Source organism: Suncus etruscus, chromosome 2 (genome assembly GCF_024139225.1).
Source record: "Suncus etruscus isolate mSunEtr1 chromosome 2, mSunEtr1.pri.cur, whole genome shotgun sequence".
In the NCBI taxonomy this organism is placed as follows: Eukaryota; Metazoa; Chordata; class Mammalia; order Eulipotyphla; family Soricidae; genus Suncus; species Suncus etruscus.
Window position 1 is genome coordinate 19,472,197 of NC_064849.1, and position 142,844 is coordinate 19,615,040.

At 48.1% G+C, this 142,844-nt stretch overlaps 3 protein-coding genes across 5 annotated transcripts; 1 reads left to right on the top strand and 2 right to left on the bottom strand.

Moving 5' to 3' along the window:
- Positions 1–4,581: 4,581 nt before the first annotated feature.
- Positions 4,582–25,732, bottom strand: COPS7B (COP9 signalosome subunit 7B). 2 transcript variants are annotated; one of them, XR_007492893.1, is made up of 8 exons: positions 25,507–25,732; positions 21,702–21,879; positions 18,223–18,298; positions 14,250–14,338; positions 11,549–11,751; positions 9,650–9,755; positions 6,540–6,805; positions 4,582–4,647 (listed from the first exon to the last, which is right to left on the bottom strand). XR_007492893.1 is itself a non-coding variant. In XM_049769329.1 (7 exons), the coding sequence occupies exons 2-7, from the start codon at positions 21,861–21,863 to the stop codon at positions 6,647–6,649; spliced, it is 795 nt and encodes a 264-aa protein (XP_049625286.1). In that variant the 5' UTR covers positions 21,864–21,879; positions 25,507–25,732; the 3' UTR covers positions 6,043–6,646. The 2 variants fall into 2 exon arrangements, 1 of the variants encoding a protein (XP_049625286.1); XM_049769329.1 differs by lacking the exon at positions 4,582–4,647 and having other exon boundaries at positions 6,043–6,805.
- A 2,823-nt stretch (positions 25,733–28,555) lies between these two features.
- Positions 28,556–98,351, top strand: PDE6D (phosphodiesterase 6D). The gene is made up of 6 exons (XM_049768908.1): positions 28,556–28,645; positions 28,692–29,116; positions 90,452–90,540; positions 92,552–92,677; positions 93,359–93,464; positions 97,785–98,351. Exons 1-6 carry the CDS (start codon positions 28,556–28,558, stop codon positions 97,864–97,866), a joined length of 918 nt encoding a protein of 305 aa, XP_049624865.1. The 3' UTR covers positions 97,867–98,351.
- Positions 98,352–109,708: 11,357 nt separating this feature from the next.
- Positions 109,709–112,762, bottom strand: PTMA (prothymosin alpha). Of its 2 annotated transcripts, none has more exons than XM_049769346.1 (5): positions 112,630–112,762; positions 111,006–111,077; positions 110,786–110,879; positions 110,536–110,609; positions 109,709–110,412 (listed from the first exon to the last, which is right to left on the bottom strand). In XM_049769346.1, the coding sequence occupies exons 1-5, from the start codon at positions 112,672–112,674 to the stop codon at positions 110,365–110,367; spliced, it is 333 nt and encodes a 110-aa protein (XP_049625303.1). In that variant the 5' UTR covers positions 112,675–112,762; the 3' UTR covers positions 109,709–110,364. The 2 variants fall into 2 exon arrangements, with proteins under 2 accessions (XP_049625303.1, XP_049625304.1); XM_049769347.1 differs by having other exon boundaries at positions 110,313–110,474; positions 110,513–110,609.
- Between the last annotated feature and the right edge of the window lie 30,082 nt (positions 112,763–142,844).

Consider the following 142,844-nt stretch of genomic DNA (forward strand, 5'->3'; position numbering starts at 1 on the left):
GGGGACCAGGGAACCAAATGGAGCACCAGGGATCAAACCTGGGTTGATCGGGTTCAAAGTAAATGCCCTCCCTGCTGTACTACCTCTTATTTTGGAGTGGCAGCAGCTGGGGACATGTGGCTGTCATCTGTCCAATACTCTCAGTACATTTCCTCAAACTATTTATTTACTCACACACTGTGGAGAATGACCAAATGTGTGAGACAGGCTAAAGCACAGCACAATGAACTCATCTCTGTCACTGACTGGGCCAGGACAGAATGAATGGAGCCAGGCAGTGTGCTGGCAGGCCAACTCCAGGTCCTGGGGAAAGAGCACCACTTCTGGCTTGCCATAGGTGGGAAGGGGACTTGATGGTGCTTCTCTGTCTAGCCACCAACTGAGTAGCAGGTCTGGGGGCATGGAACACACAGAACTGTCTTGGAGAAGACAGCAAGCAAAAGCACAGCTGCGAGAAATACTTCACTATGCCCGAGTCTCCAACAGACAGCAGAAAGAAAAGATGGTAATTACAGATGGTAATTCTGAGGACTGAACACTTGTTACATGCTCAAAAGGTAACACGTAATAAAAGGAGACATGGAACTAGAGTGGCAATACAGGGTGGAGCACTTGACTTGTACACAGCCAACATGGGTTTGATCTCTCATATCCCATATAGTTCCCCAAGCCTGCCAGGAGTTATTCCTGACTGCAGAACCAGGAGAAACCACTAAGCATTGTTAAGTGTGGCCCAAAGAACCAAAACAAATTCAAAAATGAAGGGGCACACATAGAGAGTCAGAGTGATAGTACACAAAGTGAGGTACTAACACTGAGCACTGTCAACCTGGGATCCCCAGCACCACATATGGTCCTCTAAGCACCTCCAAGAGTGATCCCTGGGGCCGGGCGGTGGCGCTGGAGGTAAGGTGCCTGCCTTGCCTGCGCTAGCCTAGGACGGACCGCGGTTCGATCCCCCCGTGTCCCATATGGTCCCCCAAGAAGCCAGGAGCAACTTCTGAGCGCATAGCCAGGAGTAACCCCTGAGCGTCACAGGGTGTGGCCCAAAAACAAAAAAAAAAAAAAAAGAGTGATCCCTGAGTGCGTGCCAGGAGTAAGCCCTGAGCATCATGGCATATGGCCCCAAACAAATTCAAAGTCTAAAACTTGATGCATGTTGACATAAGTAATGTCATTTCTGTGGTAGAGACCTCCTGGGCTTTCTCTACAACTGTCCCCATTAACACAAGAACTACATCCCACACAGATGATTTGGCCAAATAGAAAAAGAGCCCAAGCAAAGGTAGTGACCACATGGGGGTTTTCACCTAGCATCTATTCATTCTCCTTCTGGGAACCACACCTCACATTTCTCTCCAGATGTCTCTCTGCCAGGATCGATTAACGCCACCCCCAGTTTGAGATTAGATTAAGCCTATAAATTATTCCTCTCCAGACAGCTATCTGGGAGGAAAGGAGATCAGGATCAGGCCTGTAATTTTATTTCATGCCATTGGTCATGATTGGTTCTGGGATGGGCATGTGACCCAAGCCTGCTTAATCAGAATGAGCCTTGTCACTCCCACAGACAATAAGAACTAGGAACCCAAGGAAGAAGAAAGAAAAATAAAATAAAATAAAATAACTAGGAACTGGCTGGAACAATAGTACAGCAGGTTAGGCCTTGCACATGACCAACCCAGGTTCAATCCCCAGCATCCCATATGATCCCCAGGGTACCATCTGAATGCAGAACTAGGAGTAATCCTTGAGCATCACAGGGTGTGGGGAGAAAAAAAGCTACTAAAAGAACTGGAATCAGACAGAGAAGCACTTACCAAACACTCTCTGTAATGTCTATCAGAATACTCTTATTGTTAATGTTTTTTGGGACACACATGCTGGGGCTACTCCCCAACACAATACCTGAAGAACCAGGCTTGCCCCCAAAGAAACCCAGGCCTTCCACAGGTAAAGCATGCACTCAGCTTGGTGAGCTTGCTCCCTGGCTTTTGCCATGATCTTTCAAAGTTACCTTGTCCTAGTTCATCTACAGACTTTCAGAAAAAATATCATAATCTGGAAAGAAAACTCAAGAACTCATCTATGTTTTAAATTGTCCCCATCCCAAAGCTTCAATTCACTGATGTCCAAACATTCCCAGTGGCAAGCTCTGCCTTTCTCCAAAACCGATCCCTTATTAGCCCCAAGGACCATCCAACCCTGGTGCACTGCTGCCACCTGCTGGTAGTATCTGGGTAGCACTTAGAAATCTGGGGGAAAATAAGCAACCACCTAACAGGCAAATGCAAGAGATGGGAAGAAAATCACAGAAGAAACACAAGGAGATATAAATGCATGTAAAAATCTGGTGTTTAAAGAAACTATCCCTGGTGTTTAAAGAAACATAATATTTAATATCAAGCAGAGTATGTTCCTCCTCAATCGCAGGAAGATAATAGGAAAGAATGGTAGCACCCCCTACAGCCGAGGCTGGGTGACACTGAGCAGCATAAGAAGCAAAATAAAGGGATCCCCTCTGCGCAGGTGCAAAAGGTCCACTAGAACCCTCTTGGGCCCAGGCATGCTGGCCCCACTTGTTGTGGGGTCTGGGGTGAATGTAAATTGACAAAACACTAAGGAAGAGTTCTTTGGTTCCATGTTCCAATATCCCTAAAAATTTCAACAGCTTTTTCTCCCTGGATCAGAGAACTGTGGTGCTTTTCTTTAGAAACTTGGCCACATCCCTCTGCCTCTCAACCCTGGGCATTTTTGTATCACAGGTTGTCCTGGAATCACAAGGGTATAATTCTGGCTGGCATTTCTGGCAGGTTGAAATCCGAGGTGTGGTTGATCACAAAGTATCCTTCCCCCCCCCCAAAAAAAAATCCTTCCCCAGAAACATCCTCATAAATCAGTGGGCGAGCACAGAGTGTTGAGCACTTGAATGACCTTATCGGGGGCATCAGGGAGTCCCAAATCGAACTGGTGTTTTCCTAGACTTTGAGCTGGCACAGGTTTTCTTTTACAGTTTGATGAGCAGAACATACCATCAGCACCACCTTTCTCGGAAAGCACTAATCCTGTGTCTTTGCTCCCCTTCCCTCTATGGCTTTAAACTTTTCCATAACTCTCTTGCAAGAGGACAGCTGAATAGCATGCCTCAGTGAATAGCATTTTTTTTTTTTTTTTGGTTTGGGCCACACCTGGTGACACTCAGGGGTTACTCCTGGCTAAGTGCTCAGAAATTGCCCCTGGCTTGGGGGGACCATATGGGACGCCGGGGGATCGAACCAAGGTCCGTCCTACACTAGCGCTGGCAAGGCAGGCACCTTACCTCTAGCACCACCACGCCGGCCCCAGTGAATAGCATTTCTTTCTCACTACAGGGCCACCCCAGGCTGGTAATAAAGTCAGACTTTCTCATGTCAAAAAAAATAAATAAATAAGGGGGTCGGAGAGATAGCATGAAGGTAGAGCATTTGCCTTGCATGCAGAAGGGCGGTGGTTCGAATCCCGGCATCCCATATGGTCCCCTGAGCCTGCCAGAAGCGATTTCTGAGCGGAGAGCCAGGAGTAAACCCTGAGCGCTGCTGGGTGTGACCCAAAGACCAAAAAAAGATAGAAAAATTTCAATAGCTTTGAACTCCAAACACATCACTTCTAGAAATTATTCCAAAATTAGTTAACGGACTTGAGTGAAGAAACAAAAGAAACAAAAGTAACAAAATCAGGAGAGCCTGTTCATGGCAACAGAGTTTGATGGCCTGAGAACATTCTTTGCCTGTTGGAGGCCTAGGTTCAGTATCTAGCACTGCATAGTTCCCCCAACTACCACAGGAGCAACTCCCAAGCTCTGAGCAGCCTGTGAGCTCTGCCTGGTGTGGCCCCAAAACAAAGAACCTCACCCTGTCCTCAGGGGGTCTGCTCCCTCTTCCAAAAGTCAACCCAACAGCCATTTCAAAACTTAGACCCTCCTCTCTACCCTACTCTACCCTACCCTACTCGGTGACTGATGTTGCCCACAGCAAGCTGCCTCCTAGGTAGTGTCTTGTACGGGCTGTTTGAAGGGATTTGGGGGACAGGACTTTGCAGTGGGCATTCATTCCTATCTGCTCTCATGTTGGCTCCAGTCTCAGGTTTCAAAGAGGGATAGAGAGACCTTTGGAAAACTAAGATGGGGAGTAGGGGTATACTCTGTATGGGGACACACAGATGTGCCTCCCCACCTTGCACATCACCTACAGGGCCCTGGCCCATCACCCCACCGTGACTAAACAGCTGCCAGGCTCAAGCATCGAGCTGTCCCCCTAGTGGCTTTGGACCACCCCAGCCCTGCTTGGATGTTCTAAGAGGAGCAAATGGGCATGGTGCTGCCTGAATGTACTCCAATAACTTAGGGTGACCTGAGATTACCTGTGTCTTAGCAGGAAGGGTTTCTCCAATCCTGATACTGGGACTTCTGAGGGACTCTGCCAGTTGCTGATGAGTCTGCAGCAGGCCCCACACTGGCAGGGAAGGGATGGAGGACAGCTGCCTCCTCGAAGGTGGTTAGGGAGGAAGGAGCACCTGGGGTTGGAAAGGTATCAGTCAGCTTACAAGGCCCAACTAGGGGGTGAAGGGGGGTTTAACGGTTCTTCTGGAACAGTAGCAACTGGGCAGGAGGTGCTGGGGAGGGGCTGGGCAAGTCTGGAACTCACTGATGGTGCAAAGAGCTAGGGGCCCTCCCCACCTGCCCCTGCCAGCCCTTTCACTTTGGAGCTGAAAGGTCTCTATTCTGTCCTGATACTAGAGGGGAGCGAGTCAGTGACACAAATGTGACTCCCAACATGACCAACCACCTGGGGAGGGACACGGCTGCTCTTGAGAAGAGTAGTCACGGCCCACGGGGGCCTCTCCCCTTCCTGCAGCCAAAACACCTCAACCCCGTTCCACAGGTTCAGGAAACAGGAAGTGCTCCCCTGCCAGACTATTTCACAAGAAGAACCAGGCCCCCTTGCTGCTATAAGCAGCAGCAGGAGATGGCCCATTGGGGTCCAGCCTTCCAGGGCACAGACGTCTGCAAGTAGCTGGTGAGAGTGGCAGAACTGTCAGAGTTTAAGAGTTTCAGCACCTAACAGTGCACCAAGTCCAGCACCTTTGCTCCTCACCCTGTTTCTGAGGACTCAGAAGTGGGGAAGAATCCTGTCGCTTGGTTGTGGGCATCTAGGACCTGGAACCCAACTAAGAGCAGCCTGGCCCAGGGTGGTGTAACCTCCATGCTAGCCCCAGACAGGCCAGACTTGAGGACTGTAAGGGGTTTCAGATTGTGTGGCTGCCAGAGGAGGGAAGGCAAGGCCCAGCCTCAGTCCCAAGAGCTTCATAGCATGAGGATCCCTCGGCAGGTTCACACAGTTCCCTGCTGCCACCCAGCTAGCCAGGCAGTAACAGGGAACCATGAGAGCAGGGGCTGTCCTGAAGGAGGCTATGGTCCCCCAGTGGGTAGGAAAGAGAGGCAGTGGTGAGTTGGGTCCCTCGAAGCCATCAGGGACACAGACTCCTACTGGAGTGGAACATGAAAACAGATCAGGCCCTGAAGCCTGCCCTGAAGACGCCTCAGCCCAGGGCGCCAGATCCACCCGCTCCACACCCACACTCCATGTACAGCACGTACAGCACAGCTACACATTTTATTTTTTTGTTCTAAAATGTGCTTTTCCCCTCAAGGGCCTTTATTAGCAGTCCAGGCCTTTCACCTCCCCTTTAAACAAGAAGCAAAAAGACCCCCAAGTCCCAGACACACACACACACCACTTTCCCCAGGCGGAAAAGCTGGCAACACGCCGATAACAAATATTGACACAAGGGGAAAAAAGCATGTGGAAATGTATTAGAATCAGAACCTGTACAAAAAAAAATTTTTCAAATATAACCTGAAACTGTTCGAGTCCAAAAAAGCTTGCAAGTCCATGTCTCTGGTCGGGACACTATCTGTCTTCAGGGCTTGGGCCGTCAGCAGGGATGGTAGATGAAAGGGAACTGAAGCAGCAACAGGCTCTCCTTTTGGGGGGGGCTGGGTGCAGCCATAAAAATGAAAAATTTCAGGGCAGCGGAAGCCTTCCTGCCCACCTGAGCAAAGCAGGCAGCAGAGACTACCAGGATCATCAGGCCGGGAAACACAGGCTCCCAGAGCCCCCTGCCGGCGCCAGAGGCTAGTGCGAGGGGGAGTATAGTAAACATGGCCAGTAGGGTACCCCTTGTGGTCTGCTCAGAGCTGCCAACAAGGATGAGGCAGGAGGGAAAGAGCAGGTGGGGTGGGCTGGCTGAGATCACTACCCCAGCACTGTGGAATGCCCCTCCCCGCTGGGGCTGGTGACCAGCCTGACAAAATGACACGAGCAAAAGAAAAACCAGGAAGGGAGGCCAACCCTTAACAGAGACAGGAGCTCCTGGAGGTAAGCTGGGCAGTGTCTGACCCTGTGGGGTGGCATGAGTGGAGCCCCTGAGTCTGAAGGAACAACTAGGGGGTGGAGGGGGGGTTTAACGGTTCTTCTGGAACAGTACCAACTGGGTAGGAGGTGCTGGGGAGGGGCTGGGCAGGTCTGGAACTCACTGATGGTGCAGAGAGCTAGGGGCCCTCCCCACCTGGCCCTGGCCTGGTGAGCGCCAGCTGCCCCTGCCAGCCCTAGTGGCGGCTGGACACCAGCCCTTTCACTTTGGACATCTTCTTGGTGGGCTGCCTCTGCTCAGCATGAGGAGGACACTCGCGCTCAGCCAGCTGCTGCTCCATCTCCTGGGCTGAGGATGACGCAGTGGCTTTGAGAGTCTTCTTGATGTTGGTTACCTGGAGGAAGACAGAGGCAATGTGTCTGGAACCAAACCATGCCACTGCCAGTTCTCATCTGAGTCAAGAGCTAGTGAGGGGAGCTGCAAGAATCTCTGGCAAAACCAAAGTCTGAGAGGATCTCCAGACATCTGGATGAGGAGGGGCTGCTGATGAGGCTACGCAGGGCATGAAGTAGCCGAGGGCAGCACTAATGGTGCCTGGGCACAATCAGGAGGAAGCCAGCTGCAGTCCAGAGATGGAGGGGAAACAGCAGGGCAGGTCTCTTTCAGCAGATGGGGAGTCTTGGGCTCTGCGTTCTCCTCTGGAGTGTGTCTCACTTATTCCTTGGCACTGTTTCCTCCCTGCCCCAACAGCCCCCAGGCTGTCTCCCAACCCTGGCCATCAGCTGCACTACCAGAATCGGAAACCAGAGCTTCTTGTCTAATTCACCTCAGTCTGTCCCCTACAACAGAATTCAATTAGTGAGTGTTTAGTGAACCAACAGTGGAAGGAAAATGATCTCCACAGTTCGAAGAAGACAGGTGGCTACAGTTTCACATACTGAACAAGGAGCTGGTCTTTCAAACTGTTTCACACAGACACTCCTTTTAAAGCAGGAGGGGAGGAATTGTACAGTGAGTAGAGCATTTGCCTTGCACACGGCTTCAATCCCTGGTATCCTATATGGTCCTCAAGGTCCCAAAGAGCAATTTCTGAGTGCAGATTTGGGAGCATCACAGGCTGTGCCCAAAATCAAAAACCTTAGGACTGAGCTGGCAAGGGAAGGATCATGAGCTTTGCATGAAGGAGTCTTGGTTCACTCATGAGGGGCATCTCAAAGAACCACCCAAATGAAAAAGACACACACACCCCACGCCTGGACTCTGAATCTGGCTGGCTTGTCTGCCAGGAGCAGGCAAGGCTGGGTCCAAGGATGCACCAAGCTGACCCCAACACAAAGATTGTTGCAGCAGACCTGGGCTTCCCAGCAGTCCTCAGGTGCACACAGAGCTCTCGTCCTGTCTCTTTACCAAGTCTCTGATCCCTAGTGTTTGTTTTCTCTTTTTTTCTATTTTTTTTTTTTTTTTTTGGTTTTTGGGCCACACCCGGTAATGCTCAGGGGTTACTCCTGGCTATGTGCTCAGAAGTTGCTCCTGGCTTGGGGGACCATATGGGACGCCGGGGGATCGAACCGCGGTCCGTCCTAGGCTAGCGCAGGCAAGGCAGGCACCTTACCTCCAGCGCCACCGCCCGGCCCCCTCTTTTTTTCTATTTTATATGCTTTTGAAGTCAGGAATGTAGCTGAGTGACAAAGTACCTGCCCTGCCTGTTTTAGGTCCAGAGTTCAATCCCTAAATCATTTAACAAGGTCTGAGAGCCCCTACATGACTAAGGAAAACCTATTCAGCCAGTCCCTAAACAATTATTCTAATCCCAGGGTTCTGGAAAGCAAGTCCACAGCACATGTTCCTGGGGACCATGTCTCAGTGACCCCACTGCTAAGGTGAAAGAAAAGCTAGCCCAGCTGCTTGTCACCAGACCAGCAACCACCTGGGCATCAGCCCTTGATGGCTTCCTTGCAGCAGACCTAGCCCAATGGGTCAAGTGCACAGATCCCCAGGCACAGGCATGAGCACCACTGGGTGTGGCCCCAAAAATGTAACAACAAAACACCCTGACAAAAATAAATATAAAAGCTCTTCTTGGAAATACCAAAACTCTAATCCAGGCCCGCATGCAGGGGGAGGGGGGGGCACAGGCCTGGCCCCAAATCAATAGACATGGTATTGACTTGGCCTCCCCTGTGCCCCACACGTATCTGTCACCTCAAACTAGTCCAGCCAAGTTCCTCTTGGGGCCTCAGGGACACCCTGGACTGAGCAGTCCTGCCTTGGAAGTATGAAGGGACACATGTCACCACATGTGCAGAGCATGCTGAAATGCCTGCAGCAGCTATGACAGCACCACCTTGGCTACTTCTGGTTCCCACCACCGGGTGTATGAGCACAAAGGGTGCAGGGGAACTCTGAGAAGTACACAGTGTCTCCTGGCACACACTGGAACCAGAACATGCATGAGCCTAAGTGACTGAGTGGGAATCTGGTGGGAGGAACTGCAGCCGAGGAGGCAGGCTTGACATGGCTGAGATAAGGCCCCCAGAAGCCATCCTACCATGTAGTGTGTATGCAAAAAAGGAAGGAAGGGATGGAAGTAGTAGCAGGCGGGGGTAGCGTTGTCGATTTAGGGAGTTAAATGCCCAGGTGGAGTTACGAGTTGTACTGTAATCTCTCTCTGCTTTTGAACCTTATCTGGCAGTAGTCAGGGGCTACTTCCAGCCCAAACTTGGGGAGGGTCTCTCTCTGCAGTGCTGGGGACTGTGGCCCTGGGATCAGATTGGAGCCTCCTGCATATGAAACGTATGCTCTAGCTTTTGAGCCATCTTTCTGCTCTGGTATTCCTACTCCAAGGCTTTCTCCCCTGCACCCCAGTGCTTCCTCCTCCTGTACCCCCATGCTTAGTAGTGGATCGTGCATTCACCAAAGGCACTCAGTTGTGGTCATGCTTCCTTTCCTCTCTCAATTGCACACCTGGTGGCATTTAGGGCTTACTCTTGATGGGGTGCAGATGACCTGATTCTGGGGAACCGAGTGGGTCTGGCTCTTGAGGAGCAGAATGAATCTGGATCTGGGGGTCAGGATGAACCTGATTCAAGGGGAGGAGTGGATCTGGTTCTGGGGGGGGCAGCGAGGGCCTGGATGTAGGGAGCAGAGCAGATCTGGTACCGGGCTTCCAAGACCCGCACAGGGCCTATCTGGAGCAATGCCATCTCAGCTATTCATGCTGCAGAGAAATCTCTCCTACCTCTGCCTCCACCTGTTGTTGAGTTCGGCTGTGGCTCTCCTTGTACTGGTTGGCTCGCAAGACTTGCTGCTCAATGCCCAACAGGACAGCCTCACAGCCGTCGCACCTAAGGAGGAAAGAGTGGCCTTAGTTGCAGAGCCCTAGGGTACTGCTCCAGCCTCTGTGATGCTCCTGCCTGATGCCGGCTAGGACTACCCAGAAACCCCCAACCCCCAGCACATTGAGACAAACATGGGAAGGGGGCATGGTGGGGCCTGTTCCTGATATACCACTAGATTGTCCATCCCAGTGAGGTTCCCCAAAATAAGTTGAGAAGAGGCCTAGATGAATCCCCTTTGCAACAGAAAAACATATCCAAAAATCATAAGACTTCAGAGACTGTCCTGTCTCTGAGAAGTTCCTTACTTCCTAGTGCCACACACCTGAATTATTTCACTTTTCCATTCATTTTGAAACATTTAACAACGAAAGAAAAAGCAGAAAGAAGAGTCCCATGGATATCCATGGTGCCCACTAAAGTCATCCACAGGAAAATTCTGCCAGACCCACGGAACTTCCTCTCTGCAATCTGAGTGTTTTAGTGACTCTGATGACTACAGAGCAACTTAAGACTATCAGGCAGTACCCTAGGATGGGACCACGGGGCCTCTAGTGAAGTCGGCAGGGCCTGCAAACTGTCAGCCCTCTCAAAAACAAAGCAGGACAGCCAAGAACTGAAGGCTCAGTGAGGGATCAGTGGTAGAGATGCAACCCCAGGTCATGGAGACAACAGTAGAGGGCAGGGCACAGAGCTTTTGCAGACCACTTCCTATTGTTCTTATTGGTCCATGCTACATCTTTTGACCATGCTTGCTGTCCTTTAGAGTGTTGCTTGGCCGGCTTTCTGCATTGCCTCACTACACGGCACCTGCCCAGAACACAGTTCTTGCCACCTTCTGTCCCACTTTCTTCTCAAACCTCTCCAGTTAGCCACCTGGCCAGAAAGGGTCATTCCACTCCTCTATGGCAGGTAGCCCACAGCTTGGAATTGCTACAGAGGATCTACTCAACCAATTCTGCAGGCACCAGAGCCCATTAAGTCAGAGCAGGCAAGGATGTCCCTTTTTAGGGGGGCGGGGTAGGCTCACACCTGGCATCACTCAGGGGTTACTCTTGGCTCTATGCTCAGAAATTGCTCCTGGCAGGCTCGGGGGACCATATGGGATGCCAGGATTCAAACCACCATCCTTCTGTATGCAAGGCAAATGCCTTACCTCCGTGCTATCTCTCCGGCCCCAAGGATGTCCTTCTTCACATGCCACAGCACAGTCCTAACAATTCTGTGCATATCTGTGTTCCAACATAGAAAAACTCAGTCCTTGTCCTCTGGAGTCTGACCATGGAGGGTAGGGTGGAACCCGGGCTGGAGATAGAGCCCTTGGCTCATGTGTGTAAGGCCCTAGGTTTCAGCTCTGGCTCTTTGAAAAATAAAAGAACAATAACCTACTCCTTTGTCACAAAGCCTGGACCCATCTTCTCAGCACTGAGCTCTGGAGATGATCAAAACTGTATGTGGGGGGCCGGAGAGATAGCATGAAAGTAAGGCATTTGCCTTGCATGCAGAAGGTTGGTGGTTCGAATCCCGGTATCCCATATGGTCCCCTGAGCCTGCAGGAGCATTTCTGAGCATAGAGCCAAGAGTAACTCCTGAACCTGCTTGGTATCTCCCTGCACCACTTCACCCTGGGCACCTTTAAGCCAACTGCGAATACCAGAATATGTCCCACTGGGGCATTAGGTGCCAGTACAGTCCTGCTCTCTGTCCTAAAGCCCCAGATCCCAGGCAGATACTGGGATTTCTGACATTTCTGACAAGTGAGGCCCAAAAGGCATGCAAGTCTCCCTTCCCAGCAACCTCACCATTCATGCAAGGTCTTGACAATATTATTGATATCCTTCTTTCGGATATCACGGCCAATGCAGAAATCCACTTCGAGCAGCTGATTTCGCTGATCCAACTTGCCCTGGATGATGTCGGTGTAGACGGCTTCAATGATGAGGTCCTCTAGTTCCCGGAGATTCCGCATCTCCAGGTCCTTCAGCAGCACAGAGTATGGAATACACTGTAGAGAAGGCACATGCTATATATCACAATCATGGATGAGCACTAGAGTAAACATGGCTGCCTCAGGGCTTTGGAAATATGGCCTGGAGGCCAAAAGGAAAACTTCTGGCCACAAGATGTGGTTCATGGGGCCGAAGAGATAGCACCCAGCAGTAGGGCATTTGCTTTAAATGCGGCTGACCCAGGAGGGACCCAGTTCAATTCCCAGCATCCCATGTGGTCCCCCAGCCTGCCAGGGACGATTTCTGAGTGCAGAGCCAAGAGGACCTCTGAACTCTGCTGGGTGTGGCCTAGAAACCAATCAATCAATGAATCAATCAATCCATAAATAAAGTTTTAAAAAAAAAGAGGTAAGAAGAAGCTGAGAGACCCACAGCAGCTGGGCATGAATTCTCCCTAGTTCTCTCTCTGCCTCTGGACTTCATCCAGCCCTCAATCTTGAAGCATGTTCCTAGAAACTCTGAACTCTTTACAGAAATGGAAATGCCACTCTGCCACCTTATGAAAGTTTAGAGACGGTCTCAAATATCAGCTCAGCATAACCTTCAGCCATCTCAGATACTGAAAAAACTGGCCAGTCAGCAAAGGAGCAAATGCTGTTGGGAACACAGTCCCCTACAGGCAGCGGGTGGCACTGCCAGCTCAGAGGTCATTTGGTAGTTTCTGTCCTCTGACAACCAAGCCAATGCTCAACAATATTGGGTAGAGCCAACACCTTGTATTTGTCCAAGGCAAGTGACTATTTAAACATCCAGTTTTCTGAAAATCCCCTCATGTGTCCCTACTGTGCTGGAAATTTACATAGCTCCCAACTCTACAGAAATAGAGGCCAGAGAGGGGCTGGAGTGATAGCATAGCTCTAGGGAGTTTGCCTTGCATGTGGCCAACCTGGGAATGACCTGGGACCTGCCCCAACTCGAGTGGATGCGCTCCCAAAAAACATGCTCTCATGAAGCTTCTGGAAATGGAGCCACTACACAGAGCACTTGGGCTTCTGACCAGCCAGGCCTAGAGGTACAAAGGGACGCTGGCCTTAGTGGCCACCATTCACACACTTGATGACATTCCATCCAGCAAAACCTGTCTTCATTGAACCCCAGTCTTGTGCCAGGCACTGTCACAGTGATTCCAGAGAATCTTGGCTGGGCAAGGGGAACCTTGAAAGGGCTCCCACCACTGAGCTAGTGCAATCTTCAGCATCCCAAATGGTCCTTTGAGCCCACCAGGAACAAATTCTGAGTGCAGAGCCAGGAGAAACCCCTTAGGTGTACCCCTTAAAATACTAAAAACCACACAAACAAAAATAACCAAATTTGCAGGCATAAACAGGAGGAAGATGTGCCCACAGAGTAGAGCGAAATAGCAAAGATTCCCAGAGGATGTACCTATAACGTAAGATCCAGGGATCACTGCCGGCTAATATGGCAGGCTCAGGATGTGAAGGAAAAGGGGCTTCTACTCCTGATAACAGCTGAACAGGATCAGGACAATACAAAAAGGCCAGTTCCTCATGTCATAATAAAATAGGCCTTCACCCTAAATGCCTTCACACCTAAACACCTAAATGAGAATTAGAAACCTGTGATTAGACCAGGAGAAAAGATTTCAGCAACTTGAGATAGCCATCCATGAACAAATAGATATCTCTGAAGAGCAAGACAAAGATTCCCAATTAACTATAAATTAACACAATCTAAACTCTTTGTAATTGTCTCTGAGCAACTGGCTGCAGATTTCTAAACCAAGTGAGCAGAGCTCTCCATGCTCCAGTAGATAACTGTCTCACTAAATGTTACAGAGCACACACTCTGGGCAGTATAACTAACCTTAAAAATCGGCCCCCCCCCTCCCCCCCGGGGAAAGCAGCACCTACCTTTCTGTTCTCAGGCATTAAGCAGCACAATGCACAGGAAACTATCTTTAAAAAATAGTCTGGGGCCTGAGTGATAGTACAGTGAATAGGGCATCTGACTTACATGTGGCTGACCCTGCTTCAATCCCTGGCATCCCATATGATCCCCAGACACCACCAGGAGTAATTCCGAGCATCAGTGCATGACCCCCCAAAAAAAAGTCTTCTGGGCCAGGGAGAAGCTGCAGAAGGACATGCCTCATGCAGTGAGGCTCTGAGCCCCAATCCCTGGACAGCACATGCTCCTCATTGCCCTGAAATCCCCAATGCTCCTGGAACTCAACAACACAACATGGGGCCTAACCTCTGCCCTCTACACTGCCATGTAGAAACAGTGCCCAGAGCAGCTCAGAAAAAACAATGGGGAGTACCCCCCAAAAAATCTTAATAAAAAATTTAAGAGCAGTCTTCTTTCCATACACATCAGGACTGAGATCTGTTGACTCACCCCTACCCCAGGCATGGTAAGAAACTCTCTACACCATGGACTGGTGTGGCCTTTTCTTTTCCTTTGCCAAGAAAATGATGATGCATGCATCTGAAGTGACTGGAAGTGAGAGGATGGTCGGGTCTGGGCACTGTACCTTCATTCTTGAAGCCAAACTCACGATGGTCAGGTGTTTCAGCTTGTTCTGCTGGGCTGTGCTCAGTTCGGGAAGGCTCTCCTTGTTGGCTGCTCAGTCCCACCCACCAAAAAAACCAAAACCACACACAAATTAGGATTTCTTTGGGGAATGAGCAGAGACTCCCCCTCCCCCAATCACCCACTGAGTGGCTGCCCCATCTCGAGTGGATGCACTCCCAAAAAGCTTGCTCTCAGGAAGCTTCTGGAGATGGAGTCACTACACAGCACTCGAGCTTCTGACCAGCCAGGCCTAGAGGCACAAAGGGACGCTGGCCTTAGTGGCCACCATTCATATCCTTGATGACATTCCATCCAGCAAAACCTGCCTTCACTGAACCCCAATCTCGTGCCAGGCACTGTCACAGTGATTCTGGAGAACCTTGTCTGGGCAAAAGGGACCTTGCCCACCATTTGAGCTGGCGCAATTCAATGGCCCAAGTTGTGCCTTAGTTTAACAATCAGTGTGTCAGATGTTGACAAATACAAGACACAAGTTCCATGGGGCCGGAGAGATAGCATGGAGGTAGGGCATCTGCCTTGTATGCAGAAGGACAGTGGTTCGAATCGCATTCCATATGGAGCTATTCTGAGCATAGAACCAGGAGTAACCCCTGAGTGCTGCAGGGTGTGACCCAAAAACCTCCCAAAACAAACAAACAAACAAAAAAAAAGGACACAAGTTCCAGAAGACACAAATAATGAAAGAGAACAAGGGAGAACAAAGTCTGTTCTTCCAGGAATGGCTGCAGTCACAAGGACAACTTGTTCAGGGCAGGCAAAGACAGCACCAGCACATATGAACACAAATGTACACCTATAGACACACACACACATACACACACATAAGCATGTGCGAATGCACACATACACCCAGCAGTCCTCACAGCAATCAGGAACCCAGACACCAAAGTCTTTAGGTCCTTAACCAAATTTTTCAGTATTCCACGGTAAATCCCAACCGATTTGTTCCCTTGAACTGGTGCCAAGATCATCTGGTGGCTGTGGACAGAGGCAAGTTCTCTAATTCTCATGATTGTGAATAATCACACATTTTCCTGCAAATTCCAGCTACAGGAATGGCACATTGCCTTGCAGGTATTACACACCACAGAATTTATGTTACCTTGTTCAAGTTCCCTAAATTCTAAACTCTGAAATAGCTAGCCTGGGAGTACGGTAAGGTGTTGGGCCTCTGTTATTCCTCCCAATCTACAGAGGAGGAAACCAAACTACCAAAGGTTACTCAAAACACGTGCAAAAAGTGGAGTCACAATCCAGTGTGCATGTGACACTGCCTCTTCAGAGGACATGCTGAGGGAAAACTGTCCATGTGCACACAACAGAGTGAAAGGAGATGTAGATGGAAGGAGCTGGGAGCTGAGTGAGGAACTCGAGTCCCTTCTCACACATACCACTGACATGACTGGGGAATCCACAAACAAATGTACAAAGCAGGTAAATCTGTATTTGGAAAATGCACCTCCTTTCTGAGAACTCCTAATGATCGAATTAAAATTCAAATGACTGATAGAGTGCACTCGGTGAACTATGAATTATTAGAATACAAAATGTTAAAATAACTGATGGTTTTTGTTTTTTTTTTTTTAGCTATTTTTAGCTATACGAACCAAAGTGTTAGCACAGAAACTTAGGTGCTTGTCTTTTTTTTTTTTTTTTTTTTGGTTTTTGGGCCACACCCGGCAGTGCTCAGGGGTTATTCCTGGCTGTCTGCTCAGAAATAGCTCCTGGCAGGCACGGGGGACCATATGGGACACCGGGATTCGAACCAACCACCTTTGGTCCTGGATTGGCTGCTTGCAAGGCAAACTCTGCTGTGCTATCTCTCCGGGCCCAGGTGCTTGTCTTATAATGTAGCCAATCGCAGTTTGATACCCAGCAGACATATGATCACCCAAGTGCAACCAAGAGTAAGAGCTAAAAAGTCCCAAAACAGACCAAAAATACAAAAGCAAAACAAAGCATAAATGTCCACAAAATAGACTTAGAAACCAAGATATAAAACTGTGTATATAATTGAAGTGCTTTACACAATCGAAAGCAGAAGCAGACATCAGGGAATGAAGCCATTGTGACTCTCCTATACTCCAAATGTTTTTCTACAGTGAGATGATTCTGAGATTTAAAATGCTTAACTATTTTATGGGGCTGGAGTGAGAGCACAGCGGTAAGGCATTTGCCTTGCACACGGCTGACCTGGGATGGACCTGGGTTCGATTCCCATCATCCTATATGGTCCTCCGAGCCTGCCAGGAGCCTGCCAGAAATCTCTTAGCACTGAGCTAGGAGTAATCCCTGAGAGCCGCCACCAGGTGTGGCCCCAAAACCAAAAATAAATAAATAAAATATTAGACTCATTAAAGGGGCCGGAGAGATAGCACAGCGGTGTTTGCCTTGCAAGCAGCCGATTCAGGACCTAAGGTGGTTGGTTCAAATCCCAGAGTCCCATATGGTCCCCCGTGTCTGCCAGGAGCTATTTCTGAGCAGATAGCCAGGAGTAACCCCTGAGCACTGCCGGGTATGTCCCAAAAAAAAAAAAAAAAAGATTCTAAGAAAATGCTTAATTATTTTACAGGTGGGTATTCTGACATTTCACAATTCTTCGACTATTCTAAACACCCTCAAGAAAATACACCAGGGCTGGAGAGATAGCATGGAGGTAAGACATTTGCCTTTCATTGCAGGAGGTCATTGGTTCAAATCCCAGCATCCCATATGGTCCCCCGTGCCTGCCAGAAGCAATTTCTGAGCCTGGAGCCAGAATAACCCCTGAGCACTGCCGGATGTGACCCAAAAACCACACACAAAAAAAAAAAAAAAAGAAAGAAAGAAAATACACCAGAAGGAAGCTTGTCATGAAGTGCAGGCAGTACAGTGAGGGCCCTCTAAGAAGGGAACGCTATGACAATGATAGTTGGAAACAATCATTCTGGACAAGAACTGGGTGCTGAAAGGAGGTTAAGTGATATGCATAATATCCCTTAAATAACAGTCTTGTAAACCACAGTGCTTGCAAGTGCTAGCCAAGGAAGGACCGCGGTTCGATCCCCTGGTGTCCCATATGGTCCCCCCAAGCCAGGGGCAATTTCTGAGTGCTTAGCCAGGAGTAACCCCTGAGCATCAAACAGGTGTGGCCCGAAAAAACAAAAAAAAAAAAAAAACAAAGAAAGAGAAGTAAAATGGGCCATAGAGGCAGGTGGGAGTAGGAGGGCCACAGGACAGAAACTGGGGATGGGTGGCCAGAAATGTGCACCGGTGAATAGGTAATAAGAATACTGTATGACTTAAATTCAATCATCAACAACTTTGTAAATGTATCTCACAGTGATTCAGTTAAAAAGTTAAAAGAAAGAAAAGAGGGGCCGAAGAGATAGCATGGAGGTAAGGCATTTGCCTTTCATGCAGAAGAATGGTGGTTCGAATCCCAGCATCCCATATAGTCCCCTGTGCCTGCCAGGGGCGATTTCTAAGCATAGAGCCAGGAGTAAACCCTGGGCACTGCTGGGTGTGACCCAAAAACCAAACACACACAAAAAAAAAAAAAAAAAAAAAAAGGAAAGAAAAGAAAATAGACCAGGACTATACTTATGAACAATCATAAGCATGAAGCCTCATGGTACCCTTGGGAAAGGAATCACCCCACAAGAGTCACAGAGAGCACTGAAATTCAGGAAGCAGCAAAATTCCAAACTTTCCAAAAGTCCAGCATCCTTTACCCCCCTCCAATGCTTACATTCCCAATCTTATTGGCCCCAAAAAGACAATAATCCTTGGGGAAGGAGATGCAACCCACAGGGTACAAGGTATCCCATATGTGCTTGAGGTACTGAGCTTAGTCCCCAAACAAACAAGAGCAGCAATAACAGTTAGGAAAAAGGAAAACGCAAGGTTCAGGAGGATCATAACCAACTCACCTATGTAATCTGGGTATGTTCCATAGGCAAACAGGTTCAGCAACTGCAAATAAGCGGCGTTTTCTCCTTCTGCAAGCTGAGGAGGATAAAGTGCCAGATCAGAGGCTAGGCAGCAGCTCAGCAGAACTGGGGCCTAAGCCAAGCACTGCCCAGCTGCCTTACCTGGTCCCTAAGGCCCTTTCCAGCACTCTGAGTGTAGAGAAAATACATAAGATCATTAGAGCACTAAATTTAATTCTCTCTCCAGGATACATGGCTTGAGATACAGAGCAGGCTGAAAAGGAACCACTTTTCCCTCAGGCACACACACAAAAGCAATGAGAATTAAAGCAGAAGAGGTTTTCTTTGAGCTCACCCCACATTCAAATGAGACTCTAGCGATCCTATCCTCACATCAGCTGGATGGTGTAATATCAACCACTGATATGCAAACTGCAAATGGACCCAGGGTTAGAGTAGGGGAAGGCCCTAGTTTCAGCAAGACACACATACTAGGAGAGAGCTAGATCAGCACAGAGAAGTGAGGCAGGACAGGATCCTACGGCCCCAAATAAAACCCTGCAAATTTCTAGTCCTCACTGTATGGACAGCACAGCGCCACTGTGGAAGAAAAACAAGACTCCTCCTCCCAGGAGTGCTCACTCTGCTCTGCTTTCCTCTCCTCCCTCATCTCTGCTCTTCTCTGCCAGCTATCATACAGGCTGTTTTTCAGTCATTCCTCCCTATCAAACTCAGGAGAAACCACACTGGAAAGCCAAGGGGAATTTGGGAAATATCCAGTCACCTGATTTCATTTTAATCACCTTTTTTTTTTTTAGTTGTTTTTTTTTTTAGTTTTTGGGTCACACCCGGCGGTGCTCAGGGGTTACTCCTGGCTGTCTGCTCAGAAATAGCTCCTGGCAGGCACGGGGGACCATATGGGACACCGGGATTCGAACCAACCACCTTTGGTCCTGGATTGGCTGCTTGCAAGGCAAACACCGCTGTGCTATCTCTCCGGGCCCTCATTTTAATCACCTTTAAAACATGCTCCCGGGACTAGAGCAATAGCACAGCAGTAGGATGTTTGCCTTGCATGCAACTGACCCAGGACAGACCCAGGCATCCCCACGCCTGCCAGGAGCAATTTCTGAGTGAACTGCCAGGAGTAACCCCTGAACACCACTAGGTATGGCCCAAAAAATAAAAATAAATAAAACAGGCGCCAAGGATCACATGCCTAATTTCCCATTTATGAAAGGCAACTAGCTGACCCAGCACACATATAGCAAAGAGCAAAGTGAGGGGGTAAAGGCACCAAAGTACTCCAATGAGCACTTGTGGCATCCTTGAGCCAGGACCTTCTTCTTTAGAGTCAGTCTGATCTAGCCCTTTCTGTTCAGACCATTATGAAACTGCAGTACTGGGCTACTTCCTCCAGATCCAACACCTCCAAACTGGCCTGCAGCCAAGATCAATGAGGTCTTTCCCAACTCTCCCAGTCAGCAACAGCTGGCAGATGAGTCAGGCACTGCCTGGCCCTGAAGGAACAGTTGCTCTTGGCTCTCTGCTGATGATAGACCAGGAGCTACAAGATCAGGAAAGACCTGGAGGAAAATGAAATGAACTTCCTGAGGGGAAAGAAGCCAGCCTGAATGTCACAAGAATCCTAACTACAGCCAGTAGGAAAGTCCAATCTAGGAGCAGTCAAGGAATCAAAGGAACCAAAGGGGAGGAGAGCCTGAAAAAACAGAGCCAAGAGGTTATTTCACGCAGTGAAACTATCAGGGATGTCGCCACAGGCTAGATACGGATCAGTCTACACTTGTCCAACCCACAAAACTGACAAGCTAACTGCAAACTATCTCTTTGTGGGGACATGTCCATGGAGGTTCCACTGTTGCAGGGGCTAATGATGTGGGGGGAGTAGAGGAGAGGGCAGGTGTAAGGGCAAGGGAGCATGCTACTATCTCTTGGTCTCACTTCTGCAGGAAATTTAAAACTGCTCCAAAATTTTTTTTAAATGAAATCTATTTTTCTCATGAACCAAGTTTTCTGAAACTATCTTTGGTTTTTCTCTTCTAGCTCTAATAACTCAGGTTTTACTAATGGAACATCAGGCTGCAAACAAGACACAAGGGTGAGAATGATAGGTCTCATAATTGGCAAGATGTAGCCAGGCTAGAGGACAGGCATGAAAGCAGAAAGGGTCCAGGCCAAAAAAATAAAAAGAAAAATAAAGAGAGAAAAAAAAGAAAGGATCCAGGTGTGAACAACAGATATGGATCTTTCTGCACCCACATTAGGCCTGTAAACCTACAACTATCACAGGAAAGCTATTTCTTGACCAAAGGAATAAGAACAAGCAAGTGCACAAGTCCAGGAATCCAAAAGAAGAAGGCCCATGACTCCTGCACCGTGGTGGTCAAACACAAAGCTGCAGGTATGGCAGCCCCAAAAGCCAAAAGGAGTCTGAGTGGTCATGAAGAAAAGAAAGCCCATTGGGACTGGAGAGATAGCACAACCGAAAGGGCACTTCCCTTAAATGTGGCCAACCAAGGTTCAATCCCCAGCGTCCCATACCGTCCCCCCTGAGTATCGCCAGCAGAGCCAGGAGTAAACCCTGAGCATCACTGGATGTGGCCTAAAAACAAAAACAAAAGTAGCTGCCGAACAGAGTCAGTCACTTCAGACAAGGGTCAACCAGCACCAAAAAGCCGATAGCAGAAGCCACAGGAACAATTCAGGTCTCCACCAGGGGCCAGAGAGATAGCATAGCACAGTGGTAGGGTGTTTGCCTTACATGTGGCCAACCAGGACAGAAGGTAGTTCAAATCCCGGCATCCCATATGGTCACCCAAGCCTGCCAGGAGTGATTTCTGAGCTCAGAGCCAGGAGTAACCCGAGTGCTGCCGCCAGGTATGACCCAAAACAAAACAAAAGAAAAAAAAAAAAAAAAAAAAAAAGAAGTGACCACCAAGCACTCCTGTACACAATCACAACCATAGAGGTCAGCACACCTTTCCATTTATCAATACAAAAGTATCACTAAGTAGGGAAAGTGTTCAAAGTCAATCAGTATGAAAGCATGAACTCAGCCAATAAATATCAAACTCTTCATCAGAAGAAAAGGAGAGAGGTGAGGACTATTCAACTATTCAACACACAAGGTCTTAGTAACAACTGATCAAAAATTAGATTGAGTTGGACTCTTCCAGTTTACCAGTGTCAACTGAATTTTCCCTCTTTCAAATGATCAGCAAATGCAATACACACACACACATACACATACACACACACACACATACACACACACACACACACACACAATTACATGGAAATATTGACCAGAGCCCAGGACTTCAGCCTTGCTCTCCCCCTTAGGCCCACCAATTCTCAGCCCCTTCCTAATCCATAACCCATCAGCACTGAAATTCATTGGTAACCTGAAAATCAGATACCTTGAGGCCAAACAAAGAATTACTTGGAAACCCTCTTACCTCTTGCACATTGGTCAGCTCTAGGAGTTCTCCAAAAACATATACTCCAGGAGCCTCAAGGACTTGACTTATGAGAGCAGTGAGCGCTGAACCACTGGTACCTTTTGCTAGTAGAATAAACTGTTCCAGGAGGTTGCTTGAGGGTTTCTGTTCCCCTGCCATTCTCTGGTCTTGAGATCTGGTCAAAAGAAAAAGCATTTTATTCACTCTTCCTTCTCCTTAGCAATGAACTACACTTAAGCAGTGCTACCTCAGACATTAGAATTTGGTTCACTGTCTAGTGATTACTCCCAGAGATACCAAGCCCCATGGTTCAGTGCTCTGCCTTGGTACTAGGTAGGAGAAGGGCAGCCCTCAACCTAAGCTCCAGCACTGTTATCTGTAGATTAATAAAAGGTGGAATTGAAAGGTGGAAGGTGCATGGATTCACCTAGCAGTGGTCGGCAAGCAGCTCTTTATACTTTTAATGCCTAGCTCTGTCAGTACTAAGGAGCAGAGTCCTGACTCCTGGAGCGGCTGCCAGGCACACAGAAGAGCCACATTAAAAAGTGTAAAGAGCCGCATGCAGTTCTCGAGCCATGGCTTGCCGACCACTGACCTACTGCATATCTATAAAAGAAACACAAATTTTTTTTTTTTACTTTTTGGGCCACACCGGCAGTGCTCAGTGGTTACTCCTGGCTCTGTGCTCAGAAATTGCTCCTGGCAGGCTTAGGGGACAATATGGGATGGCAGAGATTGACCCCGGTCAGTCCAAGGTTGGCAGTGTGAAAGGCAAATGCCCAACCGCTATGCTATCACTCCAGCCCCACACACGCTATTTCTGAGAAAAACCATTCAGCATGAGCAAACCAAGATGTACCTTAGTAAATTCCCCAGATACTGAAGGTAGAAGAGTGAATCTTATTTTATTTATTTATTTTTTGTTTGGTTTTTGGGCCACATCCGGCAGCGCTCAGGAGTTACTCCTGGCTATCTGCTCAGAAATAGCTCCTGGCAGGCACGGGGACCATATGGGACAACGGGATTCAAACCAACCACCTAGGTCCTGGGTCGGCTGCTTGCAAGGCAAACACCGCTGTGCTATCTCTCCGGCCCCAAAGAGTGAATCTTTAAATATAAAAATGTGCCAAAGGGACCAGAGCAATAGCATGGGCGGTAAGACATTTGCCTTGCACACGACCAACCCGGGTTTGATCCCAGGCATCCTATATGGTTTCCCAAGCCTGCCAAGAGTGATTTCTGAGCACAGGGCCAGAAGTAAGTACCAGATGTGGCCCAAAACAAAACAAAAAAGTACTAGAATTCATATGCAATGACTAATTTTTGAGGTGAACAAGGTTTAATCTGGAGTAGAAAGAATTCTGTCCTCATCTGAGATTTGAGACACACTGAATAAAAACGAGTTCACTTCCACCTGGCCCTCTTGCTACCACAGTACCTTCTCAGCCAATTAACACAGGAGTTTCTCTCTTTTTTTTTTTTTTTTGGTTTTTGGGCCACACCTGGCAGTGCTCAGGGGTCACTCCTGGCTGTCTGCTCAGAAATAGCTCCTGGCAGGCACGGGGGACCATATGGGACACCGGGATTCGAACCAACCACCTTTGGTCCTGGATCGGCTGCTTGCAAGGCAAACACCGCTGTGCTATCTCTCTGGGCCCAGGAGTTTCTCAATACCTGCTTTAAATCCATCTCTATCAGGGGGCAGAGTTAGAACAATAGTTAGGGCACTTGCTTTGCATATAGCAGACACAGGTTCACTCCCAGTATCCCAGATAGTTCCCCCACTGGGAGTGATCCCTGAGCACAGAGCCAGGAGTAAGCTATTAGCACTGAAGGGTGTAGCACCCCCCCCACCAAAAAAAAAAAAAAAAAGGAATCCACCCAAACTCTAGTTCAGAAATAGCTCTCCTTTTTTTTTTTTTTTCCCCCTGCGGTTTTTTATTTTGGGGTCACACTTGGCAGCGCTCAGCTGTTACTCCTGGCTCTGTGTTCAGAAATCGCTCCTGGCAGGCTCGGGGGACCATATGGGGGGACGAGATGGGGACCAGATGGGATGCTGGGATTCGAACCACCATCCATCTATATACAAGGCAAACACTCTACTGTTGTGCTATCTCTCCAGCCCAGAAATAGATCTCTTTGGGTCAGAGAGATAGTTGCAATAGACAGAGTACAGACTTTGTATCTGTTCAGAGTCCCCCAAACATCCAGAATAACCCCTGCGCACAGCTGAATGTAGCCCCCAAGAGAAACAGTATCTTGTGGGCAAAGCAATAGAACAGTGGATAGGGCACTTGCCATGCTCATGGTTGATAGGGCTGACCAGGGTTCGATCCTTAGCATCCAAAAGGTCCCCGAGCCCTGCAAAGAATAACTCCTGAATACAGAGCCAGGAGTAAGCCCAGAGCACCCAGGGCACGGCCAAAAAAAAGAAAAGAAAAGAAACGGTATTTTTGGCTATATACAGAAAGCAGAGAGGCAAGGCAGCAAGGCAACCCAGATTAGCAAAAGCAATTATGGCTTCCAGTATTTCATTAGAATCTCCCCTCCAATCAGATGAGATAAAAAGAAACAAAAAAGAGAGACCTCATTTAATCAAAGAAGTCATTCAAGCTGAGAAAAGGGCTGAAACATCAGCTGCAACATATTCAAATTCAAATACCTGCTGCCTAAGTTAAGTCCATGAGGAAAAAACCCTTTATTTGGTCCCTTACTGACAGGTGGCCTTTTACCAAACACAACTCAGAATGCATATGCAACGCCTCAAGCATACAACAAAACTACAAGAGCAGGGATGGGGGGGGGGGAGAGCTGGAGAGCTGTCCCCACGGCCTGAGATACATACAGGAGTGCCCTCAATCATGTATTGTGAACATGCACTTTTGTCTACTCCACAGGTCCTAAGGTGGGAAAAAATGTACTTCTCCGAGAAGGATGAGAATTGGGCAAAGAAGCAAAATAAAGGCCAAGTAGGGCCAGAGCGAGAGAACAATTTGAGGGACCTGGGTTAGATCCCTGCCATCATGCAGTGGTCCTCAAACTATGGCCCGCGAGCCACATATTGTATTTGTATCTGTTTTTGTTTCTTCATTGCAAAATAAGATATATGCAGTGTGCATAAGAATTCGTTCATAAGTTTTGTTTTTACTATAGTCAGACCCTCCAATGGTCTGAGGCACAGTGAACTGGCCACCTGTTTAAAAAGTTTGAGGACCCCTGATTGAACACAGCCAGGAATGATCTGAGCCCTGATCGCTGATGAGTGTGCCCTATGGGCCCTCCCCTTGCACGCCCCAAAAGGGGGGGGGGCGGTCCTGCAGAAAGAAGAGTTTGGTCAAAGAACTTCCCTGCAGAGAACCCCCCCCCCCAATAAAAAAAAATCAGCTCTTTTCCAGTATTAGAAAAACCATCGATCCCCTCTCTTTGGGCCTAAGAAGTTTGCAAGCAGGTCAAGCCAGAGACTAATAATAACAATAATAAAGGGAGTGGACAGAGGATCCAGGAGGAAGGAAAGGGGGGAAGAGATCACAGGTCCCCCTCAGTTGAGAGGATGGTCTGGAAGGACCGCAGAGGGAGCAGCTGCAGGGGGTGCGGGCCCGGAAGGACTCAGGGGTTCCGGGGTGCCCCGGGGCAAAGCCTCGGCCCGACCCAACAGCCGCAGGTGGCGCGCTCCCCGGGGCGGGGGCGGGGCGGCATGGCCGGAGTCTCTTTCCCGGTGGGTGCGGTGGGTGCGGAGCCGGAGAGTCCGGCCTAGCCGGGAGCGCCGGAGCCCGCGAGGTCCTGCCTCACACCGGGCCTCTACCTGTCCTCGCGCGGCCTCTCCGTCCTCTGGATCGCTGGCTCGGCCTCCCGGCTCCTGCCCGCAGGTTGTCAAGCGTCCATGATGGGCCCGCAGTCCGTCGCTTTTCGGCCTCCGCCGCGCCGGGCCGTCACCCGGGCGGCTCCCGAGGAAGCCTCGGGCGGCTCAACTAGAGTTCCGCCCACAATAAGGTTCCGCCTCCGCGGCGAAGGCCAATGGGACGGACGGTGGCAAGAAAAAATAAGCATCACAGCCCGGGCTGGATGCAAGAGCCGAGTGTAGAGAGGCCGGCGGGGTGGGATGCAATGAGGCGCCACCAGGGACACATCATCGTCATTATCTTGGACCCAAAATTCACCCCTCCTTGAACAAAGCTTCATTCCCTGGTTCCCCACTATCTATGGAAGCGACCCGGGAAATTCTCTAGCCTATTAACGAACTGCTGTCTGTAGGGCATTTTACCCCAAGCCTTGCCAAGTTTCCAGCCGTCTCGGTGAATCCTCATGATAAGCCAATGGCCTGTAATATTTCTATTTTTCAGGCGTATTCACTCTACCTAAAAAGTAAAAGTTTTTTTTTCAAAAACCAATCAGTGGTAGAATCCACTTTGGTACCTCTAGGCTTTCTGAAACTAAATACCTGTTCTGAGTTTCCATTCAGAAGTTTGGAGAGGTTTGCTGGGTTTTGTGGGGGTTTTTTTGTATATATGTGTCTTGCAGGCACAAAGGTCATGATTTGGGCCCTAGCCATACCACGCCCAAATACCAAGCTCATTCACTGTAGCACAGCTGTTTGTGATCCCGTCTCCACTACTTAACTGTGTGACCCCAAGAAAATACCACAATTCCAAATCATTGCAGTAGCAACAGGAAGAGGAGATCTTTCTTTTAACATACATCATGTCCTCACAAAGAGAGGTTCTTGGGCTGGAACACTAGTACAGTACAGTAGGTAGAATGCTTGCTTGGCACATGCTCAACCCAAGCCCACCAAGAGTGATCCCTGAGCACCACCATGTATACCCGCCTCCAAAAAACTAAATGAGGCTCTTGCCTTCAGTGTGCTAAGTGCTAGGAAAGAGATGGCAATGCTTTGGAAGAAGATGCCAGAATAGGCTGGGAAAGAATAAACAGGCATCTAAAACAAGGAAGAAAGCAGTAACATAGTTAGTGTGTACTAACTGTGTACCATATGCTGGTGCATAAGACACCCAGAATGACTGGAAATTGGACTCAGGGTAATAAATGAGGGGTACAGATCTAGACTCATGTCAGTGAGGTCTCTGAAACTGCATGCCAGGAATGAAAAGCAGAGAATAGCTATACAGGTAAAGGTTTCTACTGAGAGTTCACAACTTCAGAGGCATGAAATTGTACCACTAAAACATTACACAATTGTGTAAAGGGGGGGGGGACTAGAATGAGAAAACTACATTTTCTGGAATGGCTGAACCTAAAAGACTGAGAGCACTTAATTGACAAGAAACAAAAATGTTCTCCTGTTCCTGATGAAGGTGGAACTGCCCCCAGCAGTTTTGGAACACTGATGTTATCTTCTTCTGCTGATCAAATGCACATCCAGCCAGCAACTCCTTTCCTAGCACCAGTGCACAAGTCCAGGATAAGAAACAGACAATAATGCTCAAGCAGCTTTGTATCTCCAAGCTAAAGACACCATAGTAACTGACAACCAGCCCACTTCCATGGAGAATAGACCTCTCTCCCAAGAATGCAAAATTATCCTGAAGTTTAATATTTACCGGCACGGACTCAAACAAAAATATTTAGATGAACAAAAGGCCAGCCTAGATAGTATATAATGCACCTTTGAGTTTAAAGTCATTTAAACTCCATTAAGTTTCGACAGCTGGCTTAAATCTATCTATCAAAACCTCTAGAACATGCTGATGTCATTTCTTCCCCCACCACTTACCAGAGTTAGGTGGAATGAATCTCCCAGGAATCTCATTTCCTTAACTAGATGGTTATCTTCCTTGTAGATATAATCTTGACTTTTACTCAGAGAACACCTGGCAAAAACACCAAACAGCTGAATTCTGCTATTTGCTGAATTATATTGAAGGAAAAATTAGGTGAGTGAAAAGGAGACAGAGAAAGAAAGGCAGATTTCTCTAGGACTTATGCTATATTTTTACTTCCTGAAATCAAGTTAAATGTCATTGTCTCATTGTGAGGAACCAAGAACAAATCAAAACACCAAATCCTACTTAGAGTCAGATATCAACAACAGACTTCCTCACTTAGGGAATTCACCAAATAAATGCTTACCTGAGAAAACTTCACCAAGGAGACTGACAATCTGCTGAGCTGCTAAAAAGCATTGCCCCCTTAATGGAGGGTAGAAGACTCAGAGAACCATTCTAATTCTGCCCCAATTGGCTGTGACCGGTAAATAATCTCGCCTCCGTGAGTCCGTTTCCTCCTATGTAGAACAACAGGGTTGGGTTAGCCAATTCTCTACTTTCCTCTCTTGATATTCTAAATCTACAAATCGAATTCTTTTCCTAGTCCAACTCAAGAGCCACCCCCACAGAAGCCCCAACAAGTATATATATAAGGCGCCTTAGGCTAAGAAATAAAAATGATAGTCAACTATGTTATATTATATGTCAGAATTTAATCAAGTTTTTTGTTTTGTTTTGTTTTGTTTTGTTGCAGCCTACCCTGATTTGCAGAAGCTTTCTGGGGTCCACGTCCACATAAGTTACCACTCCGTGGGCTGTCATCATCTTCTGAGGATGAAGAGGAAGCTTCCCGAGGTTGCTTCGAGTCTCGCATGGGGTGCAAACCCCAAACCCGCAAGCGATGTTTAGGAATGGGCGCACACTATCTGGGGCACCCAGAAGAAGTCTTTAAGTTATTGAAGACTAGTCTGCAGGAAAGCTGGGACTTGTAGTCCACGGAGGTTCCCAGTGCATGCCGGGAGTTGTAGTTCCCTGGAGGGGGAGGGAGAAACGCCAGTGGGGTGCTGGGAAATGTAGTCTCGGCCACATCGCTTGCAGCAACCCGCCGTGCAGTCCCGAAGCCGTGCAATGAGTACGCAGTCGGCGGCGGCGGCAACAGAGTCCCTCGAGGCCCTCTCTGCAGCTCCGAAAGCGAACCCCGCCGGGACCGCCTCGAAGGCAACAACAACACCGAAGGAGTCCTACGGGACTTCCCGGGGAAGAGGGGGCCCTTCCCATTGACGCTCCGGGTCCTCTCGGCGATGCCGCTGCGCGTTGCTATTGGCTGGCTGGGACGTCAATCATCAAATCCGGCTTCCTATTGGCCGGGGGGCGGGCTCTCCGAGGCGAAGGGGAAGGAGAAGAGCTCAGGAGCGGGAGCAAAAGCTTCAGAGGAGGCAGACAGGGAGAGAGAGAGGCCGGTGCGCGTCTGGCCGCCGCTTCTTCTCCACGCCGGACGGACTGCAGGCAGGCTCTGCCCTGCTGGGCTTTCGGACCCCGTGTGGTGTCTCGCGAGGCTCCGCCGGGCCAGCGAGGGACCGACCCGGACCCGGACCCGGACCCGGACCCGCACCCAGCCGCGGGCGGCGGCCGCAGCATCATGTCAGCCAAGGACGAGCGGGCCCGGGAGATCCTGAGGGGCTTCAAATTGTATCCGCCAGGGTGCGAGCGATGGGGGCGACTGCTTTGAGGGGAGCTGGGGGCTGGGGCCGGCTGTGGAGGCGGTGATGGGTGTGGGGGGCGTCCTGGAGGCGGCTGGAAGGTGTGGGGGGACGTTGAGGGGCGCCCCCAGAGAGTTGGGGTGCGGGTCGGGACAGCCCCCCCACCTTGAGGAACTAGGGGTGTTGGAGATGCTTTCTGAGATTGCAAAGGGACCGCTTGCTTCAGAGAAAGAAAAGGCCCTACTAAGGGTCGCCCCCCCCCACAGCCCCCTGAAATCTTAGGGGTCCTGGGGAAAGTGGCTTGAGAATAAGTGTGACCTTGCAGGAGAAAACATGCACGAGCTGGTGGGTGTGTTCAGTTTTGGGGGTTCCTGCACATGCACCCCGCCCCGCTTCTGCTTCTTACCACAACTTTGCTCCCTCACTGTGGCTTGCTCCTTCCAGGACCACCACCACCTCCAAACCAGGTGAGGCGGGGAGGAAGAAGTTGGGGCTTCTCCCCCAGACCCCCCTGTATCCAAAGGCCCCTCCAGGCCTCAGAAGATTGACTCAGCACACACACACACACACACACACACACACACACACACACACACACTCGCGTGTGCTCGCGGTAGGGGCACCCGGAGTTTGTGCTGGAGCTGTCCCCCCACTTCACCCACCAGGCCTCAGAAGATTGGCTCAGCACACACACACACACACACACACACACACACACACACACACACACACACACACACACGAGTGTGCTCGCGGTAGGGGCACCCGGAGTTTGTGCTGGAGCTGTCCCCCCACTTCACCCCCAAGGTGTCTTGCTTCTTGCAAGGGTCACTGGAGCTGTCCAGCAGTTGTTGGGTCACAGGAGATGGGGTGGGATGAGATAGGAGGACAGACTCTGGATGGATTTAGGGAGTTCCCATATAGTTGTACCTGGCATGGAGGTGAGGGTTGCAGGATCTGTTGGTGGAAACTCTCTCGAGCGTCGTGTTTAATGGTGTTTGGATGGACGGGAAAAGGGGTGCTTCGGAGGTAGTGATGCCTCCCAACCCCCAGAACCTGCAGTCTTGCCCAGGGTTTGCACGGTGTGTTTCTCCCAAGGCTTTAATCGCTCAACTCCTGAAACAACTTTTAATTCCTGTCTCTGGGAAAATGTGATCTGCGTTGGTTTTGGGCTTTTTGAGTTAGCTGAGCTACTAGTGTGTCTGTTGCACCCTCACATTTTTTTGGGGTTTCTTTTGAAAGTTGTTGTTGGTATTTTTCTCCTTTCATTCTTGAATGTGGCAGTGCCAGGAATCAAAGCCAGGGCCTTCCACATGCAAGCAAGGCAAGTGCTCGACCATGGAGCACCAAACGCGCCTCATCCCCTTGCACTTGGTAATCACTTTGTTCTAATCAGAGACCACCAGGCAGGCAAGTTTCCTGCACACTTGTACAAAAGTTACTGGGGTTCTTGGATATGTGAATGAAAGTGTTCTTAAAGGAAGCTGACCCGCCATGTTTTTGAAAGAGCTGACTGGCATTATCATCATTGTGTGCTGCCTTTCCTGATCAACTTTGAGTCTGTAAGGCCAGAGTGATAGTACAATGGGGAGTTTGCTTGCTTTGCTCACTGCTAACCCAAGTTAGATCCCTGGCAACCCATATGATCCCCTGAGCATCACCAGGAGTGACTGAACCCTGAGTGCAGAGCCAAGAAAGCAGCCAGGTGTGGGCCCACCCCCTAAAAAATATGTCTGTATACGTATGTAGCTATGCAGTGATGCATAGTAACAGTCTCTTATAGCATTGTGCTCCTCTTGATGTTTCTTTACTAAGGAGTTTATGGATTTCTAGGATGACTGAAGTGTTAAGGAAAGCTATGAGATGCTTTAAGTAAATCATAGTTATTTAACATGTAGTAAACCTGAGACTGAAGATTTGACAAATTCACATGCTACCTTTCTATTGTTTGATTAGAGTTAACTAAGAACAGAAAACATGAATCGTTTTAATGAATTTTGAATAGCAGAAGAAAAAAGTTTGAGCTTCTCACCCTCGGTCTTAAATTTCTTGAGAAGGAAGCAAAGGAAGAAATACAGAAGAAAGTAGAAACAGAATGTGTCTGCCACTGGAAGGGAGTTATTCATTTCACGTGTTGTCTGTATGCCAAGAAACAAGCTTTCAGGCCAAAGGGAGAGCACAGCAGGTAGGGCATTTACCTTCCATGCAGAATATTGGGGTCAATCCCCAGCATCTCATGTAGTTCCCTGAGCCTGTCAAAAGTAATTTGTTTTTGTTTTTGGGCCACACCCGGTGACACTCAGGGGTTACTCCTAGCTATGTACTCAGAAATCGCTTCTGGCTTGGGGGACCATATGGGATGTGGGGGGAATTGAACCGAGGTCCGTCCTGGGTCATCCACGTGCAGAGCAAATGCTCTACTGCTGCACCATCACTCCTGCCAAAAGTAATTTTTGAGTGCAGGGCCAGGAGTAGCCCCTGAGCACACCTAGTGTAGCCCAAAAACCAAAACAATAAAAAAAAATTAAAAAGCTTTCAGGGCCAGGGGCCGGAGAGATAACATGGAGGTAAGGCATTTGCCTTTCATGCAGAAGGTCATTGGTTCGAATCCCAGTGTCCCATATGGTACCCCGTGCCTGCCTGAGCAATTTCTGAGCATGGAGCCATGGAGCATGGAGCCTGAGCACTGCTGGGTGTGACCCAAAAACCACAAAAAAAAAAAAAAAGCTTTCATGGCCTGAGTCCTGAGTAAAGTGGGGAGGGTATTTGCCTTGCATGCCACCAACCTGGGTTTAATTTCTGGCACCCTATATGGTCCCCTGAGCACCACCAGGCATAGTTCCCCGGTGCAGAGCCAGGACTAACTTCTGAGCATTGCTGGGTGTGACCAAACAGAAAAGGAAACAAGCTCTCAGAGAAAGGTTAACCTGGAGCTGGTTAAATTGCCAGGGAAGCAGCTTGGCAAAATGGAATGCTCTTCCTCTAGTGGTATTATTGGCATCTGAGAGTTGAGGGAGGAACTGAAAGGAATTTTCAGATTTTAGGATTTCAGGAAAAACTAAAATTAATGTTTTAGTAAGAAACTTCCTGTTGCCCATCTTTATTGGGTACATTATTTTTCTAAATTTCCTTTTTAGAGTATGTTTTTGTAAGAAGATAATTTCTACAAAAAAAAAAAAAAAGTAGTGTTCATTCATTCCACCAGGAAAATTAGCAATACTAATTTTCCACATTCACTTGGGTCAGTCTTTAATTTTGGTCAATTTGAACTACAAATTATACTGTTTTTGTTTTTGTTTTGGTGCTAAGGATCAAATTCAAAAATTATACATGTATTCTACCAGTGAACCATATCCCTGGCACAAATGATAGTGTTTCATTCTGGGGCTTTTTGTTGTTTTGTTTTGGAGCCACACCCTTAATGTTCAGGGCTTCCTCCTGGCTCTCACTCAGAGATCATTCCTGGTAGGGCTTGGGGGAAATTGAACACAGGTCACAAGCAGTATACAAAGCAAGTGCTTTACCCATGTACTATCTGTCCAACCTAAGATCCAAATTTGGGAATAAGAAGGCGCATCCAGTAGTTAGTACTCAGGACTTACTCCTGGCTATGAGCTCAGGAAACTCTCCTGGCAGGACTTAGGGACCATATTTGGTACTAGGGATTGAACCCTGATTAGTTGCCTATAAGACAAATGACTAATCAGCTATACTGTCTCTATAGCCCACAAATTATAATGTTTTACTTTGTGTTTCGTGGATCCTACATTCCTGGAGAAGTGACATAGCATTAAGAGATACTAAAATTGGACTTAAATTTATAGAGCCTCTGTTGGCCTTAAATTTATAGAGCCCTGTATTCCTGATTGTTTATCTCTAAGCAGTTTCTAAATAGTTTCTTCCTCAGTTTTCTCATATGTATATGGATATTTTGAAAAAGGATCAGGGTTGCTGGGGAGGGGCAAATAATTAAAATGCATGCCTTGCATGTGAAAGCCAGTGGTTTGACAGGCTCCTAAGCACCTCCATGAGTTAGCCCCTAAGCACTATGTGGTATGGCCCCCACCAAAAAATAATAGTATTTAGACTTGCATGTATGAGGCCCTGAATTCATCACAGCACCACTGTCAGGGTGGTAGTAAAGATTAACTAAGTTGTTATCTCAAGCACTTAGAAAATCACCTAATGTAGTAAGCATTACTAACTGTATTAACATTATTAACTGTTGGAGGTCGGAGAGATAGCATAGAGGTAAGGCGTTTGCCTTTCATGCAGAAGATCATCGGTTCGAATCCTGGCATCCCATTTGGTCCCCCGTGCCTGCCAGGAGCAATTTCTTAGCATGGAGCCAGGAGTAACCCCTGAGCACTGCCGGGTGTGACCCAAAAACCACACATACACACAAAAAAAACATTAACTGTTGCTATTGTTATTTGTTGTTTCCTTTTCTCTCCTTTTTGTTTTTGTTTTTGTGCCACACTCAGTGATGCTCTGGGGTTACTCCTGCCTCTATGCTCAGAAATCACTCCTGGCAGGCTCTGGGGACTGTGTGAAATGCCGGGGATTGTGCCTGGGTTGGCTACGTGCAAAGCAAACACCCTACTCTGAACATGCTTGAGTGTGGCCCAAAAGAACAAAACAAAAAGTTATGTAAGGTCCATTTCTCAAGTTACCTTCACCTCCCTCATTTTCAATTTATATATATGGAATTTTTCTTTTAATGGTAAGATTTTTCTAGCCAAAAATAAATCAATAAAGAGGGGGCAGGAGAGATAGTACAGTGAGTAGGTTACGGTATTTGCCTTATATATGGCTGACGTGAGTTTGATCACCAGCATTTTATGTTGTCCCCCAAGCCTGCCAGGAATGATTCCTGAGTGCAGAGCCAGGAGCTATCCCTGAGCACTGTCAGGTGTGGCCCAAAAATATAAGTGAAAGAAGGAGGTAAGGCACTTTCCTTGCATGGGACAACTTTGCTTGCGTGGTTCAATTCAGGGTGCCATATATGGTCCCCTGAGTACCGCTAGGGGGCACTCCTGAGCACATAGTCCCTAAGGAGAGATAGCATGGAGGTAAAGCGTTTGCCTTACATGCAGAAGGTCAGTGGTTAGAATCCCGGCATCCCATATGGTATCCCGAGCCTGCCAGGAGCGATTTCTGAGCGCTGCCAGGTGTGAACCAAAAAGAAAGAAAAGAAAAGAAAAGAAAAGAAAAGAGGGGGAAAAATAAAAAAGAAAAAAAGAAAAGAGGGCGGGTACAAAAAAAGAAAGAAAAGAAAGAGGGAGGGAGGGGACCGGAGAGATAGCACAGTGGCGTTTGCCTTGCAAGCAGCCGATCCAGGACCAAAGGTGGTTGGTTCGAATCCCCGTGTCCCATATGGTATCCCGAGCCTGCCAGGAGCTATTTCTGAGCAGACAGCCAGGAGTAACTAACCCCTGAGCACCGCAGGGTGTGACCCAAAAAAAAAAAAAAAAAAGAAAGAAAGAAAGAAAGAAAGAAAGAAAGAAAGAAAGAAAGAAAGAAAGAAAGAATGGAGGGAGTGAGGGAGGGAGGGAGGGAGGGAGGGAGGGAGGGAGGGAGGGAGGAAGGAAGGAAGGAAGGAAGGAAGGAAGGAAGGAAGGAAGGAAGGAAGGAAGGAAGGAAGGAAGGGTCCCTGAGCATCATCACACATGCCCCAAAACCAATTTGCAGTGGGGGGTAGGAGGGTGGATACATCTGGCAGTGCTCCTGGCTCTGTGCTCTGAAGTCCCATATAGCAGGCCCAGTGGACTATATGGGATGCCAGGGATTGAACCCAGGTCTGCTCCAGGTCAGCCACATGCAAGGCAAATGCCCTACCGCTGTGCTATCACTCAGGCCCCCAAAACCAAAATTAAAAGCATAATGGATCTTCCTTTCTGGTGGTGATGTTCTGAGCCGCATCCACCCAATGAATTAGACTTCCCATCTCAGTGGTACTTAGGGGCTATTCTGGAGGTGCTTGGGAACAATTTAGGATTGAGCCCAGGACTCTCACATGTAAAGAAGCATGAACCTCAGCCATTTGAGGCCAAGATTTTCTAATGCTTAGTTTATTTGCTTTTAGAACAATAGAATCATAGATACTATTTTTTAACTTTTTTTTCCCCTAAAGACATTTTAGGCCATACCTGGTGGTGCACAGGGGTTATACTGGCTCTGCACTCAAGAATCACTCCTAGTGAGCTTGGGGGATAATGTGGAGTTTCAGGGATCAAACCCATGTGGGCTGCATGCAAGGCAAACACCCTACCCACTGTATTATCACTTTGGCCCCAATAACTTAACAGGATCATAATTTCCAAGAATATGAGTTGTGCAGGTCATAAATAGATTTTCTTTCCTTTCGAACAAATGATGTAAACTTAATATTGATACATACAGTATGGAAATATAAATGTATTTTATTTTCCTTCTGATTTTTTGATTTGTTTTTGTTCGAGGGCTACACCCAACAGTGCTCAGGGGTTATTCCTGGCTCTGCCCTCAGGATTAACTTCAGGTAGTGCCCAGGGGACCATATGAGATTCTGGGGAATGAACCTGGTTCACCCACATGCAAGGTAAGCAACCTACCTGCTGTGCTATCTCTATGTCCCCCTCTTGATTTTAAAAATATTTCTTTCTTCTAGCTTATTTTATTGTAAGAGTACAGTAAATAATATATATACAAAATATGTTAGTACCATATATATGTTTATATCACTAAGGCAACAGCAGGCTAGTAGTGATTAAGCTTTTGGAGAGTCAATATTATATGTAAATTTGGTTGGGGGAAAGGAGAGCTGGCAGAGGCTGGTCTACACACAGCAGTGCTCAGGCTTACTCATGAGCACCTCAGGCTTTGTGCCCAGGGATTACTTCTAGTGGTACTTAGCGGCCATATTTGGTTCTGGGATTGAACCAAGGTCAGTCCTGTGCAAGGCAAGTATCTTATCTCCTGTTACTCCTTTTCTCGAACTCCTACATTGTGGATTTTAGACATGGCAGTGAGTTGATATCCATAACTCCTGTCCTCTATCTCAGGGGAAGGGAGCCATCCCAAGTGGTATTCTGGGAGCCTCGGGATCACTTCCCGAGATTCTTGGCCAACTGGAGCAAGTTCAATGCTAGTGCCCAAGGATGTGGTACTACTTTGATCGTGTTGAGTTGAACACCCAGGGATACCATGGCACCTCTCAGGGCTTCCAGATCTACAGCTGGTGATGCTCAAGATGTCATGTAATGTCAGGGATTGAATATAGGAAGACCCCCCTATTAGGGTGCCCTGCATGCACTTGTACTACATATATATCCTGTGTGTGTGTGCACTTGTGTGTATACATATATCTCTCCCTGTGCTATATCCCCAGCCCCTACTGTCCTCGTATACACATTTTCTAGTATGATTGGTAGTGTACTAGTCTTCCCATTAGAATTATTTATTATTCAACATTATTGCATAGCTATGAATGTTGACAAACTGACCAACTACCATAAGAAAGGATTATGCTTTCATGCTTTCATAATTTCATTATCTTAAATCCACATGGAATTTGCTAGAAGATACGGAATGGCTTTTTAAAGTTGGCTAATTGTCTCCATTTATGATTTATAGTCTAAATGTTAATATAGCAGAAGAGAAATTACTGTCTACAGATCAATACAATAAATATTTAACTCAAAATGAACAAAGGATATGAACAAGCAATTTATAGAAGAAAAATGCAAATAACAAATGAATAAAGATATCTTGAACATTATTAAAGCTATAAAATTTGTGACTTGGAAAAATAATACAACATGCCTTGAATTCTTAGACATAGGTTCAATCCTAGTTACCACCAGGAATGATCCATGAGCAAAGAACCAGACGTAAATCCTAGGCATTGCTGAATATGGCCCAAAACAGAAAAGACAATACAAAGACTATTTTTTTCTCAATAATTGACATAAATTTAAAAGGCCAATATTTGGAGATGGAGAGATAATATAGGAGTTAAGGTACTTTCTTTTTTGGTTAGGGGATCACACCTAACAGTGTTCAGGGCATATATTTGGCTCTGTGCTTATTCCAGGAAGGTTTGGGGGCCATATGGGATACAGGGGATTAAACCCAGATCAGCTATGTACAAGACAAGCTTCCACCCCTTTTTTCATTTATTTTATTTTATTTTATTTTATTTTTGATTTTTGGGTCACACCTGGCAGCGTTCAGGGGTTACTCCTGGCTCTACATTCAGAAATTGCTCCTGGCAGGCTCGGCGGACCATATGGAATGCTGGGATTTGAACCACCGTCCTTTGGCATGCAAGGCAAATGCCTCATCTCCATGCTATCTCTCTGGCTCCTTATTTTTATTTTTAAGGCACTTTCCTTGCATGTGATCAACCCTGGTTCAATCTCTGACACTGTACCCCTGGACTCCACCAAGAATGCTCCCTGAACACAAAACTGGGAATAAGCCCTGAGCACTTTTTGGTGTTGCAGGAAAAAGGGGGGTGGTGCTAAGTGTGAGTGTGGAGGGGAGAGCAGTATGATTTGAAAGCCAGGGAGATTACCCAAAGGATCAGAATGCATCTTTTGCATATGGGAGCCCTTGTATGATCTCCAGCACTGCATGGTCTCTCTAACCAGCAGTGGCCACAATTATTATGTGTTGAGTCATTCAAAAAAAAAAAAGAAAAGAAAAAGAAACTTGTTAAAAAATTGATGAGATTCTATATTGTCAATTTATTTTGTTTACTTTGTTTTATGATTCCAGTGTCTCAAATATGTAAGGCAAGTACTCTACCACTGAGCTATATCCCTTACCCTAGTTTGACAACTATAAAAAGAAAGGAACTTTTCCTTTGTATGTGTTCTTCCCTTACAGAGAGTAATTGGTAACTTCATGTTACCACCATTGTGATCCAAAGTAGAGCACTCAAGTTCTGAACACCAATATTCATTCATATCAAGGACCAGAGAGATAGCTAAATGGGCTAGAGCACAGGATTTATGATCTCTCATGATCCCCCCCAAGCACTTCCAGATATGGCCCTCAAAATCAAAATAAAAAACAGAGGGGCTGGAGAGATAGCATGGAGGTAAGGCATTTGCCTTTCATGCAGGAGGTCATCGGTTCAAATCCCAGCGTCCCATATGGTCCCCCGTGCCTGCCAGGAGCAATTTCTGAGCATGGAGCCAGGAGTAACCCCTGAGCACTGCCGGGTATGACCCAAAAACTAAAAAAAAAAAAAAAAAAAAAAAAAATAAAAAACAGAAACTCCAGTTATTTATTTTCCTCAGAGGATTGTTGTAAGGATTTAATAATATTGCTTCTAGTATAGTATCTACTCCAATATAAGTAATAATTGTTATCTTGCTGTTCATCTTATTGTTTAGCATTATTAACAATAATATTACTGTGAAGCCACTTATTTATGAGCTATAGTGAACATCTTCATGTTGCTATAATTATTTTTGTTTTCTTCTTTAAAGAAATAACTCAATTAGCATGTACCTCATATTTGTCTTGTTTTCTAAGAACTAATCCCATTCCATTTTATTGTGGAGTAATGAAAGGAGTTAGTTTGTCTAAGAAAGTTTCTGAAACTACCTTTCACATGTGTGCTTGCATTTTCTAGCCATAGTTTATTCCTGGATGTCCCATGTTCTCTTCCGCATAGCACCTTGACTGATGCACTGGGCCATCTTGACCACCCTGGTTATGCTGGAGGCCATAACTCTACCCATTTTATATTTTGTTTGTTTGTTTAGTTTTGTTTTTGGATCACACCCGACAGCGCTCAGGGGTTACTCCTGGCTCTACGCTCAGAAATCGCTCCTGGCAGGCTCGGGGGGACCATATGGAATGCCGAGATTTGAACCACCAGCCTTCTGCATGCAAGGCAAATGCCTTATCTTCGTGCTATCTCTCTGGCCCCAACTCTACCCATTTTAGCTATTTTCTGACTCCATTACTTAATCTTTTATTTCATTACTGGTTGAAAGTAGTTGGCTTGGGGCCAGAGCAGTGGTGCAGCCGTAAGGCATTTATCTTATATGCGGCTGACCTAGGACAGACTACGATTTGATCCCTCAGCATCTCATATGGTCCCCTAAGCCAGGAGCTGTTTCTGAGTGCATAGCCAGGAGTAACCCACTGAGCATTACTGGGTGTAGCCCAAAAACCAAAAATAAAACAAGCAAACAAAAGAAGTAGTTGGCTTGGGGCTGGGGAGATAGCACAGCAGTAGGGCATTTGTCTTGCACACAGCTGATCCAGGACTGATCAAATCCCAGAATAGGCTAGGGAAGTAAAAACAGGCATCTCCTGTTTTCGAATCGCATTCCATATGGTTCTCCCATGCCTACCAGGAGCAATTTCTGAGCACAGACCCAGGAGTAACCCCTGAGCACCGCTGGGTGTGACCCCCCCCCCAAAAAAAAAAATAAAAGAAAGAAAGAAAACAGGTGTGCTCATTAAAAATAAAGTAGTTGGGCCTGAGAGATAGCACAGTGGGCAGGGCGTTTGCCTTACATGCAACTGATCCAGGACGGATGGTGGTTCGAATCCCAGCATCCCATATGGTCCTGTCCCACCCCCTCACCCCCACCCCCATGCCTGCCAGGGGCGATTTCTGAGCACAGAGCCAGGGGTAACCCCTGAGCACCGTAGGCTGTTACCCAAAAACAAAAACAAACAAAATAGTTGTTTTTATATCTTTTATGTAACTTATTAAGAAAAGTAATTATGTTTTGGCATGTAAACTGACTGGAAGAGCACTTGCTTTGTTTATCTGATGTCTTAGGTTTGATCCCAAGCACCAGACACACATGTAAAATGTCAAACTTTTTTTTTTATTTTGTTTTCATTAGTGGGGTGTATACAGTACTCCCAGCAGTGTTCAGGTCTTATTCCTGGCGTTTAAATCAAGGATCATTCCTGATGAAGCTCAGGGGATCATGAGATATTAGGGATCAAACCTGGGTCAACCACATTGCAAGGTGGTTGCCTTACCTACTATACAATTTTTCCAGCCCATAGAACAGTTCTTGAATATCAACAAAGCCTAATATATGTTCTGACCAACTATTAAAAATAAATGTATGGGGCTGGAGAGATAGTACAGGGGGCAGAGTGCTTACCTTGCACAAGGCCAACCCTGTTTTAGTTGATCTGGATTTTATTTTCTACATCCCATATGGTCCCCTAAGCACTGCTAGGGATAATTCCTGAAAGCAAAGCTAGCAGTAGCCCCTGAGCATTGTCATGTATGGCCCAAAATATAAACAAAAATGATGAGTTTGAGGGCCAGAAGAGATTGTTCAAGGGAATGCTTTTCACAGATTTAATCCTTAACACTGCCACTGTGTGTACACCAGCACCACTGGCAGTACCTCCAGATATGCCCCAAAACAAAAAGGGGCCTGAGAAATAGTACAAGGATTAATGCCTTGTAGGCCTCAGACTGTAGAATCCAAGCAACACACCCAGATCATTTGATTGGTTGGCTGAGAATAACCAGAAAGGGCCCACCAAGCCTCCTCTAGAGCCATACTTGGGAGGCCAAAAAACAAGTTTTGGGGGGCTGGAGTGGTAGCACAATGGTAGGGCATTTGCCTTGCACGCAACTGATTCAGATGGGGCTTCATTTCCCAGCATCCCACATGGTTTTCTGAGCACAGAGCTAGGAGTAACCCACTTGAGCACCACTGGGTGTAACAAAAAAAAAGTTTTTTATGATTACTTAAAACGTAATTTTTGTCTGTCTACCTAAATTCTAGGGAAGCAAAAAATCTTCACTCCACTATAGAGTCAGTCAACACTTATCACAGCTTTTCCAGTCATGGACTTAAATATAGGATATGGAGGAGCCAGAGTGATACCATTGCTGTAGCAGGGGTCCTCAAACTTTTTTTTTTTTTTTTTGGTTTTGGGACCATACCCGGCATTGCTCAGGGGTTACTCCTGGCTGTCTGCTCAGAAATAGCTCCTGGCAGGCACGGGGGACCATATGGGACACCGGGATTCGAACCAACCACCTTTGGTCCTGGATCGGCTGATTGCAAGGCAAACGCCGCTGTGCTATCTCTCCGGGCCCGTCCTCAAGCTTTTTAAACAGGGGACCAGTTCACTGTCCCTCAGACCATTGGAGGGTCTGACTATAGTAAAAACAAAACTTATGAACAAATTCTTATGCACACTGCATAAATCTTATTTTGCAATGAAGAAACAAAACAGATACAATATGTGGCCCGCGGACCATAGTTTGAGGACCACTGCGTAGGGCATTTGCCTTGCATGTGGCCAACCCAGGACCAACCTGGGTTCAAGCCCTGGCATCCCATATGGTCCCTGAGCCTGCCAGGAGCGAGTTCTAAGTTTATAGCCAGGAGTAACCCTTAAGTGATGCCAGGTATGGCCCAAAATCAAAAATTAAAAAAATATATATGATTGGTAATTTGTTTCCCAGGCTTCTCTTATACTCTGAGTAGTCACTGTACTCTGAATGAATGAAATGAGCTTATGTCCTATTTATTGTGTTACTTAGGATTTTTTGTTTGTTTGTTTGTTTTTTGGGCCACACCTGGTGACGGTTAGGGGTTACTCCTGGCTGTGCGCTCAGAAATCGCACCTGGCTTGGGGGACCATATGGGACGCTGGGGGATCGAACCAAGGTCTATCCTAGGCTGGCGCCTTACAGCTTCTACCACCACTCTGGCCCCATTACTTAGGATTTTTAAAGAGGTTTTCTTGCATTAACGTGGGTGTGTGGGTGTGGTGTGGTGTGGGTTTTTTTGGTGGGGAAGCCTCCTGAGATGTGTTGATACTTGGTAAAACTGAAACTTATAAACCTCTGATACTTGTAAACGTGTGTGTGTGTGTGTGTGTGTGTGTGTGTGTGTGTGTGTGTGTGTGTGTGTGTGGTGTGGTTTTTTTGGTGGGGAAGCCTCCTGAGACGTGTTGATACTTGGTAAAATTGAAACTTATAAACCTCTGATACTTGTAAACCTGACTGGGAGTTAAGTGTTACAGCTTGAAGATAAGGTGCTGTTTTGGGCTCTGCAATGTCAGGAACACCAGAACCACCCCAGCAGTGCTGCTCGGGAGGGAGCAAAGCTCCAGGGAGGGTCACACCCTATGGTACTCAGGCCTTACAGATTGCACATGACCATGTGATGCCAGGGATCAAACCTGCCTCAGGCACATGCTAAGCATACGCCCTAACTGCTATGCTATTTCCCACCCCACCAAGTATTTTGAGGAAGAAATTTGAATTATAATTAGATCTGTTTAGGCTCATTCAGAGCTGATTTCTTTCCAGGATAGAAAGAATAGAGGAGGCTCAGGTTCAATTCCTAAGTTCCTTTCTTTTTTTTCTTTTTTTTTTTTTGGTTTTTTGGGCCACACCCTGTGACGCTCAGGGGTTACTCCTGGCTATGTGCTCAGAAGTTGCTCCTGGCTTCTTGGGGGACCATATGGGACGCCGGGGGATCGAACCGTGGTCCGTCCTAGGCTAGCGCAGGCAAGGCAGGCACCTTACCTCCAGCGCCACCGCCCGGCCCCCTAAGTTCCTTTCTTGAATGTAAAATTTGTCAGTATTGGAAAAGCAGTATTCTCTCTCTTTTGTTTTTCAACTGATAATTTTGAAACTGAGAGAAAAAAACATATATTATCTAATAGTCCCTAACTATAAAGATCCCAATGGATTGGACTAAAAAAGTTTATCGCAAAGAACATGTTAGTCCCACTGTACACACACACACACGGAACTTGTTCAGTTCACACACACACACACACACACACACACAGAACTTGTTCAGTTCACAGAGGAGTATGGCAAAGTAGAAGTGATCCAGAGGAAAGACACTGACTTGAACTGAAGTTTAACCTGCAGATGAAGAGAGCTGGATAAGGCACATGAATATTTTATGAAGTTTACAAAATTTCTAAAAAGAATAATTATATTCTTTGTGACTCTGAGAGAAGTTAAAAACTCAAAAGTAGAAGTTACAGGAGACAGAGTTTAGTTCAGTATATATTAAATAGTCACCTGAAAAATTTTTTTTCAAGAAAGGTATTTGCGGGGCCGGAGAGATAGCATGGAGGTAAGGTGTTTGCCTTTCATGCAGGAGGTCATCGGTTCGAATCCCGGCGTCCCATATGGTCCCCCGTGCCTGCCAGGAGCAATTTCTGAGCCTGGAGCCAGGAATAACCCCTGAGCACTGCCAGGTGTGACCCAAAAACCACAAAAAAAAGAAAAAAAGAAAAAAAAGAAAGGTATTTGCCTTTTTTTTTTTTTCTTTCTTGGTCACATCTACCATGAGTATGCTCTGGGCATACTCTTGGCTCTTCTATACTCCTGGAAGTACTGAGGAACTATAGAGGATGCTGTGAATTGAACCCTGTTTACTGCATGCAAAGCAAGTGTTTTGCCTACTATAGTATCTAGCCCCCAGAAAGTTATTTTTTGTTGGTGTTCTTGTTTGTTTTGGGCCACACTTGGTGGCACTTGGGTTACTCCTGACTTTGCACTCAAATTACTCCTGGCAGTCTCAGGGGACCACATGGGATGCCAGTGATTGAACCGGGTTGGCTGCGTGCAAGGCAAATGCCCTACCTGCTGTGCTATTTCCAGCCCCCAGAAAGTAATTTTAGTAACAGATGTATGCCTATCAAGCCAGAGTATGACAGAGATAAGTTGTTTATTCATCAAATAAGAGCATAGAAATATGATCTCCAGAAGGACTCAAATCCTCCAGTGTTGCTTTCTTTGATTTAGTGACAGCCTTGACAGGGATCTCCAGTAACATATGTGCCATGCCTAAAAGAGCAAAGCATATTTTTAATTTAATGTAATAATTAAAGCATAATATCATTTCCTTTGTTTTTCAAACAATTCTTTTTTTTGTTTTTGTTTTGTTTTGTTTTGGGGCCACACCCGGCGGTGCTCAGGAGTTACTTCCTGGCTCTCTGCTCAGAAATAGCTCCTGGCAGGCACGAGGGACACCGGGATTCGAACCAACCACCGTAGGTCCTGGATTGGCTGCTTGCAAGGCAAACACCACTGTGCTATCTCTCCGCCCCCCCCCCCTTTTTTTTTTATTTTGGGGACACACCTGGCAGTGCTCAGAGATTACTCCTGGGTCTGAACTCAGAAATTACTCCTGGCAGATTTGGGGGACCATATGGATGCCAGGAATTGAACCTGAGTTGGCCGCATGCAAGGCAAATGTCCTACCTGTTGTGCTATCACTCCAACCCTTGTCAAACAATTATTTTTCTTAGATTCTCAATATTAAGTATTTAGTGTCCTGTAGAGCCACTGATTCAGAGACATAGAAAGCATTTATTGCTTCTGAATTTAGATATAAGGTGTAAGGAACTAAACATAAACAACTCTAAATTACACTAAATATAACCACAAGAAGAAAGAAGTGGGGCTAGCGTGGTGGCGCTAGAGGTAAGCGCCTTGCCTGCGCTAGCCTAGGACAGACGGCGGTTCAATCCCCCGGCGTCCCATATGGTCCCCCAAGCCAGGAGCGACTTCTGAGTGCATAGCCAAGAGTAACCCCTGAGCGTCACCAGGTGTGGCCCAAAAACCAAAAACCAAAAAAAAAAAAAAAAAAGGGCCTAGAGAGATAGCACAGCCTTGCAAGCGGCCGATCCAGGACCTAAAGTGGTTGGTTCAAATCCCGGTGTCCCATATGGTCCCCCGTGCCTGCCAGGAGCTATTTCTAAGCAGACAGCCAGGAGTAACCCCTGAGCACCGCCGGGTGTGGCCCAAAAACCAAAAAGAAAAAGAAGAAAGAGGAGGAGGAGAAGAAGGAGGAGGAGAGGAGGAGGAGGCATAATCTTTTATTCTTAGAATTTTGTTCATATTTTTTGGGGTTTTTTTGGGCCTCATCTGGCAACACTCGGGTTACTCCTGGCTCTGTGTTCAGAAATTGCCCCTGGCAGGCTCCGGGGACCATATGAAATGCCGGGAATCAAACCAGAGTTCATCCTGTGTGTTGACTGCATGCAAGGCACCGCTGTGCTATCTCTCCAGCCCCATTGTTCAGATTTTTTAATGATGCATCATTACATGACCATGATTCTACACATTTTTTTGTTTGTTTGTTTTTGGGCCACACCTGGTGACGCTCAGGGGTTACTCTGGCTATGCGCTCAGAAGTTGCTCCTGGCTTTGGCTTGGGGAACCATATGGGACGCCAGGGGATCAAACAGTGGTCCGTCCTAGGCTAGTGCAGGCAAGGCAGGCACCTTACCTCTAGCACCACCGTGCCGGCCCCGTTTCTACACATTATTATCTCTACTTTATACATAGCAAATTACAGATTGACTGGATTGTCAACAAGATTAAGGCAGAACTTTAATATAAACTTTGATTTGTGCTTTATACAAACTATTGTTTGTGATATATCATAATACCTCTCTGGAAAAAAATTGCATATTGTTGATTTTGAGTTTTAAATTTTTTCCTCACTATTTATAAAACCACAGGTTTTTAGTGAATGCTCATGGGACTTGAGGTTATTTCTAGCAATACTCAGTCAAGCAGACCAGTAGTTCAATAATAAGGCCCAAAGATATGATCCTGCTTAGACCTCATAGGACCCTGGACCACCAGGATCACTCCTGGCAGTGCTTAGAGCCAGCCATATGTTGCCTGGGACCCAATGTGGATACAGTTCCCAGACCCAGAAATTAATTTTTCACTTGAAATTTTTCTTCCATCATTGTCATGTCTTTTACATTCTTCATTCTTTCTCAACTCAGATGTCAAATGACAGGATTTGCCTGAAAGAAGGCAGAATTTTCTAACAATTAGTCACCTTCCCAGGAGACAACCTTTTCCAAAATCTATGTAATTAAGGTGCCTTGCTCTTCTAAAGCTGCTCTAACAAAAGTGCCATAGACTGGGTGGCTTTGTCAATAGACAGTTATTTCTCAGTAGTAGAAGTTTAGGAACATGGTACTGCCATGTAGTTCCCCATGAGTGCTTGGCATCCCACATGCTCCCCAAAGCCTGCCAGGTGTGCTTCCTTAGCACAGATCCAGGAAGTAACCCCTGAGCACTGTTGGGTGTGGTCCAAAAACTAAAACAAAAAAATTTATCTGAGACCTCTGTGCAAATAAAAGGCAGAGGTGTTTTGACATCAGTGCTGTCCTTTACAAAACGTTCATTCAGACATTTGATAGAAATATGACTTTGTGTTAGATTCGGAATCTCATACTGCATATAAATTGAGAAACCATTGTCCATAGCCAAATAACTTTTATTGTACAAGAGATAAAAACAACCAGAACACCATGTGATCATGCCTGCTAGCATAAAGGGATGTAGAAGGGAAAGAATGGCTACTGCTGGAGGCGTTGTGGATGACTCCTAATTGTCATTTGCATAGGATCTTGAAAGATGAGTAGGAGTAGAGTGGTTTAATTTTTGAAATACTGGGAAGCAGTAGAGAGGAAGAAAAGTGGTGACATTAAAAAATGAGGGAAGCAGGGGAATTAGAGTCAAAATCCAGTTCTTGGACATGCAGCAAAAAATTTTAATGAAAACTTGAGATTCTACTGATAGCTGAGAGTCTCATGGTACTTCTAGATCATTGGTAATGATCTAAAAACAACTTAAACTAAAACATGCCAAGACTAGAAAATTGATACTGAGGCAATAAAGTCAGAAAGACTAGAATATTTTCTTTTGGGGGCTTGTGGGTAATATACAGTGTTTACTTACTCCTAGTCTGCACTCAGGGATCACTCCTGGTGAGGTTCAGGGGACCATGTGTGTCAAGGGATTTTGTTGCATGTAAGCCTTAACCCCTGTACTATCTTGCCATCTCTAAGATTCATTCAAAACAATCTGGTGCACTAGGGAAGGAGTTTTGAGAGTTTTTGAATAGATAGAGGGTCTTTTGAAGAATGAAAATCAGCAGTTAGGAATGTACTTCAGCATGAAAGTGTTTGCCTTGGATATATGTGGTACTGGGTTCAGAACCTAGTATTACCACACACACACACTAAAATTGCTTATCTAAAATTCCAAACTCGTGAAGTTTTTATTTTTTTGGTTTTTGGGTCACACCCGGCAGTGCTCAGGGGTTACTCCTGGCTCTACGCTCAGAAATGGCTCCTGGCAGGCTAGGGGGACCATATGGGATGCTGGGATTCGAACCAATGACCTTCTGCATGAAAGGCAAATGCCTTATCTCCATGCTATCTCTCCGGCCCATAACTTTGTGAAGTTTCTATAATACAAGGATACTGTTTTCTCTGTATGCCTTTCAGAGATAACGAAATGCTAGTAGAAAATTTAGAATTATACCTCCAAAAATGCATTATTTGCTTACTATTATTTTGTCACCATTATTTATCTTTGCTTTAAAGTTCAGTGTTGCTATTTGCAAATTTGTAGATTTCATATTTCCCAATGATGATAAACTCAAGTCTTAGTAATTCTTTTCTTTCTAACTTAAACATTTGAAGTCCTTTTTTTTTTTTTTGGTTTTTCAGGCCACAGCCATTTGATGCTCAGAGGTTACTCCTGGCTAAACGCTCAGAAATTGCCCCTGACTTGGGGGGACCATATGGGACGTCAGGGGATCAAACCGGGGTCCTTCCTTGGCTAGCGCTTGCAAGGCAGACACTTTACCTCTAGCGCTACCTCGCCGGCCCCAACATTTGAAGTCTTTTTAATCCAATCTGTGAAACAGTGTGGCTGTTGGAGTGATAGCAAAAGAAACCCCTACATGGCATTTGAAAGCCAAAACATCTAAGGATTTTTTTTCTCTCTTTTTTTTTTCCTTTAGATTTTTGGGTCACATTCGGTGGCACTCGGGTTATTCCTGGCAGGCTCGGAGGAACATGTGAGATACCGGGATTCTAACTGGGGTCTGTTCTGTATTGGCTATGTGCAAGGCAAATGCCTTACCACTGTGCTATTGCTTTGGCCCCTTCTCTCTCTCTTTTTTTTTTTATTTATTTTTATTTATTTATTTATTTATTTTTGGTTTTTGGGCCAAACCCAGTGGTGCTCAGGGTTACTCCTGGCTATCTGCTCAGAAATAGCTCCCAGCAGGCATGGGGGACCATATGGGACACCAGGATTCGAACCAACCACCTTAGGTCCTGGGTCGGGTGCTTGCAAGGCAAACACCGCTGTGCTATCTCTCCGGGCCCCTCTTTTTTTTTTTTTTTTTTTTTTTAATGTTAACATTTGTGGAGGTCAAATCTCCACTAAATACTTAAAAGTCATTTTTCTTAACTAGGTAAGTTTCTGTAATCTCTGAGTGTGAGATTTGATGGGATCCAAGTCAGTTCTCTATGTCTACAAATAATTTATGAGACAGTGACTGATCCTTTGGGAGACACCTCTAGAAAAGAGCCTTGTATTTATTATCTCTTCAATCCGGAGGTTTGGGGAAGCAAATAAAAATGTAAAGGGAGGCTCTAAGAATCTCTGTGCTAGCTTTTCTCTCACCAGTTTCAGGCACGTAACTGCACAAATCAGTAGAATAATAGACCTTCTAGAAAAAAAGAAAAGTTTGTTTCATGGTTTGACTTTGTGAGTGAGAAGACTGGGTTATGTTTCAAATAGTGACCTTTTCTCATTACTAAATTACTTGCCTCCACTGGTTCCCAGCCAGTTTGAATTTTGATTGTAAGCTTTCCAAGTACAATGCCTTTGCCAGGGCCCAAGTACTATTTCACAGGGATATCACTACTGATCATAGTGCTGTATATTAGGTTTCAAAGATACTGAAACCTGGTTTCTCAGAGATCCATTTACATATTTCTTGCCTTGTCCCCAATAAATAATAAAAATACCACACTGGGAAATTACTACATTATTTTTTTAATTTTTAAAAACTCCTGATTTAAAAAAAAAAAAAAACTCCTGATTAGAATTAGTTCTTTAGAGTTTGCTAAAAGTTAGTTTGCTCTGTCCAGTCACTGCTGATATAGAAGAAGCAGAGAATAAAGCTCTGACAGAGTGATATTTAAGAATCCGTGAAGGTGGGAGTAAAAGGAGAAAAATGAGTTCAGAAAGTGAACGTGGAGGAGAGAGTTTGAGAGGGAAAGATAGAAAGGCAGAGTGTTAAAAGAGCAAAAAAGAAAAAAGAAAAGCCCAAATCAAAAGCTGGGGAAAGAGAGCAAAGAAAGTCATTACTATAATGAAAATCCTCAGCTCACTAAACACTTTATTGCTAGACATTGCAGCTCTTCCACCAGAGGTTTTTCTTCATGCCTCTGACCTTGGCATTGAAGCTTCTCTTCATACTGCTCTGGTCTGCCATGGTTGACATTAGTATACATCATTATGTGCTTAGTCAGCCATTTTGCCTAAAAATCTACTTACCCTGAAATTTCTCTTAAGTAATGAGTTACATACCCATATATAATTTATAGGTACTCTGCCAACTCATGCATTCCACTTAATACAGAATGGGCTTTTAAATTCTAATATTTTTGCCTGCCATGTGGCTATCTGAGTTAGCTGTGATCCTTTAGGGACAATGGAGTTTTTGGTTTGTTTGCTTGCTTCGTGGTGTTTTGGTTTTTTTGTTTTGTTTTGTTTTGTTTCTTTGTTTTGTTTTTTGTGTCATCTCTTTATTGCCCTTTCTATTAACCCTGAAAGAGAAGCAATCCTGGTTTGGGTCCTAAGCACTCTTCTATGAGCTCTGCTTTGGCTGCTTTGCCTGAAAAAGAATGCTAATCATCCCCTCTCACCTGCTCTCTGATGCTCATTGTGGCCCTGCAGATATCTGAGTGCCAATTATGTGCTGAGCACTGAGAAAAGAAAGATAAATAATCAAGTGTCATGGTGTCATGGAATTTGACTTGCAAACAGATGCACAGCGCATGCACTCCGATAAGTACTGTGATGCAGGTGTAAGCAAGTATGCAGGTGCACTGATGAGGGATCAGATAGCTTGTCTCAGGGCCTATCAGGGAGTTTCATCAGAAAGGAGAGAGTACTTGGAGAGTGGGGAGCACAGTGAGAGGTAGGGTGAACGGGGAATATAGCACTTGCTTAGAATTGAAGTACCCAGGGGCCGGGGCGGTGGCGCTGGAGGTAAGGTGCCTGCCTTACCTGCGCTAGCCTAGGAGACGGACCGCGGTTCGATCCCCCGGCGTCCCATATGGTCCCCCAAGCCAGGAGCGACTTCTGAGCGCATAGCCAGGAGTAACCCCTGAGCGTCACCGGGTGTGGCCCAAAAACCAAAAAAAAAAAAAAAAAAAAAAAAAAAAAGAATTGAAGTACCCAAAACAGGAGAATTAAGTGCCTTCGAGAAGGTCAGCAGTTAGGCCTGACTGGAGGGTAAGGTATATTGAGGGACCAAGGTGGATGGTGATAGAGGGAGGGCAGAGACTAGATCTACATCTTCTCCCAGTTTATAGCAGTTTACAAGATCAACTGCCCCCTGATTGCCTGTTGGTTGTATGTTCATTAGCCATTGTTCTGCTGGCCACTCTTCCTAGTGCTTCCTTCATTGTTCTTTTAACCTATTATACTTAAAACCTTTTGAAAATTAGTGTTCCTAAGAAATTAGCGTCCTCAGAAATAGTGGGGCTGGAGAACTAGTGTAGTGTGTATGGCTCCTGATTTGCAATATGGCCAACCTTGGTTCTTTTGTTTTGTTTTGTTTTGTTTTGTTTTGTTTTTGTTTTTTGGGTCACACCCGGCAGCGCTCAGGGGTTCCTCCTGGCTCTCCGCTCAGAAATCGCTCCTGGCAGGCTTGGGGGACCATATGGGATGCTGGGATTCGAACCACTGACCTTCTGCATGCAAGGCAAACACTTTACCTCCATGCTATCTCTCTGGCCCCCAACCTAACACCCCAAATGTTCCCCCAAGCCCACCAGTAGTAATTCCTGAGCACAGAACCAAGAGTAATTCCTAGACATTGCCAAGTGTGGGGCACCCTTCCCTCCCCAAAAAAGTTACGTCTGAGCTGAAGTGACAATTCAAAGTGCTAAGTACATGTTTTGCATGCAGGAGGCACAGTAAGTTCAATTCCCAGCATCACGTAGTCTCCTGAGGTGTGGTATAAAGTCACCATCACCACCACCAAAACAGGCTCCTGGCAGGCTCAGGGGACCATATAGGATGCCGGGATTTGAACCACTGTCCTTCTGCATGCAAGGCAAATGCCTTACCTCCATGCTATCTCTCCAGCCCCCAAAACAAAAAATTTTAAATATCATTAGGATTGAAGGACTTTTTTGGGGGGCGGGGGGGGGGGGTTTGGGTCACACCTGGCAGTGCTCAGGGGTTACTCCTGGCTCTACACTCAGAAATCCCTCCTGGCAGGCCCAGGGGACTGCCAGGATTCAAGCCACCGTCCTTCCACATGCAAGTCAAACACCTTACCTCCATACTATCTCTCTGGCCCGGATTGAAGGACTCTTTATATTGAATACTCATACTAGGATTAATCTAAGATTGTCAGCAGCAGAATTGTCTTGCTAGCTTCTCAAACAGGTTCCCAGACATTTGACCTACTGCTTCCTTTTCAGAAAAATAATTACTCATTACCGCCTTAAAAACCTACTTTCTCGGGCCCGGAGAGATAGCACAGTGGCGTTTGCCTTGCAAGCAGCCGATCCAGGACCAAAGGTGGTTAGTTCGAATCCCGGTGTCCCAATGGTCCCCCGTGCCTGCCAGGAGCTGTTTCTGAGCAGACAGCCAGGAGTAACCCCTGAGCACCGCCAGGTGTGACCCAAAAACCAAAAAAAAAAAAACCCTACTTTCTCAGGCCAGAGCTAAAGTGCAGTGGGCAAGGCACTTGCCTGGCACACATCTAACCTGGGTTTAATCCCCAACAACCAATATGGTCCCATGAGCCTACCAGGAGCAGTTCCCGAGCAAGACCCAGGAGTAAACCCTGAGCACAGCCAGATATGACCTGGCTTGTACCAGCCCCTGCTTTATTTTTTCACCCTCTGCTAGTTTTGGACTACCTCACAAAGATAACCAGATACAGCTGCATGCTAGTTATGTTGTTTACTAACTATGGATTCCTGAGAAAGGTATCAAACTTCCAGGAGCACCAATCTTGTGTGACAGTGAGATAAGATTGAAAGAGAGGATCCTAAAAGATAGTACAGCATGTAGGGTGCTTGCCTTGCATGTGGCCAACCTGGGTTTAGTCCAGGGCCCCCCTTATTGTCTACTGAACCCTTCCTAGAGTGATCCCAGAAAACAGAGCCAAGAGTAAGCCATGAGCACAGCCAGATGTGCTCAAAGAAAAAATTGAAAATAAAGGGAGAAAGACTCAGTACAGTGCTTATCATATGTTGTTTGGTTTTGGTTTGTTTTGGTTTTGCAGTACCTCACATGCTAAGCATTCACCTTACTATAGAGCCACATCCACATATCCTTTTCTTTGTTCATTTGTTTGTTTGTTTTGGTCATACTGGGCAGCAGCAGTTGACACTCAAGGGTTTACTCCTGGCTCTGTGCTTAGAAGTCACCGTTGGCAGGCTCGGGGTACCATATGGGATGCCGGGAATAGAACCCTGGTCTGTGGGCCCGGTGAGATAGCATAGCGGTGTTTGCCTTGCAAGCAGCCGATCCAGGACCAAAGGTGGTTGGTTCAAATCCCGGTGTCCCATATGGTCCCCCGTGCCTGCCAGGAGCTATTTCTGAGCAGACAGCCAGGAGTAACCCCTGAGCACCACCGGGTGTGGCCCAAAAACCAAAAAAAAAAAAAAAAAAAAAAAAAAGAACCCTGGTCTGTCCTGGATCAGTGTGTGCAAGGCAATCGCCCTACTGCTGTGCTCTCTCTCTGGCCCCCGCTGTCCTTTTCTTTATTTTGATAGTTGTACTAAATTGAGTTATTTTACCCTCTTTCTCTTTGGGAACAAGTTTTGGACGATTAATATAAATGCCAGATAAGCTTAGAAATGTTTGCCTTTTCCCTGGACCTATTATCAAGTTAAACAAGACTATTAAAAAGCTCTCTCCAGGGTCCGGAGAGATAGTATGGAGGTAAGGCATTTATTTGCCTTGCATGCAGAAGGTCGGTGGTTCAAATCCCAGCATCCCATAAGGTCCCCCGAGCTTGCCAGGAGAGATTTCTGAGCATAGAGCCAGGAGTAACCCCTGAGCGCTGCCAGGTGTGATTCAAAAACAAAAAAGAAAAAAAAAAAAAAAAGAAAGCTCTCTCTGAGAAATGGAAGTTAAGACTCTTTGAACCTGAGCACTTAGAATTCTTTGAACTTGTGCACTGCCCAGAGTAGCCTAAGTTGGGGCCAGAGCAGTAATACAATGAATAAGACACTTTATTATTGACCTGGACTTGAACCCCCAGAGCACCACCAGGAGTAATTCCTGAATGTAGAACCAGAAGTAACCCCTAAGAACAGCTGGGTATGACCACCACCACCCCCAAAAAAGAAAAAAAAGCAAGGGCTATCCCAGTTGTGGTCTTAAAAACAACAAAACAAAAATATTTACCGATTGTTGAATTAATCATTAATTATTAAAGAGTCCTAGTGATGGTGGATGGAAGTGAGGCCTTTCTGGACCCGACCCGGTGCCTACAGACCCTACAGCCTGGCAGGTCTGTGGGTTCAGGATAATGGCAAGGAAATCATCCACAGCAGTCAGATAGTTTCAGGAGACATCCAGCTTTATAACAAGGCCCTAAGCGCCAAGTGCATATTCTTCATATGCTGTTTTCTCCCAGACTCTGGCTGCATTTTCCCAGATAGCTTTGCTGGGAAAACTATTGGCTTGACAGTCCTGTTGTTCTTCCCTGGCTGGATTCTTACCCTGGTCCCTAACCCAGGTCTCACTCTCCCTAACTCTGCCAAGCCATTTTCTGTAAGTCCTCTCTGGCTTCCCTACCCTTCCTATTTTCTTCATTAAATCAGGTTTCCAGAAAAACTTGTCATCAGAGTCCTGCCTTCTCAGCCTCTGGCAGGCAGAGGCCTTTGGCATTCAAGTTTTCTTATAGCAGTTTAAGAGGTTGTTTTAGGGCCGGAGAGATAGCACAGCAGTGTTTGCCTTGCAAGCAGCCGATCCAGGACCAAAGGTGGTTGGTTCAAATCCTGGTGTCCCATATAGTCCCCCGTGCCTGCCAGGAGCTATTTCTGAGTAGATAGCCAGGAGTAACCCCTGAGCACAGCTGGGTGTGGCCCAAAAACCAAAAAAAAAAAAAAAAAGTTTTTTTAGAGTAATAATGGTATAATTGGTATAACTTATAAATAATGGTATAATGGTATAACTTACTAATATTTTATATTGCTTCCTTGTTATTATAAAATATGTGATAAATATTTCCAATATCTTAAACAGAAGTTTTGTGAATATTTTTATTTCTTTTTTTTTTTTTATATCCTAAGTAAAGCTTACACATTTTAAGACAGGTAATGCCAAGACACTGCAGAGACCCCTTGTTTGAGCTTCTGGTTCTTTACACAATGGGAAGCATTTGGGCATGTAGTTCACCATTTGTTGTTAGTTCCTAAAGCACTGCCAAGGGAGACTTATACACCTGAGATCTCTTCTTACGTCCCTCAGAGGGAACTGATGGAAGATGGTTATTAATCTATACCAACTACAGTTTATTTTCTGTTCCCAAACGTTTTTGGCAAAGAAATAAACTCTGGGGCCTGGAGAGGATAGCACAGTGGCGTTTGCCTTGCAAGCAGCCGATCCAGGACCAAAGGTGGTTGGTTCAAATCCTGGTGTCCCATATGGTCCCCCGTGCCTGCCAGGAGCTATTTCTGAGCAGACAGCCAGGAGTAACCCCTGAGCACCGCCAGGTGTGGCCCAAAAACAAAAAAAAAAGAAATAAACTCTGTATGTCCTTGATAGTGTTTCTTTATTCTTTCTAGAACCATAGCAAAGGTATTTATTCATAATAAGTTTTGACATTTGATCTATTTTCTCACATCTCTCTTCTTCAGACTTGCTTGTCCTCCTTTCTGTATGAAAACTCTGTAAGCGCCAATTTGAATTACCTGATACAGGTTAGAAATGTACAGGGCCGGTGAAGTGGCACTAGAGATAAGGTGTCTGCCTTGCAAGCGCTAGCCAAGGAAGAACCTCAGTTCAATCCCCCGGCGTCCCATATGGTCCCCCCAGGCCAGGGGCAATTTTTGAGCACTTAGCTAGGAGTAACCCCTGAGCATTAAATGGGTGTGCCCCCCCCCCAAATAAAAGAAATGTACAATCTTCAGCTCCTACCTAGACCTGCCAAACCAGAATCTCTATTTTAATAAGATCCTCAGGTGATTTTTCATGTGTTACATGAAAATGTAATGCAGTGATGGCTATAAATCGTGTTTTGGAGGGCTAGAGCAGCAGTAAAGTGGGTAAGGCTCTTGCCTTGCACATGGCCAACCTATGTACGATCCCCAGCACACTTGATCCCCTGAGCCCACCAGAAGTGATCCCTGAGTGCAGAGCATGAGTAAGACCTGAAGCACTGGTGGGTTTGTTGCCACAAATAAACAAAAATTATATTTTGCTTAGAGTGGTAAAAAAAAAAAACTTTAGCAGATAGTGGTTCTCAGACCTGGCTATTAGATTGGGATTGTAGAGAAATTTGAAAAACAGATTTTATCTGGAAAGAAGCTGATTGAATTTGTGGAGGAAAACTACTAGGCATTGGTGGGTGTTGGAGTTTTGGGAGAAGGTGTTAAATGTGTCTAACATGCAGCCAAGAACAAGAACTGCAGTTGTGGTTTGCTCTAGGTTATCTTGAATATGCAGATCAATATGATTGGGAGGTAGTGCATCTATATATGGGAAAAATTGAAAATCTATACTCCAAAATTAGTTAAATGGTAATATTCAGGTTATAGAAAGAAAACATTTCTTGCTGTATATCCTCTGCTTTCCATCACTATAGAAAATAGCCATGAATTTTTGTTTGTTTGTTTTTGGTTTTTGGGCCACACATGGTGACGCTCAGGGATTACTCCTGGCTATGGGCTCAGAAATCGCTCCTGGAGCTCACCACAAAGAGTGGTGAGTGCAGTTATAGAAATAACTACACAGAGAACTACCATAATCATGTGAATGAATGAGGGAACTGGAAAGCCTGTCTGGAGTACAGGTGGGGATGGGGTGGGATGGAGGGAGATTTGGGACATTGGTGATGGGAATGTTGCACTGGTGAAGGGGGTGTTCTTTACATGACTGAAACCTAATCACAATCAGATATGTAATCAAGATGTTTAAATAAAGGGGGAAAAAAAAGGAAAAAAAATCGATCCTGGCTAGGGGATCCATGTGGGACACCCAGAGATAAAATCATGTCTTTCCTGGATCTGCTTCGTGCAAGGCAAAATGCCCTACTACTCCGCTGTTGCACTGGCCTGCATGAATTCTTTTTGATAAGGGATTCTTAAGGATGGGGGGGTTGGATTGATAGTCAGTTGGTATGGCCAATTGGAGTTTTATCCCCAGCACCCTATGTGTCCCTGAACCAGACAGTAGTAATTCCTGCACGTAGAGCCAAGAATAACCCTGAACAATTATTTTCAGTGTGGCCAGAGAGATAGTACAGTGGGTAGGGTGCTTGCCTCGCACACAGACAAGTTAGGTTTGATCTCCAGCATTCCATATGACCCTCTGAGGCCCACCAGGAGTGATCTCTGAGCATGGAACCAGGAACAATCCCTGAATAACAATAGGTGTGTGGCCTAGAGCAAAAATAAATAATTTTCATGTATATATTATTCTATATACTTTTAAATAAATATGATATTTATACATTCCATTTTAATGTTTTAAATTTCAACCTTTTTTACCTATTACAGATATTTTATTGTACCTATTAAATATAATTTACATAGAGATTTATATTGTTGAAATGAATCCTGACCCAGGCTGACATTTTTTTTTTCAGGCCACACCGTTTGATGCTCAGGGGTTATTCCTGGCTAAGCGCTCAGAAATTGTCCCTGGCTTGGGGGGACCATATGGGACGCCTGGGGATTGAACCGTAGTCCTTCCTTGGCTAGCGTTTGCAAGGCAGACACCTTACCTCTAGCACCACCTCGCCGGCCCCAACCATTTTTATTTTAAAAAAAAGAACAATCAGGGGGCTGGAGAGATAGCACAGAGGGCCAGAGCATTAGCTCAGTGGTGGGGCATTTATTTGCCTTGCACGCTGCCAACACAAGACTGACCCTAGTTTGATCCTAGTCAGCCCATATGGTCCCCTGAGCCTGCCAGGAGCAATTTTTGAGTGCAGAGCTAGGAGTAACCCCTGAACACCACCTGGTGTGATCCAAAAAAATCACCAAAAAAAAAAAGGGCAATCGGTCAGAGCAATAATATAGCGAATAGGATTCATGCCTTGCATTTAGCTGACCCATATTCAATCCCTAATATTCCATGTGGTCCCCTGAGCCCCACCAGAATGATCCCTGAGCCCAGAGCCAGCAATAAGCCCTGAGCAAAGATAGGTGTGACCCAAAACAACAAAGGTATGTTACATATTGATTAGGACCTTTGAGAGGCTAACAAATGGAAACTTCCAACGCTGGAACCTTTTCATTTTCTACTGTTAGACTCGTAATTTATTTTATTTTGCTTTTGAGGACATGCCTTGGCTTTCTCAGGCCAATTCTTATGATGCACAGGGACCATTAATGGGGTAGAGGGGTGGGGGAAGAAATCAAGCAAGCACCTTCCTGCTGTACTATCCACCCCCAGATAGATTTTTGGGGGACCATTTGGGGCAAAGAGGTGGGGGAAGAAATCAAGAAAGCACCTTCCTGCTGTACTATCTCTCCACCCCTCCAGATAGATTTTTTGAGGGGCCACATCCAGTGGCACTCGGGTTATTCCTGGCTCTGTGCTTAGAAATCACTCTGGCAGGCTTGGGGGACCTTATGGGATGCCAGGGATCAAACCCAGATCAGTCATATGCAAGGCAAAGGCCCTACCCACTACACTATTGCTCCAGCCCCTCGGGTAGATTTTTAAATGGAGGTGTCAGAACTAGTGAGGGCAAATTAAACCTTCTGATATCCTTTTGCAGCTATCATCAATTCACTACCAATTTTTTATTTTTGCTCTGAAATCTAACTAACACATAGAACTTGATAGTCCCAAAAGATACCGTATTCCCAAGATTTCTTAATTTTTGTATTGCAGCAATGTATACTGCTGGAGGGAATTATATTTCTCAGCCTCCTCAATAAATCCTTTTTAGTCTAGTTGGAATTACACTTCAAAACAATGAGTATGGCCCAGATAGATAATACAGCTTGCCTTGCACTCAGCTAACCTGGGTTCTATCCCCAGCATCCCATATGTTCCCTGAGTCTGCCAGGAGTGATTCTAGAGTGCAGAGTCAAGAGTCAGCTCTGAGCACTGCTGTGGCCCAAAGAGAGAGAGAAAAAAAACAAAAACAAAAACAAGTAACCTAACACTAGAACATTTATGAGCCTAACACTCATAAATGCCATATAGTTTGAATTGCCTTTGCACTTGTACATTATTATACGAAAACTGGAAGATCCTTAGAGCAGCATCTTGAAAATCTCAATGGTTGTTGGTAACCAAACTGTTGTAATCAAAGGAAGTCAGGTGTTTCCTCTTTCCCAAATCTTGGAAATAAATACCACTCCAACAACATCAGAAAAATAACCTGCCTATAAAATTGTTCTGTTCTCATCCCAGTTGATTTACATTATAGAAGGAGTGAGTAATTTTGTCAGTGGTCTCTATAATCACAAGAAAAGGAGGCACATTCTGCAGTTGAAGAACTGTTTTTAAGAAGTTTTTAAGAAAAATAAAAGTTGGGCCGGGAAGGTGGCGCTAGAGGTAAGGTGTCTGCCTTACAAGCGCTAGCCAAGGAACGAACCGCGGTTCGATCCCCTGGCGTCCCATATGGTCCCCCCAAGCCAGGGGCGATTTCTGAGCACATAGCCAGGAATAACCCCTGAGCGTCAAACGGGTGTGGCCCAAAAACCAAAAAAAAAAAAAAAAAAAAAAGAAAAAGAAAAGTTATTAAGATCCACAGGAGAAATGCTCTTTTTTTTTTATCTTTGTTTAACTTTATTTCTGCACAAATAGAGTTTCAAAATTTTCATAGTTGCAGAGAAATTGGCTAAGTGTTTTATTCACAGATATATGTATGTATGTATGTATGTATGTATGTATGTATGTATGTATGTACTATCTCAAAGCCGAGGTAGTACAGCAGGTAGGGTGCTTTGTCTTGCATTCAGCAGACCCAGGTTCAATCACCAACATCCATGTGGTCCCTTGAGGACTGCCAAGAGTGCAGAGCCAGGAATAACCCCTGAGCATTGTCAAGTGTGACCCTAAAACAAAAAGCAACAAAAGCCCTTAGTGTCTCTTGTGAAGAAAAAGTTTCTAAGACACTTCAAGAACTGTGCCTATTGTATAAGGATGTGTCTTCCTTTGCATGCATGATCTGAGTAAGCACCTTAACCTGAGATGGTTCTATCAACCTTGGCGATCTTGTCTGGATAAGCAAACCAAGGAGAAACCAGATACTGTATGGCACAGTTCTAAAAGGCAATACTGAAGATTGAGTGGATGTTGAAGGCATGTTTTAGGCAGATGCTTATCTTATCTCACAAGACCTGATCACAAACAAGCCCAAGAAAGTACTTTGTACTAACCCCATTACAGATAATCCTTCTCAAATTGCCTTGTAATTCTTTTACCTTGTGCTTTTTCTGCCTGGAGAAACCCAAGTAACAGTCACAGGGGTCATATATTGAGTCATAGTAGATGATATCCCTGAACCTAACACTCACAAATGTCCAGTAAATGTTAGACACATGTTAGACATGCCAAGTTCAGCCCCATTATACTACAAAACTCTTTGGACATATTCTGATCTGGGCTAACTAGATTTCCCTTCATTGTTATTATGTTGGTGCTGCTGCTTCAGTGACAAGGGAGGATCACACACGTTGGCAGGATGCTTTCACATTTAGTTACACTCACCAGAGTCACACATAGAGTTACACCTGCTAAGACAAGGTGTGTACTTCCTTAGTTTCATGCTTGTGTATGTACTTGTTGAGGATTGCACTATTTGAACCTGATACGCAAACATTTTCTACAATATGTTTTCTTTCTTTTTTTTTTCTTTTTTCTTTTTTTTTTTTATGATTTTTGGGTCACACCCAGCAGCACTAAGAGATTACTCCTGGCTCTTTGCTCAGAAATCACTCCTGGCAGGCACGAGAGATCTTATGGAATGCTGGGATTCGAACCACCATCTGTCCTGGATAGACTGCTTACAAGGCAAATGCCTTACCACTGTGCTATCTCTCTGGCCCCACATTTTCTTTTTTGTTTTATTGGGGACCACACCCTGCTGCAATCCTGGGATACCGGGGATCAAACTTGGGTTTGTCCCGGGTCATCTGCACGCAAGGCAAACGCCCTACCAACTGTGCTATTGCTCCGGCCCCTACAATACATTTTCTAATACTCTCTGGGGCTGGCTTTGAAGGGCACACAGATACTCACAGGACTCACATCCTTGGCCATGATATTTTCACATATTTGTGGTGGTAGGGCCTTAATCCCCTTTAATTGTGATGTTCACTTTGACTGCAGTTTGGCCACAGATTACTTGCAGCACCAGAGGACATAGATAGCAGAATTACCAGAATTAATGCTGTCTGTCCAGAAGACCTGAGAACTGACCCTGTACTTGCAGACCAGGAATTCTCAGCCACCGAGTTGTACTCTGAACTTCAACTTGATATTTGGGAGAGTGGGGGATTGGACCACTCCTAGTGGTGTTCAGGGATAACTTCTGGCAGTGCTTGGGGGATCATATGTAGTGCCAGTGATTCGACTAGGGTTGGTTGTGTGCAAGTGCTTTAACCTTTTCAGTGTCTCTCCAGCCCCCCACTTTGATTTTTTAAGCTACCTATAAGTAGGTTATTACTTAATACCATTATTTAGTAGTTGGACCCCGGGAAATAGCTACAAAAACAATAGCAATGAAAAAGGTTTTAGGGGCCGGAGAGATAACATGAAGGCAGGGCATTTGCCTTGCATGCAAAAGGACAGTGGTTCAAATCCCAGCATCCCATATGGTCCTCCAAGCCTGCCAGGAGCGATTTCTGAGCATAGAGCCAGGAGGAACCCCTGAGCACTGCTGGGTGTGACCCAAAAACCCAGCACTACCAAATGTAGCCATGGGGTCCCTGGGCCCAATTGTTTTACCTACCCAGCCAAGCCACACATCACTAGGAGTGACCATGGACTTTCCTAGGATCACTGAGTGTAGCCCATATATATATATATATATTTAAAAATAGAGCCAGAGAGATAGCACAGCAGTAGGGTGTTTGCCTTGCACAGGCTGACCCAGGACGGAACTGAGTTCAATTTCCGGCATCCCATTTGATCCCCGAGTCTGACAGGAGTGATTTTTGAGCACAGAGGCAGGAGTAACCCCTGAGCACCACCGGGTGTGACCCAAAACCAAAACAAAACCAAAAAAATTGAAATAACAATAGGAAAAAAGCGATAGCACAACAGGGTAGGGCATCTGCCTTGTGCATGGCTTACCCAGGTTTGATCCCAGCATCCCATATAATCCAAACCTGCCAGGAGTGATTTCTGAGTGCAAAGCCAGGAGTAACACCTGAGCACTGCCAGGTGTAGTCCAAAAACAAAAGCAAACAAACAAACAAACAAACAAAAAAAGCCTTAGAAGTCTGGGGGTGGGGTGGAGAGATAGCATGGAGGTAAGGCGTTTAACTTGCATACAAGTCTGTGGTTCAAATTCCGGCATCCCATATGGTCTACCAAGCCTTCCAGGAGAGACTTCTGAGCATAGAGCCAGGAGTAACCCCTGAGTGCTGCTGGGTGTGACCCAAAAACAAAAACAAAACGAAAAAAAAAGAAGTCTGGGTGGAGGGGTTGTGTGTGTATTCACAGTGTTGCAACTATCAGCAGAATTACTTTTAGGACATTTCTTTTTTTTTTTTTTTTTTTGTGTGTGTGTGGTTTTTGGGTCACACCCAGCAATGCTCAGGGGTTTTTCCTGGCTCCGTGCTCAGAAATTGCTCCTGGCATGCACGGGGGACCATATGGGACGCCGGGATTCGAACCGATGACCTTCTGCATGAAAGGTAAATGCCTTACCTCCATGCTATCTCTCCGGCCCCTAGGACATTTCTTTACCCCAAAAAGAAACATATTAGAATCATTTTATTTCAATTGCCCACCACCATGGCACCATGGCCCATAGAGACTAGAAATGTACTTTCTGTCTCTATGGATTTACCTATTTTGGGTAATTTGGGATTCTACCTATTACAGTATTTCATGTCAGTGGAATTGTGAAATCTGTGGTCTTTCATGACTGCTTTCCTTTACTTTTTTTTTTTTTTTTGGTTTTTCGGGTCATAATGTTATCAAGATTCATCCCTGTTTGTAGCATTATAATTATCCAGTTATCAGTTGAATATTTGAATTGTTTCCACTCTTTGGCTATTGTAAAATAATGCTGCCATCATCATTCTTGTACAGATTTTTGTATGGACATGTTTTCATTTCTTTTTTGTTGGTTTTTGTTGTTGTTGTTGTTGTTTTTTGGGGGGTCATACCCGGCAGTGCTCAGGGGTTACTCCTGGCTCTAGGCTCAGAAATCACCCCTGGCAGGCACAGGGGACCATATGGGATGCTGGGATTCAAAGCACCGTCCTTCTGCATGAAAGGCAAATGCCTTACCTCCATGCTATCTCTCCTGCACATCATTTCTCTTGAACATACATGCCCAGGAATGGAATTGCAGTGCCATCTGGTAACTCTGTGTTTGACTTTAGGAACTGTCAGATTCTTTCCCAAAGTGGCTACACCACTATACATTTCCACCAACAGTGTATGAGAGTTCAGACTTCTCTGTAACCTCATCAACACTTATTTTTATGTCTTTTAATCCTGGTTGAGCATATTTTCATGTTCTTTGAATATGTGTCTTGTGAGATTTTGCTCATTTTTAAAATTGGGTTATCTTATTATTAAGCTGTTAGAGTTCATTGTTCTAGATTATATATATCAGATCCATGACTTGCAAATCTTTTTTCTCATTCTGTGGACTGTCTTTTATCTTTCATTGTTGGTGGTTGTAGTGATATGTATGTATGTGTTTAGAAGTCTCCCAAGCAGTACTTAGGAGCCTGGAAGCACTCCTGGCAGTTCTTAGCCAACCAGACTGGCAGCTCATTGTGAGGGCCTAAGCATTCAGTACTGTGAAGGTGCTGTGGTACTCGGGGGACTTCAGGGTCACACCCTGTGGTGTTTGGGGACTTGCAGTGATGCTTGAGGGACAGTGTGGGGCAAGGGGTTGAACTAGGCTCAGCCACATGCAAGGCATTTGCCTTGATCTCTATACTCTTTCCCCTGTCCTTGACTTTACATTTTCCTGATAGCATTCTTTGAGCATAAGAATTTTTAGTTTGAAGGGCTGGAGATATAACTCAATATGATGGTGTGCATTTGCATGCAAAAGACTTAGGTTCCATCCCCAGCATCACATAGTCCCCTACCTTTGCCAGAAATGACCCCCAGGACTAAGTTGTAACCCTAAATACTGCCAAATAAGATCCAATGCAAAAGTAAAAACAAAAAAGAAATTTCAGTTGAGTTTAGTGATGTATCTCAGTGGAAGAAAATATGTTTAATATGTATAAAATCCTAACATCATCGCGACCGGAGAGATAGCACAGCAGTAGAGCATTTGCCTTAGATGCAGAAGAATGGTGGTTCGAATCCTGGCATCCCATATGGTCACCCGAGCCTGCCAGGAGCGATTTCTGAGTGTAGAGCCAGAAGTAACCCCTGAGCACTGCCGGGTGTGACCCAAAAATGAAACGAAACAAAACAAACAAAGAATTCTAACATCTAAAACAGTTTTAGTGGCCAAAGAGAGAGCACAACTGTAAGGCATTTGCCTTGCAAGCAGCTGTTCCAGGACGGATGGTGGTTCGAATCCTGGCATCTCATATGGTCCCCCGTGCCTGCCAGGAGCGATTTCTGAGCACAGGGCCAGGAGTAACTCCTGAGCACCACTGGGTGTGACCCAAAAAACAAAACCAAAAAAAAAAAAAAAAAAACCAGTTTTAGGGCCAGAGTGATAGCACAGCAGTAGGGCAATTGCCTTGCACATGGCTGACTCAGGATGGACCTGGGTTCTATTCTGAGCATCCCCTATGGTCCCCGAGCCTGCCAGGAGCAATTTATGAGCTCAGCCAGGAGTAACCCCTGGGGCCGGGAAGGTGGCGCTAGAGGTAAGGTGTCTGCCTTGCAAGCGCTAGCTAGGATGGACTGTGGTTTGATCCCCCGGCGTCCCATATAGTCCCCCCAAGCCAGGAGCGATTTCTGAGCGCATAGCCAGGAGTAACCCCTGAGCATCAAACGGGTGTGGCCCAAAAACCAAAAAAAAAAAAGGAGTAACCCCTGAGCACCACCGGGTGTGGCCCTAAAACAAACAAAAAAGTATTTTGATGAAGTCCATTATTTGGGGCTTAGATAATGTTTAGGAGCTGCTCTTGGCTCTGTGCTCAGGAGTTAACCCGTGGCCCTTCATAGGAGACTATATGCAATGCCAGAAATCAAATGAGGGTCAGCCACATGTAAAGTATTACCTCTGTATTCTCTCCAGTCCAGTTGTTTTATCACTTTCTTTTTTTTGGTTTTTGGGTCATACCCAGCGATGCTCAGTTGGTTACTCTTGTTCTGCATTCAGGGGCTATTTCTGGCAGTTCTCTGGGACCATATGGGATGCCCAGGTCGGCTGCATGAAAGGCAAAGCACCCTACTATGCTATCGCTTTGGCCCTCTTTTATCACTTTTGTTGTTAGATTAGAAGTTTTTTTGGGCCAGAGCAATAGGTAGAGTTGGCCACATACATGCAAGGCAAGCACCCTACTAGCTGTACTACAAACAAAAAGTAGGGTCCAAAATGGTAGCACAGTGGCAAGGTGTTTGCCTTGCTTGCGGCTGACCAAGGTTCGATCCTCACATCCCATATGGTCCCCCAAGTCAGGGGCGATTTCTGAGCACAGAGCTAGGAGTAACACCCTAAGTGCCACCAATGTGGCCCAAAAACCAAACAAACAAAAACCCTTGTGAGTCTTTGAACCATAGTCTCCTTCTTCAGGGAATGCAGGCCCAAAGTTTGTAGTTGCTGACCAAGTCTTGATCCCTTACTGATAAGGATTTGTATTCACACTTCAGAAGTATCCTATGTGGTTAGACAGGGAAGTATGTTGATTTCCTAATAGATGATTTTTGTAGAGTATTTTGACCCTTTAAGCCAGTGATTTTTAATCACCTGTCCTTAAGCTGGTGCCAGTCCACAGGTGTAAGAAGACTGAAAAGACCATTGCTTTGGGGCCGGAGAGATAGCATGGAGGTAAGGTGTTTGCCTTTCATGCAGAAGGACGGTGGTTTGAATCCTGGCATCCCATATGGTCCCTCAAGCCTGCCAGGGGCGATTTCTGAGCCTACGCCAGAAGTAACCCCTGAGCACTGCCAGGTATGGCCCCACCCCACCCCCAAAAAAAAGAAGTAGAAAAAACATTGCTTTAAGCCTTTAATTTTACTGAGCATAGAATTTTTTTTTGTTTTTGTTATTTTGTTTTATGACTATTGGTTTATTTTGTTTGACTCTTGGAGTTTAAATTTTATTAGTCAAAAACCAGGGATTTAGCTCATTTGCTTTAATTGTGAGGTCCTGGAATCTATCCTCAATGTAATTTAAAAGAAAAAAACTTAATCAGTCAAACCAGTTTGATAGTTAACAAAGCCAAGAACAACCCTGAGCACCACTAATTGTGACCCATCAAAGCAGAATGGGGTTTTTTGTTTGGGGGGGTGTTGTTTTTTGTTTGCTTTTGAGCAACACCCAATGATGTTCCTAGCTCTGTCCTCAGGAATCACTTCTGGCAGAGCCCAGGGAAATCATATGCAAGACAGTACATACCCACTGAACTATCTGTCCCCTAGAAAATGAGTGTTTTGTTGTGGGGTTTTTTTTTTTGTTTTTGTTTTTGTTTTTTGGTTTTTTGGGTCACACCCGGCATTGCTCAGGGGTTATTCCTGGCTGTCTGCTCAGAAATAGCTCCTGGCAGGCACGGGGGACCATATGGGACACCGGGATTCGAACCAACCACCTTTGGTCCTGGATCGGCCGTTTGCAAGGCAAATGCCGCTCTGCTATCTCTCCGGGCCCTTGTTGTATTTTTTTAACCACACCCAACAGTGCTCTGAAGCCTCTTCTATCATGCTTTGTATATGCTACAACCCTTTGAGCTATCTCTCTGACGCCCAAAATTTGAGGGCCCACACCCAGCGCTACTCAGGGTTTATTCCCAGCTCTATGCTCAAGGATCACTTTTGGCTGGTCTCAGGAGACATATGGATGCTGGGAGTCAAACTCAGTTTAGCCATGTGTAAGGCAAGTACCCTTCCTGCTCTACTATCACACTGCCCACCCCCCGATATTTTATAATTATGGGAGCAGCATCTGACAGTCCGTGAGGGAACTTTTGCTAAAAATAAAATCTATGGAGCCAAAGCGATAGCACAGAGGGTGGGCATTTATTTGCCTTGCATGCACCAACCTCAGACAGACCCCGGTTCGATTCCCTCCCAGCATCCCATATGGTCCCCCAAGCTTGCCACAAATGATTTCTGAGCACAGAGCCAAGAGTAACCCCTGAGCACCGCTGGGAGTGATCAAAAAAGAATAAAATCTGAGTTCTGGAACATGCAAGTCATGCATGTATTTGACAACTTGAGCCTCATCCCCTCACACTGCAAGACCAAATCTGAGGGGTTATTTGGGTTATTTTAGTGATCATAGTTTTCCACCATGTGGAAACTGTAGCGTCCTAAAGAGACATAATGTGTGATTAAATACATTTGTAAATACAATTAAGTAGTGGATGTTTTATCTTGTGGGCCACACAGATTGAGCTCAGGAACTATTACTAGCTTTAACTAAAGTCTGAGGGATTGGATCATTCCTGGTGGGCTCAGGAACTATTACTAACTTGGTGTCTGGGGGGTAGGGTCATTTGTGGTAATGCTATGGGATTCATATTGTGCCAGGGATGAACCCTAACCTCTCATGCTTTCCAGCCTATTGATCTAGCTCTCAGACCTTTAAATATAATATAGCCATTTATTTTGTAAATATAATTTGCCCCTCAGCACCACTAAAGATGATAGGTTATATTGCATTCTCATATAATAGAGCAAAGACTAGCAGTAGAGTCTGTCCTCATGTCTTTAAAAGCTTAGCATATAACCAAAAAAAAAAAAAAAAAAAAAGGGGCCGGGCGGTGGCGCAAGAGGTAAGGTGCCTGCCTTACCTGCGCTAGCCTTGGACAGGACCGCGGTTCGATCCCCCGGCGTCCCATATGGTCCCCCAAGCCAGGAGCGACTTCTGAGCACATAGCCAGGAGTAACCCCTGAGCGTCACCGGGTGTGGCCCAAAAACCAAAAAAAAAAAAAAAGCTTAGCATATTAGTGGTAGTTAATACTCCTGTGATACAAGTTGTAAATAATTTAATATACATATTTAAAAAATATTTGTCTTTCTGACTCATTAACACTGGTACTCTTAAATGTATTGGGGGGGGGGGGGAATTGGCCTTGTATATAATCAGAAGGTGTGACTTTTTTATTAAGAGCTTCTCTCTTTTTTGTTTTAGTTTTAGTTTTGAGGGCACACCTGGTGGCATTCTGCTCTGGCCCCCTTCTCTCTTTTTTATCCCTCAAAAATCTAAAGAGAAAATAGGTTTTTAGGGGGCAGGAGCCATAGCTCAGCTGGGAGGGCATTGCCTTGCACACAGCCAACCAAGTTAGATCTCTGGCACCCCATACGGTCCCCTGAGCCTACCAGGAGTGATTCCTGAGCACTGCCAAGTGTGGCCCAAAAAACAAAAATGAAACAAAATTTTTAAAAAGAGGCTTTTTACTGATGGAAACAGTACTTTATTCTGATACAAGTGGCATGATTTCTGACTCTAAAATGATCTGAAATAATCTACCTCTGTTCCTACAACAAAACTCGGGGCTTTGAGTGTGCTTTATGAAAATCCCTGGAGGAAAGCTGGGGCTCTGCTTAGGGAGTGATGATGAAGCCAGATCTACAGACTGCTGCTCAGTTCTCCCTGGAGGCAACCTCCTAGTAAGAGAAAAAAGACAAGTCTTGTTCATTAAGTCTGCCCAACTAGTTTTATAGAACCCTAGGCAATTTTCTATCTTAAAAATATAATCAAGTGGAGGGCCAGAACAATAGTATAGCTGGCAGGGCATGTGGCTGACTTGAGTTTAATCCCCAGCATCCCATATGATCCTGAGCCTACCAGGAGTAATTCCTGAGCACAGAGCCAAAGAGTAACCCGTAAGCAGTTCAGGGTGCAGCCCACAAAACAAACTAACAAAAAAGTATATATTCCTATATAATATATATTATATTTATATAGATAATCAATTGGGCTGGAGCAATAGTATAACAGGAAGGGCATTTGACTTGCACATGGTCGACTTAGGTAAGATCCCTGGCATCCCTTGTGGTCTCCAGATCATTTCTGAATGCAGAATAGAAGTAACACCCGAGCATTATCAGGTGTGGCACAAAAACATATATTTGTTAAGGATTAAGGCATTTGCCTTGCATGCAGCTGACCCCAGTTTCATCACCAGCACTGTACTGGCCCCTGGGGAAAAAAAATCATTCAGGGGCCAAAGAGACAGAGTTTAGGGTGTCACACAAGGGTGCAGGGACATACTTCACCCAGTGATTATAGAACTCTGAGGATTTTGAACCAGAGGTAAGACCATTCAAAAGCCTTTTTAGAATAGCCTGCAGGTGGGACTGAAAGAAAATGTGAAGATCGATTTTAGCAGAAGAGATATTAGGACTTGGTGACTAACCAGGAAGGGGAGGTCACTGAGACCAATACCCAAGAGGCAAAACCTCAGGCACTCTGAGCACCAAAATAATTTTGTCAGCATTGGAAAATGAGAAAATACTATGCGTGGCTCCATGTCTCTTATCCATGTAAAGTCCAGTGACTCCCCAATGCAGTCTCCTCCATGCTGGCTGGCCTGTCCACTGGCCCTGTGTTTTAAAGCATCGAGCTTGGGGACCCTTGAGAGAATGATGGCTCTATGCCCATCTCCCATCAGGTGCCAGTCTTATGGGAATGACAAACTCACCACATGTAGCTCAGTGCTCTTTTGAACTCTTTCTAACAGAAGTGATCCTGGCAGAGTGAAACCTGTCACTTTGCTTGTTGCATTAAAAATATTTTTTAGGAGCTGGAACATTGGCGCAGGTGGTAGGGCATTTGCCTTGCTCGCGCAAACCAAGGTCAGACTGCAGTTTGATCCCCGGCGTCCCATATGGTCCCCCAAGCCAGAAGCAATTTCTGAGTACATAGCCAGGAGTAACCCAAGCGTCACCGGGTATGGCCCAAAAAGCAAACAAAAAAAGGTTTTAAAAATATTTTTGTTTTGGGGCCGGAGAGATAGCATGGAGGTAAGGCGTTTGCCTTTCATGCAGGAGGTCATCGGTTCGAATCCCGGCGCCCCATATGGTCCCCTGTGCCTGCCAGGAGCAATTTCTGAGCCTGGAGCCAGGAATAACCCCTGAGCACTGCCAGGTGTGACCCAAAAACCAAAAAAAAAAAAAAAAAATATTTTTGTTTTTTTGTTTTTGGGTGCTCGGTGCTTGGATTACTGCGCTCTGCACTCTGGCTCTGCGCTCAGAAGTCACTCCTGGCAGGCATGGGGACCATATGGGATGCGGGGATTCGAACCACCAGCAAGACAAACGCCCTACCTGCTGTGCTATCTCTCCGGCCCCTTAAAAATAATTCTCTTAGTTTTTCATTTGACTTTATGTTTTTGCTTTTATAAATAACATTTTAATTAAACAATATTTTAGTAAATTTTCTTGTAAAACTTTAAAAACAATTTGAATAAATGAATCTCTTCATCTTTGTTCCCAACCCATATCCTTCACCCTTTTGCAGAAACCATGCAGACCATAAACATTTTCGAAAGAATTATATTCTTTGGTCATTTTTTGATTTTTGTTTTTTGTTTTGTTTTGTTCTTTGGGCCACAACTGGCAGCTCTCGGGTTAACCTCTTCTGGTTCTGCACTCAGAAATTGCTCCTGGCAGGCTTGGAGACCATAGGGGATGGCAGGAATCGAACCTGGGCCTGGGTTGGCCACGTGCAAGGCAAACACCCTGCCACTGTGCTATTACTCCAGCCCCCTGTTTTATTTTTTTGATGTGGGGGCTTCCCCAAGGAGACACTCACGAGGCCAGGAATCCCTTCTCACAACTGTCAGTCAGCCACCATGCCGGCACTTCAATGCCAGGGCCTGAGAATACATTGATGCTTTGATCCTGTATCCCGAAGTGCTCGGGGGCCTTCAGGGTTAAGCCCAGCAGCAATGCTTAAGGGACCCTGTGGTGCCAGAGATATAACCCAGATTAGCTGCATGCCAAGTACACAACTGCACTAGTACCATCTTTCACTTCTCCCTGCCTTTTTATGATTTCTTCTTTTACTTTTCCACTTAGAGAAGACCTACTCATCCTTAGATCATATCAGTTTACTTATATTTTCTTTATCACTTATTCCTTTCTTTCTATTTCTTTTTGTGTTTGTTTGTTTAATTTTGGTTTTTAGGCCACACCTGGTGACGCTCAGGGGTTACCCCCAGCTATGCACTCAGAAATCTCCCCTGGCTTGGGGGACAATATGGGATGCCTGGGATCTATCCATGGTCCATTCGAGGTTAGCACGTGCAAAGCAAATGCCCCACTGTCTGCGTCACCGCTCTGGTCCCTTTATTCTAATTCTTTGATCATTTTTATTGAGGGGCCAGAGAGCTAGCACAATGGTAGGGCATTTGCCTTGCAAGCAGCTGACCCAGGACAGACAGTGGTTCAAATCCTGGAATCCTGTATGGTCCCTTGTGCCTGCCAGGGGCAATTTCTGAGCACAGAGCCAGGAATTACCCCTGAGCAAGGCCAGGTGTGGCCCAGAAAGCAAAAATAAAAAAAAAAATTTATTGAGACCAATGTGAATTACAAGTCTTTCTCAGTTAATTTTATTCACAGTTATTTTAAAGTACATCGTGACAGTGAATTAGGGCAATTCCCATCACCAGTGTTGACATCCTCTGCCACTGTTCTCAGCATGTATCCCATATAGGCACCCTTAGCCCCTGGGTCCCTTGTGATATCACTCAAGGCCAATTGGAATAAATTATAATAAGCACAATTTACCAATCTTCTTATTTTTTTGCTGGATCTGTGCCATATGATTACTGTATCTTCAAGTGTACTTTGTTGTACTTCCCACCTTACCACCTACATATTCTACATGAACTACTTTTCCATATCAGCCTGGAAACTTGTGAAGGATCTCATAGCACCACACTATTGCCAACTCTTTATCTGTCCTCCCTAAAACAATGTCAGTTTTCTCTCTTGTATTCCTAATTTTTACCCCAGTTCTTAGATCAAGTTGTTGCCATTTCTTCATTGTCAGGATGTCATATCAGAACAGGTGCAAGTTGGCGCCAGAGCAGTATTAGGAATTTCCCTGGGGAAGTTTGGTTCCTGGTGTTGCAGGGAAATATATTGATTCTACGTCTGGGATATGAGGTTCAGGGTTAGACGATCACTATCCAATCTCATGGAGTCTAAGTTGGGTCCACATGACACATGTTCAGCATGGAGGCATCCCAGGAGCGATTTCTGAGCACATAGCCAAGAGTAAACCCCTGAGTGTCACTGGGTATGGCCCCAAAACAAAACAAAAAAATTTTAATGTTGTCTTAGAAACTAGTGGTATAGGTGTTTATGAGTAACTGTCTACTTAACTTCATTTTGAAATAATTTTAGCTCATGAGAAGTTGTAAAAGTACATTGAAGACCCACATTCACTTCATCCAGGGTGCCAAGTATAATCTCTTACAGATCATAGCCATAGTAGATACTCAAAACCAGTAAATGGATGTTGCTACAGTGCTTGGAGAACGTGATTCTGTAATTAACCTGGGAGCTCATTTGATGCAGTCGTGTGTGGAAGCAACCCTGTCAGTACTTAGCCTTCAGACTCAGCTAGCTGTAATAGAAGCTGTGAGAAGTTAAACAGTGTGGGCACCAGGATGGTTTAGGGGCAGAAGTTCTGCCTTGCCTGCATGAGGCTCCAGGAGTTATATGCTAGCATTGCCCACAAGTGTCATAGTGCGGTGATGTAGCTCTGTTTTCTGTGGAGACACTACATTATGCACTCTGTGTGTGCTGCCAGACTTGTGTGAGTACCACAGCCCAAATGTGTGGTCCTCACCACACACTGCCTTGAAGACATGCCAGCAGTACCTCAGTCATGCAGCTAAGGATGTGTGCATAGATAGGGGCTGAAGGGAGAATATAGCCTGGCCTTGCACTTGGCTAACCCTGATTCTATCCTGAAACCCCATATGGTTCCCTGAGCTCCATCAGGATTAGTCCCTAAGCACTGTGCCCCAAAGTCCCTAAGTAGTCCTAAAGTGTGGTCCAAAAACAAAACCAAAACCAAAAAATTAAACCAAGTAGGGATGAAAGGAACTAAGTGGAATTTCTTGTCTCTTCACTCTCTGTGTTCCTAAGTAGCCAACCAAAAGTTCCATGGAATAGCAAATAACTCATTTTGTTTGGTATGTTCTGTCTCTAGTTTCTTCGTTTCCATGGGAGGAGCTAGGCATCAAGTTAGGCAGGGGAGGGAATCCCTAGCCTCTGCTGTTGTTACAAGTCTAAAGCAAACTTAGTCGTCCTCCCCTGTGACTTCTTACTGAGGCAAAGAAAATAATATGACAGGAACAAATTGACAGCAGCCAGTCCTGCCAGCAGTTAACAGCATTGAACTTCAGGGTCCCTTGGTCAAAGTCAGCACTGCCCTAGAAGGTGTTTCCCACTCCGCTGGTTTCATCTTGGCTCTTTTGCTCCAGGCAGTGTGGAAAGTATATTCCTGTTAGAAGAGACGGTTGATGTTTCAGAAATATATTTGGCTTAAAATAAATGGAAAAAAGTCATGTTAGGAAGACATAAAAATAATCCTTTTTTGACAGAGAGAAGTCTTATGTTGTAGGGGATGGTATATTACAGTGGTGTTATAGATGAAGTTCTAACTTTTTAGGAGGTTCAATAATAAGAAAAGTTGTTTTATCTAAAGGGGATACAATTTATCTGCCTCCCTCCTCAGATTTTTTTTTTTTGGTTTTTGGGCCATACCCGGTAATGCTCAGGGGTTACTCCTGGCTATGTGCTCAGAAGTTGCTCCTGGCTTGGGGGACCATATGGGACGCCGGGGGATCGAACCGTGGTCCGTCCAAGGCTAGCGCAGGCAAGGCAGGCACCTTACCTCAAGCGCCACCGCCCGGCCCCATCTCCTCAGATTTTTAAAGATAATTTTATCTACAAACCAAAAACAATTTTGTATAGCTTATATATTCCTAAAATTAAATTGTACTTTAAAGAAAAAGTAGCCTCTGTGACAGAACAGTAGTAGAATGGTTAGGGCACTTGCATGTGGCTAACCTAGGTTCAATCCTTAACACCCCATATATATCTTCTAAGTTTTTTTGTTATTGTTGTTTAATATGTATACCCAAATGACAAACATATAACTCATCTATTTTTAAAAGCTGGTGTGACCCAAGAAAACAAAAACAAAATTCTATTTTATTTTCTTTTTAATATACTTTTTGTTTTGTTTTGTTTTGTTTTGTGGGGGGCACACCCTGTGACACTCAGAGTTACTCCTGGATGTGTGCTCATAAATCACTCCTGGCTTGGGGGACCATATGGGACACCAGGGGATCAAACCACAGTCCATCCTAGGTCAGATGTGTGCAAGGCAAACGCCTTACTACTGTGCCACCACTCCAGCCCCAAGAAATTCTATTTTCCAAAATCTGTTATTCTAAACTGTTCTCTTTTTTTTTTTTTTTTTTAAGAGATAGGGTCTCGCTGTGTTGCCCAGCCTGAAGTGCAGTGGCTATTCACAGGCGCAATCCCACTACTGATCAGCACGGGAGCTTTGACCTGCTCCATTTCCAACCTGGGCTGGTTCGCCCCTCCTTAGGCAACCTGGTGGTCCCCCCCTTCCCGGGGGTCACCGTATTGATGCTGAACTTAGTACGGACACCCGATTGGCATTGGGCACTGCAGCCCAGAACTCCTGGACTCAAGCAATCCTCAGGCCTCAGCCTCCCAAGTAGCTGGGACTACAGGCGCTCGCCACCACGCCCAGCTCTAAACTGTTCTTAAGGACCATCTTCCTCTATAGCTAATGCTGAGGATATAACCTAGGGCCTCACACATGTAAAGACTTCTGAAAATCCTCAAGGAAAGAAAACTTTTCAAGCCAAATGACATTTCTTTCTTAGGTTCCCCACTCTCCATCTGATAGAAAGGAGAAAAAGAAACTACAGACAGCTCTACTTTTAATTGGAAAAACTGTAGGGATACCAGATGGTTTCTAAACAAATTCTTTTTTTTTTTGGTTTTTGATTTTTGGGTCACACCCGGCAGTGCTCAGGGGTTACTTCTGGCTCTGTGCTCAGAAATTGCCCCTGGCAGGCACAGGGGACCATATGGGATGCCAGGATTCGAACCACTGTCCTTCTACATGAAAGGCAAACGCCTTACCTCCATGCTATCTCTCCGGCCCCTCTAAACAAATTCTTTTTTCAGAAATAGGAAAACAGATACACAGATTTTAAATATTACTATTAAGTTAATTATAATAATAATTAATAAACTTTTCTTAAACAGCAGGCAAGGATTGTTTCTAGAATCCCTTTTCTGTGACGGGTGGGGGTACTGCTCAGGGAACCATATGTGGTTCCAGGATTTTTTTTTTTTTTTTTTTTGGCCACACCCGGCATTGCTCAGGGGTTACTCCTGGCTGTCTGCTCAGAAATAGTTCCTAGCAGGCATGGGTGACCATATGGGACACCAGGATTCGAACCAACCACCTTAGGTCCTGGATCGGCTGCTTGCAAGGCAAACACCGCTGTGCTAACTCTCCCGGCCTGGTCCAGGATTTTTTTTTTTTTTTTTTTTTTTTGGTTTTTGGGCCACACCCGGCATTGCTCAGGGGTTACTCCTGGCTGTCTGCTCAGAAATAGCTCCTGGCAGGCACGGGGGACCATATGGGACACCGGGATTCGAACCAACCATCTTTGGTCCTGGCTTACAAGGCAAACGCCGCTGTTCTATCTCTCCGGGCCCCTGGTCCAGGATTTTAACCAGTATCATGGCCTCAGCCACATGCCAAATAAGTCCCTTAACTTCTGACCCCAGAGTGTTGTTTTATTTTATTGCCCTCTCCCAACTTTCTATTTTTTTTTATTTTTGTCTTTTAAAATAATGAATTTTTATTATGTTTAGTAGCATGCTTGTAATAGTGCTAACATTTATGATATTGATATAGTTACTGTACCCCACTAACATGAGAATGCCCAAGACCCTTAACCACTGCCCCTATGTCTCCTCTAGTCCAGTTCTTCATACTCTTCACCTGTCCCCATCTTACTTTTCAATAGATTGAAAATAAGAACTAAATAAGAGCTATAAAATGACTCTAAGATACCTATTAATAAATATTATAAGGGGCCGGAGAGATAGCACAATGGTAAGGCATTTGCCTTGCATACAGCCAACAAAGGACAGACGGTGGTTCAAATTCCGGCATCCCATATGGTCCCCCATGCCTGCCAGGAATGATTTCTGAGCAGAGAGCCAGGAGTAATCCCTGAGCGCAGCTGGGTGTGACCAAAAAAAAAAAATATAGATATAGATATAGATATAGATATAGATATAGATATATATAAAATGAAAGAAAAATGAGGTCACTGGTGCTTTATAGTGTAAGATTAAAAAAAATACTGATTGTGAGGGCCGAAGTGGTAGCACAGTGGTAGGGCATTTGCCTTGCACACGGCTGACCCAGGACGGATGCGGGTTTGATCACTAGCATCCCATATGGTCCCCCGAGCCAGTAGCGATTTCTGAGCGCAGAACCAGGAGTAACCCCTAAGCATTGCCAGATACAGCCCCCCCCCCAAAAAAAAAAAAAACAACAACCAAAAAAAATACTGATTGATTAGTACTTAATTTTGTCTTAATTTAAGCTTAATTCTAAAATAATAGCTCAGGGATTGGAGAGATAATACTGTAGGAAAGGCAGTTGCCTTGCAGTGGCCAAACCAGCTTCAATCCTCAACATCCTATACCACCAGGAGTAATCCCTGACTGAGCATTGTCAGGTGTAACTCAAAAACTAAAATAAATAAATGAAATTTCATTCCTGAGAAAATGTACCCTATGAAAAACTATTACCATATTTACATAGTGTATCCCAAACTTAATCATTTGTAAGCAGTTTTTCCATTGTCTTCCCTTAGCTCTATTACCAAAAGACAGACAAATACACTGCTGAGATTGGTGGAACAATTTTAGAACTCTCAGCCTGAGATTTGCCTGTTTTCTGCTATTAGCTCTTAGAGGAAACACTCTGTCCTTGGATAGCCTGTTAAATCAGGGAGACAGAGTTATATACAAAAGGCCACTGAAAAGGCACTTAGAAGGGCTCAGAATCAAGGAGAGTGTGTGGGAAGTAGGCACTAGCAAATCAGAGGAAGACAAGAAAAGGCTTTGAGGAGGAGCTGTCTGACAATGCAAACTGGTTTTTAAGTGTTGATTAGGGGAGAGGTTGGAATATTGTGTCAGTAGCTGTAAGGACAAGGCTGCTAATTCTGACCCCAAGGCAACCACACCTATCTGCTTAGTGAGACTTAAAACTAGTGAGGCCAGAGTTAACAGGCCTGTTGCAGAGTCAGCTGAGCAGATTCCAAAGACCCTGCGGAAATCCTCTGCATTTAAAGTACTAAGGAACCTGGACAAATCAGCCAAGAGAATGACTGGTGGTGGTGGTGGTGGTGGTTGTTGTTTGGGGGTGGTAGTTTGTGTTTTTTTGTTTCTTTGTTTTTGTGCCACACCCCACAGAGCTCAGGAGTTACTCTTGGCTCTGCGCTCAGGAATCACTCTTTGTGGGTTTAGGGGATCATATGGGATGCTAGGGATTGAACCCAGATTGGCCACATACAAAATGTCCTATCTACTGTACTATCACTCTGGCCCTAAAGAGTTACTGGGTTTCATCAATGAGAAAACTTGTCCAAGAAAGAAAGAAATTAGGTCAGCTCAGTGCATGCTAGGGCCTGAGGATGTGGTCCTCAGGTTATCCAAACTACCTCCTGGGACTCAGGGGACCTCCAAAGCCACATTCAGAGATAAGTGGAATGTAGGGACCAGACATGTAGGACCAAGACTCAAACCAGGATCAGCTACAAGCAAACCATATGTCTTAACTTACCCTGTTCTATTGCTGTTCCTAAAATGTGATTTTAGCAGTTATTTATGCTGTTGTTTTTAAGTAACATACAGATTAAAATTTTTACAAGCTATAAAAAAGTTATACAGTATAAAGGAAACTTTCCCAAACCAAAAATGTATTTTCAGTTTGAAACTGGAAATGTGTTTTTTGGACATCAAATGGAGGAGCAAATTTATCTCAGAAAACCTAGAACCCTTGGAGACTTTAAATGGGAAGAATACAACAATGACACTAGCACTGAGAACTTTGATATTTGGTCAGAAAAAATGAAATCTGGAATTTTAGTCACATAAATTAGAAACATAGTTTTCACACTTTCCCTCAGTAAATTTCTGGTTTCTTTCCCTTTTAATCTTTGACATATCTGAAAGACATTTTAAAGAAAAAATGAAAGGAACAGAGCCATGGTACAGCAGGTAAGGCACTTGCCTTGCATGCAGCCCACCCAGGTTCAATCCTCACCCCCATATGGTCCCCTGAGCACTGCCAGGAGTAATTCCTGAGCACAGAACCAAGAATAACCCCTAAGCGATGCTGGGTATTTCCTCAAAACAAGGCATAATAGGGCCGGAGCAGTGGGCGCAAGCATTTAGGCATCTGCCTTGCACGTGCTAGCTAGCCTAGGACAGACCTTGGTTCTTGGTTCCCAGCGTCCCATATGGTCCCCAAGAGAGGAGTGATTTCTGAGCATAGTCAGGAGTAACCCCTGAGCGTCACCAGGTGTGACTCAAAAACAAAAACAAACAAAAAACATAATAATAAATAATTATTACAATAAATAATAAAATGTCCGCAATAATGTGTACCAAATCCAACTGATTTTGTGTCCTAGATGAGCTTTGTTTTCTCTGATTGCTATGTCTGATCATATCCGCTACATCAAATTACTATAGCTTTTTTAAGTTTTAGAATTTGAAGAGTATATTTATTTTGAAGAGTATATTTCTTGTTACTCTTCAGAATTTTCATACATCTCATATGGATTGTTTGTTTGTTTGTTTGGAGCCTCCCTAGGAGTGCTGAGAGCATCCCGTTGTAGGCCGTGAGGAGTCAGGGATAAAACTAAAACTCAATAGAGCATGCAACTCCAACCTCTGCACCATCATTCAGTCTTTTTATTTTCCTTTTGTTCTGTAGTTATGAATTTTGCATTAAATTTTTACAGATTAACTTCTAGAGTACTGTCTTCTTATGATACGAAGTTTTTCTATCTAAAATTAGGGGGGCTGGCGAGGTGGCGCTAGAGATAAGGTGTCTGCCTTGCAAGAGCTAGCCAAGGAAGGACCGCGGTTCCATCCCCCAGCGTCCCATATGGTCCCCCCAAGCCAGGAACAATTTCTGAGCGCTTAGCCAGGAGTAACCCCTGAGCATCAAACGGGTGTGCCTCGAAAAACCAAAAATAAAAATAAAAAAATAAAATTAGGCTATGCCTTTTTTGGGGGGGTATGCCTTTCTTTTTAAGGTTTTATATATACCTGAACTGCATTTAACATTTTCTTGTTATTTTTTTTGTTTGGGAGCCACACCAGACAGGGCTTGCTTCTGGCTCTGCATTCAGGGGACACTTACACTGTAGAACTCTGGAGACAGTATCAGGGTATTAATCTAACCTGGTCAGTTCTAGGTAAGGCAAGCATAGTACCTGCTGTATTATCTCTCAAGCCCCAAGCATTTAAAGTTTTTTGTTTTGTTTGTTTTTTTGGGTTTTTTTGGCCACACCTGGTGGTGCTCAGGGTGCTCTGAGGTTACTCCTGGATATCTGCTCAGAAATAGCTCCTGGCAGGCACAGGGGACCATATGGGACACCGGGATTTGGCAGGCACAGGGGACCATATGGGACACCAGGATTTGAACCGACCACCTTAGGTCTTGGATCGGCTGCTTGCAAGGCAAACACCGCTGTGCTATCTCTCCGGCCCTGCATTTAAAGTTTTTTTTTTGTTTTGTTTTGTTTTTTTTGGGTCACACCCAGCGGTGCTCAGGGGTTACTCCTGAATGTCTGCTCAGAAATAGCTCCTGGCAGGCACGGGGGACCATATGGGACACCGGGATTCGAACCAACCACCTTTGGTCCTGGATCGGCTGTTTGCAAGGCAAACGCCACTGTGCTATCTCTCCGGGCCCGCATTTAAAGTTTTTATCATGTACAACTGTGTTGCTTTTCTTCCCAAGTATATTTAGTTGTTGCTTTTGCAAATGAGATTTTTCATTCTATTATACTTTTTGATTTTTGTTCATCAAAAATACATTACTTGTGGGGCTGGAGTAATAAGGTATTTCTCTTGCACATGGCTGATCAGGTTTGATCCCTGGCACCTCATATGGAGTGATCTCTAAGTGCAAAGCCAGAAGTAAATACTGGCCACTACCTGGTATAACTGCCACAAAGAAGTCTTTACTTGTACTAATGTTGAGCCAAACGGCCTTACTTGGTTTTTATTACTACTTGCTTTCTCTTGTCCATTACCTATATTTTATATTCCTTTGGGGGATACTCCCAACCAGTGCTTCAGAGGCCCAGGGGCCCCTCCCAGCATACTCAACTGGCCAGCAGTTCATGTGAGAATTCGAGGATGTGGTGCTGTGAGGATACTAGGATGCCAAGCATTACCCAGGCCAGCCTGTGGTGCTTAGGGACCTTCAGGCTCAAACCAGGCAATGCGAGGAGGCCATGTGGTGCTGGGAATCATACCCTGGTCAGGCACATACCAGGCATTGTCACTTTAACCACTGTACTATCTCTTATCTTTCTTTTCTCATAATTATATTGCCTATGCCTTCTCTCAGACTCATTAAATAATAGTAATACTCAGAGGCATATCAGACCCACTTCTGACTTGAATGTTTCCTGAGTAAGCTGCACTTGTGACTTGGTATATAGAGAGCATCTGTTCTCCATGAGGGAGTAATCAACATTCTTTCATCTGTTGTCTTCTCTGAATACAAAGTGTTTCTTCTCATCTATTGTTAAGAAACATATTACCCCGGGGCTAGATCGATAGCACAACAGTAGGGTGTTTGCCTTGCACATGGCCAACCCAGGATGGACCTGGGTTTCATCCCCAGCATCTTATATGTTCCCTGAGCCTGCCAGGAGCAATTTCTTTCTTTTTTTTCTTTTTTTCTTTTGATTTTTGGTTTTTGGGCCACACCCGTTTGATGCTCAGGGGTTACTCCTGGCTATGCACTCAGAAATCGCCCCTGGCTTGGGGGGACCATATGGGAAGCCGGGGATCGAACCACACCGTGGTCCGTCCTACACTAGCGCTTGCAAGGCAGACACCTTACCTCTAGTGCCACCTTCCTGGCCCCAGGAGCAATTTCTAAGTGCAGAGCCAGGAGTAACCCCTGAGCGCCACAGGGTGTGGTCCCCACAAAATAAAACAAAAGAAACATATTACCTTCCATTACCTAAATTTACCTTTGAATATTTGTTATTTAAAAATCTAAAATTGGGCCCGGAGAGATAGCACAGCAGCCGTTTGCCTTGCAAGCAACCGATCCAGGACCAAAGGTGGTTGGTTCGAATCCCGGTGTCCCATATGGTCCCCCGTGCCTGCCAGGAGCTATTTCTGAGCAGACATTCAGGAGTAACCCCTGAGCAACGCTGGGTGTGGCCCAAAAACCAAAAAAAAAAAATCTAAAATTATGACCAGCGCAATGATACAGTGGATAGTGCCTTGCATGCAGCTCACCCAAATTCAATTCTCAGCACCCCATATGGTCCCCCATACCCGCCTGAAGTGATCTCTAAGCAGAAAACGAGGAGTAGGTGCTGAGGATTGCAGGTGTGGCCCACAACAAAATAAAACTCTGTATATATAAAAATAATCAAAATTAGGGAGACCATGAGGTCAGAGTGATAGTACAGTGGTTAAGGCATCTAACTTTGATCCCTGGCACTTCATATGGTCCCTTGAGCATACCAACAGGTCCCTAAATACAGATAGGAGCAGCTCTATCACCCTGAGTGTGATTCCTCCACCCCTCAGAAAAAATAAAGAACAGTCTGACTAAAATAATTAAAAGTTATATTTGGGGCTGATGTGAGAGTACTCGTTTTTAGGCGATTTTTGTTTTTTCCTTTCTTCCCCTCACATCCCCAAACTCATACCATTAGTTCTGTTAACAAAGTAAAATCATAGACAGGTTATGAAAGATTTCAGAGCTATTACATGATAGAAACTGTACTCTAATTTGGGTATTCTACTCTAAGCCAGTTGTATTTTCCTTTTTCTTAGCTGTTCATTTTGACTTTTTTGTTTGTTTTTGGTCCACACCCGAAGGCAGCCCTCAGAGATTACTCCTGGAGCTGTGTTTAGAAATCTCTCCTTTGGGGCCGGGCGGTGGCGCTAGAGGTAAGGTGCCTGCCTTGCCTGCGCTAGCCTAGGACGGACCGCAGTTCGATCCCCCGGCGTCCCATATGGTCCCCCAAGCCAGGAGCGACTTCTGAGCGCATAGCCAGGAGTAACCCCTGAGCGTCACCGGGTGTGGCCCAAAAACAAAAAAAAAAAAAAAGAAAGAAATCTCTCCTGGGGGAAAAAAAGTCTCTCCTGGATGGGGGCCGGAGAGATAGCACAGCAGTAGAGCCATTTTCCTTGCATGCTGCTGACCCAGATGGGCCCAGGTTCAATCTCTGGCATCTCATATGGTCTCCCAAGCCTGCTAGGAGCAATTTCTGAGCACAGAGCTATTTTGGCAGACTTGGGGGACCAAAAGGGATGCTATGGATCACACCCAGGCTCATCCTGGGTCAGCTGCATGCAAGGCAAACGCCCTTCCTTTGTACTATTGCTCTGGCCCCTCATTTTGATTTTATATCAGCATGATCTATGGTCTCTATCTTTTTTTTATAGTTTATATCAAAGTTAGAGTATCTTAATTTTTGTTTGTTTTTGGCTACACCCAGCGGCACACAGGGCTTACTATCTTAAATATTTTTAAAATCAGGCCCGGAGAGATAGCACAGCGGCGTTTGCCTTGCAAGCAGCCGATCCAGGACCAAAGGTGGTTGGTTCAAATCCCGGTGTCCCATATGGTCCCCCGTGCCTGCCAGGAGCTATTTCTGAGCAGACATTCAGGAGTAACCCCTGAGCAACGCTGGGTGTGGCCTAAAAACCAAAAAAAAATTTTTTTAAAGTTGTTGGGAACTGGCGTGATAGCACAGTGGTAGGCATTTGCCTTGTGCACGACTGACTCAGGACAGGTTTCGATCCCCAGTATCCCATAAGGTCCCCGAGCCTGCCAGGAGTAACCCCTGATCGTGGCCCAAAAAAAAAAAAAACAAAACAAAACAAAAAAAGATTGCTTAGTGTTGTGATATAAAAATATAGGTGTAGAATTCAGTCACTGATAATAAAATTAACTGAATTGATATAAAATAGTTGCATAAGTAAATGAATGAGGAGACCAACCCCAGTGTATTATTCCAAATAATTCAAACTTCCTCCATCAGGGTACCTCCATCAAGGTAGTGAACTAACTCCCACTCACTCTGTCACTTGAGCTATGTGTAGTGACTTTCTTCCCAAGTACAATATGGATAGGAGGGAAAGAGTATCTTTACAGTGGAAAATTGTAGACGCTTTTAGCCAAGTGATCAAGGCTCACATCAGCAGTGATCGGTCATGTGATGACATGTGTCCTTGACAGTGACAGGAATAACATCAGACAAACCCCCAGTTGACAGATACTCAGAAACAAGCTCATCAGTACTCAGTACTGCCAAGGTCATCATAAGTAAGAAAGTCTAAGGAACTGTCACAGCTAAGAAGAGATTCAGACCTGCCAACTACATGTAATGTGGGATCCTAGGAGAAGAAAAAGACATTAAATTAAAACCTCATCTACCCATACTGTAGGCCTTAGTTAATGATAAATCACAATGTTGTTTCATCGATTGTGACAGATGTAAGATGCTTATAATAGGAATCTGGATGTGGAATGTCTGGGAATTCATTTATGACTTTTCTGTATATCAAATTATTCTAAAACTAAGCTAATTAAAAAAAAAAAAAAAGGAACTAGGATAGGAGCCTAAGCAAAATACAGCAGGAAGGGTTCTTGCTTTGCACTCAGCCAACCTAGTTTCAATCTCCAATATCCCATATGGTTTCCCTGAGTTTGCCAGGAGTAACTCCTGAGTTCAGAGTCAAAAGTAACCCTTGACCCACAACTGGTTTGGTCCCCCAAAAAAATTGGGCTAGGGTGGGGCCACGTGTTGCTTGGGACTCATAAGGAACCCCAACTTAGGTCAAGTTTGGATAACTCAACTGCACAATCTGAGTAGCTACAAGACACTTTGAGGGGAGACCTCTAGAACAAGAACCCGAATATGAAAAGTTAGGCTCAGAGGCAGCAGGAGTTGCTTCACAAGCCAAGGAAACTTTTGGAGAATGGAGGGAAATCATGTGCAAGAGCAGAGCGACTAAGTGCCCTCACACCCTGCAGAGGACACTGTATTAAGTGCAGAGGATAGCCAGGCTTGACATCTAATATACAGTTTAGTGGGTTGGGCTTGGGGGCAACACCTGGGAGGGCTCAGGGGACCATATGTAGTGCCAAAGATCCATCCTGGGTTTGCCATGTGCAACGCAAATGCCCTACCTACAGTACTATCACTCTAGCCCGTAATGTACAATTTTAAGAAACTTCCTCCCTCTGTGAGGAAGATCAATTAGAGGAGAAAGCATGAGTGAAAAACAAAGTCATCTGGAGAGTATATAAGATGATGAGGTATTAATAGTATTAGCTAAAGCACTGCTTACTAAGTGCCCATTCTAGTGAATATGCTCTTTGATCTGCAGCCTCTTCTTTTTTGGGGGGTAAAGGAGCCACACCTGACAGCGCTCAGGGCTTTCTCTTGACTCTAGATGTAATGTGGATCATCACTGGTGGGTTCAGGGAACTATAAGGGATGCCAGAGGTTGAGCTCAGGTCAGTCACATACAAGGCAAGCTGTTCTCTGTACTGTCACTCAATCCCCCAATATCTGCAACCTTTTGTGCTCAAAAAATGTGTAGGATAGGGCCAGAGCAATAGCACAGCAGGTAGGCTGTTTGCCTTGAACGTGTCTAACCTGGGTTTGATCCCCAGTATTACATAGTCCCCTGTGTACTTCCACGAGTAACTCCTGAGCACCGAGCCAGGAGTAAGTCCTGAGCATCACCGGGTCTGGCCCAAAAAAAAAACAAAACAAATTTTTTTTGTTTGTTTTTGGGCCACACCCAGTGACACTCAGGGGTTACTCCTGGCTATGCGCTCAGAAATCGCTCCTGGCTTGGGAGACCATATGAGACACCGGGGGATCAAACCGAGGTCCATCCTAGGTCAGCACGTGCTAGGCAAATGCTCTACCAATTGCACTACGGCTCCGATCCCTAAACAAAAGTTTTTGTAGGATAAATTACCCACAGTTGAATCAGCCAATGAACATTTTCTGATGTGCTATAGGCATATAGTCCTCCATCTTTCTATGAAAGCAACTAACCAAGGCTTGGCTATAAATCCTTCTTTTTTTTTTTTTTTTTTTTTTTTGGTTTTTGGTTTTTGGGCCACACCCAGCATTGCTCAGGGGTTACTCCTGGCTACCGACTCAGAAATAGCTCCTGGGGGCCGGGCGGTGGCGCTAAAGGTAAGGTGCCTGCCTTGCCAGCACTAGCCTAGGACGGACCGCGGTTCGATCCCCCGGTGTCCCATATGGTCCCCCAAGCCAGGAGCGACTTCTGAGCGCATAGCCAGGAGTAACCCCTGAGCGTCAAATGGGTGTGGCCCAAAAACCAAAAAAAAAAAAAAAAAAAGAAATAGCTCCTGGCAGGCACGAGGGACCATATGGGACACCGGGATTTGAACCAACCACCTTTGGTCCTGGATCGGGTGCTTGCAAGGCAAACGCCACTGTGCTATCTCTCCGGGCCCTAAATCCTTCTGAAGAAGGGAAAGCTTTGGATATACTTGCTATACTTGGCCCTCTTCTTTCTCTTTCCTGTCTGCCCTGACCAGACCTTGTTCTGGATTGTGTGTGGACATTTCTTTGTTTTTTGTTCTTGGTGTCTTATTTCATTCCTTTCATTTCTCTATCTCTTCCCCCATTCTTTTTTTTGGGGGGCCCGGGGACCTGGGCCACACCCAGCAGCACTCAGGGACCAATCCTTGACAGTGCTCAGAGGACCATATGGTATGCTAAAGATCAAATCCAGATCAGTCATGTGCAAGACAAATGCCCTACCTGCTGAGCTATTTTACCCTTCCCCATTCTTGTTTCTGTCCTCTGTCCCCTCTTTACCTTCCCTGGGCCTCTGATTCATCACTTTCCCTAATCCTAATTTTCATTCTTCCCTCCTCCCTCAAATGGCCTATGAATTACTGGCATGCAGTCTTATTCACATTAAGAATTGATGTGAACCATTCCCATTTAAAACTAACTTGTACACCAAGAACCAGTATGCTTCTTCCAAAATGCATGTAGTTGATTATTAGAAAATGCTCTACATCCTTTTATCCCAGCTCTATATCCTGTATTCCCATCTATAGGAAGTACCCTATTCCTTCATCTGCTTCTTCCCAGTCCCCAGGCCTTAGTTTGAAGCTCTGATCTATCTCAGCTCCTGCACTGAACTACCCCCCAAATCACAAGAAATTATGCCTGTCCTTTAAAACATGACTAGAGAAGGGGTTGTGGAACCTTCTGCATTGAGTCCAGTCTCTCTCTTTCTCCCATGATTACCTTTCTTTTTTTTTTTTTTTTTGGTTTTTGGGCCACACCCGGCAGTGCCCAGGGGTTACTCCTGGCTGTCTGCTCAGAAATAGCTCCTGGCAGGCACGGGGGACCATATGGGACACCGGGATTCGAACCAACCACCTTAGGTCCTGGATTGGCTGCTTGCAAGGCAAACGCTGCTGTGCTATCTCTCCGGGCCCCCATGATTACCTTTCTAAAGACTTGACTTTGCATGCAACATACAGGATTTGCTCTGAAGCTTTTTTTTTTTTTTTGAGTTCTCTGAAGTTTATTTTTAAAAAAGCTTTTATGTGTGAGAGAGCACTGCTTTTGCCTGCCTGGTTCCATATTCTCCACCACCAGGACATCCTCTGCAGGAGAAGTCTTTGTGCTCTTCCTGCCAAGAACTCCCCAGGAGCTTTTCAAAGAGAAAAGACCTCACTGACCCAGAAGGTGGTGTTTATAAATAGTACGCCAGCCCCCTTCTGCAAAGCTTGTCCACCTAATCCTCTCCTCTTTCAAGATTGGAGGTGATGACCTTTGAGTCTTAAAACTCAGGCTCTACTTCTGTGGAAAAACTCTGGTTGGCAGAAAATTTTTATTTTATTTAAATTTGTTATTTTAAAAGAGTGTTTCCAGTTCAATGATGATCATCCAACAAAGCATGTCTTTCTTATCCAGCATTTTTAACCAGAGGTACAGTTTCATTGGGCAACCAGCTTTTCTCACTGCTAAGATACTTCGCTTCAGTTACGTTTATTTCTTTTTACTAACAAGGATTTGTATTTTTGCTGATTGGTTGATATGATTTTGGGGCCATACCTGGCGATGCTTAGGGCTTACTTCTGGCTCTGTGCTTCAGGTATCACTCCTGGTAGGCTTGGAGGACTATTTGTGATGTTAGGGGTCGACTTCATACAAAGCTAACCCTAAACTCCCCACTGTCCTGTCACTTCCTAAATCACATATTTTTAGTTTTCTCACTAATTATAAAATGAAGGAATTTAAGTGCACTGTCTGTTTACTGTTAGAGTACTAACTTTGATGAAGAGTAAGCCTTGCTCCCAAGCTCTCTGTGCTAACCTGGGGCCACGGCAGTATTTTCTTTATTCAAAGCTGCTAAATCTGATCTATCTGTTGCTTTATACTCAAAGCCCCTTTGCGTCCTCAGCTCTTCCTGTAACACTTTTCCTAGAAAGCCCCACTTGCACATGAGCCTGAAACTTTAGGAGTGACTTGTTTTGTTCAGGTGCATCATTTTTCAAAATCTGAGCTTCATGATGCTGTATTGGCACTAGGAGCCCATCTGGGAGCAAGAGTGACACATATGCAGAACAGAGTGATGAGTGAGCACTCTCTCTTCTTAAAACTGTAACGCAGGGGCCGTGAGGTGGCGCTAGAGGTAAGGTACCTGCCTTGCAAGTGCTAGCCAAGGAAGGACCACGGTTTGATCCCCAGCATCCCATATGGTCCCCTCAAGTCAGGGGCGATTTCTGAGCGCTTAGCCAGGAATAACCCCTGAGCATCAAACGGGTGTGGCCCGAAAAAAACAAAAACACAAAAAACAAAAACCTGTAACGCAGTGGGGCCGGAGCAATAGCACAGTTGTAAGGTGTTTGCCTTGCACATGATCAACACAGGACAGACCACTGATCAAATCCCGGCATCCCAAATGGTCCCCCGAGCCTGCCAGGAGCTACTTCTGAGCTCAGAACCAGGAGTAATCCCTGAGCGCTGCCTGATGTAACCCAAAAACAAAACAAAAAAATAAATAAATAAAATAAAACAAACAAACAAAAAAAAAAAAAAAAAAGAACACTGTACCACAGTGTTAAAGGTTTTCTCCCGGGCTGGAGAGATAGCATGGAGGTAAGGCGTTTGCCTTTCATGCAAGAGGTCATCGGTTCGAATCCCAGCGTCCCATATGGTCCCCCGTGCCTGCCAGGAGCAATTTCTGAGCATGGAGCCAGGAGTAACCCCTGAGCACTGCCGGGTGTGACCCAAAAACCACAAAAAAAAAAAAAAAAGGTTTTCTCCCTTCCCCTCTGAGCTCAGTGGACTAGCCAGAGCTTTAGGATCTATTTATTTTTTCAGTTGAGTAAATTTCCTTTTATGGAGACCCCAAAATGGGCTAAGTGTATTTGCAGTGATAAAAATTATAAGCTAAGGGGCCGGGCGGTGGCGCTAAAGGTAAGGTGCCTGCCTTGCCTGCGCTAATCTTGGACGGACCGCGGTTCGATCCCCCGGTGTCCCATATGGTCCCCCAAGCCAGGAGCAACTTCTGAGCACATAGCCAGGAGTAACCCCTGAGCGTTACTGGGTGTGGCCCAAAAACCAAAAAAAAAAAAAAAAAAAAATTATAAGCTAAGACTTAAGTAAATATATACTGTTAACTTCCTTTATGAATTTGTTTGGAGACAAAATGAAGAGGAGTTGGAGAGACAGCTCAAAGGGCTGAACACATTGCATGCAAGAACCCAGGTTTGATCCCCAGCACCACGTGGTCTCCCTAATACTGCCAGGAATGGCTCCAGAGCAGCATCAGTGTGCCCTCCCAAAAAAAGGTGTTTAATAGAAGTTGGAGAGAGAGTATAGCAGTTAAGTTGCTTACACTGCACTCAGTATGGTTCGCTGAGTCCTGCTAGGAATGATACTTGAGCACAGTGCCAGGAGTAAATGGCGCACGGATGAGTATGATCAAAAAAATATTTTTTAAAAGTAATTTTGTTTGGGGACCACATGCATTAGTGCTCAGGGGCTTTTCCCAATTTGGTACTCAGGACTATGTGGTGCCGATGATTGAAGTAAGGCTTCAGAATATTTAATATGTATCCTTCGAGGCCAGAGAGATAGCACAGTGGATAGAGTATTTGCCTACACAGTGATAGGATTGAACTAGAATTAGCCACATGCAAGAGGAGTGTCTTAACTCTTATCCTGTCTCTCCAGCCATGATGGATTTGTTTCATTCTGTTTTGTTTTGCCAGTGTTCTCTTGGTATCTTTTCTCTTTTATGTTTATTTTCTCTTCTTTGTTTTATCTTTCATGATACATGGTTTCCTGAGTTTTTGGTGATCTTGGCTGTCTTCTACTTAACAGCAGTATCAATGAATGAAGCTTATGACTATGATTCTCACTATTGATTAGTTATCTGAGATGATTGGATTGAATACAGCTCATATGTTTCCTTGGGTCCTTTTTTTTTTCTTTTGGTTTTTGGGTCACACCAAGCGGCGCTCAGAGGTTACTCCTGGCACTACACTCAGAAATCGCTCCTGGGGGGGCCGGGCGGTGGCGCTAAAGGTAAGGTGCCTGCCTTGCCTGCGCTAGCCTTGGACAGACCGAGGTTCGATCCCCCGGTGTCCCATATGGTCCCCCAAGCCAGGAGCAACTTCTGAGCACATAGCCAGGAGTAACCCCTGAGCATTACCGGGTGTGGCCCAAAAAAAAAAAAACAAAAAAAAAAAAAAAGAAATCGCTCCTGGCAGGCTCGAGGGACCATAATGGGATGCTAGGATTTAAACCACTGTCCGTCTGCGTGCAAGGCAAATGCCCTACCCCTGTGCTATCTCTCCAGCCCCTTGGGTCTTTTATCTAGTAAGCTAAGTAAGATTTTGTTTGGGGGGGGGGGGAATTTTGTTGGAAATGTTTTATTTGGCTTGGTGCTTGGACTACCCACTTAGTGATCAGGGAACTGTATGGCAGCAGGGATTGAACCCAGACTGCCTCTATGCAAACCATGCACTTTGGTCCTTTAAGCTAACTCCCTGCCCCTTATTATAAAATGTTTTATTTTGTATTCATTAATACATTTTCTCAATAAATAAAAATCTCTCTGGCTAGTGAGACAGTACAAGAAGTAAGATGCTTGCCTTGCATGCTGCCAACCCCATTTAAAATCCCTGGCACCACTGTGGTGCCCGAAGCACTGCCAACAGTGGCCCCCTCCCCCCAAATAAAAATCTCCTCTGTTCCTCTTTATTCCTTTAGTCGTCTCTGTGCTCTCCTGCACGTCCTTCTCTGTCTTTATGCCAGTCAGCAGTCTGGCAGACCTGTAAACAAGAGTTGGCATGAGCAAATGTAAGATGAGTATCAAATAGAAATCTCTTCTAGGGCCTGTTTTTTTCCCTTAATCCATTTGCTCAGAAATTGGATGAACCTTCGGGATGCTGAAACAGGAAAGATCCTCTGGCAGGGAACAGAAGACCTGTCCGTCCCAGGAGTGGAGCACGAAGGTACCTTGGCTGCACGCAGCTCTGCTGCAGCTCTTATGGGAACAGGGTTAAGGCCAGGGGAGCAGCACTGACCCGGGTCTAACCCTGTTGATACTTCTGCTCCCTTCCTACCTCTCATACTCCCACTTCCCAACTTCCCAGGCCTACTGTGCTACCATTCTTTGCATTAGAACATACCCAAAGGAGCCAGCAAGGTGGCGCTAGAGGTAAGGTGTCTGCCTTGCAAGCGCTAGCCAAGGAAGGGGTTCGATCCTCGGTGTCCCATATGGTCCCCCCAAGCCAGGGACGATTTCTGAGCGCTTGGCCAGGAATAACCCCTGAGCATCAAACGGGTGTGGCCAAAAAACCAAAACAACAACAACAACAAGAACATACCCAAAGATATAAATGTAATGGTTTTTTCCTTAATAAAATAATTTGATTATTATTGTTAATAATTATAAAATATTATTTAAATAATTTATAGTTTCATATCCCTGTAATAAAATGAAAAACAAAATGTTTAAGATAAAAGAACAAATAGATAAGAGCAATAGTATAATGGATAGGGCACTTGCCTCACTTGCCTTACACACAGCTGACCCAGGTTTGATTCCTTGGTACCCCTTCTATTTTCCCCGAGCACTGGCAGGGGTCACCCTACACATTGCTAGGTGTGGCAAAAAAAAAGAAAAGAAAAAACAAAGAAGAACAGAGGGCCAATAGATAGTACAGTAAGTAAGAGTGTTCACCTTGTGCAACCAACTCAAGTTCCATACTCAGCACCGCATATGGTAACCTTAGTCCTGCCAAAAGTGATCCCTGAATGCAAAGACAGGAATAAGCCCTAAGCACCACCATATGTGGCCCTCCCAGAAAATTACAAAAGAGTATTACAGAGTGATAGCACAATGGCTAGGGTGTTTGTCTTGCATGCTGCCAACCCAGGTTCAATCTCTGGCATCTTATATGGTCCCCGAACCTGCCAGGATTAACCCGAGTGCCCTCGTGTGTCGCCCAAAATCTAAAATGAAACAAAACAACTGCGAAAGAATCAGGGCCTGCAAAGACGGTACAACAGGAAAGGCACTTGCTTTGCATGTGGCCAACCCATATCTATTTCTGGCATCCTATATTGCACCCCCAAGCCTGCCTGGAGTGATTCCTGAGTATAGAGCCAGGAGTAAATACCTGAGTGACACCAGTATAGCCCAAACCTCCCCTCCCTCCTCTCTCCCGTGCATGCACAGCCAAGTGTGGCCCCAAAACAAAACAAATCCCAAAAGAAGGCAAAAGAGGGGCCGGAAAGGTGGCGCTAGAGGTAAGGTGTCTGCCTTCCAAGCGCTAGCGTACCCAGCGTCCCATATTGTCCCCCGCAAGCCAGGGGCGATTTCTGAGCGCAGAGCCAGGAGTAACCTCTGAGCGTCAAATGGGTGTGGCCCAAAAACAAACAAACAAAAAAGAAGGCAAAAGAACAGATTCATGCAAAGGTCCTGATCCAGCCCACACCCCCTCAGGCCTTTAGCTACTCTAAATCTGTTGTTGCTTATGGTCTTCTGTCAAATCACTTGACCACTTGGGAATCTTCATGTCTATTGAGTCTTGTCTTTTTGGAGATGACTCAAAGATCTAGTGTTCACGCTGTGCATATGGGGTCCTCAGATTTGATCCCAACAGTGCAAACTCAGAGTCAGGAGTAACCTTTTAGTACTGCTGGGTGCATCCTAAAAACTATTGCCCTGGTATCCTCCAAAATATGGATAGATAGCATTGTCTCTAAAGCAGCTGTAAGAAGCTTCTGGAGGACCCCAAATGACAGTACAGGACTTAAGACTGAATTTGGTTTGCTCCTCAACACTACGCATGGTCCTCCAAGCAATGCCAGGAGTAACCCCTAATAGTATCTTGAGCACCATCAAGTACTCCTTAACCCCCAAAAAATGGAAAATTAGATTCTTGAATATTGGGATCGGATCATTGTAATCATTTTTGTTTTCATTTGAATGGCTTCATTTTTTTTTTTTCTTACCAGCTCGTGTCCCCAAGAAAATTCTCAAGTGCAAGGCAGTGTCTCGAGAATTGAACTTCTCTTCAGCAGAACAAATGGAAAAATTCCGCCTGGAACAGAAAGTTTACTTCAAAGGGCAATGCTTAGAAGGTATTCTGCTATCCCTAGGCCAGAAATCCAGCCTAGGATGACAGGGACAAAAGATGAGACCCAGGGAATTAAAGCAGTACTTGTATAACTCAGTGCAGGACAGGTTTCCTATTCCCAACAAGATGGGGAAAACATACACACACACACACACACACACACACACACACACAATGAAAACTAAAGCAAGACTGGCAACTCTAGCACACACACACACACTCTCACACGCACCCACTTGTGCACATGCGCGTGCGCGAGCAATGAAAACTAAAGCAAAACTGGCAACTCCAGAAGGTTCTGAGCTCAACACCAGGGTTTCTAGTGTGGTGGCCTGGGTTAGTGCAGGCCTGTGTTTAGGTTGGAATCATGACATGGTAAAACCTCTCTGGCTTGAGTTTATGCAGATGCATATACAAGTCTTCAAGCTGACATTCCCAGTGCAAAGGCCTATTCTCTGACTGCTGCTGAGGAAGCTTTGCCTATACTGTATCTTCCCGGTATTCCTGAGCAGGGGGACCCCACGGCAAAGGGGACAGTCTGTTCTTTCTCAGACCTCCAGCCTGAAATGTTTCCGACTGTTTCATTGGTGGTTCTCAGGGCAGGAAGACGTTGCTCCAGAAGCGAGGCCAAAGAACCCTGGGACAGCAGCAGTGCCCACTTAACCACTGTTCCTTCTTCCTGCAGAATGGTTCTTTGAATTTGGCTTTGTAATCCCCAATTCCACAAACACCTGGCAGTCCCTTATCGAGGCAGCGCCTGAATCCCAGATGATGCCAGCCAGCGTGCTAACGTGAGTGAGTAGGCCCCAGGCTGGGGAGTACGGCTAGAAGCAGGTATTCCAGGGGCTGTGGGGGGAATCGGGTCCCCACAGTGGTCGATCTAGGTTAAAAATAAGCATAACGATAGTACAGCCAGTTAGGCACGTACTTGCCCTGTATGTAGCTGACCTAGGTTTGAGTCATCAGTACCCCTTTTGGTTATTACCCAAGACCTCAAGAGATCCCTGAGTGCAGGACCAGAAGTATGAGCACAGCTCAGTGACAACAAAAAAGAAGAAAAAAAAAACATGAGTATCTAGGGACATTCCAGTTTTAGGAATTTTAGAATCTTGTCCTATGAAAAATAGTCAGTGGAAAAACTAAAATAACTTGGGCCAGAGGCTGAAAGATAGTATAGGAGATAAGATGTTTACCTTCCAAAAAAAAGTTTACCTTTCATGTAGCCAACCTTAGTTCAGTCCCCAGCACTACAGACTCTTCAAGTACTACCAGAAGTCAATCCTAAGCATGAAGTTAGTATTAGCCCCTAAGCATTGCCAAATATGGCCCTAAAATAAAATAAAAAGCATATGGGGTCAAGGAGAGAGTACATGCGCTGGAGTGCATGCTTTGCATGTGGGAGTCCCAAATTGAATCTCCAGCATTATGTGATCCTGCCCCCTGAATCCTGTAGTGAGGGGATTCCTCAGCACCACCCAAAGTATGAGAAACTTCGTATTTGAATTTCTTTTTTTAGTAAAATAAGATGATTTGGTTGTTGGGTTTTGGTTTTTTGTTTGTTTTTTTATTTTTGTTTTTATGCCATATCCTGTGATGCTTTGGGGTTACTCCTGGCTCTGCACTCAAGAATCATTCTTGGTGGTGCTAGGGGACTATATGGGGTGTCAAAGATCAAATCCAGGTCAGGCATGTGCAAGGCAAGCGCCTTACTTGCTATGTTATTGGTCTGGCCCAAATCAAGATAGTTTTTATTGATGAAACTTGTTTAGAATGACATGATGGAGGAGAAGAGCAGAGTTGCGTGTTCAAGAGAGAACACAGACTTCTGTAGTGGAAAAATCAAAGAGACATAGAGACAAACAAGTGAGATATGTGTTCAAGGGAGAACATGGGCTTGAAGAGCCAACCTGACTTTTAAACTACAGTCCTGCTTAACCCAGTGTCCTCTTGGATAATGAGTTTGATCTCTGGGGCCTTTTCTCTTCTAAGCATAAAATTGGTACTCAGAAGTACAGTGAGGATAAAAGGAGATGACACAGAAGAAAACTGGCATGAAATTTATATTAAATCAATGTGAATTGGTTCCTTTTCCTGACTACCAAATTGATCAAATCTGTACTTTATTTATAGCCTTTAAAAGACTTTGTCATGGGGCCAGAGAGATAGCACAGTGGTGTTTGCCTTGCAAGCAGCCAATCCAGGACCTAAGGTGGTTGGTTCAAATCCTGGCGTCCCATATGGTCCCCTGTGCCTGCCAGGAGCTATTTCTGAGCAGATAGCCAGGAGTAACCCCTGAGCACCGCCGGGTGTGGCTCAAAAACCAAAAAAAAAAAAAAGTCACAGGGGCCAGAGCCATGACACAGTGGTAGGGCATTTGCCTTGCACGTGGCTGACCCAGGACAGACCTAGGTTCAATCCCCCAGTGTCCTGTATGGTCCCCCATGCCAGAAGCAATTTCTGAGTGCATAGCCAGGAGTAACCCCTGAGCATCACCAGGTGTGGCCCAAAAATTTTAAAAATTAAAAAAAAAAAAAAAAGACTATCACAGTCTCTGTTTTAGAGGATAATGTTTGGTTTAGTTTTAAAGATACTTGGGCCAGAGTGGGGTTTTTTTGTTTGTTTGTTTTGTTTTGTTTTTTGAATCACAACCCAGTGGTGCTCAGATTACTCCTGGCTCTGTGCTCAGGGATCACTCCTGGTGGGCTCAGGAGACAATATGGAATGCCAATGATTGAACCTAGGACAACGCATGTAAGGCAAGCGCCCTATCCTCTATACGGCCAGAATGATAGCATAGCAGGTAGAGCGTATGCCTTGCATGCAGCTGACCCAAATTCAATCCCCAGCATCCCATGTGGTCCTCTGAATCTATCAGGAGTGTTTTCTGAGCTCAGAGCCAGGAGTAACACTGAGCACCATTGGGTGTGACCCAAAACTCAAAATCAAAAAAAAAAAAAAAAAGAACTAGCTAAACTGTACTTCATGCTTAGAGAACTGTTCTTTTGTTCTTTGTTCTTTTGTTTTTGTCCAAAAGCATTGTTGGTAACTGCCCACTTCCCATTTTCTCTTGGGAGAAGATACTAATTTAATACTAAAACTAGAGCCCAAAGGGCCAGAGCCATAGCACCCCATATGGTTCCCTGAGAGCAGAGCTAGAAAAAGCCCTGAGCACTGCCAGATGTGGCTCACAAAATTTTAAGTAATCAAATTAAACTAGACCCCAAGGCTGGAGAGACAGAGCAAGAGTGAAGGCACTTGCCATGCCCAGTGCTAACCCAAATTCAATGACCAGCACCACACATAGTCCCCTGGGCCCTGCCAGGAGTTATCCCTGAGGATAGAGCCAAGAGGAAGCCCTAAGCGCCACAGGTGTGGCCTAAGTAATGAATTATCCACATAGATAATATCTGGTCATCTCTGCAAACAGGTCCCTTATTGAGACTGTAAATAGAGGGGATCTACTTTATAAGTATTTAAGTGCCTTTTGTTTACTTTCTTTGCAGAGCTAACAGTGCCCCTGTAAAACCACAGAAAGTGTCTTTTCATAGTCTCTCACCCAGTCAGAGATTGACTTCCTTCTTTATTCATTGCACAGTTACCTGCCAGACTGTATTTTCCCAGCTACCCTAGGAAACACAGTGTGGCATGTCAAAAGGAACCTTTTGTTTTTCATTGTGTGGGTGCCAGATCTGGCAGTGCTGGGATAGGATATGTGTTAACAGGGCTTGACACCAAGGCCTTCCACATACAAGGCATGTGTTTTTCTACTTGGGTCACATCTCCAATCCTGCCACCTTTTTGGGGGGTTTTCTGGTGGTGGAGATCAAACTCAAGGCCTCATGTGCTCGACCATGATGCAACATTCTAACCCTAGAAAGTCACATATAAGATTTATTTTTGATGGGGCCAGAGAGATAGTATGAAGATAAGGCATTTCCCTTGCATGCAAGGCATGCATGGATGGTGGTTCGAATCCCGGCATCCCATATGGTCCCCTGAGCCTGCCAGGAGCGATTTCTTTTTTTTTTTTTTTTTTTTTTTTTTTTTTTGGTTTTTGGGCCACACCCATTTGACGCTCCAGGGTTACTCCTGGCTATGTGCTCAGAAATCACCCCTAGCTTGGGGGGACCATATGGGACACTGGGGGATCGAACCCTGGTCCATCTACTTGCAAGGCAGACACCTTACCTCTAGCGCCACCTTCCCGGACCCTCTTTATTTTTGAGGAGCCAAAGCAAGTAGGGCATTTGTCTTACATGTGGCTAAACCAGGACCAACCCAGGTTCGATCCCCAGCATCCCATATGGTCCCCCGAACCTACCAGGAGTGATTTCTGAGCACAGAGCCAGGACTAACAACTGTGTGCCACTCGGTGTGGCCCAAAAAACAAAAATAAATAAATAAAAGATTTTATTTGAGGGCCAGAGATATATTACATTGGATAAGGCATTTGCCTTTCTGCGGCTAATCCTACTTCATTCCCAGAACCACTTATGGTCCCCGAAACCCCACCAGCCACAGCCTAGAGGCCCTCAGTGCACGGCAGAGGCCTCAGCATCTCAGGTCCTTGCACTCAATTACTGGCCCAGTTGGCTGAGAATCACAGGGGAAAAGGGGATCTCCAGACCTCCTGCGCATCACTTAGAAGGCCTCCCTCTCCACCAGGAGTAATTTTTGAGTGCAGAGCCAGGAGTAAGCCTTAATCACTGACCTTTCACTCCCAAAAAATAACAAATAAAAGTAGAATGCTGTGACCCAATGTGAGATGAGGTGTGGGGAAGGAACGACAAATGCAGCTCAGCTAGGAGCTAGAGGGGAAGCCCCACCTAAGCTTCATCCTAGCATCTTGCCTGTCTGTGGCGCTGTGTGGTGCACTCAGCTTAGGGCTGCAGGTTTGCTCTCCTGCTCATCTCTGAACTGTTGTCACCTATGTCAGAGCCACCTCCTAGACTCAAATTCCAAATGGACACATATATTTGTATCCCCAAGCCAGGTTCCAGATGAGCATACAACCCCACTCACTGGGCCAGCTGTTCCCCCACCTCGGTAAGTGCAGACGCTATTACTGCCCCATGCTCACTGCCTGCATTGGCCTCTTTCCTTACTTGCAGTGGGAATGTTATCATTGAGACAAAGTTTTTTGACGACGATCTTCTTGTAAGCACATCCAGAGTGAGACTTTTCTACGTTTGAGAGAAGAATATTTGTGCATTTCACGAATTTGGGGAATTTTTTTGTGGGGGAGAAGGAGGAAACTGTTTACTCTTTCCCAGACCTTTGATTTTTGATCCTTCCTCCCCGATTCTCTACGGCACCACCTGTGGCCACCTGGGGACCAGCTCTGTACAGGTAACCAGGTAGCTCTTTTACCCCAAGCCACCAGCTTCCACTGACCAGATTAAACTCCCACCCAGAGACCAGGCCCAGGGGTGAGTAATATGGAGACAAGCGCACCAGGAGCCTGCCTGCCTCCTCCTTCCTGGCCTAGCGGCTGATGCAGCTTCCTTTGGCCTCTGGTTTTGGAAATATTTATGTTCCTGGCTCATGTTTAGTTTTTCCTACACTTCTATTTCATACATTCTCATGCATTTAACTTGTAAAATAGACTGATCTTATAATTGTTGTTATTATTATTATTATTATTACATTATGAATTAAAACAAATTAAAAGATTCCTACATCTGGTAGTATGGTATTGCTTTCATCTCTATTTTTTCTGGAACCTGAGCCTGACTTTGGAGTGGAAAGAAAGATGCTTCTTAGATTGTTAGATTATCTCTCTGCCTTACTCCGGAGAGTGGCTGATGGATCTCAAGGCTCCCAAGTGCCTTGGTTCTTCTGCTCTCTAGGAGTGTGCATTGTACCCAAATAAAATCTGACCCTTGGGCCCGGAGAGATAGCATAGCGGTGTTTGCCTTGCAAGCAGCCAATCCAAGGACCTAAGGTGATTGGTTTGAATCCCGGTGTCCCATACCAGCCCCCGTACCTGCCAGGAGCTATTTCTGAGCAGACAGCCAGGAGTAAACCCTGAGCACTGCCGGGTGTGGCCCAAAAGGGAAAAAAAAAAAAAAAAAAATATATATATATATATATATATATATATATATATATATATATATGACCCTTGTCTCTTAGATGTCATTAGTAGTTCTCTCCACAAAGATGTACAGTATCAGTGGTCATGGTCAACTTTCTCCATTCCTTTCATCTGTTCATTTGTTCAGGTTTGCAGTAAGTTAGTCCTGAGTTGACAGATTAGAGGCATTAGTGTTCCCGGGGGAGAGCAGAAATTAGAAGATGGGACTGGGGCCCGGAGAGATAGCACAGCGGCGTTTGCCTTGCAAGCAGCCGATCCAGGACCAAAGGTGGTTGGTTCGAATCCCGGTGTCCCATATGGTTCCCCGTGCCTGCCATGAGCTATTTCTGAGCAGACAGCCAGGAGTAACCCCTGAGCAATGCTGGGTGTGGCCCAAAAACCAAAAAAAAAATTGCCTTTCCTGCAGAAGGACGATGGTTCGAATCCCTGCATCCCATAGGGTCCCCTGAGCCTGCCAGGAGCAATTTCTGAGCGTAGAGCCAGGAGGAACCCCTGAGCGCTGCCGAATGTGACCCCCCCCCCAAAAAAAGGGGGGGGGGAAACACATGAGTAACAGCCCATGAGAGCCCATGAGTTACAGTGATCAGTACACTAGGATATTAAGGCCATTTTGTAGGGTGGGTATATGCTAATGGCCAACATTGGACAAACACTGGTTCAGTTCCCAGCATCCCATATGGTTCCCCTGAGCCTGCCAGGAGCGATTTCTGAGTGCAGAGCCTGAAATAACCCCTGAGCGCCATTGGGTATGACCCAAACCCCCCCCCCCCCAAAAAAAAACCAAAACAGTATAACCTGAAAATCAGCTGTTGTCTGTTGACCATGCTCAGAAAAGACTCAGAGGGGGCCAGAGCAATAATACAGCAGGGTGGGCTCTTGCCCACCTGAGCCTTGCCACATCTGAGCACTGTTAGAGTGATTCCTGAGTGAGAGATAGCCCTGAGCATTGCTGGGTTTGACCCACAGTTGTTTTTTGTTTTTGTTTTCAATTTTTTTAGATAAAAAAGATGTCCTCGAAGAGGGCTTGAGTAGATAAGACAGCAAAAATGGTGTTTACTTTACACACAGCCAACCCAGGTTTAAACCCTAGCACCACATATGGTGTCCTAAACTCCACCACAGCTCAGAGCCAGGAGTAACTCCTGAACACTACAGGATGTGACTCCAATGCTAAAAAATAAAAATTTAAAAATCCTGGAAGAGGTGATGAGTAAATGAGATGACCATAGACACACGCCCACACCTATTCGTGTGTTACAGGAGCAGAAAGCAGCTCAGCTCTGCTCCGGGCAGAGTCATTCAGACAGCCAAGAGTACTAAGCAGCAGGATCCCAGGCAGCAGGCAGGTCTGTGAGACCTCGAAGCCTGTCATCTGATTTCTGCTTTGCTATACCAAATCCAGTAATCCTCCCCTCACTGTTCCCCAGCTTGTTACTCACCAGCACTCACCGTCCTGGACTGTGGGATAGATGTAGTAAAATGCTATGTTTGCCTCATTGATAAGGAGGCTCTGGAAGGAGCAAACTTCCAAACAGGACCTGATACATCAGGTTCTGGAAGAGCTGATGTGAGGGACTGGAGAGGCAATTCACCAGGCTGAACCCATGCTTTTCATGCAGGGTTTGAATCCCAGCACCACGTGCTCCCCCGAAAAATGCCTGGAGTTAACCCTAAATACTGGTAGGTATGGCTCAAAAAGAAAAAAAACATTAAAAACAAAAAGATGAGCCAGAGCAGTGGCACAGCAGTAAAGCCTTGATGCAGCTGACCTAGGACAGAACACAGTTCTGATCCCCTGGCATCCCATATGGTCTCCCCCAAGCCAGGAGCAATTTCTGAGCGCATAGCCAGAAGTAACCCCTGAGCGTCACTGGGAGTGGCCCAAAAACCAAAAAAAAAAAAAAAGACAAAAAAGTGATGACAGCACAGGCTGCCTCTTTCCAACTTGCACCAGAGGACACGAACAGAAGTGCTCAGCACCACATAAGAAGTACATGTCTGTCCAGGATAAAGAGATTCCACACCGTTTAGAAGTCATTGGAGAACCTCTTTCTGAATCCTTCAGCTAACCCTGAACATACTCATGTCATCCAAAAACCATCCCAAATATTGCCAGTCCAGCTCCCCCCTCTGACAGCACCCTAGCTCCCACTAGAGCCACCTTTTTCCTGGACCTCTCTACTCTCCTTACCTTCCCCCAGACGACAGCTCTTAGGTTCATTCTCCTTCTATCGAGTGGCTCTTCTTTTTTTGGCCACTCCCAGCGGGGGCTCAGGAGTTACTCCTGGCTCTGCGCTCAGAAACCTGTGCTTAGAAATCGCTCCTGGCAGACTCGGGGGACCATATGGGATGCCGGGATTCGAACCACCGTCCATCCTGGGTTGGCTGCGTGCAAGGTAAATGCCCTACCGCTGTGCTATTGATCAGCCCTATCAGTGGCTTTTCTTGAATGCAACACCCAGGAGTCCCACGGGAGTATTTCCTGGTGGCACTGGAACACCAGTCAAGGTTCCCAACATATAAAGCCTTCATTCCTTGGAGCCAAAGCGATACCACAGCGATATCAAGGGCCTTTGCCTTGCACAGAGCTGACCTGGAACGGACCTAGGTTCGGTTTCCAGCATCCCACATGGTCCCCTGAGCTTTTCAGGAGTGATTTCTGAGCTCAGAGCCAGGAGTAACCCCTGAGTTGGGTGTGGCCCAGATACTAAGTAAATAAATAAAGCTTCATTCCAGGGGCCTGACCCTAGCACAGTGAGTAGGGTGTTTGCCTTGCATGCGGCCAACCTGGGTTCAATCCCTGGCATCTCGTATGGTCCCCCAAGCCTGCAAGGAGTGATTTCTGAGCACAATCAGGATTAACTTTGAGCACCACCTGGTGTGGTCCAAAAAGCAGAAACAAAAAAGAAAGCCTTCTTCCAGCCCTTTGAGCTATCATCTCCCAGGTCCTTCCCTGGGCTAGCACTTCCCCCTGGGCTACACTCCTTACACTCCTACTTCTTAATAGTCTCTTCACTTTATCCCAGCTGCCTTTTACCTAAAGTGTTTGCTCAGAAACTTGGGGTTTGGGGGGTTGTTTTCAGCTATTGCGTTTTGAGGGGATGCATGGGCATATTCTGGCAGCATTACACATTCACTCCACACAGACGTATTGAACTCATCTGTACCAGATACTATTCTAAGTGGTGGAGATGTTTACTGGCCAAGAAAGACGAATTCCATTAAGTCTGAGAGGAGGAGACAGCAGGCAGAGACAGTGCAGCAAGCATGCGGTGCTCTGAAGAAAATAGGTGACAGATGACAGTTCTGTGGAGTGAGAAGGTGAATAAAGGGAGAGAAGCCAGGGTTCAGCTTCTACCATCACAATTGGAAGGCGAGTCCCTGACAAATCTGTATCAGCAAAGCCCAGCTCTGGACCACTCAACCCTCAGGAAAAAAAAAAAAACAGGTCTTGTCCTCTAGCACCTCCTTAGGATGGACACACACACACACACACACACACACACACACACACACACACACACACACACACAGCCAGTACTAGGAAGTGCTACCTTTATTGCATGACAAGAGAAGGATCTTTGTGCGGGAGCAATAGCACAGTGGGAAGGGAGTTTGCCTAGCAACAGCCAACCCGGGTTCAGTCCCTGGCATCCCATATGGTTCCCCAAGCCTGCCAGGAGTGATTTCTGAATGCAAAGCCTGGAGTAACTGAGGTGTGGCCCAAAAAAAGAAAAAGAAAGAATCTTTGACTAGCTGAGTCAGGATTTGTGATGTGAACAGGTCCTGAGGGGAGCAGGAAGTGAATAGAAAACCACAATAATGGGGCCATCTGATGCCAAGGTCAGCAAATGTACTCTCTTGAAAAGGGATTCTAAAAAGAAGAAAAGAAATTTCTCCAGGGAAGAGATGCTTACTCCACGCTTACCCCAAAGCTCAGTCGGGAGACAATGATGGCACTGTCAACTCAGGACAGTATTCCTCCTTTGCTAGTACCCTCCAGAGGAAACTGCTAATGGCCCACCTCAGCACAACAGCCAAGGTCCAAGCTCCTGGGATCACTTTGACAGGGGCCAGAGCTAGGACATGATGGAGCCACTGGCAAAGAAAGAGAATGGTAGTGGAAGAAAGGGTTTTTTTTCCCCAGGAAAAAAGAAAAGAGACAGATGAATTTCAAGGTCAACTGACCTGATTTCAATCCCCACACCCCATAGGGTTCCTCAAACACTGGCAGGAGTAATTCCTGAGTGTAGAGTCAGGAGTAAACCCTGAGCATCACTGGGCATGGCCCCAAAACAAAACCCTGTCAAGCAAAAACATCTGGGCAGTGTTTGGACTCCACAGAGAGGCATGTGTTTTCCAGAAAAGTCTGTGCCCTTTGCACCCCCTCCCTTTCTACTACAAGGAGACACACACAGATTCTAGTCACCTCCTGGGCTGTAATGCAAGGGATCCACATGAACACCGGATCCCAGATCACCTGCAGACAGGCTGGGATCGCTCTCCTCACCCCGACAGTCTGAGGACCAGGCTGAAACTGGGTGCCAAGAAATCTCCTTTGTATTATAAGCCCTGCACAAGATGATCTTCCCAACAGGAATGGGCTTCCCATGAAAAAAAAAATTGATCTGGTCCAACAAATCTGAGCTAAGCTATATGCACAGCCTAGGCCTAGTATGTGACTCCATGAATTCTGCAACCAGAACATAATGGTCAAACATAATGCTCACCTCTCAGCCTCAGAGAGCATTCACTCACCTCAGAATAAGTAGCCTGATGGACCATAAAGCGCAGGAGAAGGGAAGTAATGGGCAGCTCAGCGAGGGGTAAACAGCTCAGTGGCCAGAGATAATACAGTGGGAGGGCACCCGGGTTCAATCCCTGGCACCCCATCTCCTGAGCACTGCCAAGAGTAATCTATGACTGCAATATGGAAGTAAACCCTGAGCATTGCAGAGTGTGGCCCAGAAACAAACAAAAATTGGTACCCCCTGGACCTCCCCTGAGTGGGCCCTACCTCCCTTGGAGTCTTTCTCCCTCTGAAGCTGAAATCTGACTTGGTAACAGAAACCACAACCCATAAGCTCAGGTCTTCCAGGCTGGTGGTTGGACAAGTTCCAAGATTGTACTGCTTTAGGCAAAACTGAAACCAAAGGTTCAAATCATGTTACCTATCAAAACTCAACAATACCAACAAAAAAAGGAGGCCAGAGAGATAGCACAGGGATAGGGCATTTGCATGCCAGAGGTACAATTACCGGCAACCCATATGATCCCCTGAGCCCACCTGGAGCGATTTCTGAGTGCAGAGCTGGGAGTTACCCCTGAATGCCTCCAGGTGTGACCAAAAAACAAATCTCATTCTGGTGACAGATAAGGAAGGCCTCCCTCAAGGCAATAAATTCTTGAGATGTAATAAAACCAAGAGATACATTTTGGAGAAGTTACTTCCCTGCTGAGTCTCACCTGGCACCATTAGTAGAGTGGCCCCCTATGGGGAAAGGAATAACAAAGAAGACCATCAATTACCCCAACCCTACCTTGGCAACCACCCTAGCAACAAGATTCTTTTTTTTTTGGGGGGGGGCTACACCCGTTTGATGCTTAGGGGTTACTCCTGGCTAAGTGCTCAGAAATTGCCCCTGGCTTGGGGGGACCATATGGGACGCCTGGGGATTGAACCTCAGTCCTTCCTTGGCTAGCGCTTGCAAGGCAGATACCTTACCTCTAGCGCCACCTCACCAGCCCCAGCAACAAGATTCTTACCTGCCCAAGGTGAGGCAGGTTGGAAAACCCTGTAAGCTAGAACAAAGGATGCGCACCTGTGCTGCGGGCGTACATGGTCCCGAGCACAAATCACCCGCATGTCCCCTCTTGAGACGTGGGCTTTTCTCCTTTCATGCTGGACTATGTGCCAGGGTTCGCTCTGTCTTTGCAGAAGTACTTTCTCTCTTGAGCATGTTACTCTCACTTTCTTATCCCCTCCTTCCTATTCCTCAGTACCTCCAAATAAAATCTGCTTTTATGGGGCGAAGAGATAGCTCAGCAGTGGAGCATTTGCCTTGCACACAGCCGATTCAAGCCGAATGGTGGTTGGAATCCCAGCATCCCATGTGGTCCCTGGAGCCTGCCAGGAAGCAATTTCTGAGCATAGAGCCAGGAGTAACCCCTGAGCACCACCGGATATGACCCAAAAACCAAAAATAAAGTAAAATAAAATCAGCTTTTACTTCACTGCTTTTCTCCTCTGGAATTTTTTTCTGTGGGGGAAGGTGACAGACCTAGGCAAGGTCTAGCACTGACTTTTCTTTTCTTGCCAGGCAGCAAGGCCCATAGATGTCCCAGATCTTCCCAGATACTAGCCTGGATGGCAGAAGTGGGTGGAAAGGAAACTGAGGATTCCCTTCTTGGGGCTACCGCCTTTCTCCTTCCCACTTCACCCTCCAGCATCAGTAGCAACTAAATTATTATTTCTTTTCTTTGTGTGTGTGTGTGTGTGTGTGTGTGTGTGTGTGTGTGTGTGTGTGTGTGTGTGTGTGTATGATACACCTGGCCATGCTCAGGGATCGCTCCTGGCAGTGCTCCAGAGCTCATGTCCAATGCAGAGACTGAAAGGAACCAACTACTTGGAAGGGAAAAGCCCTCAGAGTGGTACTATAGCTCTAGTCCGAGCAACTAGATTAAAAATAATAATAATAATAATAATAATAAGGGGCCGGAGAGATAGCATGGAGGTAATGCGTTTGCCTTTCATGCAGAAGGATGGTGGTTTGAATCCCGGCATCCCATATGGTCCCCTGTGCCGGCCAGGGGCGATTTCTGAGCATAGAGCCAGGAGTAACCCCTGAGTGCTTCTGGGTGTGACCCAAAAACCAAAAAAAGAAAAATAATGGGGCCGGAGAGGTGGCGCTAGAGGTAAGGTGTCTACGCTAGCCAAGGAAGGACAGCGGTTCGATCCCCCGGCGTCCCATATGGTCCCCCAAGCCAGGGGCGATTTCTGAGCGCTTAGCCAGGAGTAACCCCTGAGCATCAAACGGGTGTGCCCCCCCCAAAAAAAAAGGAAAAAAAATAATAAAATCCTGGGGCTGGAGCGATATCACAGTGGGTAGGGTTGCTTGCTTTGCAAGTAGTCGACCCAAGTTCAATCCCTGGCATCTCATATGGCCCCCAGAACCTGCCAGGAGCAATTATTTTTCTTTTTGGTTTTTGGGTCACATCCTGCAGCGCTCAGGGATTCCTCCTGGCTCTATGCTCAGATATCGCTTCTGGCAGGCTCGGGGGACCACATGGGATGCTGGGATTCGAACCACCATTCTGCATGCAAGGCAAACACCCTACCTCCATGCCATTTCTCTGGCCCCAAGGAGCAATTTCTGAGTGTAGAGCCAGGAGTAACCCCTGTGCACCACTGGGTGTGGCCCCAAAAACTAAATTAATAACAACAACAATAAATAATAATAATAATAATAATAATAATAAAAATCCAGGCCCCTTTCACTGGATGAAGTGGATTCATGTGTCAATTCTGAGCTAATCAGTCTGGCAACTCGGGGCCGTGATTGGCCAGGACTGAGTCATGTGCCCTGCCACCGCGCCTTAAAGGCAGCTCTCCAGGCGTTAAACGGGGCACTTTGAGGGGCTTCCTTGCAGAAGGAATCTGAAGACATAAACGCTGGTGGTGGAAAACAGCAGATGTCCTCCAGTACCTTCTGGAATCCTCAGCAGCAGCCTCTTGCTAGAAGGAATCCACTCGCTGCCAAGAGCCTCCCTGCTGGGTTTCGGCACAGAAGTGTGAAACGAGATGCCTCCAGTGAACACCTGGCACTCCTTGTTGCTATGAGCAGCAGCTCTGACGCCTGTTCCCTCCTCCCCGGGGCCCTCGACGCAGGATTTCACAGGCGCCCCACTCACCACTGTGCTCAGACGCACAGATGGACGAGGGTTGGGGGCGCCCCAGTACTAGCCCACATCCCAGGCAGCTTGCAAATTTCAGCCCTGATTCCAAATCTGATCTTCCACTGCTCAGCCCAGGGCCTAGCAGAAGGCACAGAGGGAGCCCGTGTTGGTCCCCCACCTGCCACATTGCACCATTGTGATTGCCCAAGGTCATGCATGCATGCATCAGCTTAGGACAGGGATTGAGCATCCAAACCTGAGGCTGCCTAGTGGCTGGTATCCAGGACGTGGGACCTTAGCCTAAACAGACTGGGCTGACAGAGAGAGGACATCAGGTCCTTGTCCTTGGGGGCTTAGGTTTGGGCATTCAGGTCAGAGGCCCTAGGGGGAACTATAACAGGGCTGTGAGCTGCTGGAAGGTTGCTTGACTTGCAAATGCAGCTGAGCCAAAGTAATTCCTGTATGAATTGTTCTGTAAATCAAGACCTGAGTTCCGTCCTGGACCTCAGGATGTGGCTTCCACAACAATCAAAAACAGAGAAAAGTCGAGAGCCAGGGGCCAGAGTGATAGTCAGCAGGTAAGGTATTGCCTTGCACGCTACTGATCCAGCTTTGATCCCCAGCACCCATGTGGTCCCCCGAACACCACCAGGAGTGATCCCTGAGGGCTGAGTCAGGACTAAGCCCTAGACATCGCCAGATGTGGCCCAAATACAAACCAATAAAAAGCAAGGCTGGAACCATAGTAGTACACTTGCCTTGCACACAGCTAACCTAGGGTGGTTCCTCGGCTGAGTCACTCCAGGAGTGATTCCTGAGCACTGAGTCAGAAATAAGCCCTGAGCATTGCTAGGTGTGGTTGAAAATAAAATTAAAAAGGAGAATCAGAAATAAAGAAGGCCCCAGGCCCCCAATTCTGAACAGCCCCAGGACCTGGAGACATTCTAATAGGAGTGACCTAAAGCTGGGAGGCCAGTCCTAGAGTTTGAGCAGACCCGGCTGCAGAAAGCTCAAGGGACAGCAGAAAAGTTAGCAGTGACCCTCCTATATAATTGAAGTCCCAGTCAACAAAGAGTAAAAGACCTGTTGCAGAGTTGCAGCGCAGGGCAGCGGGGCTGAAGCTGCACCCACTTGAGGCGTCCTCGTAGAGCAGCGCCTGCCGTTCTTCTGCGTCCACCAGAGGGCGCCAGGCCCTCGCAAATCCTCCACCGGGTGCTCTGGCGCTCAGTCCTTGCCTTTGGAGGGGATCTGGGGGTGACCCGGATCATGCCGTCAGGCCTAGAGGAAAGTGGGTTCGGTCAAGGGCAGCTAGGTCCATTCAGAAAGGGCGAGTGGGTACGGCTGGGATGGTGGGGGATCCCCTCGGACAGATGTCATAGGAGCTTATGTTTGTGTTGTTTGAGGCTATTCCCAGCAGTGCTCAAAGGTTACTCCTGGCTCTGTGCTCAGGAATTACTCTCGGCATGCTCAGGGAACTACTTGGGATGCCGGGGATTGAACCCGGTTCGGCCATGTGCGAGGCCTTACCAACTGTACAATGGCTGCAGCCACTGCCCATATTGAGACCATGACTGTATGGACTGGGGGGGCTCCCTTCTCCCCTAATTTCAGGGCTTTGGTGCTGGTTTAGGCCTGCTGAGGGGGCTGCCTGAGACCCCGCTGGGCCCTGGCACATCTGGCTGGGTGGGGAGACTCCGGACCCCTTCCCAGAACAGGGTTGTTGGAGAAAGCCCAGGTGGGGGGACTTGCTTCGTCAGGAGGGGTCTCCTTTGCTACTTCTGGGAACTGTGGCAGGTAATGGTACCAGGAGAGCATACACCTGGGCGGGGGGCTGGCATCTGTATGGTAGGACAGTGGCCTGATGGCTAGATGAGAGGGCACTGAGAGGCTCAGCACCTCACCTGCCAGCCCTGCCAGTCCCCACCTCTGCCCCCAGCTTAGGCCTTTCCCACTCTACCTGCCATGCATAGGGCCTGCCCCTCCCAGAGCCTGGGAGGCCCAAGGGGGACGGAGCCCAGCATCCCAGGCAAGCCTTGTCCAGAGCCATCCATGTTTTCACGGTCTACCCAAGTCCTCTAGGCACACAGAGCCGTGCCTGCCTGGCCTGTCAAGGACTACCCCTCAAACCCCATCATCCTTTTCATCCTCCAGGTCCTTTCAATCTTAGCTTCAACCAACCACCACCACTCCAGGTGTCCCTGCTAGATTTTCCAAGATAGCAAAGACACCAAAACAGTCTGGGAGTGGACATACACAGGTGGAGGGACTGTGGTCCCTGTCTCCCCCGCCCCCGCCCCCCCCCCCCGCACGATGGACCCAGGTGAGGAAAGATGTCCTCAGAGAAGTGAGCTCCCAACACACCCTCAGGCCTACAGCTGGGGCTCACCAGGCCCACCTCCCCCACTTGTAATGCCCTATGGATAAGGGAACACGGAGTTAATGTAGGACACCTCTCCCTCTAGAGGGCGCCTTCCCCCAGAGGTTAAAGCACCTTTGCCTAGCCCAGCCCTGGCAGCTACCCCCAGTAGGTCCGCCGTCTCTAACGCCAGGCTGGGAAATGACAGCTGAAGCTTTCGGGACGGATCTCACCCCAGTTGACAACCAAACTGCCCCTCGGCTGTTTTAATCCTTCAGCAGCAGGTACTTAACCACGTCTGGCCCCAGCGCCCTGGAGCGCCCTCTAGCGAGCACCCGCTGCTCCAGCCCACCCAAGCTACGGGACCCGAGTTGATGCTCGCTGGCACCACCAGGGGGAGCCACCAGGGATGGAGCCAAATACAGGGAGATCTCTCGGCACTGGTGGCCGTCCCACTGGGACTAGACTCCGAGCCCCAAGGTCACATTCGCTTCTTTCACCAGGGGGTTTTCTTCCAGGTGCTCCAAAGGCTTCTGGCGACAAGAGGTGGATGTTGGTACCAGAGACCAATCTCAGCAGCTGCCCTAGAACCCGGAAACTGATAAATAGGTGCCCTTTTATTCCACCTTGTCTCCAACCCCCTCCAAAGTACCAAGTAAACACACAAAAACCAGACAGGAGTCAGCTTTGTTAGAACAACTCAGCAAAATAAAATTCCTGTTTATTGTTGGACAACATGTTTCACACATACATCAAACAGGCCAAAAAAATAAACAGCAACTTCATAGACAAAAAAAAAGGAAAAAAAGAAACCTCTTATCTTTGGCCTTTTTAACCATCTCATACAAACCAACTACTTATAGTACAGCTAAGTACATACACAAAAAGTTACTGGAATGCTCGGAATAAGATTGTTTTTTTGTTGTTTTTGCTTTTTTTACAAGGTTTTTTTTCTCCTTTGAGATTATAATGAACATGGTCACACCACAAGTAAAGCCGGAGTGGGACGGAGCTCTCCGTAGGCTGGTTTGGTCATCCTGTGATCAGTAAAAATGGCTGACCCTAACAATATGTACAAAAATATAAAATGTAAATAAAAAATACAAACAAATTTTCCTTTAAAGTACTTTTAAGAAAAAAAGCAGGGCCTTGGAAGTTTTGGTTCTTTCCTCCCCTGTGGCGAATTCGCATGTGGTTTTGGTTGGGTGGGTGGGCTGGTGACACTGCCCGTGGGCGGTGGGGACTCTACTCGGAGGTGACCACGTTTAGATTCTGAGACGGGAAGTGGAGGGTGAATAGGTCACGGTGGCCTTGTTTAAGTTTGACTTTTCCCTTTTGCTGTTTAGTCATCCTCTTCGGTCTTCTGCTTCTTGGTGTCCACATCGTCATCCTGAGCGAAAAGGATGAACGTGGTTCAGTACCTTTCCGACCCTCCAGGGGCCTCATCAGCCACTGTTTGATCGTTCCCCTCCCTCCCGTTTGATTCCCACCCTGTTTGCTACCCCAGACCCACCTCATCATCTTCAGCTGCCCGCTTGATGGCAGCTGCCTCGGCCTCCTCATCTTCATCTCCATCCTCTTCTTCACCTAGCAATTTTCAGGTAAGCCTAAGGCCAGCACCCCAGGCCCTCCCCTTCCCCTTCCATCTCTGCTGTCCTGGCAATGAGGCCAGTGAGCAGTGCGGCCCCCCCTCCCCGTAGTCGGCAGCCAAGGGCCGCTCCCACATGCAGCTCCTAGTCCTAGCCCCGTCCTACCATACTTACCATCGCCTTCCTCCTCCTCCTCTTCTTCCTCCCCGCCCTCTTCCTCTTCTTCATCTACCTCATTGTCGACCTCCGCCTCCCCATTTTCCTGGTTCTTGGCAAAAAGTAAAAAAACAATCACTACATGCTGATGAGATGCAGACCCTCTTAACCCATCTGCCCGTAGTACCCGAAGTCACCAGCCCTCCTTGGGCCGGCTCTGGGGGAGGGGGGCACTCACAGCGCTGCCATTAGCAGGGGCGTCTCTCCCGTTCTCCGCCTCCTCTACCACTTCCTTCTTCTCCTTCAGATCCTTCAAAAAGGGAGAGCCCACAGTGAGCTGTGCTGCAGCTAGTGGTACCCACCAGCAACTCCACCACCACGTGCGGGAGCAACAGCGCCCCCAGGGCCCCCTCGGCTTCCAACGGGGCCAAACCGATGACCTCACACCCGCCTCCCGCCACGGCCGTCGCCCCTAGCCGAAAAGGTGCAGGCAGCAGGTGGGGAGCAGCAAGGATCAAGAGAAAGCGCCGCATCCCACGGAAAGAGGGGCCTGGATGGAAGAGTCGGTGGGTGGGCGAGGGAGTCTGGGCCCGGGGATCTGTGGCGCTAGCCTAGCCGTGCGCGCCCCTTTCCGCCCTGCACCCCTTGAAGTCCTCGCAACTTTCTGCAGCGCCGGGCACCTAGAGGCGCCGCTGGGCGCGGATCCACCCACCGCAGGCCGGGCCGGGTCAGGGGCCCCCCACTCGGCCGCCCGCGGCTGCCCCCTGGTGGCCAAAGCCCCGGGGACCGGAGGCGGCGCGCGCAGGCGCATTGCGCCGGCGCGTCCGGCGGGCTTTGCGCGGGTCCCGCACGCACGGCGCGCGCGAAGCACGTGGCCGGCCGCCGAGGGCGCCCCTGACCCTGGAGACCCGGAGCCGAGGGGGAGCGGGCGTGACCCCCGCGGCCCGCCGAGCCCCGACCGGCCGGACGCGGCCGCGCAATTAAAACAACAACAAGCCCAAGCCGGGTCGGGTCGGGAGCTCGGCCGGCGCGCGCTTTTGGCGGCAAAAGTCCCGCGGGAGGCGCCCGACACCCGCGCGCGGGGGCCCCGCTTAAGTGCCCGGAGCCAGAGAGCGCCCCGCCCCGCCCCGCCCCGCCGCCTTCCTCGCTCGAGGCGCGGGCCCTGCCGAGAGCGCCGGGGCACGGACCTCGAGGCGCCCTCGACCCGCCGGCCCAGCACCCCAAGGAGCCCCGGGCGGGAAGGCGACCCCCCGGGCGCCCCAGCGCGCCGAGGCCGCGGCTTTTGTCCGCTCGGCGCGCGGGAGGGCGCCCACCTCCCGGGGAGAGCGAGCGAGCGAGCCGGGGCGCCTCCGCTCGGCGCCGCCGCCGAGCCGCATGTCCGCATTTTTCCGCCGCCTCGGCCCGGGCGTGCAGGGCCCCGGCTCCAGGCGAGCCCCGCGGCAGCCCTTCGCGCCTCCGGGAGGCGCCGCGTCCCGACAGAACAGGCGCCGGAGCCGCCGGCTGCGTGCGAGGCGCGAAAGGCGGCGGCGGCGGCGGCGCCGAACAAAAGAAAGCGCCCGCCTGGCGTCCGCGCCGGCCGGAGCCGCCGAGCGCCGCCACTTCCCGCGCCCCCCCGCGCTGCGCTCCCCAACTTCGGTCGCCGCCGCGACCCCCTTCCGGGGCAGCACGCAAGACCGGGGGCCCCGTCACCCCCTCACGCACACAAAAGAGGGGGCGCGCGGGACGGGAGCCCCGCGCCAAGTGAGCCCCGAACCCAGCGCGTCGAGCCTGCCAAGCGCCCCGTTAGCGAGGCGACGGTGGAGCCGGCGAGCGGGACCCCGCGAAGGATTGGGGCGGCGGGCGGCGCGCGCGGCCTCCCTCACCTTGGTGGTGATCTCGGAGCTGGTGTCCACGGCCGCGTCTGACATGGTGGGCTCGCGCCGGGGCTGAGGCGGCGGTTCCGGAGGGAAGCGAAAGTGGGCGGCGGCGGCGGCTTTTCACGACAGCGGGACTCCGGCGCCCAAAGCAGCCCGAGTCCTCACTCGGCGGCAGCGGCAGCAGCGAAACTGAGGCGGCGGCGCGCGCGTCGGAGAATGCAGCGGGCGAGCGCGCAAGGCGAGAGCAGAAGACAATACGAAGATGGCCCTCGCGAGCAGCCTGTGGGGAACTCACGCGGCGCGCGCCGCTTTTATAGAGCGCGGTGGGCGGGGCTAGGGCTCCGTCCGCCGCGCGCGATTGGCCGAGCGCGGGGAGCGGGCGCGCGCTGATTGGCTCGACCCCGAACAATGGGCCAACGTGCTTAAAGCGGCAGCGCCTCGCCGAGCGGCCCGCGCTGCGCAGTCGCCGACCCGCTTTCTCGCCCGTCAGTCAGGCCGGCAGGCTTCTCCACACGGCGCCGGCGCCGTGGGGGAGGGGCGCGCGGGCTCGCCTGCGCCTCGAGCGCGCGCTCCCGCCGCTGTGGTGTTGTTTTTTTTTTTGTTTGTTTTTTTTTTTTGCTGCTGACGCAGAGGCCGAGCGCGGCAAAGCCGCCCGCCTCCCCCTCCCCCTCCTCTCCTCCCTCCCCCGCCCTGGGGCTGCTCGGAAGGAGGGGGGAGGAGGAGGCGGGCGGGCGAGGCGGCTGCGCGACGGCGGCCAGCGGGGGGGAGGGGACGTCTGGGTGCTGGGCTCCCAGCGCTCGCCCGCGGGCGGGCGGGGCCTTGCGCCGCGCTGCGCTCGCGAACACGCGCGATCCTCTCAGGCCGCGCACTGTGCACTTCCGGCCAGGTTTGCTTTGACCCGGGGCCGGAGAGCTAGCGCGCATGCTCAAGGACGGTGGTTCGAATCCCGGCTTCCCACATGGTCCCTCGAGCCTGCCAGGAGCCATTTCTGAGTGTAGGGCCAAGGCGTGACCCCAAAAACCAAAAACAAATAAAAATATTCTGACCCCCCCCCTTTGTCGCTCCATAAAACCCCACGACCCCGCATGGTCCACCTGGGCCGTGTGCAGCGTGTTCACCAGGCACCCATTTGTCCGTCAGAACCCCCCCCTCGTCTTAGCTCTGCCTGACCCCAATAGAAGAGGGGGGCACCGTGCCAAATTGGGGGGGTTCTAGGTTTCGAGGACCCAGTGCGTGTAGAGACGCCCTCGAGCAGCCTTCGGGTGTCAAGAAGTTGTGCGGGTGCGCCCATTCGAATCCTGCCTCCTCCGCTCCATCTCGGGTGGGGGGGGTCCAAGGCGCCTCCAAAGTGGACCCCTCGTTGTCCATTTTGAGACATGGAACCTGATCAAGTCAAAGAAACGTAAACCAAAAAGTGGACCCCGCAAGGGGACTGCGGAGAAACCATGGCTCCCGATCAGTTGCTCTCAGTCTTTGGGGGTGCGGGGGGGGGGGGTCCTGGAAGATCGAGGCGCCATTGCGCGAACCACGCGGAGGCCCGAGGAGAAGAACAAGAACGAACCAAAGCGGGGCCACACTCAACATGGCGTCGGCCGGGCCGGGCCGGTGTGGGCGAGGAAGCCAGGTCGCCCGCAGCCCCCACGAAAACTCGAGGCTACCCCCTCTTGCATAGCCTCTGCAATCGCTATGGAACTAAGGGGCCCATCAATGAGGGAGGAATGGTTCTACAAGCCGGGGGGGAATGTTCCAGAAGAGAAAAAAGGGGAAATAAATAAATAAAGGATGCCACACTCAAGATGGCGGCGGCGCGGGTTCGTCTCCGCGTGGCCGGCAGGGGGCGCCCGACACGGAAGGCGGGACCACGGGGATACGGTCGCTGATTGGCTGAGAGTGGCGGGCGAACACAAAGTTGACGCTTTGCGTCTCCTCATTGGCTGGCTCGCCCGTCAGTCTCCCGGAGGCCGCCGACCCGGGAACGGGGAAAACCCGGAGTGTGGCATTGTGTAGGGCGGACGGATGATGCCCAGTGCGGTGGAGCTTTTTAAAAGTCCGGGGCCTGGGCTGGAGACTGGGGTCTCGCTACTGTGTTTTCCTTACTCGGAGCCTCTCTGTTCCGCTCCCACTTGAAGATTCCTCACTGCTGAGTTTTCCCGGAGCTCGGGGTTCCCGCTGGCAAAGAGGGGTGCACGTGCCAGCACCCACTCCTCAATCTAATACTCAGGCTGCTCCCCCTGCCCCGCACGCTTGGGGTTCCAGATTGCCTCTGCAGACCAGCCTGCTCGCTCGTCCTTAGGGTTTCCCCATAGACAGTGATAAGTGCCCGCTGCCCGGCTGGCTGTCGCCATCCGGTCCCCACTGTGCAGCGGGATCCCCCCCAACTAACCCCCCCATGCTCCCCACTCTCTGGAGATGGGACAACTCGTTTCCAGGGTAGGCGCGCGACACCCCCAAGGTATGGTGTGTCTCCCATGATCACGCTCGGAGCTCTTTGTTCAGGGACCCCGCCTCCCGCACCGACCTGGGGCGCCTTTCGGCCCAGGGGTGCAATGAGCAACGCGCCCTGGACGCCGCTGCCCTTCCTTTGTGTCAGTCACATCAGCAGGGACAGAGGGCGGACGAGCGCCTTCTACCTGCCCACTTTCATCCGTGGCTCTCCAAGCTACCTGCGGGGAGTTGGGGAGTCCCCCAAAGCCCAACAAACAGACAACAGACAGTCGGACCGGACCGTGGCTTTGAGCCCCTAGTCCAAAGCTGGATCCAATAGGTGGATCCAACAGTTCGGGTTTGGGGGGACAGGGGGTGATGTGCATAAACCGCCAAGGAACCGTGTGCATGTGAATTTTCCTAACAGAACCGCTTTGCCTGACTGTGCCCAGGCTCCAGGCTTTATAGAACAAGTGGGATCTAAGACACAGGTCCCCTACCGGCAGGGGACTTTTATCACCGTTGCTTTAGACACTTCCATTAACTCCAACTTGCCTGGTTAGATCAAATGATGATCCAGTAGCAAGGCATGAAACTGGTATTTTGAGGAGTCCATCCAATTGAAAATAAGCAAATGAGGGCCCGGCTAGATAGCACAGCGGTGTTTGCCTTGCAAGCAGCCGATCCAGGACCAAAGGCGGTTGGTTTGAATCCCGGTGTCCCATATGGTCCCCCGTGCCTGCCAGGAGCTATTTCTGAGCAGACAGCCAGGAGTAACCCCTGAGCACTGCCGGGTGAGGCCCAAAAACCAAAAAAAAAAAAAAAAAAAAAAAGAAGAAGAAGCAAATGAAAAGGTTTTGACCTCTTGCATGATACCACTCTTCTTCTGATGTTAAAAAAAAAAAAAAAAAAAGGCAGGAGAAAGGGCCAGAGTGTCCTAAAGAAGGAAGTTGGTGCTTTGCCTAAACGAGGCCCAGGTTCCCTGGCATCCTGAGGTCCCCTAGCAACAACAGGGACCCAGGAATTACTCCAAGGCATCACTCCAAGGAATCAACGGTTTTTAAAACAACCCCAAGTGGGGTTGGAGTAAGCGGGTAAGGCATTTGCCTTGCACACACAGCCTATCTGGGTTGGACCCCTAGCATCCCATATGATCCCCCAGCCTGCCAGGAGCAATTTCTTTGTTGTTGGTTTTTTGTTTTGTTTTTGGGTCACACTCGGAGGTGCTCGGGGGTTACTCCTGGTTCTGCGCTCAGAAATCACTCCTGGCAGGCAAGGGGGATCATATGGGATGGTGGGATTCAAACCATCACCCATGCTGGATCGTTGCCAACAAGGCAAACGCCCTACCGCTGTGCTATCTCTCCAGCCCACAGGAGCAATTTCTGCGCACAGAGCCAGGAGTAACCCCTCAGTGCCGCTGGATGTGGCCCAAAACCCCAAAATAAGTGGGTAGCACTTGCCTTGTATGCAGCTGACCCAGGTTCAATCTACAGTATCCTATATGGTCCCCTGAGCACTACCAGGAGTGATTCCTGAGTGCAGAATCTGAGTAAACCCTGAGGCAGGTGTGAGCAAAAAAAAAAAAAAAGAAAGAATAAGCCAAGTGAATCTGCTCCAGTCTGGGACCATACTTGTGGAGGAGGAAAGGGCCTTGTTCAGGTGACCTGAATAGGAATTGGCTCATGGCTTCCCCACTCCTCTGTGTTGGTGCCAGGAAATTGCCCTCTATTGCTACCCCCATCCTCTCCATGCACTGAGGCCTCTTCTGCCCTTTGCTGCTACCCAGAAGTCCTGTCCACTTCTTCAGCCTCTATCCTTCAAGACCAACTGGCACTGCCTTTCCTGGCACATTTCCTGGCACCGCCCTTTCCAGCCCCAAGTTTGTTGGGCTTCAGTTGGAACTGCCCAGAGGACAAAGACCCAGCAGCTTCCAGGCAAGTTTTGTCTCGGGATTTACACTGAGACCCTGGTGAACTAAGGCCCGTCCCTGCTGGTATGAGTCACATTCAATCCACCTGCTTCTCCTGTGGGCACCTGAGTATGCGCCCTTCTCATTGAGGCAGAGTCCAGCTTGTCCCTGATTGATTGATTCCCCCAAAGACTAGAAAGAATTCCATGCCAATGGACACAGCCTGGGTTCGGACCTTAGCTGATGGCAGGTTTGCTGTGTGGACACAGAGAACTCCTTGGTTTGGTAATATGGAAAAGGTCATCCCAGCCCAGATTTGCCCGTATCTGAAGTACGTTTCTGCTCAGGAAGCGCTTCAAATCTAGTGTGGCAGAACAGGAACACAATGTATGCCTCACTTCCCAGCGGCCCAGTGGGTTGGAGTCAGCACTCCTAGGGCTCTGGACAAAGGAAGGAACCATCGTCCTCTTCAGCAGATCTTTTCTATGTTGGCTGAGAACTCAGGCCTCGACCTTGCTGAATTTCTGGAAGCTCAGGATTCTGCTCCAGAGTCGGGGGCTGCCTGAGGGGCTGGGCACACAGGAACCCCATTTCCCGCCTTGCAGAAAGCAGGTTGTGGTTTCCATGCTCAGGCGGCAAGACCTGAGGAGCTGCCTGGCCTTTTAAGTCTCCCGCCCGCCCGTCTGGACCCCAGGATTGTGTAAGAGCCCCCCCCACCCATTACTGCTCCCTGGCGCCACATGCCCGGGCCTGCTCTCCCAGGGAGCTGTGCCAGGGCAGCTCTGGTACTTACACAGGTCTGGCCACCTCAGAGGCCCCCGCCTGCAGGGAGAGGCTGGGCAGCAGCTCTCCTCACTGGAGGCCAGGCTGTGAATGTGTATAGGTGTGGATGGGCGTGAGTATGGGGGTGTGTCGGTCTTTGTGGGTGCTGGATGCACACAGAGATCATTATGTGGGAGTGTATGAGTGCAAAGCTGTGTGTAGAGGTGTGTGTGGGTGTGCAGCTGTTGGGTGGGTGTACTTGCTTGTAGATTTTGGGGTGCAGGCATGTGTAGAAATGTGTGGTGTGAGTGTGTGTAGGAGTAGGTGCAGGTAGGGGGGTGTATGTGGGGGACGTGGAAGGCTGTGTGCGCTTGCATGCAGGGGCCTGTCATATTTGCACGGCTCCATCCTCTGGCTGTTTTTAACTGAGCTTGGCACTTCACAATTGTTTTTTTTGGTGCTCAGGTCCTATCCCCAGATCAGTGCTGGGGGACGGTGTGGATTCAGAGCATCCAACCTGGGTTTCTTTTTTTTTTTTTTTTTTTTTTTTTTGGTTTTTGGGCCACACCCGGCGGTGCTCAGGGATCACTCCTGGCTGTCTGCTCAGAAATAGCTCCTGGCAGGCACGGGGGACCATATGGGACACCGGGATTCGAACCAACCACCTTTGGTCCTGGATCGGCTGCTTGCAAGGCAAACGCCGCTGTGCTATCTCTCCGGGCCCCCAACCTGGGTTTCTGGAGTGCATCAAGCCCACTCAATCCACTGAACACCTCTCTGGCCCAAGTTGTTTCTGTTTTGGGGCCGATCGGTGGCACAAGCGGTAGGGTGCTTGCCTTACACGCACTCCCCTAGGATGGACCGAGGTTCGATTCCCTCAGCTTCCCATATGATCCCCCAACCCAGTAGCCATTTCTGAGTGCACAGCCAGGAGGAACCCCTGAGCGTCACCAGTGTGGCCCAAAAACAAAACAAAACAAAAAAGCCAAGTTGTTTCTGTTTTGTTTTGTTGTATTGGGAGTCACATCTGATACTCGGGGCTTTCTCCAGTCTGTGCTCAGGGATCATACCTGGCAGTGCTTGGGAGATCCTGTGTGGTTTCAGGGAGCAAACACAAGTTGATCGCATGCAAGGCAAGTACCCTGTGGTGCTATTTCTCTGGCCCTCTAAGCTGTGTGTGTGTGTGTGTGTGTGTGTGTGTGTGTGTGTGTGTGTTGCTTTGTTGTTCTTTAGCACTTGGCAGGCCTCAGGGGTTATTCCTGACTCTGCATTTAGAAAGTACTCCTGAGGGACCAGAGAGATAGCACAGCCATAGAGCATTTGCCTTGCACACAGTGGAACAAGGATGGATGATGGTTCAAATCCTAGCATCCCATATAGTCCCCCCAGCAACCCCATGCCTGTCTGGAGCGATTTCTTAGTGTAGAGCCAGGAATAACCCCTGAGCGCCACTGGGTGTGACCCAAAACCCAAATCAAAATTTATTACTCCAGATCAAACCCAGGTTGCCCACATGCAAGACAAACACCCTTTCTACTGTGCTATCGCTCCAGCACCTACACTGGGCTTTTTTTGTTTTGTTTTGTTTTGGTTTTTTTTTGGTGGCACTCAGGGGTTACTCCTGACTCTATGCTCAGAAATTGCTCCTAGGACCGGAGAGATAGCACAGCAGTAGAGCGTTTGTCTTGCAAGCGGCCACCCCAGGACTTGCGTTGGTTTGAATCCTGGCATCCCATATGGTCCCCCATGCCTGCCAGGAGCAATTTCTGAGCAGATAGCCAGAAGTAACCCCTGAGCACCGCCAGGTATGGCCCAAAAAACAAACAAACAGAAATTGCTCCTAGCAGGCACGGGGACATAAGGGATGCTGGGATTCGAACCATCCTCTGTCCTGGATCAGCTGCATGCAAGGCAAATGCCCTACCATTGTGCTATCTCTCTGGCCCTGGGTTTTTGTTTTGTTATGGTTTTTGGGGTTTTTTGGTTTTTTTTATTTTGTTTTGTTTTGTTTTGCCCTGGGCTTTTTTTTATTGTTGTTTGGGCCATACCTGTCAGTGCTTAGGGCTCACTCTTAGCTCCTGGTGTGGTGCAGAGGACCATATGGAATGCTGGCCATTGAACCCAGGTCAACTGCATGCAAGACAAGCACCCTACCTGCTGTACTACCACTCTGTGGTACCTCTCTGTCCCCTAAGTTATTTTGTTTGGCTGTTCTGTTGTTTGAGGGCCAAACTCTGTAGTGCTTAGGGGACATTCCTGGTTCTATGCTCCGGTGTTTCAGGCGCAGCTCAGGGACCAGGCAGTACCAGGAGTTAAATCCCAGGTTCCCACATGCAGAGCACTGGCTCTGCCCTTGGAGTCATCTTCCAAAATACAGAACTTTGTTTTGGTTTGGGGTCCAGAGGCTGGTGTTCAAGGCTACTCCTGGCTTGGTGCTCAGGTTCATTCCTAGCAGTGTTCAGAAGTCTCTGAGAGCTAAGAGCTGAGAAGAACAGTACTCCTGCCACGCTGCCCCAAGGAAGGACCTGGCTGGCCTTAACTGTCCTCTCTGTGGCTTCTCTCCGGCTTGGGGGAGAGTGGCAGTACAGGCTTGAGGGCATTCGAGGGGATCAGCAGCAAGGAAGTGGGCAGCTTTCTACATCCCCAGGGACTCCACCCCGCAGGCGGGGCTTGGAGAACACCTGAGTCCCTAGAGAAGCTTCTCAGGTCCCTTTCTGGTATTATTTTTGTTTTGTTTTTGTTTTGTTTTTTTTCTTGGTTTTTGGGTCACACCCAGCAGCACTCAGGGGTTACTCTTGGCTCTACACTCAGAAATCGCTCCTGGCAGGCTCGGGGGACCATTTGGGATGCCAGGATTTGAACCACAGTCCTTCTGCATGCAAGGCAAACTCCTTACCTCCATGCTATTTCTCCGGCCCCTCCAGTCCCTTTCTAAAGTGTCTTCTGGGGAGGCCAGAGAGATAGCACATCGATAGGGCATTTGGCTTGCATGCTGCTGACCTGGGACAGACCTGGATTCGATCCCCAACATCCCATACGGTCCAGCCACGAGCCTGCCAGGAGTAACCCTGAGCGCTGCGGGGTGTGGCCTAACAACAAAACAAGCAAAAAAAAAAAAAACACAAATAGGGGCCGGGCGGTGGCGCTAGAGGTAAGGTGCCTGCCTTGCCTGCGCTAGCCTAGGACGGACCGCGGTTCGATCCCCCCGTGTCCCATATGGTCCCCCAAGCCAGGAGTGACTTGTGAGCGCATAGCCAGGAGTAACCCCTGAGTGTCACCGGGTGTGGCCAAAACAAAACAAAACAAAAAACAAAAACAAAAAAAAATAAAAATAAGTGTCTTCTAGGGACTGAAACAATTGTACAGAGGGAGCCTTGCACACTGTCTACCCAACATCTATCCTTGGCAACACATATAGTCCCCAAGTTCTCTAGAAGTGATTCCTGAGCGCAGAGCCAGGAGTAAGCCCTGAGCATTACCAAGTATGGCCCCAAAACAAAAGAAAACAAAAAGTGTTTCCTGGAGGAACGGGAAAGATAGGACAAGGAGTAAGGCAGCCCAGGTTAGATCTGGGTATCCCACATGGAACCCGGAGCACCACCAGTATTGATTGAATGCAGAGCCAGGGTAAGCCTTGAGCACCACTAGGTGTGGCCCCAAAACAAAAATCAGACAAAAGTGTCTTCTGTGGCCAAAGCAATTGCTCAAGGGTCTAAGCACATACTTTGCATGCCAAAGCTCTGGCTTGAAATATCCTAGGCCCCCTGGTTCATTGGCAAACGCTGAGGTAAGAGTAACCCCAGAGCACTGCTGGGTGGGGCTCAAAAGAAACAAACAAATGAAAAAATTCTCTCCTGGGAGACTCAGAGACAGGAAAGGTGACCCCTCCCTCCACAATCCTCAGGAAAAGCTCAGAATGGGCCCCACAGCTCAAACCCTCCAGAAAGGGGAGGTGAGGCCAGGAAGTTCCTTCTTAGATTTCACTGGAAGATGCTGGAAGAAGAGAGAAGAACAGAGGAGGCACATCATTTGTTCTTTTCAGAGCCCATGAGATAGGTAGGAGGGCAGTTTCCTCAAAGACTGGTTTAATTTGGGGGAGGAAAGTGCCAGGATTTACTCTAGAATCACTCCTGATGGGCTTGGAGGACCCTATGGGATGTTGGGATTTGAATCTGGGTTAGCCATGTGCAAGGCTAACACCTTCCCCCTGGAATGATTGCTCTGGTCTGTCCTGGATGGTTTTCAGAATACAAAGAAGTATTCTAAAACATTCTTTTCGAAGCCGCCATGAAATAGGTAGGATTTGGATTGGGAGCATCCCTGATGAAAAGCAAAATGTGTTCTGATTCCCTGCAGAAAGTCATGAAAAGGAAATGAGAAATTAATGATTAATGGCAAGAAGCTAGTGTTCATGGAAGGAAATCGCCTTCAGCAGAGAAACGCAGGCAGAACAGACCTCGCTAGAACCCGCTTCTGGCTGCTGAAAGCTTGTGCCAGCAGCCAGGGTCTCAGCACCCAGGCCTCTTCTTCACAAGCCTGCAGCTGGGAAGGGTTCTGGGGACCATCAGACCCTTGAGTTAACACTACTTCTTAGCAAATATCTTCCTGGTCACCACTGGGCTCCAGCCAGGTTTGAAAGTGAAAGGCATTTCTAGGCTTGCCTCTCCTCCTTCAGGCCTGGGGTGGGAGGTGGTCAGCCATGGATCTGCTGTACCCTCATCCTTGGAGCCTGGGCCTGTAAACACCAACCAAAGATTTCAGTGGCTTTGGTTTTTTTGTTTTTGTTTTTTTTTTTTTTTATTTGGAGGCCACACCCAGTGTATTTAAGGGTTACTCCTGGCTATGCACTCAGAAATCGCTCCTGAAAAAAAATTAAAAAAGAAAGAAAAAGGGGCCAGGGAGATAGCACAGCGGTAAGGCATTTGCCTTAGATGCAGAAGAATGGTGGTTCGAATCCCGGCATCCCATATGGTCCCCCAAGCCTGCCAGGAGCGATTTCTGAGCATAGAGCCAGGAGTAACCCCTGAGTGCTATTGGGTGTAACTCAAAAACAAAAACAAAAACAAAAAAAAGAAATCGTTCCTGGCTTGGGGGACCATAGAGGACATCAGGGAATCGAACCGTGGTCCTGAGTCAGCCACGTGCAAGACAAACACCCTACTGCTGCGCCGTCACTTGGGCCCACCTCAGTGGCTTTGAATCCAACAGACCTGGGTCCCTGGGGTCCCAGAGCCCCTCCTGGCCAGGCAATCCTTACTAGGTGGTTTTCAGCCTGTTTTGGCTAAGAGGAACAAACCAATGGCAGCACCTCAGTAGCCAAAGCAAGGACCTGCAGGCAGAGAGGAGGGAGGGCCATCCCGATGGTCCTGGGACTCCACATCCTTCTTGCTGAGGGATTCAGGTCTGTCTAATGCCCCCAGTGCTGAAAACTGAGGTACTAGGGCTGTTCGCATAGCAGCCAAAGGTACTTTCAGGCAAGAGGAGGGCTGGGTTAGACCATGAATTCAGGGGCAAGAGCTGAGTGAGTACAGTGCTGCAACATAGAGGCAGGTTAGGGGAGCTAGAGATGAAGGGGACCCAACTGCCACTCAGCTACATACATGCCACAGGCAAGGCCACTAGGGCAGGGAAATGTGTCCTTGAACACCCTGAATCCCAGGTATCCCAGTTCCCAGAAAACGTAAACTCATACATATGTAGGAGGCTGTTGGGGACCTCCACCTTATGAGAGGGGAAACTGAGGGATGGAGGAGGGATGGGGGGGTTGCTCCAGGAAGTGGCAGAGAAGGAGTGGAGCAGAAATGGAGTGCCTTCTCAGTGCTAGGGGGAAACTATCTTGTCAAAGGCCACCCTCTGCCAACCTCACCATCATGGAGTCTTAAAAGTCAGAGACAGAGTCAAGACAGCCCCCTCCCCCAGGGCCTGGGTATGTCCTCAGTCAGACCTTTTTTTTTTTTTTGGTCATACCCAGTGATGCTCAAGGGTTACTCCTGACTCTGCATTAAAGAATCACTCCTGACAGTGCTCTGATGGGATGGATGCCAGGGATAGAACCCCGGTCAGCCGCATACAAGGTATGTGCTCTCTCCACATTGTACTATACTGTATTGCTCCAATCCTGGGAAGAGGATTTTGTAACTATTGTCAACAGCCAACCAATCTCACTGTGGTGTCCTGGACACCCCCTCTCTGCTCCTTCACAATTGGTACCATCTGCCGAGCCTAGCTCTCCGACCTACCCCCTACAGTCAGGCTCAAAGGCAGGGGAACTAGAGCTTTGTAAGAGAACTCCCCAGGAGACACTTCTTTGGTGCTAGCAGGAAGGGGAGCTCCAACCCAGGACTCCCATTCTGCTTTGGAGCTGGGGTCCCTCCACCAGGAAATTGGGGTTCCTTGAGACTCCCACTGCTCATCACATCTGCTGTTGGCCCTCATACTGGCCAAACCCTCCAGTCTGTCTTCTTGGAGTTGTGTCCATTGTGAGGGCACCTTTGAGTTCTTTTTGCTGTTGTTTTGTTTTTTGGGTCACACCCGGCAGCGTTCAGGGGTTAATCCTGGCTCTGCACTAAGAAATCTCTCCTAGCAGGCTCCAGGGACTATATGGGATGCCGGGATTCGAACCACAGTTCATTCTGGGTCGGCTGCATGAAAGACAAACATCCTACCGCTGTGCTATCTTGCTATCTCTCCGGCCCCACCTTTGAGTTCTAAGCACCTTAGGAGGAAGGTTTCTTCACGGCCAGCCCTGTGCTCTCTGTGAGCTGTGAATTCAGCTGTGACTAGTGGGCAGCATTTCTGCCCACAAAACCCTTTATCAGATTATACCAGGGCCACTTCAGGCCCACCCAGAGAAGTGTCTCCTGTCATAGATGCTTCACTTCTCCCCACCTTCCTCCTCATCCTTTTATACAGTTTTGTCTTGGGGGACCTTCATCCCAGACTCCTGTGCTTTAGCACCGAATCCCCTGAATGTCCCCTGCTGGTGAACTCTGCTTAGTGTTAGGGAAGTGTTCAGGGTCACTGAAGGATACTGCCTAGAAGTGGGGACAGAAAGCCACCTCTTTGGCACCACCTCTGCCCTCCAGTAGCCCCATGCAGGCTGTGAGAAGCCAGCCCCAGTCCAGCACCGCCTTGTGCTCTGAGCCATCTCCCTTAGGAAGACCCAGGACCCCACAGGGCTCAGGGTTCCTCTCTGTCACTGTGGCCTTTAAATCTGGATCAATCATGGAGACTCAGGGAGAAAGCGAGGGTGCTATGGAGGGATTGAGCTGCACACTCCGGGGCCACCATACTTTGTACCACAGTTTCTGTTCGCTGTTTTGAATTTTGGGAACACAACCAGCAGTGCTCAGGGCTTACTTCTGAGTTTGTTCTCAGGGTTCACTCCTGGTGCGAGATAGGGCACCCAATAGGATGCTGGGGATTGAAACCAGGTTGGCTGCGTGCAAGGCAAGTACCCTGCTCACTGTACTCTCTCTCTGGTCCAAGTCCCTGGTTTGGTTAGTTTTGGGTTTTGCACCACACCTGATGGTGCTCAGGACTAACTCCTGATTATGCACATCCAGTGCTCAGTGATCACTTCTAGCAAGACTCTGGGGACATTTATGTGGTGCTTGGGATTAAACCTGAGTCAGCTACATGTGAAGCAAGCACCCTCCCCAATTTCCACTCTGGCCCTCCATGACAGGCCCTGTGCCCACCTCAAAAACATAAAGTGACCTGCAGCAGAGAAAATGTTGGTCATTTTCTTGGTATTGTCTTGTTGGTGATTTTCATCCACTTTATTTTTTTAATCTTTCTGGGTTTTTTTTTGGGGGGGGGTCACACCTGGCAGAACTCAGGGGTTACTCCCGGCTTTACACTCAGAAATCACTCCTGGCAGGTTCAGGAGACCATATGGGATGCTGGGAATCGAACCAGGGTCCGTCCAGGGTTGGCTGCATGCAAGGCAAACAAACACCTTTCCACTGTGCTATCACTCTTTTTTTTTTTTTTTTTTTGGTTTTTGGGCCACACCTGGCTGTGCTCAGGGGTTACTCCTGGCTGTCTGCTCAGAAATAGCTCCTGGCAGGCACGGGGGACCATATGGGACACCCGGGATTCGAACCAATCACCTTTGGTCCTGGATCAGCTGCTTGCAAGGCAAACGCGCTGTGCTATCTCTCCAGGCCCCTGTGCTATCACTCTTACTCCCTCCATCTCCTTATACCAAATTGGAAAAAGGGATGGATGAGTGTAAAGACCTTTGGGACTCTCAGGTAGATGAGGCTGAGGGGGCACCTATTGCCTCCCAGAATGAGGGGGGGATGAAAGACAGTATTAGAAACTAACGCCCTGGGCCCGGAGAGATAGCACAGCAGCGTTTGCCTTGCAAGCAGCCGATCCAGGACCAAAGGTGGTTGGTTCGAATTCCAATGTCCTGTATGGTCTCCCGTGCCTGCCAGGAGTTATTTCTGAGCAGACAGCCAGGAGTAACCCTTGAGCATCGCTGGGTGTGGCCCAAAAACAAAACAAAACAAACAAACAAACAAAAACAGAAACTAACGCCCTAGGAAGGAGGATTGGGGCTGTATCTTGGCTGGCTCACTGAGTTTTCAAGAGATGAGGGAGACTTGCCACCCCAGCTTTTAGACAGAGAAGCCTAGAAGGAGGGTGGGAGCTGCAACAGGTTTGCAGCCCCTGGGCACAGTGACCCATACATAGTGGCTGCACCCTGGAGCAACCCCATGACTCCCCAATCTCTAGGTGTCCCTGCATATTAAAAGTTGAGCCCTGGGCTGAAGAGATAGCATGGAGGTAGAAAGTTTGCCTTTCATGCAGAAGGATGGTGGTTCGAATCCCGGCATCTCATATGGTCCCCCGTGCCTGCCAGAAGCGATTTCTGAGCATAAAGCCAGGAGTAAACCCTGAGCGCGGCCAGGTGTGACCCAAAAAAGCCACACACACAAAAAAAGAAAGTTAAAAAAGGGGGGGGGGGGCGGAGAGGTGGCGCTAGAGGTGGCCTTACAAGTGCCAAAGTAGGACGGACTGCAGTTCGATCCCCCGGCGTCCCCCAAGCCAGGAGCGATTTCTGAGAGCATAGCTAGGAGTAACCCCTGAGCGTCAAATGGGTGTGGCCCAAAAACCCAAAAAAAAAAAAAAAAGAAAGTTGCGTCCTGAGCAGTGTCTATGGGGGTCCTGAATAGAGACCACACTTCATGCCTGTGTTGGCAATGTCAGCTGTCACCCTGTCCCATCCAGGCTGGGACAGAGAGATGGCTAATGCCTGTACCTGGGACGTCTTTATTTTCCTCTGTACATTTCTGCATTTTTTTGTAACCCTCTAAATGTCAACATGAACCTGCACGCATGTGCACAATATACCTGCAGACATGTCACATGTGTCCTCACATGTGCACATGCAAAGATATGCCCACAAGGTTCACAAACAAATATACACACATGTAGAGGCAGGCCTAATCCACAGGCTCATAAACATGCACGCAAGACATATCTGCACAAGCACACGCATATGCACAGGTACACATAGCTCCATGTAGAGACAGAGATGCACACACACAGGCTCACCTGTGGGAATGCATGCATACACAAATGTGCATCATGAGACCCATGTATTTCGGGTTTGCATACATTCACACAGGCCTGTGAACATGCATGTACGTATTTCAGTGCACACAGAACACAGTGCATGAGGCACAGAGGCATGTGCATACATGTCTATAGATGCGCATGCCCCACACAAGCATGTCCACATGTATTGCATCTACAAACATGCCTGTGAAGACACATGTGCACAAGCATGCATAGTATAGCCATCTGCACAGGCTCACACATGCACACAGAGCGGAGGAGGCAGGCGCATTCAGGAAGCTTGTGGAGGACCACATCTGGAGGCATCCAGAGGAAATAAGCCAACAAGCTCTGCTCTAAGCAGTCAGAGAGGACTTCCAGTGGAGGTAGATTCTGCACTGAGTTCAGACACAAGGAGAGAATTTCGAGGGGGGGGGGAGAGGTACTGCATGGACCCTGTGTCTTTTGTTTTCCTGTCCCCATTCTTGTTTTTTGTATGTTTGTTTTATTTTGTTTTGGGGCCACACCCAACATCAGCACTCCTAGAGTTGCTCTTGGTTCTGCTCTCAGAAATTGCTCCTGGCAGGCTTGGGGGACCAAATGGGATGCCGGGGATTGAACCTGCGATTGTCCTGGAACAGCCATATGCAAGGTAAACAAACACCCTACATCTGTGCTACCACTCTGGCCCGTCTTTTGTTTTCTTGTTCCCATTCTTCACCAGAGCTGTGCCCCCTGAAGCCCCTAGTTTACTTCCTATGGCTCTGAAAGTTATTAAGTCCAAGATCTTCCCTTTCTAACCACACACTAAAGCAAAAAAAATAAATAAATAAAAATAAATAAAAATAAAAAAATCTCACCACCAACGTATATCCTGACAGAGAACCTACATTCCAAAAGTTTCCTTTTGGAAGTTTCAGAGTCTCTCAAGCTGCTGTGTGATGCTAATGCAGTCTCAAACCCCACCCCTAAGCACTATCTCTCCTTCAGCTTCCTTTGCTGGATGGGGTGGAGGCACTGACAGTACTGGAGACTAACTCTGGACTCTTTGCTCAGGGATTTGCCTCAGCAGTACCCAGGGACACTCTATGTGCCAGGAATTGAACCAGGGTTGGCCACATGCCAGGCAAGCACCTAAGCGCCCTGTGAAGATCAGCCCAAATCCCCAATGAGCACGCTCTCAGCACAGGTGCTCCCTGAGCTGAGTGGAGTGAACACGTCTGTCATATTCTCCTGTGGCCTCCCTACCTCCTAGCCAGATCCCTCCTGCTTGTCACTGGGGCCACTGCAGGTCAGGAATCAGCAAGGCTCTCAGCAGGGGAGGACTGTGCTCCATTTCCTGCATGCAGTGTGGTGTAAGAGAGGTGGGTGCCTTCTCTGAATCTTAGTCTCTATGAAGATTAAAAGGGGTACAGAGGGGCTGGAGAGATAGCACAGCAGTAGGGCATTTGTCTTGCATTCGGTCAACCCGGGAGAGACCCTATTTGATTCCCGACACCCTTTGTGGTCCTCCAGCCTGTCAGGGGGCGATTTCTTTCTTTCTTTTTCTTTTTTTTTTTTGTTTTTGTTTTTTGGGCCACACCTGTTTGACGCTTAGGGGTTACTCCTGGCTATGCGCTCAGAAATCCCTCCTGGCTTCGGGGGAACCATATGGGACACCAGGGGATCGAACCTCGGTCCATACTATGCTAGCACCACCTCTCCGGCCCCGTCAGGGGCGATTTCTGAGTGCAGTCAGGAGTGACCCCTGAGTACCAATGAGTGTGGCCCAACAGCCAATCAATCAATCAATCACTCAATCAATAAAGTTTTGAGCGTTACCGGGTGTGGCCCAAAAACCAAAAAATAAATAAATAAATAAATAAATAAAGTTTAAAAAAAAAAAAAGGGGGTAAGGAGAAGGCCTGAGATGTTCTGGATTCAGATGCAATTATTTGAGAGCAAATCAGCAAGGGCTACAGAACAGTGTGAGGGAACTTGCACACAGATATGAGGACAGAACACTGGGGGGGGGGGCAGAGTCCAGTTGCTGCTTCCATTTGGGTGGTGCATCTTTCCCTGTGTTCCTTACTCAAGATGAAATGCTTTCAATCCTTCCATGCTAGGTAGGGGTTCGCAAGGACTTGCTGGATCAGACACATGAGCATGCAACCAAGCTGGGATTCCAGCACAGGTCACTTGTGTGGTGGCAGGTGGCTGGATGGGACAAGCCAGAGGTCAGAAGTGATACAGCTGAAGCTGACTTCCTTCCTCTCCCCCTTCCTTTTTCCCATCTTCCTCCCTCCCTCCCTCCCTTCCTACCTTCCTCTACTTCTTTTGAAAAGGCTGGAGGGGGGGCACTAAGGGGAAGCATATGTGCTTCTGTTCTGAAGATCCATGCAGTGTGCCCCCTCACCCCTCATGGGACTAGTGCTCAAGCTGAGGCCCCACCAGAGGCTGCTGGGGACCAGAGGCCCCAGGCCTGGACTGAGCCTGTTTTCCATCAAGACCAGTTAAGTGAATCCCAGGGCTTTAGCGAAGGGGGGTGGGCAGGAAGGCCCAGACCCAGAGAAGCAGAGAAGGGGGCACCACTGAGGTCACTCAAGGTGCCCTGAGGACAAAGGGAGAAGGAGCTGGCTTGGCCAGGCAGCCACTAGGGCCGAGGGGGAGGGAGGCCCCCCCAAACCCAGCAGCCTGATTAATGGGGCCCAGCGAGCGCCAGCTCCCACCTCCCACTGCCGAGGGCTGGGGGCAGGGTTGCCACAGTCCTCTGGCAGGGGTGAAGCTGGGAGGGGGGGGGATGAATCACTGGCCAGTGCCAGGAGCCGGCAGGCCTCAGCGCTGCCTCCCTGAGGACCAGCTAATTCGCTCATAGCCAGAGCAGCTTGTCCAGACCCTGCTGAGAGCCCCTGAGCGAGGCAGAGCAGCGGGGGCACCATTGCCAGTAACTCTTTAAGGGGGCAGAGAGATGCCCCCCACAGCCAGTGGAGAGTAGGGATGCAGTGGGATAAGGCACCCCTTCTTGGAAGGGTCCAAGTACAGACAGGGAAGTCTGCCCTGGCCAGGCAAAGATGCCAGGAATGGGTACCAAAGTGCCCACCATGAGCCAGTCAGAAAACAGTGCTGTCTGGGGCTGGAGTGGTGGTGCAAGTGGTAGGGTGTCTGCCTTGCACATGCTAACCTAGGAAAGACCGTGGTTCCATCCCTTGGCGTCCCATATGGTCCTCCAAGCCAGGAGCGATTTCTGAGCACATAACCAGGAGTAACCCCTGTGTATCACCGGTGTGGCCCAAAAACCAAAAAGAAAAAAAAAAAAAGAAAGAAAATGTGGTGCCTATCTCAGCCACTTTGCTTGCACCAGAGGGCATCCTGGCTGACCCCACTTCTGCATATCCCAGTGTAGCCTGCTACTGAGCGCAGCCCTGGGACCCTAGACTACCATGGGCATGAGACAGGACCAGACCAGCCACCTCCTGGCTGCCCTGAACATCCTCAAGGCCACCAGCCAGCAGGGCTGGGAAGAGAAAGGAAACGGTTTCGAGTCCAGTGGAGCTGGTCTGGCTCAAGGCCTGAACTAGTCAACAGCAGAACCTCGGGCAGCTCCAGGAGCTGGGGCTTCAGGCTATGGAATGTAGGGGTGAGTCCAAGCTTCTGACCTTAAAGAATCAAAAGCCTCGCTAGACTCTGTGGGGCCAGGACTAGGCAGGGACAAAAGTGGGAAGTCAAGGTTTGTCTTTGGCTTTTAAGGTGAAGATGGGGCCTGGAGGCTTGCCTTTGGTGCCTGACTATTCCATGCCCCACCATGGGACAGTAAGAGGCTCCAGGAGAGACCCTGGGGATATGGCAGCGGCTGAGTCCCACCTGGATGTGGAGGTGGGGGGAGGTGGCCCAATGTCCCTTCTCATCATGGCCATGACTTCTGTTTGGGGTTCCAGTTTTAAGCCTCAGTCTTTTATGCAGCAACTCCCAGGATTCTCATCTCCGGGGCTGTATGAGAAGGGCCTGGAAACACTCTGTGTCTCTGGGATAGTGCAGGGAAGGGACCTCCGGCGCCCTCTGCTGGCCAGGGAAGGCTCCTGGAAGCTAGAGGAGGTGTGGGGTCTCCTCCGTTGGTCCTACAGGAACTGAAGGGGTTCATGGGGGATCCTCGTAGTCTGAGAGTGTGTGAATGTGTGTGTAAGTGAGTATCTCTGTGTGTGTGTTTGTGTGGGCCTGTATGTATATCTTGGGGTAAGACTGTATGTCTATTATGTATGTTTATTTCTGCGTCTCTGTGTATAAGTTATGTGAGCCTATGTATGAGTGTCTGTGTATCTGTGTTTGTGTCTGAGTGTCCGTGTGTGCACGTATTTGTGTTTATGTATGTGTGTCTGTGTCTCTGGTGTGTGGGCCTGCATGCACGAGTTTGTCAGGCATGCCACCGGTCCGGGTTCTGGGGTGTGCGTGCAGTCCTGTGTGTCTGTGTGGGTGTGCTTCGGACTCTGCCTGTGGCAGTTTCAGTGCCTGAGGCATCTGGCCCAGAGCCCCTGGAGTGGAAGTTGGTGGGAGGAGCTGAAGTGGCCTATGGGATCCTGATATCTATTCAGCGAGGAAGGGAATAAGACAGGAGCAGAGGGAGACAGAGCCATAGCACAGAGTAGGGCATTTTACCTTGTACACACGGCTACCCAGGAAAGACCCAGGTTTGACCCCTGGCATCCCGTATGGTCCCTGGAGCCTGGCAGAAGTGATTTCTGAGCACAGAGCCAGGAGTAACTCCTGAGGTCCACTGGGTATGGCCCAAACAAATAAACAAGATAGGAGGAGAGTCCCACCTCTAAAGAGCTTTGCATATAGAGTTACATAAATTAGCAGGGAATTAAGCTTGTAAGTCCTTGGGGGCCTATGAAATGCTGGAGTGGTCTGAATTGGCTGGAGCAATCTCCAGAAGGCTGCATGGAGGAGGCAAGCCAGAGCTGAGGTTTGATGGGCTGGTGGAACAGAATGGGCCTGGAGGCAGAGTGGAATAGGACATGGTGGGGATGGGGGTGGTGTCTGTGGTGCTCAGAGCACACAGAGGGAGAAAATACGGGAGCACAAAGTCCCCTAGTAGGGGTTGGTAAAATCAGATACCCTGATTTTACCTGGTGTGTGTCTAGGCAGACACACTGAACAGACAGCTGAGCAGGCCCCTGCCTCTGGCCCACACCCAGGCCTTTCCTTTGGGGTGTGCAGGCAGCCCCCCTCCTCATAGAAGCCTTAGGCTGAGGTACCCAGGGCACTGCCACTGCCTACAGATGCCCGGTGGAGATGCTAGGGCTGCCTGCCAGCTGCAGGGCCCCAGGGTGTGTCTTGTGGCATCAATGCCGCCTCTGTGGCCTCGGGCCCCACCAACCTCGTCCCCTCGCAGGGTGGCACCAGGCCGGCCCCCTTGGCACTGGCCTGCGGGTGTGAAGTGGGCATTCTCCAACCCTGCCCAATGGAAACTGAGCTTGCTTTGAGCTGTGTGCCTGTGTGGGTGCATATACATACGACACACAGGGATGCACTTCAATGGGGGTATATACAAACACAACACACACACAGGGCCACACTTTATGAGGGTTGGTACAAACGCCCAACACACCAAGACACAGGAGCACACTCCATGCGGTGTGAGCATAGCACACACAACAGATGGGGCATGCACTTCACGTGAATATGAGCACACTAACAGGCAGTATACAGGGTGTATACTTTATCTGTGAGTGTAAGCACAACACAAGATGCACACTTAAGTCAGGAACTCACATACCAACACATACTTCCCATGAGTGTATACACACAAACACATCACAGGTTCATACTTCACTCCAGTGTGCACACAACATACAACACACACAGTGTGCTCATTCTCTCAGGGGCACATACATAACACACCAACACCTGAGATGCGAACCTCACACGGATGTTTTCAAACACAACATAATGGTTTGTACAAAAATACAACACACGAGGTACACGCCTCACACACATATGCACACTACAAAACATACGGTGTGTGGTGTGTATAAAAAAACACAACACAGGGGCCCAGAGAGATAGCACAGCGGCGTTTGCCTTGCAAACAGCCAATCCAGGACCAAAGGTGGTTGGTTCGAATCCCGGTGTCCCATATGGTCCCCCGTGCCTGCCAGGAGCTATTTCTTTTTTTTTTTTTTTTTTTGGGTCACACCCGGCAGTGCTCAGGGGTTATTCCTGGCTCCAGGCTCAGAAATTGCTCCTGGCAGGCACGGGGGACCATATGGGACGCCGGGATTCGAACCGATGACCTTCTGCATGAAAGGCAAACACTTTACCTCCATGCTATCTCTCCGGCCCCCGCCAGGAGCTATTTCTGAGCAGATAGCCAGGAGTGACCCCTGAGCGCTGCCGGGTGTGGCCCAAAAACCAAAAAAAAGAACACTACACAAATGTACAAACACAAAACACACCAACACATGGTGCACACTTTGGTGTCCATGCACCAGGTATGCAGTACAACATACAACACACGTGTGTATACTTCACTCTATGTGCGCATGTATAAAACATGACCCATGAATGCTTGTAAAATAAATCCCCACGTTGTACAATCAACCCTCACACTGTGTTTTAACTCAGGCAGACAGGTCTGAAGCAGGTAGGGAAGCCACGAAGAATTAATAAATCAAGCCGGTCAGGAGAGAGTAATGGAGTCAGTGGCTTCTCACCCTGTGGTGTCTCTGCGCACCAAAGCCAGGCTGATCTTTCTTTAATAACCCGGTCCAAAATTCACCAGGGAGAGGAAGGTCAGTTGAGTGATCCAGGTGGACTTTTACATATCAAAGGGTAGGTTTAAAGGAAAAGAGGAAGATGGGGAAATGACTTTGTTTTGGGTTAATGGCTGGGTGTCAGAGAGCCTAAATGATAGCACAGCAGTAGGGTGTTTGCCTTGTACGCAGCCGACCTGGGACAGACCCAGGTTCGATCCCTGGCATCCCATATGGTCCCTGAACCTGCCAGAAGCAATTTCTTTTTCTTTACTTTCTTTTTTTTTTGGATTTTGAACCACACCCAGCAGCACTCAGGGGTTACTCCTGATTCTTTGTTCAAAAATCGCTCCTGACAGGGACCAGGGCAGTGGCTCGGGGCATAAGGAGCCTGCTTTGAGTGCGCTAGCCTAGAACGGACCACGGTTCGATCCCCCGACATCTAATATGGTCCCCTGAGCCAGGAGCGATTTCTGAGTGCATAGCCAGGAACAGTCCCTGAGCATCACCAGGTGTGGACCGAAAACCAAAAGAAAAAAAAAGAAAAGAAAAGAAAAGAAATCGCCCCTGGCAGGCTTGGGGGACGATATGGGATGTCGGGGATTGAACCCAGTCTGAACCAGGTCTGTCCTGGGTCGGCCACGTGCAAGGTAAATGGCCTACTGCTGTGCTTTTATTCCAGCTCCAGCCAGGAGTGATTTCTGAGCACAGAGCCAGTAGAAAGTCCTGAGCGCCACTAGGTGTGCCCCCCCCAAAAAAAAGGAAAAATAAAGGGGAAAAACCCCCTAGGTGTCAATCTACAAGTGTGTACAAATAAAACACACAAGGCACCACTTCACTTGGGTGTGCGCACACACTGCAGCCAGCACAGTGGGTTAGACATGGTGCACACAGCCTGTCTGTCGTGTGAGGGCACACCCACTCAGGTCCTAAGCAGACACTTAAGTGACCGCTTCCCTTGTCTGATCCCACTCATGGCTGGCACCTTGGCACATTGGTTCCTTGCCTCCATGCCCTCTTAGTGCTAGTCACACTTGATTCTTGCACAGGGGCTCTGGACACTTTCACAAGGATCACCACCTCTATAGCCCTCTGCATGGCCCCCTGGGCTTCCTTCACCCAGTCCTCCCTTTGCCATCATTTCCTATGCCCAAGTTCAGAGACACAGTATTGTATTGAGGGCTGGCACCCAATGGGACATTGGAAGGACGCTCTGGCCAAACATGCATATTTTCGCCAAATCCCCCAGGAAGGCAAGTGAACATGCACAAATGTGCGTTTCTGCCCACATGCAACCCCGAAGGAAGCCCCAACCTGCGGGCCCCTTATCCAAAACACAGCGTCCAAGGGGCTCAGCTGCCCCAAACCACTGAGAGGGTAACTGAGAGCCAGGGTGGTTCAAGCACCTTCGAGGCCTCCAGTATAATTCCATTTATAGGACTGCAGCTCCTCCATGCTTTATGTCACCCCCACAGTTCACCACATTTCCCTTTCTCTGCTGCAGTTCCCAGGACCCCAAAATCAAGTTCCTCAGCACCTGGAGAGACGAAAGTAAGTGGAAAAGATGAACCCAGCTCTGGACAGTACTCTGTAGGCACTGGGCCCTTCTTTCCTGCAGCCAGCTCCCATTGCATACAGCCAGGTTCCAATACATGTGTGGTGGCATGTCTTGCCTCTGCCCTGTGCCAAGTGAACCCTGGAAGGAGCAGGGGCTGCCAGGAACACGGCATCCTTAGGCAGCAGTGGACAGGCCCCTGGGTTTGGGCGCCAGGCTGGATGGAGGCAGCAGGCGCATGCGTTCATGGGCAAGCAGCCTGGCAACTGCAGCACGAGCCACCAGACAGGAGCAGCTATGGGCATGAAATGGCGTTTAGGGCAGATGCCAATAGGCCAGCTAGACTTGGGGACCAAAGCTGACTGATGGAGAGGACTGACTGATAGGCTCTAGGGTCACAGAGGGGAAGAATCCCCACATCTGACCTTGGGGTGCTTTACAAGTTTCCCACTTTCATTTTTTTTGGTTTTTGGACCACACCCGGTGATGCTCAGAGGTTACTCCTGGCTACATACTCAAAAATTGCCCCTGGCTGGGGGGACCATATAGGATGCCAGGGGATCGAACCACGATCCTAGAACCATGTCCTAGGTTAGCACATGCAAGGCAAATGCCCCACTGCTCTGGCCCCTTCCCCTTCCCCTTTCTTTTTTTTTTTTTTTTTTTTTTTTGGTTTTTGGGCCACACCCAGCGGTGCTCAGGAGTTACTCCTGGCTGTCTGCTCAGAAATAGCTCCTGGCAGGCACGGGGGACCATATGGGACACCGGGATTCGAACCAACCACCTTTGGTCCTGGATCGGCTGCTTGCAGGGCAAACGCCGCTGAGCTATCTCTCCGGGCCCCCCCTTTCATTTTTGAGGTCACACATGGCAGTGCTCAGGGGACCCTATGGGATATGGTGGATTGAACCTGGGTCTGCTGCATGCAAGTAAAGCATCTTCCCCACTATCCTTTTATTTATGTATTTATTTATTTTGGGGCCACACTCGGCAGTGCTCAGGGGTTACTCCTGGCAGGACCATATGGGATGCCAAGGCTAGAACCTGGGTAGGCAGCATGCAAGGAAAACACTCTACCCGCTGTACTATAGCTCCTGACCTCCACTGTTCTTTTTAGGGGAGTAGGAGTTCCTATTCTGAGGTTCCTAGGTTCCTCCTAGGCTTGGGAAGTTCCCTAACTGACATTTCCTGAAGTTTAAGTGTAAATGAGGTCCCATCCTATCCAAGGCCCCAAGGGAACCAAACTAGGCCAAACAAGAATTTTGCTTCCTGCATGCTGCCTCCAGGCCTCTCAGGGCCCAGATTTGAGGCCTGGCAGCTGTGGGGAACAAGAACAGAGGATTTTCCAGGGCTTCCCTCCTTTACAGACCTCCATCACTCAAAGACCCTCTTTCTTTTTTTTTCCTTCCTTTGGTTTTTGGGCTACACCCAGCGGCACTTAGAGGTTACTCTTGGCTCTGCATTCAGAAATTGCTCCTGGCAGGCTCAGGGATTGAACCCCGGTCAGTCCAATGCTATCACTCAGATCCCAGAGACCCTCTTTCTGATCAGCTCAGAGGGGTGAGGGGTGTATGGTCCAGGCCCCACATTTAGGGCTCTATGGGTTGCTTACAAGATGAGATTGGCCCCTTTCCCTTTAGTCCTCTACAGCCCACAGTCCTGGGACCAGATGGAGGAGAGAGGGTTGGAGGACCCAGAATTGGGGGGGGGGGCTTCCCCAGGGGGAGAGACCCAAAGATTCTGGGCCTATTCAGCTGGCAGAAGCTCCTGCCAAGACATTGCCCCGCCCCCATACGCCCATCATTATCAACTTGGGGTTTGTGTGCAAACAGCAGCTGTTCTCTTTTGTCAGCTTCCCCTCCTGGCCTCCCTAACAGCCAGGCCCAGTCTTCGCCCCCTCAGGTGCCTAAGAAGCTGGGCTACCCCCACCCCCGCACCTAGGAGAGGGGAGAGAACCCCTCCCCACTCTTGCTCTCTTCCAATGAGGACACAGAATTGAGGTGAGAAAGAGCCCAGCCAGAAGGAACTGAGCCTGGCCCCCCACACGTGTTGCCTGCAGTTTGCTCCTACGGAATAGTCCCTGCAGTTCTGTTCTCGGGGCTCCAAGGAGGACCCGAGGAGGACCCCAGCCGCTGGTCTGTCTGTGTCCAGGACTTTGCAGAAATTCCCCGTGTGCCTGTGGCTGATACGGGAAGGACGGACAGTAATGTGGCCTCGTTGCCTCACCCCTGAATTGGAATCTAGTCGGGAAGCAACCAATATGGGCATAGGGGACAAGCAGGATCCCTACTAGGAGAAAAAGTGGCAGAGCAGGGAGCTTACATAGCAGGTTGGCGGGATGAAGACCTTGAGAGTGAGGTGTGTGGGGTGCAGGGTTGGGGTGGGAGGACAGTTAGAGCCTGTGAGTGGATGGATGAGTTTTGAGAGGCTAAGGGTTGCAGGAAAATGGCAGCTCTGGAATAGCAAAAAAGGTTGGGAGGAGGTGGTGTAGAGAACTGCCCATTCTGTCTCATAATGATTTTAGGTCCTTTTCCTTTCCTTGCCCGAGAACCGGTGCCCCTGTGCCAATTATTGTAAATGTTCGTGTCCAAAGAAAGGCGCGTGCAAAGAAGAGAGACCAAAGAACTTTCCCTGGGCACAGCGGGGAGAGCAAGCCACCGAGTGCTAGACCCCGGGGGTGCAGCCTCTCCTCAGGGCTTCGCTTTTCCGGACCTCTGGCCCCTGGAGGGCGCGGACTGCCCTGCACACGCGGCCATGCACACCCCGGGCGCGCGCCCCCCCCACACACCACGAAGGCCTGCAGGAGGCCACACACACACCACGACACACACCCACACACACACGAAGGCCTGCAGGAGGCCACACACACCCCACAACACACATATTCCCACGAAGGTCTGCAGGTCACACACACACACCACGACACACACACACACACCACGAAGGCCTGCAGGAGGCCACAAACACACACATCCCACGACACACACACACCACGACACACACACACCCACGAAGGTGTGCAGGAGGCCACACACACACACACGACACACACACATCACGAAGGCCTGCAGGAGGCCACAAACACACACACATCCCACGACACACACACACACCCACGAAGGCCTGCAGGAGGCCACACACACACCACGACACACACACACACACACACACGAAGGCCTGCAGGAGGCCACACACACACACACCACGAAGGCCTGCAGGCCACAAACACACGTCCCACGACACACACACACACACCACGACACACACACATCCCACGACACACACACACCACGACACACACCCACGAAGGCCTACAGGAGGCCACACACACACACACACACACACACACACGAAGGCCTGCAGGAGGCCACACCCACACCCACGCACGCACGCGCGCGCGAAGGCCTGCAGGAGGCCGCGTCCCGGCGGGCGGAAGGGCCGGGCCCAGCGGTCGAAGGCGCAGCAGCCTCGGGGGGCCTCCAGGATTCGCGGGAACAAAGCTCGGCCTCGGGGGCGGGGCCACGCCGCAGGGAGCGCTGTGATTGGACGACCCGGGTCTCAAGCTCACGCTGATTGGCCGCGGGCTCAGCGCCCGGCCCGCCCCTCGAGGCCGAAACCCGAACCCCGGAGCCTCTGCAGGGAGACCCGCCCGCCCTCCACCATCTGCGCTGGGGGTGGGGTGCGGCGCGGCCATACTGGGGTTCCGGCCTAGCGAGCGAGCAACGCCCCTACCCACCGCTTCTGGGGCCCAGCAGCCCCCCACCTGGTCCCCGAGGCTCTGACCCCCAAGCCCAGCGAGGCCTGAGAGGCGGGTGTCTTGAGAGTGAGGGATTGGTCCTGGGGACCCCCCCCCCCATGCAGCCGTGGCACCTCAGGGTGGACCCGGTTGAGGCCCAGAGAACCGGGCTCCCCAAGGAAGGACGACTGAGCATTGGGGTGTTCACGTTGCCACGTTTAGGCATTGCCAGGCTGGGCTGATTGGTTGCAAGAATTTGTCGTGGTGGGGCCGGAGAGATAGCATGGAGGTAGAGCGTTTGCCTTGCATGCAGAAGGACAGTGGTTCGAATCCCGAGCCTGCCAGGAGTGATATCTGAGCATAGAGCCAGGAGGATCCCCTGAGCGTTGGCGGTTGTGACCCCAAAACAAAAAAACAAGCAAATAAAGTTGTGATGAGTTCCCTGTAACCAGGCCATCGAACCGGGCGGCGTAGTAAAGACTTTTTTTCGGGGGGGGTGTGTGTCTCCAAGCCAACCCTGCACCCCACTACTAGGCTCGGAAGTGAGCGCGAGGAGAAGGGTGGAGCGAGGGAGCCGGACCACCAATCACTGCACCCGCCCCACTTTGAATCTGGGCTGGCGGGCTCCGGAGGCCTGGCCGCCAGGTGTGCGGGCGCCCCTCTTTTGTCCCTCTTGGCCTGCTAGGACACGCCCAACTCCGCCTCCCCAGCCTCTGGGGGGGCTTGGTCCCCAGGGGCGGCGAGCTCTCCTCCACTCTCGCTCCCCTCCGCTGGGTTCCTGTTCTGGGGGAGGGGGTGCCCTAAACCTTGCACCTCCTCGCCCGCCCGCACCCCACACACACAGCTGTGTCCCAGCAGGGAATTTCTGAGGCCCCGAGTTGGTGCTGGGAGGGGAGAAGTGAGGAGTTGCCCTGGGTTCCCACCCACCGTGGGGGAGCCGGCTGGGCCAGGTGAGAGTTGCTGGGCGAGCCCCTGGAATCCTGGATAATCGGGGGGGGGGGCCCTCGGCGCAGCAGTTGGGAGGATTAAGTGGGATCCTGCAGACAACGGAGCTTTGCCACCGAGCGCCTCCTTTGGCGCGTGACACAAGGGATTGGGAACACAGGGACCCGCAGCCGGAACTGGTGGGCATGAGCCAAGGGTGCCAGGCAGGGTGGGAGATTACAGCAGCACCCTGGTGGAGCCAGCACCCTAGAGACACTCAACAGAAGGGAGCCAGAGATTAGGGAGAGATGGGGGGCTGTTTTATCTTAAGCTCCTGGGGTGTGGCACCCTCTCCCTGCTCCTTTATAGGGAAGCCCCCTCTCGTATCATCCAGTTCCACATCCAGGCCTTTCTGATCCTTCCCCCTGCTTTACTGAGGAGCCACTTCCTCCCAGTCCCCCACATCTCTTTTCTCCACACTTCCATCCTGGCCACAGCTGCATGATGGCAGGACAGAGGAGGGCCTGGCAGTCTACTTGCAAACCAAGCTGTCTCCACCTGGCAGCCAGCACGAATGTGGTTGTGGCTCTGCAGTAGTCACTTAGCACCTGAGGTCTAGTACCCAGGCAACCTGGCACTCTGCAGCCAGCCAGCCCCTCTCAACTGAGTCTAGGGGCTGCTCCTGACTAACTGTGCCTTGGTTTCTCTTCTGTCATCTTGGAGATGACAACTGGGCCCTGCTCCAAAGTACTTAGCCCATATTCTTGTTCGTTGTTAAATTCTCGTAACAAGCCTATGTCATCATCATAGTCATTACCGTGATGCTTGCTTTACTGCACCCACAATAAAATTAGAGTAACGGAGTACCTACTTCCTACAGTTGTGGGTTCACTGAGTCTTAACCGTCAACATTTATAGCATCTTGGAGCCCTGTGGACCATATGGGGTGTCAGGGCTTGAACCTAAATCAGCTACTACGTGCAAAGCAAACCCTCTGTATAATTTTCAGGCCCTGGAATTTAGTTTTGTTTGTTTGTTTTTTGGTTTGGGGGCTACACCCGGTGGCACTCAGGGGTTACTCCTGGCTCTGCATTCAGAAATCACTCCTGGTAGGCTCAGGGACCATATGGGATGCTGGGGATTGAACCTGGGTGGTCCAGCTCCCTCATTCCACCCCTCCCATCGCTCTCACTCTCCAGGCTAGTGGGGTGCAGGGTTGCCATGGAGTCACCCCCCCAAAAAAAAAAGTCCATACTATACTGTGCTGCTCAGTGGCCTGGTTGCAGAGAACTCATCACAATTTTTTTTCAGACCACACCCTTTTGATGCTCAGTATTTACTCCTGGCTAAGCGCTCAGAAATTGCCCCTGATTTGAGGGGACCATATGGGACACAGGGGGATCGAACCTCGGTCCTTCCTTGGCTAGCGCTTGCAAGGCAGACACCTTACCTCTAGCGCCACCTTGCCGGCCCCTCATCACAACTTCTTTTTTTTTTTTTTTTTTTTTTTGGTTTTTGGGTCACACCTGGCAGTGCTCAGGGGTTATTCCTGGCTCCAGGCTCAGAAATTGCTCCTGGCAGGCACAGGGGACCATATGGGGCGCCGGGATTCGAACCGATGACCTCCTGCATGAAAGGCAAACGCCTTACCTCCATGCTATCTCTCCGGCCCATCACAACTTCTTGTACTCAATCGCCCTGCCTGGCACTGCACGTGGTCGACCCAGGACGGACTGCATGCAAGGCAAACGCCCTACCGCTGTGCTATCACTCCGGCCCCTGGGATTTAGATTTTTTTGGCCACACCAGGCTTTACTCAGGAATCACTCCTGGTGGTGCTCAGAGGGCCATATGGGATGTCAGCCAGGGATTGAACCCGGGCTGACTGTATGCAAGGCAAATGCCAATACCATTTTTCTGGTAAGATATTCCCTTCTTCTCTTTGCACTAACCACATTTCTCCTCTCGTCCTGCTTGCTTCCCTTGCTCCCTCCCTTTCACCTGGCATTCTTTCCTAAATTCGTGCTTCATGCCTATTTAGGAATGAATGGATATTTGGAGGTGAGCCGAAAGGCTTTTTAGTCTATGGCTCCCGCGCCCCCTTGTGGTCCCTTTGGCCATTCCAGGCAGCATCAGAAGGCAGGCGGGACACGTGGCTGTGTAGGCCAGACTGCAAGCGGGAGGGCGTGATCCTGGGGTTTAGATCCCAGTTGATTGGAGGCTAAGGCATTTTCAGCCCTTCAACCAGCTTAAAGCTTAGCCGTTTCCTTCTGAGAGCTTTTTGTGCTTTTTGTGCTTGTCCTGGCCTCCCCCAGAGGCCAAGAGTTGAGCTGTGTGTGCAAAGAACAGATGGCAGCGGCAGGTTGTCTTGAAGTCGCGTCTGGAAGATGTGTGAGTGGGTAGGGCTGCGTGATCCGGTCCACACTCACGTCTGTCTGTGTCCCCTGCTTGCATGTGCTGTCTCCAAAACTGTCTGGACCGAGAATGCTGGCTGGGCTCCACCTATCAGAGCTCAGTCATGAAATGTCTGCATTCTAGTGCACTGCATGCACAGTGCAGGGTGTTTTCTGAAAGAACTAGGACCCAGGACCCTCTGGGGTCCCTCATCCT

Bases quoted from the DNA above. Each gene is read 5' to 3' on its own strand.
- COPS7B (XM_049769329.1), bottom strand. From the start codon at position 21,863: ATGGCAGGGGAACAGAAACCCTCAAGCAACCTCCTGGAACAGTTTATT. The intron at 11,752-14,249 runs GTACAGTGCCCA...CCTTCTCTACAG, and splicing joins GTTTGGCTTCAAGAATGAAG to TGTATTCCATACTCTGTGCT. The intron at 6,806-9,649 runs GTAGGAGAGATT...GTCTTCCTCCAG, and splicing joins AACAACAGGTGGAGGCAGAG to GTAACCAACATCAAGAAGAC.
- PDE6D (XM_049768908.1), top strand. From the start codon at position 28,556: ATGAGTACGCAGTCGGCGGCGGCGGCAACAGAGTCCCTCGAGGCCCTC. The intron at 90,541-92,551 runs GTACCTTGGCTG...TTTTCTTACCAG, and splicing joins CCCAGGAGTGGAGCACGAAG to CTCGTGTCCCCAAGAAAATT. The intron at 93,465-97,784 runs GTGAGTGAGTAG...CCTTACTTGCAG, and splicing joins ATGCCAGCCAGCGTGCTAAC to TGGGAATGTTATCATTGAGA.
- PTMA (XM_049769346.1), bottom strand. From the start codon at position 112,674: ATGTCAGACGCGGCCGTGGACACCAGCTCCGAGATCACCACCAAG. The intron at 111,078-112,629 runs GTGAGGGAGGCC...CCCTTTTTGAAG, and splicing joins GCTCCGAGATCACCACCAAG to GATCTGAAGGAGAAGAAGGA. The intron at 110,610-110,785 runs GTAAGTATGGTA...GAAAATTGCTAG, and splicing joins GGAGGAGGAGGAAGGCGATG to GTGAAGAAGAGGATGGAGAT.